This window comes from Vitis vinifera, chromosome 13, assembly GCF_030704535.1.
Source record: "Vitis vinifera cultivar Pinot Noir 40024 chromosome 13, ASM3070453v1".
In the NCBI taxonomy this organism is placed as follows: Eukaryota; Viridiplantae; Streptophyta; class Magnoliopsida; order Vitales; family Vitaceae; genus Vitis; species Vitis vinifera.
This window is the reverse complement of record NC_081817.1, coordinates 29,020,299-29,130,641: the sequence shown is the minus strand read 5'-3', so window position 1 is coordinate 29,130,641 and position 110,343 is coordinate 29,020,299. Positions and strand designations below refer to the sequence as shown.

The 110,343-nt window shown below is 32.2% G+C and overlaps 9 protein-coding genes and 2 long non-coding RNA genes across 17 annotated transcripts; 9 read left to right on the top strand and 2 right to left on the bottom strand.

Moving 5' to 3' along the window:
- The first annotated feature begins 4,409 nt into the window (after window positions 1-4,409).
- On the top strand, window positions 4,410-9,843 carry LOC109123723 (putative disease resistance RPP13-like protein 1). Its single transcript, XM_019224256.2, has 2 exons — window positions 4,410-8,516; window positions 9,356-9,843. Exon 1 carries the CDS (start codon window positions 4,502-4,504, stop codon window positions 8,255-8,257), a length of 3,756 nt encoding a protein of 1,251 aa, XP_019079801.1. The 5' UTR covers window positions 4,410-4,501; the 3' UTR covers window positions 8,258-8,516; window positions 9,356-9,843.
- Window positions 9,396-12,603, top strand: LOC132252626 (putative disease resistance RPP13-like protein 1). The gene is made up of 2 exons (XM_059742022.1): window positions 9,396-9,490; window positions 11,508-12,603. Exons 1-2 carry the CDS (start codon window positions 9,396-9,398, stop codon window positions 12,601-12,603), a joined length of 1,191 nt encoding a protein of 396 aa, XP_059598005.1.
- A 1,030-nt stretch (window positions 12,604-13,633) lies between these two features.
- LOC132254939 (putative disease resistance RPP13-like protein 1) lies at window positions 13,634-14,892 on the top strand. The gene is made up of 2 exons (XM_059742021.1): window positions 13,634-14,247; window positions 14,406-14,892. Exons 1-2 carry the CDS (start codon window positions 13,634-13,636, stop codon window positions 14,890-14,892), a joined length of 1,101 nt encoding a protein of 366 aa, XP_059598004.1.
- Window positions 14,893-23,603: 8,711 nt separating this feature from the next.
- LOC132254946 (uncharacterized) lies at window positions 23,604-24,726 on the top strand. Of its 2 annotated transcripts, XR_009467417.1 has the most exons (4): window positions 23,604-23,830; window positions 24,137-24,235; window positions 24,377-24,502; window positions 24,570-24,726. It is a non-coding gene; the product is annotated as an uncharacterized LOC132254946 (long non-coding RNA). The 2 variants fall into 2 exon arrangements; XR_009467416.1 differs by lacking the exon at window positions 23,604-23,830 and having other exon boundaries at window positions 24,091-24,235.
- A 3,635-nt stretch (window positions 24,727-28,361) lies between these two features.
- On the top strand, window positions 28,362-34,888 carry LOC109121448 (putative disease resistance protein RGA4). 3 transcript variants are annotated; one of them, XM_019224251.2, is made up of 6 exons: window positions 28,362-32,801; window positions 32,979-33,052; window positions 33,150-33,320; window positions 33,807-33,874; window positions 34,025-34,075; window positions 34,173-34,888. In XM_019224251.2, the coding sequence occupies exon 1, from the start codon at window positions 28,569-28,571 to the stop codon at window positions 32,769-32,771; it is 4,203 nt and encodes a 1,400-aa protein (XP_019079796.1). In that variant the 5' UTR covers window positions 28,362-28,568; the 3' UTR covers window positions 32,772-32,801; window positions 32,979-33,052; window positions 33,150-33,320; window positions 33,807-33,874; window positions 34,025-34,075; window positions 34,173-34,888. The 3 variants fall into 3 exon arrangements, with proteins under 3 accessions (XP_019079796.1, XP_019079791.1, XP_059597604.1); XM_019224246.2 differs by having other exon boundaries at window positions 33,959-34,075; XM_059741621.1 differs by having other exon boundaries at window positions 32,976-33,052; window positions 33,959-34,075.
- Window positions 34,889-39,556: 4,668 nt separating this feature from the next.
- Window positions 39,557-40,782, bottom strand: LOC132254868 (uncharacterized). The gene is made up of 2 exons (XR_009467319.1): window positions 40,724-40,782; window positions 39,557-39,924 (listed from the first exon to the last, which is right to left on the bottom strand). It is a non-coding gene; the product is annotated as an uncharacterized LOC132254868 (long non-coding RNA).
- A 72-nt stretch (window positions 40,783-40,854) lies between these two features.
- LOC100254554 (putative disease resistance RPP13-like protein 1) lies at window positions 40,855-47,258 on the top strand. Of its 4 annotated transcripts, XM_019224264.2 has the most exons (6): window positions 42,890-45,307; window positions 45,964-46,116; window positions 46,238-46,368; window positions 46,460-46,511; window positions 46,696-46,791; window positions 46,900-47,258. In XM_019224264.2, the coding sequence occupies exon 1, from the start codon at window positions 42,937-42,939 to the stop codon at window positions 45,274-45,276; it is 2,340 nt and encodes a 779-aa protein (XP_019079809.2). In that variant the 5' UTR covers window positions 42,890-42,936; the 3' UTR covers window positions 45,277-45,307; window positions 45,964-46,116; window positions 46,238-46,368; window positions 46,460-46,511; window positions 46,696-46,791; window positions 46,900-47,258. The 4 variants fall into 4 exon arrangements, with proteins under 4 accessions (XP_059597594.1, XP_019079806.1, XP_019079809.2 ...); XM_059741611.1 differs by having other exon boundaries at window positions 40,855-45,307; window positions 46,696-47,046; XM_019224261.2 differs by having other exon boundaries at window positions 42,839-45,307; window positions 46,696-47,258.
- Window positions 47,259-48,863: 1,605 nt separating this feature from the next.
- LOC132254938 (G-type lectin S-receptor-like serine/threonine-protein kinase LECRK3) lies at window positions 48,864-50,592 on the bottom strand. Its single transcript, XM_059742020.1, has 5 exons — window positions 50,494-50,592; window positions 50,205-50,394; window positions 49,817-49,898; window positions 49,613-49,711; window positions 48,864-49,362 (listed from the first exon to the last, which is right to left on the bottom strand). Exons 1-5 carry the CDS (start codon window positions 50,590-50,592, stop codon window positions 48,864-48,866), a joined length of 969 nt encoding a protein of 322 aa, XP_059598003.1.
- A 3,779-nt stretch (window positions 50,593-54,371) lies between these two features.
- LOC100252705 (beta-glucosidase 12) lies at window positions 54,372-59,051 on the top strand. Its single transcript, XM_002275632.4, has 13 exons — window positions 54,372-54,578; window positions 54,728-54,797; window positions 55,447-55,505; window positions 56,002-56,077; window positions 56,435-56,512; window positions 56,577-56,664; window positions 56,756-57,011; window positions 57,660-57,775; window positions 57,894-58,108; window positions 58,213-58,244; window positions 58,356-58,458; window positions 58,606-58,702; window positions 58,803-59,051. The coding sequence occupies exons 1-13, from the start codon at window positions 54,381-54,383 to the stop codon at window positions 58,972-58,974; spliced, it is 1,560 nt and encodes a 519-aa protein (XP_002275668.2). The 5' UTR covers window positions 54,372-54,380; the 3' UTR covers window positions 58,975-59,051.
- A 5,646-nt stretch (window positions 59,052-64,697) lies between these two features.
- Window positions 64,698-70,622, top strand: LOC100244286 (beta-glucosidase 13). Its single transcript, XM_010661016.2, has 13 exons — window positions 64,698-64,895; window positions 64,977-65,040; window positions 66,959-67,017; window positions 67,157-67,232; window positions 67,337-67,414; window positions 67,524-67,611; window positions 67,702-67,954; window positions 68,062-68,177; window positions 68,772-68,992; window positions 69,097-69,128; window positions 69,532-69,634; window positions 69,764-69,872; window positions 70,264-70,622. The coding sequence occupies exons 1-13, from the start codon at window positions 64,749-64,751 to the stop codon at window positions 70,430-70,432; spliced, it is 1,515 nt and encodes a 504-aa protein (XP_010659318.1). The 5' UTR covers window positions 64,698-64,748; the 3' UTR covers window positions 70,433-70,622.
- A 26,563-nt stretch (window positions 70,623-97,185) lies between these two features.
- LOC100247598 (beta-glucosidase 12) lies at window positions 97,186-104,323 on the top strand. The gene is made up of 13 exons (XM_002276015.5): window positions 97,186-97,392; window positions 97,608-97,677; window positions 98,969-99,027; window positions 99,128-99,203; window positions 100,582-100,659; window positions 101,740-101,827; window positions 101,975-102,230; window positions 102,550-102,665; window positions 102,751-102,968; window positions 103,061-103,092; window positions 103,535-103,637; window positions 103,763-103,871; window positions 104,065-104,323. The coding sequence occupies exons 1-13, from the start codon at window positions 97,246-97,248 to the stop codon at window positions 104,228-104,230; spliced, it is 1,518 nt and encodes a 505-aa protein (XP_002276051.2). The 5' UTR covers window positions 97,186-97,245; the 3' UTR covers window positions 104,231-104,323.
- The last annotated feature ends 6,020 nt before the right edge of the window (window positions 104,324-110,343 follow it).

The window sequence follows — 110,343 nt, the reverse complement described above, 5'->3', positions numbered from 1 at the left end:
TTAAGCTATTGACTATTTGTGAACCCCATGAATATTTATAAAACTTTCTGTTATAAATTATAAATAAGAATTGTATGAAATCTTATAAAACTTAAGTGAAAGAAAAATCAGTAAGAAATTGATGTAACTTCAGAGAAAATAGCTTGTCATCTATGTTTCTTATGCCCCTGCAATTGTTTTTATGTGTTTTTGGCACTATAGTGAGGTGTTTTATTAGTTCATATGTTTAATATGGAAGAGACCAAGTGGAGTATATTCCATTAATATTTAAGTTATGGCATTAGTCTGCTTTCATTTTTTTGGGCATGCATGTATGGGCGTCCCACCCGTATCATATTGGCTTTGCAGTATGTAATCTATTGTTATGCTAACACAAATGAAATCCCAAAAATACCCATTAAAATAGCATGGCAAGTAGAGGTCTTAGATGACCATGTTCATCAACCTTTTACTTTATCCTAACATGATTATGATGTCAACCAATTACATACTTATTAATGAAAGGACAAGCTAGAAATATTTATTTCAAAGTGGGGTCGTTCCTCTCACCATGAGGTGCATAACCCAACTACCCAAATCCCATGTATGATGGTTTTCACAGTAAAAAAATGACTCAAAAGCTGTCAATTCAATATATAGTTTGATATAATATTTTTAAAATATTTTGGACTAAACTAGGAATTTATGGTCCCATGCGGCTTCAACTACGGATAGGTTTATTAATGCAAACAAAAAGACTAGTACTTTTGATAAATTTTAATATTTATCAAATTTATGGTCGTAACTAGCTGACATTTAGTATTTATAAATTAAAATTTTAGTACTTAAATTCAATATTTGTGAATTATATGAATGACTTTCAGCATGTAATATATATAAATACACATGTTCATACTTGAAATATTGCATTTTTTTGGATTATTAGTTTTATTTAATGGAGATGAATATTTAGCTGAAAAGTTACAATATTTAGGCTTAAGTTATTGTACTTTGTTGCACATACTAAAGCAAAAGAAAAGTTTTTACTAATGAAAAGTTACACATGTGTATTTTTGACACACATGGCCAACAACTGTATACATTACATGGTATACATGCACTTTCATACCAAATGATGTGCACATCCAACAATAAATTAATTTAACAATACCAGATGAAACATAATACTGATGTATATTATTTCACAAACTTTTGACAACTATTTTGTGTACTAATGCATATTAAGTTTTGTTCTTGCCTATTTAAGTTACATTTAGTTATTTAAATATATTCAATATTATGTTGAAAAAAGATGTACTTCAATTTAGTGAACCACTTGATAACTATGGAAAACCATGGATGCTTAGGTTTTTCTCACTTTCTTGGTCTATGTTCTCTTATACAAGCATGGAGGAAAGCAATGATGTATTGAGCTTTGGCAGTAAGAAATTTTAATTGCTTTGGTCTTTTCTTGCTTCTATTCCCTTTCGAGTGTAATAAAAGTGGAGATTTAACTCTTACAATATACAAAATTGTAAGATTTATGACTACATATCCCTTCAATGTCTTATTTTTCCCTAAAACAAAAAGGTTTTCTCTGTTTTGGTTCATGTTCTCAATAACCTAAAAACATCTCATTGTTTTATATTTTGGTTTAGCGGCCTGCAATCATTGATTGGGAGTCTTTATAATAAAAGTTGGTCTATTTTGCATTGACCCAGTGGACCACCTTATAAAGGTAGGTGGCTTGAAGTTTGTTAGGAAGTTTTGTTCCTGTTTTGGCATTTCTTAGTATTGTGACTAGGAATTTATGTCTTTATGGAGATGATCATTGAGATGAATGTCATGGTTATGGGTCATAAGAGAAGACCTAAATCTTTTGGTGCTAGCTTCTCATTAGCGGAATTCTCATTGCCATGTTTGCAGTACTTGTGTCATTGACTATGGGGATTTAGTCTTTGATGAGTTAGGAAATATTAGAAACTAAGAGAACCATGTTTGTGACATGCAAAAAAAGTGAAGGAAAAAAAATTTAGATCCTTTTTAAAAAAAAATATTATTTCTCATTTTTCTTCATTAATAAAAACATATGTAATTAAGTATTTGAGTTTTCACTCTCAATCAAATATATGATTTTAAATTCTCATTTAGCTTTCCTTTATTTCATTTCCTTGATACTTTTAGTATTACAAATGAAGGATAAGGTAATTAGATGTGAAAAGTCAATAAATTATTTTATATCATATTTTAACTCATTTTATTTATTTAACTCTTTTATATAAAAATTAAATAACTTGAAAATATATAAATTTTTTACTAATTTTAATTATATTTGACTTTTTTTCATATTTTTAATAGTAAAATCAAATAGGAGAAAATTATTTAACATTTTTTTTGGAACACTTTCCGAGAACCAATTATAACTTTAATATAAAAGATTACTTTTAATATAAATCAATATTTAGTTCCTGAAAAAATACTAAAAAAAGAACAAAATGTTAAAAAAATTATTTTCTTATTTTTTATTTTATCAAAAAAAAATATGAAAGAAAAGTCAAATATAATTAAAATAATTAAAAAATATATATATTTTTAAACTATTTAATCTTTATATTAAAGAGTTAAATATGTAAAATGAATTTTAAATAATTTATTAATTTTGAATATTATTTTTTTCACTTTTTCTTTTTCTTACATATTTTTTCAAACTTTCTGGGTTGCTTTTTCATAAAATTGTTTTTGGCAAACAATATGGACTGTTTGGTTCTATCATAATGTTCAATCAACTCCATGAGTCTTAAATCATCACTAACTTCAAAGTTCCAAAAAAAAAAAAAAACCTCTCTCTCTCTCTCTCTCTCTTTGAGGCTTTAAGCAGCCCCATGAGCCTTCTATGACTTATTTCATCTTTCATTATTTCTTTAATCTGGTGTGTGTACATGGCAGGCACAACTCTCTCAATAAAACTAAATGAATCCCATGCACATGGCTTGTTCTATTTTTTATTTTTTGAATCTTGTGTATATGGAAGGAAGTGAGGTGAATGTTATTAATTTAAGTAGGCATCTTATAATAATCTTTGCAATGTTCCTTTGTTTATTATGATTAAATAATACTAAATAATTTTACCAATCCATCCTTTGGTTTATTATTTAATTTTTTTTTCAAGTTATTTAGGCTCTTTTTTATTTGCCTGAAAAATACTCATAAAAGAAAAAATAATAATAAAAATTGAGAAAAAAGATATTTTTTTTATATTTAATTTATGTGAAAATTTTTTGAATTGAATAATGGTGTTGTTAAGGAATCTTGTAAGGTGGCTTCAAGATTGGGAAGTGAAGGTGGTGATGATGTAATTATGAGAAGTTTTATGACAGGTATAGAAACATTCAAATATAGACGATCTTTCATTATGATTAATATCAACTAAAGAACTATAAAATCGATCAAATTGAATGAAATTCATTATGGTTTGTACAAAACCAATTAAGGATATCCAAGTAGGCATAGAACTAATGTGAGTAAAAGTTATATATGCCTTCGACAAAAACCAATTAAGGTGAAAATAACATTGATAATAGGTTCCGGCCTTTTTTTCTTTTAATTTTTTTTTTTTTTTGGTTGGGAGTGTCACAATTACATCATTATGAAAACATAAAAAATTATTTTAATATTTTCAAGTTAAGAGCTTGAATAATTATTTTACAATGGTAAATAAAATACAATATTCTAAAGAGCAAATCTAGAAAAAATTGAAGACCTAGACCAATGTCAAAAGATCTGCCCCTTGACCTATAACTGAAACATTGAGGTTCAGTATATATATAAATTAAAAAATTAATATTAAAGGATTATATATATATATATATATATATATATAAACACCAATTGATTTAATTTTAAAAAGTTTATAATAAAAGTAATACATTGAAAACATTATAAACTTAAAACAATATTTTTAACCCCATTTCCAAATCATTGCAAGTGATAGTGTTTTATTTTTTTTCCCCTTGCCATTATTTAGAAAATCATTCATCCTACTTTAAACATTTCAGATTCTAATATTTTCTCAAAAAAAAATGATCATTTAATTAAGTAATTTAAGAATGTCAAATATATATCCCCAGTATTTGATCAATTAATAACCTCATTTAAAAATAAAATATTTTGATTTGCCAATATATTAAGAACAAGAAAATGGAAAATCAATACTAACAATTGAAAAAAAAACATCCATGAAGTTATAGATAAAATTATATATGGATTTGAAAAAGATATAGAGTCATTAATAAACAAAACATGGGTTTCATGCTCGACGGTGACAGACCATGTGCTTCTCTTGGTGTTTGGTGCAGCCCCATGTGCCTCTCTGTGGCCTTCTTTATTTTTCCATTATATTTGGATCTCGTGTTCCAACCAGTCCACTACAGTTTGGCGGTGTGATTCTGCCTCTGCTTACCTTCGTTTTTTCCTGAACTGAATCGTTGAGTTCCTTTGATTTGCAAAGCAACAGTCAACAGATATGGCCGACGCACTCCTCTCCGCTTCACTTCAAGCTCTATTCGACAGGTTGGCTTCTCCGGAGTTGATGAACTTCATCCGGGGACAGAAGCTTAGCCATGAACTCCTCAACAAATTGAAGAGGAAATTGCTGGTTGTCCACAAAGTGCTCAATGACGCGGAGATGAAGCAATTTTCAGATCCACTAGTCAAAGAGTGGCTGTTCCAGGTTAAGGACGCTGTGTATCATGCGGAGGACCTGTTGGACGAGATCGCTACCGAAGCCTTGCGGTGCGAGATTGAAGCTGCTGACTCCCAACCTGGTGGAATTCATCAGGTGTGTAACAAGTTCTCTACCAGGGTTAAGGCTCCATTTTCCAATCAAAGCATGGAGTCCAGGGTGAAGGAGATGATTGCTAAACTTGAAGATATTGCACAAGAAAAAGTTGAGCTTGGGCTGAAAGAAGGAGATGGTGAGAGAGTGTCACCAAAATTACCATCCTCTTCTTTGGTGGAAGAGTCCTTCGTGTACGGCAGGGATGAAATTAAGGAGGAGATGGTGAAGTGGTTGCTTTCTGACAAGGAAACTGCAACAGCCAACAACGTCATAGATGTGATGTCCATAGTGGGCATGGGCGGCAGCGGCAAGACCACACTCGCTCAGCTTCTCTATAACGATGGCAGAGTGAAGGAACACTTCCACCTGAAAGCATGGGTCTGTGTTTCCACGGAGTTTCTTCTTATCGGTGTAACCAAATCAATTCTTGGGGCAATCGGTTGTAGACCTACTTCCGATGACAGCCTAGATTTGCTTCAACGTCAACTCAAAGACAACCTTGGCAACAAGAAATTTCTGCTCGTTCTCGACGACATCTGGGATGTGAAGTCTCTTGATTGGGAAAGTTGGGATAGACTACGAACTCCACTCCTCGCTGCAGCCCAGGGAAGCAAGATTGTTGTGACCAGTCGTAGCGAAACTGTTGCGAAAGTCATGCGTGCAATCCATACTCATCAGCTGGGAACATTAAGCCCTGAAGATAGTTGGTACCTATTTACAAAACTTGCATTTCCAAATGGAGACCCCTGCGCTTATCCTCAGCTTGAACCCATAGGCAGAGAGATTGTGAAGAAGTGCCAAGGATTGCCTTTGGCTGTGAAAGCACTGGGGAGTCTCTTGTACTCTAAGCCCGAAAGAAGAGAATGGGAAGATATTTTGAATAGCAAAACATGGCATTCTCAGACTGATCATGAAATTCTTCCATCTCTTAGATTGAGTTATCGGCATCTTTCCCTACCTGTGAAGCGTTGTTTTGCTTACTGTTCAATTTTTCCCAAGGACTATGAATTCCACAAAGAGAAGCTGATTCTATTATGGATGGCAGAAGGGCTTTTACACTCGGGACAAAGTAATAGAAGAATGGAAGAGGTAGGTGATTCGTATTTTAATGAACTTTTAGCAAAGTCATTCTTTCAAAAGTGCATTAGAGAAGAAGAATCATGCTTTGTAATGCATGATCTAATACATGACTTGGCTCAACATATCTCCCAAGAATTTTGCATTCGATTGGAAGATTGTAAGCTGCAAAAAATATCTGATAAGGCTCGCCATTTTCTCCACTTTAAAAGTGACGAGTACCCGGTAGTTGTATTTGAAACTTTTGAGCCTGTTGGTGAAGCCAAACATCTCAGAACATTCTTAGAGGTGAAGAGATTACAGCACTATCCTTTTTATCAATTGAGTACAAGAGTTTTACAAAATATATTACCAAAATTTAAATCCTTGCGCGTGTTGTCATTGTGTGAATACTACATAACAGATGTGCCTAATTCAATACACAATTTAAAACAATTGCGTTACTTGGATCTCTCTGCAACAAAGATTAAAAGATTACCTGAATCAATATGTTGTTTATGCTATTTGCAAACGATGATGCTGAGGAATTGTCAATCTCTTCTTGAATTGCCTTCAAAAATGGGGAAGTTGATTAATTTGCGCTATCTTGATGTTAGCGAGACTGATTCATTGAAAGAAATGCCAAATGATATGGATCAATTAAAAAGTTTGCAGAAATTGCCTAATTTTACTGTGGGCCAAAAAAGTGGATTCGGATTTGGAGAATTGTGGAAGCTTTCAGAGATTAGAGGAAGACTTGAAATTTCAAAAATGGAGAATGTGGTGGGTGTTGAGGATGCATTGCAGGCAAATATGAAGGATAAGAAATACCTCGATGAGTTATCCTTGAATTGGAGTCGGGGGATTAGTCATGATGCTATACAAGATGATATTCTCAACAGGCTAACACCTCATCCAAATTTAGAAAAACTGTCCATTCAACACTATCCTGGTCTAACATTTCCAGATTGGCTTGGAGACGGATCATTTTCAAATCTCGTATCCCTTCAGCTTTCGAATTGTGGGAATTGCTCAACATTGCCGCCACTGGGGCAGCTACCTTGTCTTGAACATATAGAGATCTCTGAAATGAAAGGAGTAGTGAGGGTGGGTAGTGAGTTTTATGGGAATTCTTCTTCCTCGCTTCATCCCTCCTTCCCATCCCTACAAACTCTATCATTTGAAGATATGTCCAATTGGGAGAAATGGTTATGTTGTGGAGGCATATGTGGAGAATTCCCTCGTCTCCAAGAGCTTTCTATAAGGCTATGTCCAAAACTCACTGGGGAATTACCAATGCACCTTTCTTCATTGCAGGAACTTAAACTTGAAGATTGTCTGCAACTGCTTGTGCCTACACTCAACGTTCATGCTGCCCGTGAATTGCAGTTGAAAAGGCAAACTTGTGGGTTCACAGCTAGTCAAACTTCAGAAATTGAAATTTCAAAGGTCTCTCAGTTGAAGGAACTTCCAATGGTTCCCCACATTCTCTACATTAGAAAATGTGATTCTGTGGAGTCTCTACTAGAGGAGGAAATCCTGAAAACCAACATGTACAGTTTGGAAATTTGTGATTGCTCTTTTTACAGATCCCCAAACAAAGTTGGCTTACCCAGTACATTGAAATCGTTATCAATCTCTGATTGTACCAAATTGGACCTTCTTCTACCTAAGTTGTTCAGATGCCATCACCCGGTTCTTGAAAATCTATCAATCAATGGCGGTACCTGTGATTCTCTCTTGTTGTCCTTCTCAATATTGAACATCTTCCCCAGGTTGACTGATTTCGAAATAAATGGTCTTAAGGGGCTTGAGGAGCTCTGCATCTCGATTTCAGAGGGAGATCCCACATCTCTTCGTAATTTGAAGATCCATCGGTGCCCTAATCTTGTATACATCCAACTGCCCACTCTCGACTCGATATACCATGAGATTCGCAATTGCTCCAAGCTCAGATTGCTGGCGCACACCCATTCATCTCTGCAGAAACTGGGTTTAGAGGATTGTCCCGAATTGTTGTTGCACAGAGAGGGTTTGCCTTCCAACCTACGGGAACTTGCAATAGTGCGCTGCAACCAACTCACGTCACAGGTGGACTGGGATTTGCAAAAACTGACCTCTCTTACTCGTTTCATAATCCAAGGTGGATGTGAAGGAGTGGAATTATTTTCCAAGGAGTGTCTGCTGCCCTCTTCTCTAACTTATCTTTCAATCTATAGTCTTCCAAATCTCAAGTCTCTTGACAACAAGGGGCTTCAACAACTCACCTCTCTTCTACAATTACACATCGAGAACTGCCCTGAGCTTCAATTCTCGACAAGATCTGTTCTTCAACGCCTTATCTCTCTCAAGGAATTAAGAATCTACTCGTGCAAAAGTCTCTAATCCTTGACAGAAGCGGGTCTTCACCACGTCACCACTCTTGAAAACTTAATTCTCTTCAATTGCCCTAAGCTCCAATACTTGACAAAAGAGAGACTACCAGACTCCCTCTCTTATCTGTATGTCAGCAGGTGTCCTTTACTGAAACAACAGCTCCGATTTGAGAAAGGGCAAGAATGGCGTTATATATCTCACATTCCAAAAATAGTGATCGATGGTGAGCTATTTTAATGGAAGTGGCACTGCACCAACACATGGGCAGGTAATTTTTGTGTGCTTAAACTTATTTTCTTTACAAAATTTATGTTCCACCCAAATTTCTAATCTCAAGAATATATCTGCTTAATTCCTTGCCTCCACTTAAATCTCCTACATTGTTAAGCCTAAAATTAAGTGACAGTAACTTTTGTATTTTAACTCTTAAAGGCTTACATTGAAAATTTAATAATTTTAAAAACTGTTTAAAACAATGAAGGTATCAAAAAAAATTTAGGGCTCATTTGGTGGTGTTTTTTAAAATTTATTTTTAAAAATTGTTTTCAAATTTAAAACAATGGATTATTTTTATTTTATAAAATTAATTTATAATAATATGAAATCAAATTCAAGTTAAGTCTTATTAAAAAAATAAAAATTAAATACACAATTATATATTAGTTAAAGATAAATAATTTTTTTTTCATTATGAAACAATTTTTTTAAAAACAAATGATAATTTTAATTGACAAATGATAATTTTATGTAGAAGATAAATAATAGAATGCATGTGTTTTTCTATTATTTTAAAAAACAGATGAAAATAACTTTTACTTGTTTTCTAGAAGATATTCTTTATTTTACTTTGTTTTTAAAAACGGGAAATAGAGAAGAATAACCAAACAATGTTATTAATTTTTTAAAACTGTTTTCCATTTTTAAAAATGAAAAATTATTTTTTAAAACTTTGTCCAACAAGCTCTTATTCTCTCAAATTTTAAAATTTTTTAAAATGTAAGTTTTAAAGACACAAGTTAAATCTATACTCTTTGTATAAGATGCTTTACTTATATATAGAAGCTTCTGATTTTAAAAACAAATACTTCTTCTTGGTCTGTCGTGTAGGAAATTTCTGATGACATTCGCAGCATAGACACCAGTAGCCATGGTAGTGGGATTTGTGGATTTAACAACCATTGTATTGCTTGATGAAGATGGGAGGTTGTCCAGATTGTTTCCTGTATGGGTATTCTTTCTTGGGTACAGATTCTAAAGACGAAATTTTTTTCAATTGCCCTGTTGCCAAGCAGATGAAGGGGGAGCAGAAAAGAATGTGGTACACGGGCTATTGATAAACAAAATCGAGTTCCAGAGGGAACATAATCCCATGATCTTGTATATATGCAATTGCCCTCTCTCAACTCCAAAAATAGTGATCAATGGTCTGCTATTTTAATGAAAGTGGTACTGCATTAATATACAGTTAGGTAATTTGTTCTATGCTTAAACCTATTTTCTTTAGAAAAGTTAAGTTCCAATTCATAAAGTAGCTGCCCAAGTACTCATGTTTCAAAATTTCTAACAATCTCTACAATTGCATGTCTCCATAACTCATTTTCTAGTCTTCTTATTGGGAATTTGGTTATGTAGCATGCTCAATCCTGTCTTTCTTTTTTTTTTTTTCTTTTTTTCTTTTTAAGAATTTTCTAATGAAGTAAAGAAAGATTGATCCATGATAATTCATATTTTAAAGAAGTCATTTATCATATTTTCATGACACCATCAATTTACCTTTCGGAATGGGCAGAGATGACTTTTAGCTACTTGTGTGTTTATCCCTTGTAAGAACATGTGGATACATTTTTAGGTAATTCATGGTTATTGAAATATGTATTGAATCTTACCCACATCATAATATGTATTTAGTTGGCTACATATGTAATGTACATGTTATGACTTTGCTCCCTTTGATATCAAAATAAATTGATCACTACTTTTTCTTTTCTGTGTCTCATATTAAGTAACAAGGATCAGCATATAGAAGACTTACTATGAGAACAATGTTTGATATGACCATGGAAAAAAATATGAGGTAAACATCAATAACTTTATGCCAATGTATTTTTAAATTTGGGAACATTTGGAAAACTACAGTTCCAAAAGCAACATTTTTATGTGAGGTATTTTATGGTATTAAATTTATAGAATTTTTTAGTATCTAAACTCTCTTCTGGTTCAGCATCCAGCACTGATTGAGGGCCCCTATAAAAAAAGTCAGTCTATTTTGCACTAACCCAGTGGACAACCTTCAAAAGGTGAGCAGATTGACACATTTCTTTGTTATGTAGTTGGTACACATGTTTCTATTGTTCTTGTTTTGGATTTTCTTGGTCTTGACTATGACCAAATGATCATTTGCAAATTTGGCATTGCCATGCGTACATACACTTCTGTCTGTGACTATAAGCATTGGTTCTCATTTTTCATTTGAGCAGGAGCCAATTGTTTATTCATAAAGAACATTAAAAAGTCCAAGTCTGAATGAAGGTCTATACCGCAAAATTCCCACGACGAATATTGTAATTAAATTGTCTTGACTATAAGACTTTTGCGGTTCTGTTTTTTATTTTGATGTTGTTATCATCTTAAAGTAGTTGAGTACAATTCTCTCATTGAACTTTTTGATATTGTATAGAAATGATGATTTTGAGCTTATTCCCCATCTTCATGCTTTAGAAAATTTACTCTTCTACATTATGAGCTAATTCACCAGCTCTTATGAAGAAGAAGAGTTCGTTGTTGACTATATTAAATATTCTCCGGATTTATTCTTCTGAACTTTTTATGATACAAGGTTTGTTCTCAATCTCAAGAAAGTTCGTTTTGAGAGTATACTTGACTTTTAGTCAAGCTGGACTAGCTTGTGACTCAATTCCATCAACCAACGTCAATGGTATCAACTATGGATGGCCCTTGCTTGGTTGGGTTGAGTTACAATCAGACTCAAGTATGTTCGCATGGTAAGTCCGGAGACAAAAATTAAGTTGAAACTTGTAACCATAGGTCTTTAATATTGTCACAAAGGAAAAGGATATTGAGAGAAGTTACTTGAGGAAATTAGTTTCCACACTGGTTGACATTCTCATAATTTTCTTTTTCATACTTCTCTAGTAGCTTAAAATCATATAGAATGTACTTGTGATTGAATATTTAAGAGGCCAAAACCACATGGTATTTCTTGGTTGGTAACCAAATTTTTTTGAAAATACGGCTTTAGATATTTGTGCCTGGGTGTACTCCTCTCCGCTTCACTTCAAGTTCTATTCGACAGGTTGGCTTCTCCGGAGTTGATGAACTTCATCCGGGGACAGAAGCTTAGCCATGAACTCCTCAACAAATTGAAGAGGAAATTGCTGGTTGTCCACAAAGTGCTCAATGATGCGGAGATGAAGCAAATTTCAGACCCACTAGTCAAAGAGTGGCTATTCCAGGTTAAGGATGCTGTGTATCATGCGGAGGACCTGTTGGACGAGATCGCTACCGAAGCCTTGCGGTGCGAGATTGAAGTTGCTGACTCCCAACCTGGTGGAATTTATCAGGTGTGGAACAAGTTCTCTACCAGGGTTAAGGCTCCATTTTCCAATCAAAGCATGGAGTCCAGGGTGAAGGAGATGACTGCTAAGCTTGAAGATATCGCTGAAGAAAAAGAGAAGCTTGGGCTGAAAGAAGGTGATGGTGAGAGACTGTCACCAAAATTACCATCCTCTTCTTTGGTAGACGAGTCCTTCGTGTATGGCAGGGATGAAATTAAGGAGGAGATGGTGATGTGGTTGCTTTCTGACAAGGAAACTACGACAGGCAACAACGTCATAGATGTGATGTCCATAGTGGGCATGGGCGGCAGCGGCAAGACCACACTCGCTCACCTTCTCTATAACGATGACAGAGTGAAGGAACACTTCCACCTGAAAGCATGGGTCTGTGTTTCCACTGAGTTTCTTCTTATCGGTGTAACCAAATCAATTCTTGAGGCGATCGGTTGTAGACCTACTTCCGATGACAGCCTAGATTTACTTCAACGTCGACTCAAAGACAACCTTGGCAACAAGAAATTTCTGCTGGTTCTCGACGACGTCTGGGATGTGGAGTCTCTTGATTGGGAAAGTTGGGATAGACTACGAACTCCACTCCTCGCTGCAGCCCAGGGAAGCAAGATTGTTGTGACCAGTCGTAGCGAAACTGTTGCAAAAGTCATGCGTGCAATCCATACTCATCAGCTGGGAACATTAAGCCCTGAAGATAGTTGGTCCCTATTTACCAAACTTGCATTTCCAATGGAGACTCCTGCGCTTATCCTCAGCTTGAACCCATAGGCAGAGAGATTGTGAAGAAGTGCCAAGGATTGCCTTTGGCTGTAAAAGCACTCGGGAGTCTCTTGTACGCTAAGCCCAAAAGAAGAGAATGGGAATATATTTTGAATAGCAAAACATGGCATTCTCAAACTGATCATGAAATTCTTCCATCTCTTAGATTGAGTTATCAGCATCTTTCTCTACATGTGAAGCGTTGTTTTGCTTACTGTTCAATTTTTCCCAAGGACTATGAATTCCACAAAGAGAAGCTAATTCTATTATGGATGGCACAAGGGCTTTTACACTCAGGACAAAGTAACAGAAGAATGGAAGAGGTAGGTGATTCATATTTTAATGAACTTTTAGCAAAGTCTTTTTTTCAAAAATGCATTAGAGGAGAAGAATCATGCTTTGTAATGCATGATTTAATACATGACTTGGCTCAACATATCTCCCAAGAATTTTGCATTCGATTGGAAGATTATAAGGTGCAAAAAATATCGGATAAGGCTCGCCATTTTCTCTACTTTAAAAGTGACAATGACCGGGAAGTTGTATTTGAAAATTTTGAGTCTGTTGGTGAAGCCAAACATCTCAGAACAGTCTTAAAGGTGAAGAGATTATTGCACTATCCTTTTTATACATTGAGTACAAGAGTTTTACAAAATATATTACCAAAATTTAAATCTTTGCGCGTGTTGTCATTGTGTGAATACCGCATAACAACTTAAAACAGTTGCGTTACTTGGATCTCTCTACAACAATGATTGAAAGATTACCTGAATCAATATGTTGTTTATGCAATTTACAAACAATGATGCTGAGTAAATGTCTCTTTCTTCTTGAATTGCCTTTAAAAATGGGGAAGTTGATTAATTTGCTCTATCTTAATATTAATGGGACTGATTCATTGAAAGAAATGCCAAATGATATAGATTAATTAAAAAGTTTGTAGCAGTTGTCTAATTTTACCATGGGCCAAAAAAGTGGATTCAGAATTGGAGAATTGAGGAAGCTCTTAGAGATTGGAGGAAGACTTGAAATTTCAAAAATGGAGAATGTGGTGGGTGTTGAGGATGCATTGCAAGCAAATATGAAGGATAAGAAATACCTTGATAAGTTATCCTTGAATTGGAGTTGCGGGATTAGTCATGATGCTATACAAGATGATATTCTCAACAGGCTAATACATCATCCAAATTTAAAAAAACTGTCCATTCAACACTATCCTGGTCTAACATTTCCAGATTGGCTTGGAGATGGATCATTTTCAAATCTCATGTCCCTTCAGCTTTCGTATTGTGGGAATTACTTAATATTGCCGCCACTGGGGCAGCTACCTTGTCTTGAACATATAGAGATCTTTGGAATGAAAGGAGTAGTGACGGTGGGTAGTGAGTTTTATGGGAATTCTTCTTCCTCGCTTCATCCCTTCTTCCCATCCCTGCAAACTCTATCATTTTCCTCTATGTCCAATTGGGAGAAATGGTTATGTTGTGGAGGCAGACATGGAGAATTCCCTCGTCTCCAGAAGCTTTCTATATGGAGGTGTCCCAAATTCACTGGGGAATTACCAATACACCTTCCTTCATTGAAGGAACTTTCCCTTGGAAATTGCCCACAACTGCTTGTGCCTACACTCAACGTTCCTGCTGCCAGTAGATTGTGGTTGAAAAGACAAACTTGTGGCTTCACAGCTCTTCAAACTTCAGAAATTGAAATTTCAAATGTCTCTCAATTAGAAAATGTGATTATGTGGAGTCTCTTCTAAAGAAGGAAATCTTGCAAACCAACATACATTATCTGTACATTTCTGATTGTAGTTTTCTTAGATCCCTGTACAAAGTTGGTTTACCCACTACGTTGAAATCACGATCAATCTCTGACTGTACCAAAGTGGACCTTCTTTTACCTGAGTTGTTCAGATGCCATCACCCAGTTCTCGAAAATCTATCAATCAATGGTAGTACCTGTGATTCTCTCTCGCTGTCCTTCTCAATATTGGACATCTTCCCCAGGTTGACTGATTTCCAAATAAATGATCTTAAGGGGCTGGAAGAGCTCTGCATCTCGATTTCAGAGGAGGATCCCACATCTCTTCGTAGATTGAGAATCGAAGGGTGCCCTAATCTTGTATACATCCAACTGCCCGCTCTCGACTCGATGTGCCATGAGATATGCAAGAGCTCCAAGCTCAGATTGCTGACGCACACCCATTCATCTCTGCAGAAACTACATTTGCGTGGGATTTTCAAATTTGGTTCTACAACCAACTCACATTCCAGGTGGACTGGGATTTGCAAACACTGACCTCTCTTACTCATTTCACAATCAAAGGTGGATGTGAAAGCGTGGAATTATTTCCCAAGGAGTGTCTGCTGCCCTCTTCTCTAACTTATCTTTCAATCTGGGATCTTCCAAATCTCAAGTCTCTTGACAACAAGGCGCTTCAACAACTCACCTCTCTTCTACAATTAGAGATCAGGAATTGCCCTGAACTCCAATTCTCGACAGGATCTGTTCTTCAACGCCTTATCTCTCTCAAGGAATTAAGAATCGACTGGTGCATAAGGCTCCAATCCTTGACAGAAGCGGGTCTTCATCACCTCACCACTCTTGAAACCTTAACTCTCTTGGATTGCCCTAATCTCCATTACTTGACAAAAGAGAGACTGCCAGACTCCCTCTCTTTGCTTTATGTCAGATGGTGTCCTTTACTGGAACAACGATGCCAATTCGAGAAAGGGCAAGAATGGCGTTATATATCTCACATTCCAAAAATAGTTATCAATGGTGTGCTATTTTGATGGAAGTGGCACTGCACCAACACATGGGCGGGTAATTGTTCAGTGCTTAAACTTAATTTCTTTACAAAATTTATGTTCCACCTAAATTTCTAATCTTAAGAACATATCTGATTAATTCCTTGCCTCCGTTCAAGAATCACTTAAATCTCCTACATTGTTAAGGTTATGACCTCCTTAAGCCTAAAATAAAGTGTCTTTTCAATATACTTCCAGTTTTTTGTTTTTAAAATCATAAAATAATAGTAACTTTTGTATTTTAACTCTTGAAAAATTAATAATTTTAAAAACTGTTTAAAACAATCAAGGTATCAAAAAAAATTTACTATATCAAATTTTAAAATTTCTCAAAAAGTGATTTTTAAAGGCACAAGGTAAATCTACACTTTTTTGTATAAGATGCTTTACTTATATATAGAAGCTTATGATCTTAAAAACAAATGCTTCTTTCTTGGTCCATTGTGCAGGCAATTCCTAATTACATTTGTAGCATAGGAACCAATAGCCATAGTAGTAGGATTTGTGGATTTAATAGTCATTGTATTGTTTGATGAAGAGGGGAGGTTGTTCAAATTGTTGCCTGTATAGGTATTCTTTCTTGGATACAAATTTTAAAGATCAAATCTTTTCAACTGCCCAGTTGCCAAGTAGATGAAGGGAGAGCAGACAGTGGAGTTCATATAATTATGAACTTCATATTGGACGGGCTATTGACAAGCAAAATCGAGTTCCAAAGGGAACATAATCCCATGACCTTTTATATATGGAATTGCCCTCTCTCAACTCCAAAAATAGTGATCAATGATCTGTTATCTTAATGAAAGTGTTACTGCATCAATATACAGTCAGGTAATTTATTCTATGCTTAAACTTATTTTCTTCAGAAAAGTTAAGTTCCAATTCATAAAGTAGTTGTCCAAGTACTCATGTTTCAAAATTTCTAACAATCTCTAGAGTTGCATGTCTGCATAATGCATTTTCTAGTCTTGTTGCGGGGAATTTGGTTGTGCAGCATGCTCTGTTCTGTTTTGTTTTGTTTTTTTTATTTAAGAATTTTCTAATGAAGAGAAGAAGAGTAAAGAAAGATTGATCCTTGGTAATTCACATTTTAATGAAGCCAGTTATCATTTTTTTCATGACATCTTCAATTTACCTTTTTGAATGGGTAGAGATGACTCTTAACTATTTGTGTGTTTATCTCCTATAAGAACATGTGGATACATTTTATGGTTATTGAAATATGTATTGAATCTTACCCACATCATAATATGTTCTTAGTTGGCTACATATGTAATGTACATGTTGTAACTTTTATCCCTTCGATATCAAAATAAATTAATCACTACTTTTTCTTTTCTTTTCTTTTCTTTTATGTCTCATATTAAGCAACAAGGATCAGCATAGAAGACTTACCATGAGAACAGAGTTTGATATGACTAGATGATCATTTGCAAAATTGGCATTGCCATGCCTACACTTCTGTCTGTGACTATGAGCATTGGTTCTCATTTTTCATTTGAGCAGGAGCCAATTGGTTATTCATAAAGAAAATTAAAAAATCCAAGTCTAAATGAAGGTCTATACCACAGAACTTCCATAAATAATATTTTAATCAAATTGTCTTGACTATAAGACTTTGGCGTTCCGTTTCTTATTTTAATGTTCTTATTATCTTAAAGCATTCGAGTGTAATTCTCTCATCTAACTTTCTTATTTTGTATAGAAGTGATGATTTTGAGCTTATTCCTCATCTTCATGCTTTAGAAAATTTACTCTTCTATATTTTGAGCTTATTCAATCTCAGGAAAGTTCGTTTGAGGGCATATTTGACAATTAGTTAACCCAAATACTGAAGATGAACATTTTATGTGACTCAATTCCATCGACCAACCTCAATGGTATGAAGTACGGATGGCCCTTGCTTGGTTGGGTCAAGTTACAATCAGACTCTCAAGTATGTTCACATTGTAAGTCCGGAGATGAAAATTAAGTTGTAACTTGTAACCATAGGTCTTTAATATTGTCACAAAGGAAAAGGATATTGAGAGAAGTTACTTGAGGACATTAGTTTCCACTGGTTGACATTCTCATAATTTTCTTTCTCATACTTCTCTAGCAGCTGAAAATCATATAGAATGTACTTGTTGAAGGACCTGCTAAAATTAACATGGTGATTTTCCAGTTTTTACATATTCTATGCTAATTCTACCAAGTTTTTCTTGATTGGTAACCAACACAGGTTGGCAAATCTCCAATAATGAACTTCAGATTGGACTGACTGTTGACAAGGAGAATAAAGAGGATTGCTTCTGTGCAGTAGCCATTTATACAGACAATGTGTTGGCAGAAGAGATTTCTTCTCTCCTGTGGAAGACAGAGCAAAAGGCTTGCAGACAGGCCCAGATAAGTCTACCTTGATCCTTTTTGGGTCACTACTTCTTTGCAGCTCAGTGTTATTCAATCTCTTTGTGTGGTTAGTTGTAGCTGTAACTGTGGCTGCTGTCTTCTGATACTGTAAGAAACTGATCGGCCTCCAGTTTGTTTCAAGCATACTGGGGACTAAAGAGTAACATCTACAGACACTTATTCCCTAGGCAATTGATGCTACTTCTCTGAATACATTTCCAATTTTTCTTTGTAAATTTTATCAATGTCCTTGTTCCTATACTGTCAGTTTGTACCCACATTATGACATTGACACCCTAAGGAAAAATTTAAAAAAGTGGCATAATTTTGTTAACTTTTATGTAACATGGCATCTTAGAAGATGATTGATCATATTAATTAGTTTGTTTCAAGGGACTAATTATGTTCTTCCATGTGCAATTAGTGAACATGGATTACCAAACAATAATTTGGTATGCAGATAAAGAAGTGGCATAAGGGTCTAAGATTGAACTCACCAAAAATGGGGAGTTCAAACTCATTGATTAAGGGGAAGACGAGATTTGGAGACATAGTATGCTGATAAAAAATGGAATCTTTGTCGGTTCATCTTGAATCATTGCCCTTTTCTATCATTTGTATGAAAATATTTTCCTATCTTCTTGATTATATTTCATATAATCTTTTTAGATTTTATATAACAATAAGCTATCTTAGATAAGTGATCAAATAATTTAATTAGTCTCTATCAAGGGATTGATGTTCTTCCATAATATGCAATTAATGAATCCATATTACTATCAAAGATTTAGATTATGTTCAGTTCCCGAAAAGCATTAACGATTGAAAAAAATATTAAAAAAAATTATTTTTTCATGTTTGATTGTATCGTCTAAAATATTAAAGATAGTAAAATATGATTAAAATTAATTAATAACTTATACATTTTCAAATTATGTAGAAGTTAAATAAGTGAAATGAGTATAGTAGCATATAAAAATAATTTATTAGTTTTAAATTTATTTATTTTTTATTTTCCTTCTTTTATACCCTTCTATTAGTAAGTTACTAACTTCATTGATTTGTATACTTAAATGGAAATTAATATTTTATATTAAATAGTTAATTACTTCAGGTCTATCGTATGATTATTGTTAGACCCTATGATCAACTAATGAATCCACCCTTCATTGAGTATTTAAAAAAGCTTGCATAGGTTCATAGTTCATACATTAATTTATGGCACATCCTAAGTTATAAGCTTTTTCCATTGCAGAGAGAAGACTCCCCTAGCCCCTATAAATGATCCTTCAAGCCTAGGAATAAAAAATAAAAATAGAAAATCTCCTCAACCTTGTGCTTTTGTGATCAAAATATACCTACCTTCATTTTTAGCATGTATATAGATATATATTTCTTAAAAATATATATATTTCTAAAAAAAAATAGTGATTTTTATGTGCTTTCACTGAAAATATTAATAAATTGTATTAATAATAATAAGAAATGAAATTAATGATTGTAATTATAAAAAATATTATTATTACTACTAAATACTAATAATAAAATTAATAATATTAGAATATTAATATTGAAACAAATATTTTTTTTATTATAATAACAATCGTAGCAAAACAAATGAGTATATTAAAAAAGAAAAATAATTAAAAGAAAACACATAAAAAAGGAGGAAATGAAAAAAACTAAAAATTAAAATTAAAATTAAAATTAAAAAAAAAAAAAAAAAAAAAACCTAGAATATGCTATGTGGCTTTTGTTTTTTTTTTTTTTTACGGACAATTGTGTTTTAAACCCATAAAAACTTGATAATTAAGGTGAATTCTTCCAACCACCCATAATTGATTACAAGGATGTGAGATAATAATTGACAAAAATACTCATTTGACTCATTTTTGTCTTTATTCTACCACCCTTCATATGTCACTATTCTTTCTTATTTAACCATTTTTAGATTTTTCATTATTTGTTTAAACTCTTTTATAAATAATTGAAAAACCAACATTATTTTTTATTTTTAAATTATAAATAAACAAAATTTATATTAATGATTCAAAGACTACTTTGGAAAATACTTTCTAAAAAAATATTAATTTAAATAAATAAAAATTATCTTTTACATTTATTTTTATCATATTTTAGAAGTAAATAATTTAATGATTAAAACACTGTTTAAAATAAATATATTTACTATTTTAATTTCTTTTATATTAAAAAGTATTTTAAAGTTTTTTTTTTACTATTATAAAATAAAAAGTTTAATTTTTTTTAATCTTCTTTCTTCTTTATTTCAATAACTTTTTGAACATGACTTTTAGTAATAAGTTATATGAAATGTTACAAATTTGTTTCCTAAGGATTTTTTTTTTAATCATTTGAATTAATTAAAAAATTATTAAAATGAGAAAAAGAAAAAGAAAGAAAGAGGATGGATGAAAAGTTTTTATTTTAAATACTCAATTAAAATGTTTTCATATAACCTAATTTTAGAACTGAATTATATCAATACATAGTAGAGATTGAATTTTTCTTATATAAAAGGGTTGAAATGTATATTTACTTATTTTAAATGAAAACAAGTAGTTAAAAATTATATGGATTATATTTGAATTTGGTTTTAAAATATTTTTCTAGTTTTTATTTTTAAAAATAATTTTTATTTTATATATTGTCTCTTTTTGAAAATACGTTTAATTAAAAAATTAAAACTATTTTAAAAAACATGAAAATTGAAAACCTTGTTTAGTACTATTTTTTTATATGAAAATTAAAAAAAATCATTTATTCATTTATTGAGTCACTGTACAATTGTATTACACTAATTGTACAAGGGAAATGTATTAAGCGTACAAAGGTGTATAAGACTACCCTTTGTCAAATATTACAATCAATCGAAAGGGAAAGAATGGCGTTATATATCTCATATTCTAGAAATATTTATCAATTATGTGCTATATTAATCAAAGTGTCATTCCACCAATATACAGTCAAGTAATTCTTTTGTGCATGAACTTATTTTCTTCAAAAAAATATTTATGTTCCAATTCATTTGCTAGTCCTGTTTATTTGATTTAAGATTTTCTTTTTCTTGAAGCTTCTAGCCTAAAACAAATATTGAAGAAAAGCAGAGGAGGATTGTCTTATTCTAATGGTACTCACATTTTTCATGCTCTGTTTACCAAATGAACCATTTATAACTATCGAAAAATTAAGAAAAAAAATTTAAAACATGGATTTTTTTTTTTTTTCATATTCTCTGTTGTTTCTTATATACAAGGCAGAGAGCAAACTCAAGGATGAATTCTAGTTAGCTACTTTATTAGTGTGTAATTTAATTTTTATTTTTATTTTTATTTTGCTCCAATATACCAAATTATAAGATTTATAATTGCATATTATGATTCAATATTTTATTTAATGCTTTTTAAAATGATTTTATGGACAATTCCATGTTTTTAAACTTGTTTAAATTCGAACATGGACAACTTTAATGGCTTGAATTTCAAGGCTTTTAAAATGATTTTATTCACAATTTCATTTCTTTGATCAAACTCATTTACATGGAAGTAAATAATTTAAATTATGGATTTGATAACATCTAAAACATTTTTGGTTCCTCAAAAGTGTTAAATAAATTCCTCATAGATTTAGGTTTTTCCATCAATTTTTCCATAAACAATCAACAAAGAGAAAAAGTTTATGACTTTTCCTTTAAATTTTTTGAGAACCAGAATAGTTTTATAATTAAGAATTTCAAAAAGTTATTCAATTCAAATTTTATTTTTATTTTTTACTCTTTCCTTTCTTATGGAAGAAAAAGGGAATCGTGTGTGCTAAATTTATCAAACCAAGCTAATCATCATTTTTGGTGTTTTTTTCCCTTTCAGTGTTTTGTAATAAGTAAATAGGATGGCATAGAAGATTTCTTATGACAAACGAAGTTTGACGATGACTATGGAAAAACATGTAAGGTAAACAACAATAATTTTAGGCCAATTTATTTTTAGAAATGAGATCATTTAGAATTTATGTGAAGTATTTTTATGATACTGAATTAATCAAATTTTTTAGATGTTTGAACTCTCCTTTGGCTCAGCAGCTTGCACTGATTGGGAGTCCAAGGAAAAAAAGGAAAATTGGTCTATTGTGTGTGCTAACCAAGAGGACCTCTTCAGAAGGTGAGCAATAGGCATAAATCTCTTTTTGAGATAGTTGATGCACTTATTTCTGTCTCAATTTTGATCATGTTTTCTTCCTGTTTTGACTTTTCCAAGGAAGTAGAATCTGAAGAAAGGATAGATTGTTCAGATTTTGGGGGGGGTGTGTTTGCCGTGGAGGAAGGGAGATTCCTGGGTGCTGAACAACTGATGCTCATTGCTCTGTTCAATATGAATAAGAAACTCAGAGGTATAAGGTTCATCTCCCTTCAATTATCTCTAAAAAAATTTTATTAATTCATTTATAGATTAATCAATTGAAGAGATTTGGATCCTTTTCTGTTAAATATTTAATTGTGTCTGTGATTTTTGATTCCAGGATCAGTTTCAGCCATGTCAAAAGCAAAAGGAAAAGCTGAAGCTGAAGCTGAAGATATCATGAACAGAGGAATTTCCATTGAAACTAGTCCAAATTATGGTACTCTTTGTCACCCTGCTTCTTAAGAAATTGCTGCTTCGCCCATGGCAAGGTTAACAATCCCCCTGGCCCAGGCTCTAATCCATGGCAAGCTTTCTCTGACATGCCCAGACAACAATAGCAAGTCTGTTAGGACCAGAAATGGCCATCACAACAAACCAGCCACAGAAGCAACTTCTGGCCCTGAAACTTGGGGTTTTGGAACAGAGAGTTTTACACCCACCCCTGCTGCCAGCTCTAGTTTTTCCAGACCCACCGTAGGAGGCAATAATGCCCAGCTGTTTGGTGACTCAAAGAGGATTGAGAGCAAACCAGCTACTCAACCTGCTGGATGGGCTGGTTTCTAACTTACATATTTGGCGAGATTATATCATCCTTGCCACCTCTGGTCATAAGAGATGAGAATAGGTTAAAAAGCAAAACAAAAAGGGATATATGCTTTTCTGGCCTTGGTTATGCTACAGAGTATTGCGTGTTTGCCTTATGCAATAGAATACAACATCTGCACATGTTCCTTGGTTTCCATGGACTACTTACAAATGTATACTGTTCTGAATGCCTCGATTTTCAGGTCAGAAAAATATTAGTTTCTTTTGATATTGTCCTGTCTGTGACCTTATCCTCCTGCTTCTATTTTGCCATGTATTTTTGTTTAATCCATGAAAATCTTATATCATATATCATTTGTATTTGTTACATGCATGCCTTTCTAATCATTTTCTGTCAAGAGCCTCATTTTTGTTTTAATTAGATCCACCAATTTTGTGGCATTGTAATAAGAAAATTTTTCTACTACAAATGGAAAATCAAGCCTTAGAAATTGAAAGATAATTAGCAGCTCTTGATGTATTTTGATTTTGAGCAAGGCTTTCTTGATGTATACTCTGATATATTGCCCTAATTAATCCAGATGATTTTCTTGATTGGGAAGGTGACTTTTCCTCCAAGGAAGAGGATAGATTGTTCTGATTTTTGTAGAGTTTTTCCAGTGATGGAATTGGAGGAAGGGGAGATTCCTGGGTGCTGAACTATTGATGTTCATTGCTCTGTTCAAGAAGAACAAGAAACTGAGTCGAAGGTCCATCTCTTTAGAATTATCTTCTGAACATTCTGAAATATAATTTACTCGTCCGGGTTGAGCTCTAAAATAATGGTAATGGTCAGAAAGCAAGGCCCTCTTCCAGAATTTATGGTCTTGTCATTTTGTTTTCTCTCCAGTGTCAGATTTTCCGGGTCTTCCAGAATTTGGTTGTTACTTCAAACAATGAATAGGATTCATTTATATGTTTAATCGATTGAAGAGATTTGGATCAGTTTCAGGCTAGTCAAAAGCAAAGGAAAAGCTGAAGCTGAAGATATCATGCACAAAAACAGGGGAGTCTCCATTGAAACTAGTCCAAATTATGGTACTCTTTGTTACCCAGCTTCTTAAGAAATTGCTGCTTGGCCCATGGCAAATTTAATAATCCCCTCAAATGTGAAACAGTTTTGGATGAAGTTGGCTAAATGATCAAATTCCACCGTTTGACTATGATTTATAATGTAACACCATCACCATATTCACTGACAAAATAGGAATAAAGTCATGCATAGAAACCCCAAAAGTTCTTGTATAAATGTTATAACAAACACAACTGAAAATGCAGGACGGTCCATTTCTGTTCCTCATTATTTAGTTTGAAGGAAACATTGATGAATCCCTTGCTTTGCAGATTGAACCCTGGCGTTGAGCTGATGCTTCATAATGTGTTATTATAAGAGATAGGCTGCCCGAGTGGTCTGAATATACCCCCATAGTCCCTCTGATGCCTGTGAGTGTTCGAGTCTGGTTGCTTATCAGAAGCTTTCCCAGTCCAAGTTTGCAACTTTGGCTATAAAAGAATCATCCAACAGTTATGTTCTGAGGGCTTTATGTCGCAATGGATGATCTGTTTACCACATTCTTCATGTAGGTACACAAGTCCTCAGGCACCTCCAAAAAGGAAGCTTGATGAAGAGCCATTGTGCATAAACTCATACACCAGAAGTAAGTGTTCACCCTCACAGCAGTAACCCAGCAAGTGTCGTAGATTCTTATGGTTGAGTTTGGCCTATCACATTCACTTCTGCTTTGAATTCTTTCTCACCTTCTCCAACTTCTTTCAGCAACAGAATTTCCAGAACCTGATGGTAATATCCCTTTATAGACAGTGCCAAAGGCTTCTACCATCGCTTGTACTCACGATTCTGTGATAAAGCTGCAGATTTTTTAGGTTCAAGCAGTAGAAAACTAGAGAATTGCAACGAAGAAGTGAAGAAGAACAGAGGGCCCAGGACTTACGAGGATTAGAATTGTAGGAAAAGTGTAAATATTTTATTTTTTTATTTTTGGGAATTATTTTTATTTTATTTTATTTTATTCCATGAGTCTTATATTTTTGGGAAGTGTCCAATTGAAAATTATTTTTTATTTGATTATATTTTATTTTATTCTATTAGTGTTATATTTTTTGGGAAGAGTCCTATTAGGATTGTGCAAGTGGAGTTTCATTCCTTTTATAAATTGAATCATCTTCCATTTTGTGTTATCTTCTAATTACAAATATATTCCTTTTGGGACTGTGTTAGTGGCCTATAAAAGCAGGTCATCCCTCACTCTCTAAACATGAATATGAAATCCCAATTTTTTCCAGAGAATTTTTCAAAGAGTTTTTTAGGGAGTATTTTCCTACATCCATTTGGAGGAATTTATTCAAAAACCCGAGTTGTACACATCTCGCTTTCAGAGTGCACCCAAGGCAAGATCTAGCTGTTAAATCCTGGAAGTAGACCACTGGTACCCTAGTACACCGAGTTCGCCTTCGAGGAGGGTGGATCTATTTCAAGGACAGTGCTTGTCACGCCTCAGCTGATAAGTTTTTCTTCTTATTTATTATGTTTTTTGTTTGTGTCTTTTGGGCTAGTCTTTTATTTCCATACCCTTAAATTCCAACAATTTTGAAATAAATCCAAATGGAAGCTTCCCTAGTTCACACCCGTCCTGACACCTTTAAAATTGATCCCTTCAATGGGACATTCTTTAAGAGATGGCAGGAAAGAGTTTTCTCTGCAATGTTGGTAAGTTCAAGAGCACCCTTGAATTTGTGGGGGGAAGTCATTCTATCTACATGTCATATTCAAAATAGAATACCTTAGGAGAAAAATGTGTGTAAATTGGTTAAATCATTATATGGGTTAAAACAAGCTCCTAAACAGTGACACAACAAGTTTGATCATGTGTTAGTAACTAATGGATATTCCATTAATGATGCTCATAAATGTTTCTACAGCAAGTATGAGAATAACACATGTGTAGTCATCTGCCTTTATGTTGATGACATGTTGATATTTGGAACTGGCCTAGAGGTTGTGTGTGAGACCAAGAAATTCCTAGGCTCTAAGTTTGATATGAAAGACCTAGGAGAGGCAGAGGTGATTCTAGGAATTAAAATAACTAGAACACCTAATGGGCTTAAACTTTCTCAAGAGCACTATGTTGAGAAGATCCTAAGGAAGTTTGAACACTTTGATTGTAAACCAGTGTCAACTCTTTATGATCCCAGCTTACAGCTGAAGAAAAATATAGAACATAGTGTTGCCCAAAGAGAGTATGCTCAAATCATAGGGAGCCTAATGTACTTAATGAATTGTACCAGACCTGACATTCCTTATGCAGTAGGTAGATTGAGTCGGTACACCCAAGGTCTTAATCAAGACCATTGGACTATTGTTCGTAGAGTCATTAAGTATTTGAGAGGCACCATTAACTATGGTTTGCGCTTTAGTTGATTTCCAAGTGTCCTTGAAGGATTTAGTGATGCAAATTAGATCTCGGATTCAGATGAGATGAAATTCACTAGTGGATATATTTTCATCCTTGGTGGGAGTGCAGTTTCTTGGAAGTTTGCCAAGCAAACTTGCATTACTTGTCTACTATGGAGGCTGAGTGTATTGCCTTAGAAAAGGCAAGTTCTTAGGCTGAGTGGCTTAGAAACCTCTTAGCAGATATCCCTTTATGGACGAGACTAGCCCCATCTGTGTCTATGCATTATGATAGCCAAGTTGCAATTATTAAGGCTAAGAGTAAAATATTTAATGGGAAGAACAGACATATACGCCTAAGGCACAATATTGTGCGATAGCTGCTTGAAACAGGGGTTATATCCCTAGAATTTGTAGGATCAGAGTTGAATTTGGCCGATCCTTTGACCAAACCACTAAATAAGAAACTAGTGGAAGAAACGTCGAGGGTGCATTGACTAAGTGTAGACCCCATTTAGGGCTCCTTCTTTTGCATCTCTGCAGGTCACTTTCTTTGACAGGTGGAGGGCTCTCAAGAAGCCATGTGCTGCATCCCGTTTGGCTGCTGAAGAATCAGATGGTGGTTTACGTGAACCAATAAGAGAGAGACGGGTATGAGAGGATATTCTAGAGAGGTTGCAGGCTGTTAGTGGGAAGGGTGATTTTTTCTGTTGAGAAGATACTTTTTGAGCTGTAGGAGAGGTGCTTTTTTGAGGGGGGTTTTTGGGTAGGTTTTTTTAGAGAGGGATGGTCAGGTCAGAGGAGGGGCAGGTTTGATTAGAGAAAGGGTTCTCTGGCAGCTGCAGAGGGGGGGTTTTTTGCTGCCGTTTTTCAGAGATATTTTTGGAGTGTGAGTTTTAGAGAGTGAGGGTTCTTGATAGAGTTTGTTAGGAGGGCGTTCATGAGAGGCTTAGGAGGAAGAAGCGGCCGAGGAGGGTGACTTTATCACTGGAGAGTGAGTTTTCTTTTTGGGGGGTATTCTGGAGTTTTGAGGAGCCAGCTGCAGAGGTGAGGCTGTGCTGGCTTGTGTATTTTTTTTTGGTAAGGACGGATCCCACTCGAGGCTAAGGTGGTGTTTGTTTTTTGGCTGAATAGAAAAAGCCAAATATTTTGGCTTTTTCTATTCAGTTAAAAGTAACATGTTGACATCATACAACATAGTTAAAATTAACTTGTTATCAATAAGTTCAATTTAATTATATTGGATGATGTCAACGGGTTACTTTTAGCTGAATAGAAAAAGCCAAATATTTTGGCTTTTTCTATTCAGCCAAAAAACAAACACCACCTAAGTGTGAGCATAGTTTGGTAGAGTGAGCAGGCTTTCAGAGAATTTCTGGGCTGCTTACAGGGAGTAAATAGAGAAAGAGAAAGGGAAAGAGAGCGCCTGATTCTAATAAATCCTTTGAATCAAACTATAATTGTTCAGGTTCTTTTGATCCAAACCAGGCCCAAAATCAGAATCAAAACACCATTGGCTCCCTGGGGGACTATTTCATTGGCCCCAGTTTAGATTTGTTGCTGCAACATTGAGCAGAAAATGATCCTAATAGATATGGGACACCACCGGTGCAAAATATTTAAAAAAGCAACAAAAAAAAAAGACAAAAAAAGGACATCATTCTTGGATCTACCACCCCTCTACTCCACCGTATTGAATTAAAGAAGGTATATGTTAATTTGGAGAGAAATCAATAATGATATTTTTAAATTTTAAATCATTGTGCTGACGTTTCACCCTTTTATTTATGAATTTCTAATAATATTTTATATTTCCATGAAATAACATAACACGAACTAATTTTGTTTTTTCAAAAATCTAAACTCTTTATAAATAATAATATTATTATTAAAAAATAATAACCATAATATTAAAAAATTTAATATGTCTTATGCATATGATCCTTTACGTGAAAATACTAATAAATTTTAATAATAATATGATTATTAGCAATAAAAGTAAGGATACTAGCTATAAAATTATGACGCTAATATAATTATTAAAATAATAATATTAATATAAATATTCATAACATAATTACTAATAATAAATTTAATAATATTAGGAATGATAATGTTAAAACAAATATCTAATGCTTTCCTTTGGGAAATCCACATCCACCTTCCACTTGCTTTAGCTGCCTTTTTCTTTCTTGTTCTCACCACTCAATTATGGTCTCTGGGCATCTGGGTCACCACCAATAATCATTCCTTCAAGTATTCTGCAGTCTGGTAATCCAAAACCAGTCTTTTGCAGTTTGGTGGTATCGCGGTAAACAAACCAATCGTCTGAATTCCTATTGCAAAGCAACAGTCAAAACAGATATGGCGGACGCACTCCTCTCGGCTTCGCTCAACGTTCTCTTTGATAGGTTGGCTTCTCCAGAGCTCATAAACTTCATTCGGCGACGGAACCTTAGCGATGAACTCCTCGACGAGTTGAAGAGGAAACTAGTGGTGGTTCTCAATGTGCTCGATGATGCGGAGGTGAAGCAATTTTCAAACCCAAATGTCAAAAATTGGCTGGTCCATGTCAAGGATGCTGTGTATGATGCGGAAGACCTGTTGGATGAGATCGCTACCGACGCTTTGCGGTGCAAAATGGAAGCTGCTGACTCCCAAATCGGTGGGACTCATAAGGCATGGAAATGGAACAAGTTCGCTGCTTGTGTTAAGGCTCCAACTGCTATCCAAAGCATGGAGTCCAGGGTCAGGGGCATGACTGCTCTACTAGAAAAAATTGCACTAGAAAAAGTTGGGTTCGTGCTGGCAGAAGGTGGGGGTGAGAAATTGTCACCAAGACCAAGATCACCAATATCCACTTCGTTGGAGGATGAGTCCATTGTGCTCGGCAGGGATGAAATTCAGAAGGAGATGGTGAAGTGGTTGCTTTCTGACAATACAATAGGCGAAAAAATGGAGGTGATGTCCATAGTGGGCATGGGCGGCAGCGGCAAGACCACGCTTGCTCGGCTTCTCTATAACGATGAGGGAGTGAAGGAACACTTCCACTTGAAAGCATGGGTCTGTGTTTCCACTGAGTTTCTTCTTATCAAGGTCACCAAAACAATTCTTGAGGAAATCGGTTCTAAAACTGATTCTGACAATCTAAATAAGCTTCAGCTTGAACTCAAAGACCAACTTAGTAACAAGAAATTTCTGCTTGTTCTCGATGACATCTGGAATTTGAAGCCTCGTGATGAAGGTTATATGGAGCTTAGCGATCTTGAAGGTTGGAATAGTCTACGAACTCCACTCCTCGCTGCAGCACAGGGAAGCAAGATTGTCGTGACCAGTCGTGATCAATCTGTTGCAACAACCATGCGTGCAGGCCGCACTCATCGTCTGGGAGAATTAAGCCCTCAACATTGTTGGAGGCTTTTTGAAAAGCTTGCATTTCAAGACAGAGACTCCAATGCATTCCTTGAGCTTGAACCCATAGGTAGACAGATTGTGGACAAGTGCCAAGGATTGCCTTTGGCTGTAAAAGCACTCGGTCGTCTCTTGCGCTCTAAGGTCGAAAAAGGGGAATGGGAGGATGTCTTCGACAGTGAAATATGGCATCTGCCAAGTGGTCCTGAAATTCTTCCATCTTTGAGATTGAGCTATCATCATCTTTCTCTACCTCTAAAGCATTGTTTTGCATATTGTTCAATTTTTCCCCGGAACCATGAATTCGACAAAGAGAAGCTGATTTTATTATGGATGGCAGAAGGCCTTTTACATCCACAGCAAGGCGACAAAAGAAGAATGGAAGAGATAGGTGAGTCATATTTTGATGAGCTTTTGGCAAAGTCATTTTTCCAAAAATCTATTAAAAAAAAGTCATACTTTGTAATGCATGATTTAATACATGCATTGGCTCAACATGTGTCTGAAGTTTTTTGTGCTCAAGAAGAAGATGATGATAGGGTACCAAAAGTATCTGAGAAGACTCGTCACTTTTTGTACTTTAAAAGTGATTATGACCGAATGGTTACATTTAAAAAGTTTGAGGCTATTACCAAAGCTAAATCTCTTCGCACATTCTTAGAGGTAAAGCCATCACAATACAAGCCTTGGTATATCTTGAGTAAAAGAGTTTTGCAAGATATATTGCCAAAAATGCGGTGTCTACGCGTGTTGTCATTACGTGGATATAACATAACTGATTTGCCTAAATCGATAGGTAATTTAAAACATTTGCGTTACTTGGATCTATCTTTCACAATGATTCAAAAATTACCTGAATCAGTATGTTATTTGTGCAATTTACAAACGATGATACTAAGAAGATGTTCATGTCTTAATGAATTGCCTTCAAGGATGGGGAAATTGATTAATTTACGTTATCTTGATATTTTTAGATGTGATTCATTGATAGATATGTCAACTTATGGCATTGGTAGATTAAAAAGTTTACAAAGATTGACTTATTTTATTGTGGGCCAAAAGAATGGATTAAGAATTGGAGAATTGAGGGAGCTTTCAAAGATTCGAGGAACACTTCATATTTCAAACGTAAATAATGTGGTGAGTGTTAACGATGCATTACAGGCTAATATGAAGGATAAGAGTTATCTTGATGAGTTAATCTTGAATTGGGAATCTGGTTGGGTTACAAATGGTAGTATTACACAACATGATGCTACAACTGATGATATACTCAACAGTTTACAACCTCATCCAAATTTAAAACAACTCTCCATCACAAACTATCCTGGTGCAAGATTTCCAAATTGGCTTGGAGATTCTTCAGTACTCTTGAATCTCTTGTCTCTTGAGCTTCGGGGTTGTGGCAATTGCTCAACACTGCCACTACTTGGGCAGCTAACCCATCTTAAATATCTACAGATCTCAGGAATGAATGAAGTAGAGTGTGTGGGTAGTGAGTTTCATGGGAATGCTTCCTTTCAATCCCTAGAAACACTATCATTTGAGGATATGTTGAATTGGGAGAAATGGTTATGTTGTGGAGAATTCCCTCGTCTCCAAAAGCTTTCTATACAGGAGTGCCCTAAACTCACTGGGAAATTACCAGAACAACTTCCTTCATTGGAGGAACTTGTAATTGTTGAATGTCCGCAGCTGCTTATGGCTTCACTCACTGCTCCTGCTATTCGTGAATTGAGAATGGTGGATTTTGGTAAATTGCAGTTGCAAATGCCATCTTGTGACTTCACAGCTCTTCAAACTTCAGAAATTGAAATTTCAGACGTATCTCAGTGGAGGCAACTTCCAGTGGCACCACACCAGCTCTCAATTATAAAATGTGATTCTATGGAGTCTCTACTAGAGGAGGAAATCTTGCAAAGCAACATTTATGATCTGAAAATCTATTATTGTTGTTTCTCTAGATCTCTGAACAAAGTTGGTTTACCAGCTACATTGAAATCACTATCAATCTCTAATTGTACCAAAGTGGACCTTCTTCTACCTGAGTTGTTCGGATGCCATCTCCCAGTCCTTGAGAGGCTAAGCATCGATGGTGGTGTTATCGATGATTCTTTCTCATTGTCCTTCTCATTAGGCATCTTCCCAAAGTTGACTGATTTCACAATCGATGATCTTGAGGGGCTTGAGAAGCTCTCCATTTCAATTTCAGAGGGAGATCCCACGTCTTTATGTTCCTTGCATCTATGGAATTGCCCTAATCTTGAAACTATCGAATTGTTCGCTCTCAACTTGAAGTCTTGTTGGATCTCTAGTTGCTCCAAGCTCAGGTCGTTGGCACACACGCACTCGTATATACAGGAGCTGGGTTTATGGGATTGTCCAGAATTGCTGTTTCAGAGAGAGGGTTTGCCTTCCAACCTACGTCAACTTCAATTTCAAAGTTGTAACAAACTCACGCCGCAGGTGGAATGGGGTTTGCAAAGGCTGAACTCTCTTACATTTTTAGGAATGAAAGGTGGATGTGAAGACATGGAATTATTTCCCAAGGAGTGTCTGCTGCCCTCTTCTCTGACTAATCTTTCAATCTGGAATCTTCCAAATCTCAAGTCTTTTGACAGTAGGGGGCTTCAACGACTTACCTCTCTTTTAGAATTAAAGATCATAAACTGCCCAGAGCTCCAGTTCTCGACAGGGTCGGTTCTCCAACACCTTATCGCTCTCAAAGAATTACGAATTGATAAATGCCCAAGGCTCCAATCCTTGATAGAAGTGGGCCTTCAACACCTCACCTCTCTTAAAAGATTGCACATCTCCGAGTGCCCTAAGCTCCAATACTTAACAAAACAGAGATTGCAAGACTCCTCGAGTCTTCCACACCTCATCTCTCTCAAACAATTCCAAATCGAAGATTGCCCGATGCTCCAATCCTTGACAGAAGAGGGTCTTCAACACCTCACCTCTCTTAAAGCATTAGAGATCAGAAGTTGTCGCAAGCTCAAATACTTGACAAAAGAGAGACTTCCAGACTCCCTCTCTTATCTGCATGTCAACGGGTGTCCTTTACTGGAACAACGGTGTCAATTTGAGAAAGGGGAAGAATGGCGTTATATAGCTCACATTCCAGAAATAGTGATCAACCGTGTGCTATTTTAATGGATGTGGTACTCCACCAATATACAGCAGGTAATTTGAGAAAGGATGAGTATTGAAGATTTCTTATGAGAAACAAAATTCAAATATCACTATGGAAAAACATGTGAACTAAACAACAATATTTTTATGCCAATATATTTTTAGGTATGAGATCATTTAGAATTAGTCAAATTTTTTAGTTGTTTGAACTCTCTTTTGGTTCAGCAGCTTGCACTGATTGGGAGTCCATGCCAAAAAAAGGCTGGTCTATTGTATGCTAACCAAGTGGACATCTTCAGAAGGTAAGCGATATACATGAATCTCTTTGTTAGACAGTTGATGCATTTGTTTCTGCTCCAATTTTGATATTGCTTTCTTCTTGTTTTTGGGTTTTCTTAGGTCTTGAGCCCAAACAATACCAGCCCCTTCTGAGGGACAACAATATCAAGTCTCTTAGGACCAAAAATGGTCATCACAACAGACTAGCCACAGATGCAAGTTCTGGCCCTGAAACTTGGGGTTTTGAATATCTTTCCCCGATTTCCATGGACTAATCGTTGGGTTACAAATGTACACTTTTCCACATGCCTCCGTTTTTTAGTTCCTCTTGCTTGTTTTTCCATGTATTTTAGTTTCATTGATAAACTTTTTTTAGCATATTTCATTTGTGTTTGTTACTTGTATGCCTTCCTAGTCATCTTCTGTCAAGACCCACATTTTTAGTTTGCAGGGGATCAACTAATTTTGTGGTCTCATTATAATAAGAAGCTTTCTTCTTGAATTTGGTTGAATTCAATCGCTTCCATGAGAGTACTAACTTAGCAGGGTTTTGAGTTCAGAGTACGAATCTCTGGTATTAAAGTGGTGTGAGGTAGAGGGGTTGATTCTTCGTCCAGGTCTTATGCAAACTGCTTATAGAAAATTATTAGCCAAATGAGTTATTGAACTGTTTTTAACATTTTCCTTTTTGCTGTTGTTTTCAACATATTGCAAATATGGAGATTGGGAATTGTTTGTCAGTTGCTAACATTTCTTTTTCCATGTCTTATCTACTAGATCTAAATGCATTAGTTGGACAATTGAATGGCGGTTTCATTCAACAGTGTTGTTTTACCAGGCCACGGGTGAGCTCTCTTACCAATTCTTTGTCTTTAGGAGGGCTTTTATAAACTTTTAGCGTTTCATTGATGCTTTTAATCTTATTACAGAATAAATTGAGAACTGTCTAAAGCCTGGGCCATGGAATAATCATAAGCTCAAGCCTTTCTGTGCAGCGCAGGTGCCAGCTGGGCTCTGTCAAATTTTCCATTCCTAAATATCCAAAGGTATTTCCTTTTCCTTGCTGATTGATAGTTGTTGACTTGCTGATTATCCTAAGGTACTCTGATATCATTACTCAAATTAATTTTCTTGATTGGGAAGGTGACTTTTCCAAGGAAGTGGAATCTGAAGAAAGGAAAGATTGTTCTGATTTTTTGGTGGAGTTTTGCCTGTGGAGGAATCAGAGGAAGGGGTGATTCCTGGGTGCTGAACAGTTGATGCTCACTGCTCTGTTCAAGAAGAATAAGACACTCAGAGTAGAAGGGTATTCCATCTCCCTGGGATTTTCTCTAAAAAATTTTGATATTTCATTTACTCATCTGGGTTGAGCTCTACAATTATGGTAATGGTTATGAAGCAAAGTACTCAAATTCTCTGCACATGACACACTTCCATTTGGGTAGAGCCTAAGGAGGCTATGGATTGTGGGTGCAGGATCTCCATCACAATGTGATCAATGCCAATGTTTTTGGTTAAAACTGCAGTCTCTGTTGGTGGGGTTTCTCAAAGTACTGAAATAGCCTACCTTCTTGATCATCATCAGATATCTTGGAGCATCAGCACTTGCTGTTATAGTTATTTATGGTCTTGTCATTTCTGTTAGATATCTACTTGTATGTGTGAGTTTTGATTCTTGTCAAAGGCAAAAGGAAAAGCAGAAGCTGAAGCTGAAGATATCATGCACAAGAACAGGGGAATTTTCATTGAAACTAATCCAAATTGTGGTACTCAATGGTCAAGTCATTTTGTTTCTCTCCAGTGTAAACTTTCTCTACAATGAGTATGAATCATCTATGCATTAATCACTTGAAGATATATATCATTTTCTAGTTGTGTATGTGAGTTTTGATTCTTGTCAAAGGCAAAAGGAAAAGCTGAAGCTGAAGATATCATGTACAAAAACAGGGGAATTTCCATTAACTCTCTGTTACCCAGCTTCTTAAGAAATTGTTGCAGAATGATCCATTTCTATTTCCTTTTTATTTAGTTTGAAGAAAACATTGATGATTGAACCCTGATGTGGAGCTTAAGAGGTATAAGCCCCTGTGTTGTCTTGAGATCAGATCAGCAGGACACACCAAAAAGCCACCATTACAAACCTCTCCAACCTCTTCATATCACTTCTTGCCTGTTCATCGTTCTGCACTTTTAGTTTAATGCAAATTTAATATAAATTCAATCTAATTAATTCATTTAATGTAAATACAATTATACTCAATTTAATGTTTCTATGCTTTTTATTTTTTAATTTATTTGAATCTGGTGGATATGGGAGGACAAAAGTGGGGACCGAGAAGGACTGGAGGAGAGCATCAAAAGACCCACTGCGGTTTCCTCTAGGACTTCCATTTTTTTGAATCTCGTGTACACTCATATGGCAGGGACAAGACAACTCTCTCTCTGAGCCTGCGTTTGATCGGTGCCTGGGTGGTGCAGTCTGGTGGTGGTGATGGCCCCTGATTTTTTTTATTATTATTTTTGAAGCTGATGAACATTGTAAACCAAAAAAAAAAAAAAAAGACAAAAAAAAAGGGATAAACCGGAATCTGCTTTATTGCTATGCTTTCTTTTTGAAAGCTCCACCCACCCTACACAACAAAGTTTGGCATCAGCTTTTTGGCTTTTCTTTCTTTTTGGGGAAAGTTGTGTTATGGGTTTTCCATCCTAACGTAGCATTTTCAAAACCCAACAATGGAAAATATGAAAATCAACTTTTAATATGAAAAGTTTTATCATTTTTGTGCACTCTAAATCGGCTTCATCTTTTATGCCCAAATTATCCCTCCAATTCTCCATCTCAACATCCTCAGCATTATCTCAAGCTCCGTATCACTCTCTCGCATTTGAAAGCTCTCGCATTTGAAAGCTTTCTCTCATCTCTCTTTACTCCCGAAAACTCAAAGTCTCTCATTTTTCATTTCAGTTTAGAAACCTAAATCCCAAACCCCAAGACGGTGTCAAAATACGTCTTTTGGCTCGTCTAGGAGTCATGGGAGTCCAAGAGAATCCGGGAAAAACGAAATGGAGCTCAGGTGGAGAGAGTTGGTACCCAAAAATCAAAACCCTAACCTCCAAATGTGTCCTAGACTCGCAAATCCTTCTCCAAGATAGCTTTATTAGCAAGAAATAGCACCAAATATCTCTCTTAGACCATTAAATCAGCGAAGCCCTTGAAGAACCAAAGGAAATGGTGCAGATAATTAAGCATAGGGGACTCTTAAAGTATTGGATCTCGACAAACCAATCAACTGATCCTCGACCGATGACTGTACCTTAGGTATTATCTTAATAATCCTTAGGTACAACCTTTATCTACCTTAGGTACTACCTTAACTGATCTTAGGTACTATCTTAGTTCAACTTAATATTACCTGTGTGAAGCCTCAAAATTTCATTTGTAGATATTACTTACTTTATTTGTGACACTTGGAACATGTCATTTTGTGATTAATTAATGTGATCAATTGGTTCAACTTTAGTATTTTGGTGACTATACCTTAGGTACTACCTTAACTGACCTTAGGTACTACCTTAGTTAAACTTAGGTATTACCTGTGTGTAGCCTCAAAACTTCATTTGTGAATATTACTTACTTTATTTGTAACACTTAGAACATGTCATTTGTATGATTAATTAATGTGATCAATTAGTTCAACTTTAGTATTTTAGTGACTATACCTTAGGTACTACCTTAGTTAAACTTAGGTACTACTTATGTGAAGCCTCAAAATTTCATTTTTAAGATATTACTTACTTCATTTGTGACACTTAGAACATGTCATTTTGTGATTTATTAATGTGATCAGTTAGTTCAACTTTAGTATTTTGGTGACTGTACCTTAGGTACTACTTTAATAGCTCCAAAGTACTACCTTAATCTACCTTAGGTACTACACTAACTGACCCTTAGGTACTACCTAAGTGAAACTTGGGTACTACCTATCTAAAGTCTCAAAACTTCATTTGTGGATATTACTTACTTCATTTGTGACCCTTAGAGCACGTCATTATGTGATTAATTAGTGTGGTTAATTGGTTCACCTTTAGTATTTTGGTGACTATACCTTAGGTACTACCTTAATAGCCCTAAGACACTACCTTAGTTAAACTCATTCAACTGTCTCTTCTGTGCATGAACTTCTTTTCTTCATAAAAGTATTTATGTTTCAATTCATTTGCTAGTACTGTTTATTTGATTGAAGATTTTCTTGTTCTTAAAGCATCTAGCTAGAAACAAATATTGAACACATTTTCATGCTTTGTCTTAATTAGGCCGTTTGCAAAAATTAAATGAACCATTTATAACTATTCAAAAATGAAGAAAAAAAATAAAGTAAAAACATGGATATATGCATATTGGTTTTTTCCATGTTCTCTGTTTATTTCTTATCTTTAGGGCACAAAACAACACTCGGGCCCATTCTAGTTAGTTGTTTAATTAGCAAGAAATTCAAATTGCTTTGATTTTTTTTTGCTCTAATATACCAATTATAAGATTTGTGATTTCATATATACATATATGATTCAATATTTTATTCAATGTTGTTTTATATAATTTTAACGACAATCTAATGTGTTTGATTAAACTCATTTAATTGGAAGTAAGTAGGTCTAAATTATGGATTTTACAGCTAAAACCTACAGTGTTAAATAAATTTCTCATAGATTTAGGTTTTTCTCTCAATTTTCCCATAAACAATCGAGAAAAAGTTTACAATTTTTTTCCTTATTTTCCCTTAAATTTTATGAGAATCAAAATAGTTTTATAATTAATAATTTAAAAAAATTAATAAGTTCAAATTTTATTTTTATTTTTTACTCTTTCCTTTCTCATGCAAGAAAAAGGGAATTGCATGTGCCAAATTCATCATTTTTTATGTTTTTTTTTTCTTCCTTTCAATGTTTCGTCATAAGTAATCAAGATGAGAATAGAAGATTTCTTATGAGAAACAAAGTTCAATTATGACTACGGAAAAACCGGTCTATTGTACGCACTAACCAATTATGATTACAGAAAAACTGTGAAAGCTGTTTCTTGAGAACTTTCCAAAATTTTCTTAATTTTTGTGGAAGAAAACATTTTTAAGTAATAAGAAATACTTCCAACCCTCTCAAAATTAACAATTTTTAAGTTCTAAATTTATGGAAGAATACCAATCCAATTAAGGATCCAAAGTTAAAGTACTGTTAAAGAAAAACAAATTCGTTAGCCTACTTTAAAAAGGGTAGAACTATAAGAATATTAGTGTAAAAAAATAAAATAATAATAATAATTATAATTAGAAGAAAAAAGAAGAGGGTTTTTTTGTCTTTTCTCATGGGCTTTTCACCGATTCTGAAATTAAATTTAAAATTATAGTGGTTGAATATGAATTTAATCATTTAAAAAAAAACTAAAAACCCATAATTATTGTTTTCATTTTGGAATTATTTATTTTAAATGAATTATTTTAACTCAAAACTCTTGCATGAGTGGTCCAATGGCTTTAAGACTGTGCCCATGCGCCTGCTGCCTCTGTCAACCCCGATGCCATTTTTTATTTTATTATTATTATTTTTCAATTTTTTGAATCTTGTGTACACGCAAATGGCTGGACAAGACAAGACAACTCTCTCGCTGTCTGGGCCTGCGTTTGGTACTTTGATGGGTGGTGCAGTCTGGTAGTGATGACTGATGATGCCCGTGCTTTTCTTATTATCATTTTTGAATCTAATGAACATGGTGCACGATTTGCAATGACTTTCCTGAACCAAGGATTTGCAATAAATTGATTAATTAATTATAAATTAAATAAAAATTTCAGAATATTTTGTTTGTAAATGAGTACAAAATATGTTCATACATGTCATTAAAAAATTTATCAAATCGATAAAATCACCTATGAGAAATAATTATATGGATTTCATATATGTATCTAAATATTATAATTTTTTTTATTAAATATTAAATATAATTTATTATTTAATGAACTACCTAACTCTATCTTAAAAATAAAAATTCTACGGATTATCTTGTACTCTCATTATTTATATATATATAAAAAGGATACTAATTTAATATGAAAGTTAAATAATTTCAATTACCTTATTATAAAATATGTGAAATATGTTTTGATAAATCAAATTTGAAGATCAAGTTTAAAATTTTTTGAGGAAGAAAATTTAAAATTTCAAGTGATTAGGATTCTCAAATGTAACATTTTATATATATATATGTTGTAGGTTGAAATGTCGTATTAAAGATGTAATGATTTATAATATTTAAATTTTTTAATTTTTTTATGAATTATTATTAATCAAATTGAGACCACCTAGTTATTTATTATGAAATTGTCATCAATATTATTATTATCAAATATTTTTTTTTAAAAAAAACATTACGGCTTTCGAAACCTTTAAATTGATTTTCAAATTTTAAAAGTATTTTCTAAATTTTATCAAACATCTAAATTTTTCTAAATTTCAATATATTTTATTTGTAAGAATAGTAATTACTATATATCTCATAAAATATTTTAATTACATTAAAATAAATATTTTGTATAAATAATTCAAGTGTTATAATTTTTATAATTTATTTTATTGATAAATATTTTGTTATTTTAAATTTCCATGGTTGCATTTCAGGGTGAACATATCTCTGGGGCCGAATGAAGACCGGCATCTTATGAGTGGGTTACACACTGTGAATAACATTTATTGCAGCTCTTGGCAGTTGGCAGCAGATACTGGGCTGGAGATATGTAAGTTTGATCGTATTTTATACTCATTGTGTCGGTTGCAAGTTCATGTGCTTTTACAGAGTGCGTACGTAGATTTGGATCTTTTTACGGTGACCAGACTCTCTAAATTCCTGCAAGAACCAAAACCATCCACAATTAGATCCAAACCTGTCAACACAAACCCATAAGTTACAATCCAACCAGCAGCACGAGTTGAAAAACCCCTAAATTTCCCCCAATTTTGAAATTCCATTTCAAAGTCTGATCAAAATCCTATTTTTTTCCCCTCGCTACACTAGAAAGACTTTTCTTTTTCAGAAACCCAACCCACCAAATCTCTGCAAGAATCAAATAAAAAAAGAAAAAAGAAAAAGAACAAACACAATCATCATCATGAATAGTAAACCAAGGGGTAAAATAGATCTTGATGGACTCGTTCCAACAAAAAGTGAGTCAAAATAAGAAAGCTCCTTGCCATCAACAGTAAATCAGTGACAAAGATGAAAGATGAGAAGGAAAACGAGACTGAAATGCGAAGACTATGAAGCCATGAATTGCAAGCAAAAATCAGTTGAAAGGTGACTCATTTCCTGGTCTGGGAATTTCCCCACAAACCCAACTTGTTAAAACCCCCACACCACCAGCAAAACCAGATCAAACTCCCATCTCTGCAAGCATCCCATATTTTTCTCCACAATGTGTTTGCTTCCCTCATTTTCCCACACCAGAGGTTTCCCAAGAAAACCCAGCCCGCAAAACCCCTAAAACAGCAAGAAAATGCAGCTACAAGTACACAGATCTAGATCAACTCACCCAAAACCCGCACTCAAGGAAAAAAGAGAAAATACCCATCAACAAAAACAAACAAACAAACAAACAAACAAATAATCAACAAAACCCCTCAACATTATCCAAGAACAGCACACAAACCCATGGGGAAGAGGCCATATTAGTTTCAGAGAAGAACAACGCTCTTATTACAAGTTTACCGGCAACCTGTAGCTTATTTCCCTTTTTTTTTTTTTAAATACGTAAGCCAATTGGACGGTCCGGATTGAACCACCTTCATCCAATGGCCAAGAACGTTTTTTGGGTAGGTACCAAAGTGGTACCGTAGAAATTTCCTGAACCCAGAAATTGCATCTAGGCAAATACAAACCAGTGTGCTGCAGCTTAGTGGTGTCATTCTGTATTCTGGTTACAGATATGGCGGACGCACTCCTCTCGGCTTCGCTTCAACTTCTATTCGACAGATTGGCTTCTCCGGCGTTCATAAACTTCCTTGGGCGACAGAATCACATCGATGAACTCCTCAGCGAGTTGAAGAGGAAATTGCTGGTTGTCCACAAAGTGCTCGATGATGCGGAGGTGAAGCAATTTTCAAACCCAAATGTCAAAAATTGGTTGGTCCATGTCAAGGATGTTGTGTATGATGCGGAAGACCTATTAGACGAGATCGCTACCGACGCTTTGCGGTGCAAGGTGGAAGCTGCTGACTCCCAAATCGGCGGGACTCATAAGGCGTGGAAATGGAACAAGTTCTCTGCTTGGGTTAAGGCTCCATTTGCTACTCAAAGCATGGAGTCCAGGGTGAATGGGATGATTGAGAAACTTGTGTCTATTGCTCAAGAAAAAGTTGGGCTCGGGCTGAAAGAAGGTGGGGGCGAGAAACTGTCACCAAGATCATCAATATCCACTTCGTTGGAGGATGAGTCCCTTGTTTTCGGCAGGGATGAAATTCAGAAGGAGATGGCTGACTGGTTGCTTTCTGATAATGCAACAGGCGACAACATGGAAGTGATGTCCATAGTCGGCATGGGCGGCAGCGGCAAGACCACTCTTGCTCGGCTTCTCTATAACGATGACCGAGTGAAAGAACACTTCCACTTGAAAGCATGGGTCTGTGTTTCCACTGAGTTTCTTCTTATCAAGGTCACCAAATCATTTCTGGAGGAAATCGGTTCTAAAACTGATTCTGACAATCTAAATAAGCTTCAGCTTGAACTCAAAGACCAACTTAGTAACAAGAAATTTCTGCTTGTTCTTGACGACGTCTGGGATTTGAAACCTCGTGATTGGGAAGGTTGGGATATGGAGCCTAGTGATGGTGAAGGTTGGGATAGGCTACGAACTCCACTCCTTGCTGCAGCACAGGGAAGCAAGATTGTTGTGACCAGTCGTAATGAATCTATTGCAACAACTATGCGTGCAGTCCAGACTCGTCATCTGGGACAATTAAGCCCTCAAAATTGTTGGAGGCTATTTGAAAAGCTTGCATTTGAGGACAGAGACTCCAACGCATTCCTTGAGCTTGAACCCATAGGCAGACAGATTGTGGACAAGTGCCAAGGATTGCCTTTAGCTGTAAAAGCACTCGGCCGTCTCTTGCACTCTAAGGTCGAAAAAAGGGAATGGGAGAATGTCTTGAACAGTGAAATATGGCATCTGCGGAGTGGTCCTGAAATTCTTCCATCTTTGAGATTGAGCTATCATCATCTTTCTCTACCTCTAAAGCATTGTTTTGCATATTGTTCAATTTTTCCCCGGAACCATGAATTCGACAAAGAGAAGCTGATTTTATTATGGATGGCAGAAGGTCTTCTGCATCCACAACTAAGCGACAGAAGGAGAATGGAAGAGATAGGTGAGTCGTATTTTGATGAGCTTCTTGCAAAGTCATTCTTTCAAAAATCTATTAGAAAAAAAGGATCATGCTTTGTAATGCATGATCTAATACATGAATTGGCTCAACACGTGTCTGGAGATTTTTGTGCTCGAGTGGAAGATGATGATAAGGTACCAAAAGTATCTGAGAAGACTCGTCACTTTTTGTACTTCAAAACTGATTATGACCAAATGGTTGCATTTAAAAAGTTTGAGGCTATTACTAAAGCTCAATCTCTTCACACATTCTTAGACGTGAAGCCATCACAATACGAGCCTTCTTATATTTTGAGTAAAAGAGTTTTGCAAGATATATTGCCAAAAATGAGGTGTCTACCGTGTTGTCGTTGCGAGAATATAAAATAATCGATTTGCCTAAATCGATAGGCAATTTGAAACATTTACGTTACTTGGATCTATCTTTCACAATGATTCAAAAATTACCTGAATCAGTATGCTATTTGTGCAATTTACAAACAATGATACTAAGAAGGTGTTCATGTCTTAATGAATTACCTTCAAGGATGGGGAAGTTGATTAATTTGCGTCATCTTGATATTTTTGGATGTGATTCATTGAAAGAAATGTCCAATCATGGTATTGGTCAATTAAAAAGTTTACAAAGGTTGACTTATTTTATTGTGGGCCAAAAGAGTGGATTAAAAATCGGAGAATTAAGGGAGCTTCCAGAGATTCGAGGAGCACTTTATATTTCAAACATGAAGAACGTTGTGAGTGTTAATGATGCATTACAGGCTAATATGAAGGATAAGAGTTATCTTGATGAGTTAATCTTGGATTGGGATGACAGGTGTACTGATGGTGTTATACAAAGTGGTTCAACAATACATGATATACTCAACAAGTTACTACCTCATCCAAATTTAAAACAGCTCTCGATCAGAAACTATCCTGGTGTAAGATTTCCAAATTGGCTTGGAAATCCTTTAGTCTTGAATCTCGTGTCCCTTGAGCTTCGGGGTTGTGGCAATTGCTCAACATTGCCACCACTTGGGCAGCTAACCCATCTTAAATATCTACAAATTTCAAGAATGAATGGAGTAGAGTGTGTGGGTAGTGAGTTTCATGGGAATGCTTCCTTTCAATCCCTAGAAACACTATCATTTGAGGATATGCTGAATTGGGAGAAATGGTTATGTTGTGAAGAATTCCCTCATCTCCGGAAGCTTTCTATGCGATGTTGTCCCAAACTCACTGGGAAATTACCAGAACAGCTTCTTTCATTGGAGGAACTTCAAATTTATAATTGTCCGCAGCTACTTATGACTTCGCTCACAGTTCTTGCCATCCGTGAATTGAAGATGGTGAATTTTGGTAAATTGCAGTTGCAAATGGTAGCTTGTGACTTCATAGCTCTTCAAACTTCAGAAATTGAAATTTTAGACGTGTCTCAGTGGAAGCAACTTCCAGTGGCACCACACCAGCTCTCAATCAGAAAATGTGATTATGTGGAGTCTCTACTAGAGGAGGAAATCTTGCAAAGCAACATTTATGATCTGAAAATCTATGATTGTAGTTTTTCTAGATCCCTGCACATAGTTGGTTTACCCACTACATTGAGATCACTATCAATCTCTCAATGTTCCAAACTAGAGTTTCTCCTACCTGAGTTGTTCAGATGTCATCTCCCAGCCCTTCAAAGGCTGAGGATCTTTGGTGGTGTTATCGATGATTCTCTCTCGTTATCCTTCTCATTAGACATCTTCCCTGAGTTGACTCATTTCGCAATCAATGGTCTTAAGGGGCTTAGGAAGCTGTTCATCTCGATTTCAGAGGGGGATCCCACATCTTTATGTGTCTTGGGAATCCATATCCAGGAGTGCCCTAATCTTGAATCTATCGAATTGCCTGGTATCAAATTGGAGTATTGTTGGATCTCTAGTTGCTCCAAGCTTAGGTCTTTGGCAGCAATGCACTCATCTATACAGGAGTTGTGTTTATGGGATTGTCCAGAATTGTTGTTTCAGAGAGAGGGTGTGCCTTCCAATCTAAGTGAACTTGTGATTGGGAACTGCAACCAACTCATGCCCCAGATGGAGTGGGGTTTGCAAAGGCTGACCTCTCTTACACGTTTAAGAATGGAAGGTAGTTGTGCAGACTTTGAATTATTTCCCAAGGAGTGTCTGTTGCCCTATTCTCTAACTTGTCTTGAAATTGTAGAGCTTCCCAATCTCAAGTCTCTTGACAATTGGGGGCTTCAACAACTCACCTCTCTTCTAGAATTAGGGATCATAAACTGCCCAGAGCTCCAGTTCTCAACAGGATCTGTTCTTCAACACCTTATCTCTCTCAAAGAATTACGAATTGATGGATGCCCAAGGCTCCAATCCTTGACAGAAGTGGGTCTTCAACAACTCACCTCTCTTGAAAGATTGTATATCCACAACTGCCATGAGCTCCAGTACTTGACAGAAGTGGGTCTCCAACACCTCACCTCTCTTGAAACATTGTATATCAACAATTGCCCTAAGCTCCAACACTTGACAAAACAGAGACTACAAGATTCCCGGGGTCTTCAACACCTCATCTCTCTCAAATATTTGGGAGTGGAGAACTGCCCAATGCTCCAATCCTTGAAAAAAGACGGTCTTCAACACCTCACCTCTCTTAAAGCATTGGATATCAGAAACTGCCGTAAGCTCAAATGCTTGACAAAAGAGAAGCTTCCAGACTCCCTCTCTTATCTGATTGTTAGGGAGTGTCCTTTACTGGAAAAACGGTGTCAATTTGAGAAAGGGGAAGAATGGTGTTTTATAGCACACATTCCAGAAATAGTGATCAAACATGTGCTATTTTAATGGAAGTGGCACTCCACCAATGTACAGTCAGGTAATTCTTCTGTGCATGAACTTCTTTTCTTCAGAAAAGTATTTACGTTCCAATTCATTTGCTAGTATTGTTTATTTGATTTAAGATTTTCTTTTTCTCGAAGCTTCAAGCCAGAAAAAAAATATTGAACACGTTTTTCATGCTCTGTTTTGATTTGGCAGTCTGCAAAAAAATAATTGCATATATGATTCAATATTTTATTCAATGCTGTTTTATATGATTTTATGGACAATTTCATGTGTTTAAACTTGTTTAAATTGAACATGGACAACTTTAATGACTTGAATTTCAATGCTTTTAAAATAATTTTATTCACAACTTCATGTGTTTGATTAAACTCATTTAATTGGAAGTAAACAGGTTTTAATCATGGATTTGACAACATCTAAAGCATTTTTGGTTCCTTAAGAAGTGTTAAATAAATCCCTCAATTTTTTCCGTATTTTCCCTTAAATTTTCTGAGAAGCAAAATAGTTTTATAATTGATAATTTAAAAAAATTATTAAGTTCAAATTTTATTTTTATTTTTTAACTTTTCCTTTCTCATGCAAGAAAAAGGGAATTGCGGGTGCTAAATTTATCAAACCAAAATAGACTTGTTAATTATCAAAAGGTACTCTGATATTATTACTCAAATTAATTTTTTGATTGGGAAGGTGACTTTTCCAAGGAAGTGGAATCTGAAGGAAGGTTAGATTGTTCTGATTTTGGGAGGGTTTTGCCTGTGGAGGAAGGGAGAGATTCCTGGGTGCTGAACAGTTGATGCACATTGCTCTGTTCAAGATGAATAAGAAACTCAGAGGCACAAGGTTCATCTCCCTATAATTATCTCTAAAAATTTTGATTAATTCATTTATACATTAATCAATTGAAGAGATTTGGATCCTCATCTGTTAAATATCTACTTGTGCCTGTGATTTTTGATTACAGGATCAGTCTCAGCCATGTCAAAAGCAAAAGGAAAAGCTGAAGCTGAAGATATCATGTATAAAAACAGAGGAATTTCCATTGAAGAAGACAACATCAGAAAGTACACTGCACCTGCATATAGAGCTGCTGAGGTTGAAAGGAAAACTATGCTTTTTGATAAGGTAGTGCTGACATTTGGTTGAAAAAAATTTGACTCCCATTTTCTTCCTTTTCTTGTCCTAGATGTGGGGATTTGTTCAGGAGGGAACCTATAAATGAGAAGGTAGACGTTTGGGTAAGTCAATTGTACTTTATTTTTCTTCAGTGAGTCTGGGGTATGATTTGCATCTTGTGAAGTTTCTTGTGCTTTTCAATACAACCGAAACCTGAAGTTCCTTGTGCTTTTCAACACAACCAAAACCTGAAGTTTATCTTTTTGTACCCATTCATGTGTCTGATGGGTTTTCTTCTTATAACAGCACAGAGAAAAGATTGAAGCAACAGGCTGGGAACTTCAGTAAAGAAAATCCAATTCCTCTGGCCCAGACTCTAATCCATGGCAGGCTTTCTCTGAGGTAGGTGCCCAGACAACAATAGCGAGTCTGTTGGGTTTAGAAATGGTCATCACAACAAACCAGCCACAGAAGCAACTTCTGGCCCTGAAACTTGGGATTTTGGAACAGAGAGTTTTTACAGCCACCCCTGCTGCCAGCTCTAACATTTCCAGACCCCCCATTGGAGGCAATAATGCCCAGCTGTTTGGTGACAAAGAAGATTGAGGGCAAGCTGGCTACTCAACCTGCTGGATGGGCCGGTTTCTAACTTATTTGGTGAGGTTATATCATCCTTGGAACTTCTGGTCATAAGAGATGAGAATAGGTTAAAAAACAAAACAGAAAGGCATATGTGGCTTTCTGGGCTTGGTTATGCTATTGCATATTGAGTGTTTGCCTTATGCAATAGAATACAACATCTGCATATGTTCCCCGGTTTCCATGGACTACTTACAAATGTATACTGTTCTGAATGCCTCGGTTTTCAGGTCAGAAAAATAATAATTTCTTTTAATATTGTCCTGTCTGTGACCTTATCGTCCTGGTTCTATATTGCCATGTATTTTTGTTTAATCCATGAAAATCTTATATCATATTCCATTTGTGTTTGTTGCATGCATGCATTCCTAATCTCAAGAGCCTCATTTTTGTTTTTAATGGATCAACCAATTTTGTGGCATTGTAATTAGAAATTTTTTCTACTACAATCAAGCCTTAGAAATTGATAGATAATTAGCTAGATAATGGATCCAGTAACTTTGCAATGATCTACTCTTCAAATCTGCTTGTGGGGTCTCTTCGGTGATTTAGAAGGGCTTCTATATATAACCTTTTACTGTTTCATTGATGCTTCTAATCTTATTTCAGAATAAAAGAAAACTCAACCCTCTTATCTGTACTCTTCAAAGCTGGACTCTCAAAATTTTCATTCGTAAATGTCCAAAGGTATTTCCTGTTCCTTGCTGATTGATAGTTGTTGACTTGTTGATCTTCCTGTGATTCATGTTTGTCTCCCTTCACAGAGCTATGATTTTGAAGTCATTAAAGTTGCCAATCCCTGCCAACCTCAATCGGAGCTTAAGGAGTGTGTTAGACTGTTACCATTGATTGCCTAAGTCCAAATGTGAAATAGAAGAAAATGGCAGCTCTTGATGTATTTCAATTTTGAGCAAAGCTTCTTGATGTATACTCTTGATATATATTGCCCAAATTAATCCTGATGATTTCCTTGATTGGGAAGGTGACTTTTCCCCTAAGGAAGAGGATATATTGTTCTGATTCTGGTAGAGTTTTCCCAGTGAAGGAATTGGAGGAGGGGGAGATTCCTGGGTGCTGAACTATTGATGTTCATTGCTCTGTTCAAGAAGAGCAAGAAACTGTGAGTAGAAGGTGCATGTCTTTAGAATATCTTCTGAACATTCTGAAATATAATTTACTCATCCGGGTTGAGCTCTAAAATTATGGTAATGGTTAGAAAGCAAAGCCCTCTTCCAGAATTTATGGTGTTGTCATTTTGTCTTCTCTCCAGTGTCAAACTTTCCTGGTCTTCCAGAATTTTGTTATTACTTCAAACAATGAATAGGATTCATTTATGCATTTAATCGATTAATTAAAGAGAGTTGGATCAATTTCAGGCTAGTCAAAAGCAAAGGAAAAGCTGAAGCTGAAGACATCATGCACAAAAACAGGAGAGTTTCCATTGAAACTAGTCCAAATTATGGTACTCTTTGTTACCCAGCTTCTTAAGAAATTGCTGCTTGGCCCATGGCAAAGTTAACAATCCCCTCAACTGTGGAACAGTTTTGGATGAAGTTGACTAAATGATCAAATTCCACCAGTTCACTATGATTTATAATGTAACACCATCACCATATTCACTGACAAAGTAGGGATGAAGTTATATATTGAAACCCCTAAAGAATAAAGTCATACATAGAAACCCCAAAAGTTCTTGTATAAATGCTATAACAAACACAACTGAAAATGCAGAATGATCCATTTTGTTCCTTATTATTTAGTTTGAAGGAAACATTGATGAATCCCTTGCTTTGCAGATTGACCCTGGCGTTGAGCTGATGCTTCATAATGTGTTATTATAAGAGATATAGGCTGCCCGAGTTTTCTGAATATACTCCATAGTCCCTCTGATGCCTGTGAGTGTTCAAGTCTGGTTGCTTATCAGAAGCTTTCCCAGCCAAAGTTTGCAACTTTGGCTGTAAAAGTATCATCCATGAGTTATGTTCTGAGGCTTTTATGTTGCAATGGATGATCTGTTTACTGCATTCTTCATTCAGGCACAAGTCCTCAGGCGCCTCTGAAAAGGAAGCTTGATAAAGAGCCATTGTGCATGAACTCATACACCAGAAGTCGGTGTTCACCCTCATGGCAGTAAAACCCAGCAAGCGTCCTGGATTCTTATGGTGAGTTTGGCCTATCACATTCACTTCTGCTTTGAATTCTTTCTCACCTTCTCCCACCACCTTCTCCAACTTCCTTTCAGCAACAGAATTTCCAGAACCTGATGGTAATATCCCTTTATAGACAGTGCCAAAGGCTTCTACCACCTCTTGTACTCGGGATTCTGTGATAAAGCTGCAGATTTTTGAGGTTCAAGCATTAGAAAACTAGAGAAATTGCAGTGACAGAAACAAAGAAGAACAGAGAGGGGCCTAAGAGGACTGAGAGGATTATAATTGCTTTATTTTGCTTGCCTCTGCCTGAAGTTAGTTCACTGGACTTCAATATCATGATTAGAGCACTTCTGGCAACAGTAGTTTTATCCAACCTCCCATTTGAAAGAGGTAGTCTTTTCCTCCAACAGCTTCCAGTTCCATATGCAAACCTCAGGTCCTCAAAAATAGCAACTGCACAGTAGGCTGCAACACCCGATCCCTGGGTTGGCAATATGGTATTAGTTGGGTGCTTGAAGCTCTCCCATATACTGGTATACAATTCCCATTTCTGAGCACGGCACCATGCACTGCTTCTCTGCTCATATTACCAAATCTTTGTCTTCCATATCTCTTAGCCTCCATGGAGAACAAACCGTCCATTGGTGGTAAGCTCAACTTTTGATTCTTGGCAACCATTTGCAGTCCAGACAGCAAGAAGGAATAGATCCTTTTCACCTGGAGAGGGTCAGAATTCAATTGCAAAATCACCAGAGGGCAAAACCCATGCAGAGTTGGCATCAGTGGCATAGAGAGATGAACCCAAGCTTATATTACTATAAGCTTGGCTGATGAGTAACAATTAGAGGTAGAGAGACTATGTATGTAAGTTATTATGTGAATAATTGGTCACCCAACTGGTTTTCTCTGCATGTTGCATTAAGTTGAAAAAGTCCAGTGAATATTATTTTCTTCTATAATTGAAGAGGAACACAGAAGCGCCTAAGAGGACTGAGAGGATTAGAATTGCTTTATTTTGCTTGCCTCTGCCTGAAGTTAGTTCATTGGACTTCAGTATCTTGATTAGAGCACTTCCGGCAACAGCAGTTTGATCCAACCTCCCATTTGAAAGAGGTAGTCTTTTCCTCCAATATCTTTCAGTTCCATTTGCAAACCTCAGGTCCTCAAAAAGAGTAACTGCACAGTGGGCTCCAACACCCAATCCCTGGGTTGGCTAGATGGTATTAGTTGGGTGCTTGAAGCTCTCCATATACTGGTATTCAATTTCCATCTCCAAGCATGGCACCATGCACTGCTTCGCTGCTCATATTACCAGTCTTTGTCTTCCATATCTCTTAGCCTCCATGGAGAACAAGCTGTCCATTGGTGGTAAGCTCAACTTTTGATCCTCTTGGCTCCGGTTAATTTCCATTTGCAGTCCAGGTAGCAAGAAGGAATAGATCCTTTTCACCTGAAGGGGGTCGGAATCCAAATGCAAAATCACCAATGCAAAATCACCAGAAGGCGAAGCCCATGCAAACTTGTCATCAGTGTCATAAGGGAGATGAACCCAAGCTTATATTACTATAAGCTTGGCTGATGATTAACAAGTAGAGAGACCATGTATGTCAGTTACCATGTGAATAATTGGTCACCCAACTGGTTTTCTCTGCATGTTGATTAAGTTGAAAGAGTCTAGTGAATATTATTTTCTTCTATGATAGAACATTCTCCTGGTTTTCTAGCCAGATTCATCTTGGCAGAAAACTGAAGAGAAAATCTGAACAGAACAATGAAGATGGATCAAAAACGCCGAATGAAAAAGAAGCGGGTAATTTGAGAATATGAAACACAGCAAACAGGGGTTCCTCCCTGCAGTTCCAAGATATCCCAGTTCAAAACGATAAGATTCAAAAACTTTCTTTAAGAAGAGGGTGTTAACTGTTGGGTGTTTGGTAATCAGTTTATCCACTTAATAATTTAATTTAATTTAATTTAATTCGTTAAGTAGATTAAATTTATTTTATAAAATAACTTCATGTTATATCTTAAAATTAATTTTAATTTTTAATTTTAAGCATTAAATCAAAATAATTAACTTATTTTTAATTTTAATTATTTTTTTATTTTTATTTTTTTGTTTCATTTGTCCACATTTAGTTAGTGTATATTTTACAATTATAACTTCACATTTATAATTCATTAGTTATCGTAAATAATTTGTGTTATTTTATGTATTTACCATATTTTAAATATGGATGTTTAATAAGCAAATTTATCATTTAAGATTAAAAAATAAATGTTAAATAAAATTAAAGAATGTAAATATTGGTTCAAATTAATGAAGGTAAATATGATAATTTGATGATTTAAAATAATTTTTAAATTAATTTTGTTGAACAAGTTTAATACTTAAAGTAAATATTAATTAATAAATTTTAAGTTAATAATTTAAATATAATCTAATTGAAAGTCAATTTAATAATTAAGTAATAAATATTAAGTTTTATCAAACAACTATTAGGTGGTGTTTGTTTGTTTGTTTTTTTTATTTATTTAATTCTAAATAGAACTTTAATGTTTAATAATGTTAAATATTAGGTTGTTTATTTTTATTAAATATTAAAAAGTAAATAAAAACCAATATATTGATTTTTCTATTTAGAAAAAGTTAAATATTTTTGCTTTTTCTATTGAACAAAAGGTTATGATAAATCATGAAAAGATAGAAAAACAAATAATGTAAAAACTAAAAACAAATTGCTTGAGCGAAAAGTTAAAAAAACAAACATCTTCTTAGCCAACAACTTAAACATGGGATCTCCTCCATTTAGCTTTGTAATTAATTGTCCAAAATGACAAATTAATACATCTCAACTATAACTTAAGTTTTCATAGAATAGAAATCTTCAAACGAAATATCATATTTTGATGAATCTAATTAAAAAATGTAGTATTAGCTAATGACTCACACCTTCTAGTCTTTTCTTATTATTTTATATTTTCTAGGTATTAATTAATAAGCTCCTTAATCTAAGCAGCTCTCTCTCTATATATAACAAATCTAATCAAATTATGTGTGTGGATATACGGAGGCTCCTTTTTCTATCATTTATTTTAATTAAATAGTAAAATACTTAATTCTAATTATTCTTCATGCATTTGAATAATCCAAAATAATAAATTAATGCATTTTCTTAGCTAAATAATTTGTATATGCTTCTAATGACATCACAAAACAATAAATCCAATGGAATATAAATGGTAGCTATAATCCTCTATCATTCATCTCAATCAAAGAGTGAAATGAGCAATTCCAAGTATCATTTATTCATTAGCTACTTCTATTGTCCAAAGTGATAGATTGATTAATGCCAATTAGAATAATTTTTGATACATAAATGAGATGCTTTTGTCACTTTCCTTTAATTAACTTCACAAATGAGATTGAAATCATGTCTCCATCAAATTAGGTATCATTTTCACCATTATTTTGGTACATATAACACATGTGCATACCCTTTTTTTTGTAGATGTTTAATGGCTAATGGAGTAGTGTTTCATACCAAAGATAGAAGGGTGGCAAGGTTTAATTTTCACTTTATTACATGTACGTTCCCTTGTCAAGGCTTTGAGTATACATCAAGCCAAGTCATCTGAGTTGGAATCCTTGTGTAATACCTAAAATTGAAAGATACCTAATTTGATAATCCACATTGAATAGGAAAAAATTTTCCTAGTACTATATATGTATGAGTTGCTCTTAGTAATGTAAATGCAATTTAAAGCGATGATGGTTCATTGAAATTAAAGTGGACAATATCTACACGATTGAAAGTCATTATACCCTGATGTCTCTTAACTATCGAGTACCAGCCCAAAGATTCCTCTATTGACTTCAAACCAAGATAACAAAAAAATCAAACTACCCCAACTTCCTTTCTTTATTTTTCTTATATCCTTTGTTTGGTTGTGGAGAATGTGAAGGGAGCAATCAAAAGTTTTGGCATTAATTTTATATCCACATTAATTGCTTCACTACCTAAACTTAATAATATATATATATAAATGATTTTTAAGTTTTGATTTCATTTCTTAGCTGGAGGATTATAGCATAGTAAAGTATTTAAGTATATATTAGATGCACAACACAAACCTTGGTCAATTAAATTTTTTTTAAAATGTGATTAATTTTACCTTTAAATTGATTAATATTAGATGACTAATTTAATAGAATGAGATAATTGAAAAAATAAAGAAGAGAATCCCGCCATTTAATAGTGTATGATATTCAACTTTCATATATTTTGTTAAATATTTGAAATGTAAGCCATATAATTAATTTTGTTTTTTCTCATTTTTGTGATATTTTTTAATCCTCAATTTCTATTGAATAAATAAAAATATTGATAACAATAAATATGGTAACATCTTTGGACTCCCTAACGTTATCGTCGGCTGCCATGTTTCGATTTAGTAATGTTAACCCGATTTCCTTTTGAAGTTCACGTTTCGTGCTTTGTTGGAATAGCTTCCCGCATCTCTTAAGATCAACTAACCCATGTGCAAGTGCCGTTCATATGAAATCTTCCCTATTGCAATGAAATTTCAAAGACTAACCGGGCTTGTTGACCAAGACTATAGGTTCATTGAATACATCAATGTAGCATGTGTGCGGTCCAAAACATGTAAAGGCATCACAAACCTGATCTTACCTCAAACTTTCATTCTTGAACCACCATAGTCCCTCTAAGAAGTTGGCCACGGATACTCACCTTCACATAGTTAGTAAGAGTTTCTTAAATTTATTATTATTTTTTTTGAAAAGACTAAAGAGCCCATCATATGGTGATGTGGCATTACAGTATTGTTGGCACACAAAAAGTGTGAGTAACTGCATAAACTCCGATCTACGTGTAATGCATGCAAAAGAAAATACATGCAACGTGTGTAAACATTTCTAATTTCATATTCCCAAGAGGCCCTCAGTTTTCACACCAAAACCTTTCCTAACAAATCTTAGTACCGAGAATACCACCTCAAAGAGTGGGCCCTGCCCTAAAATCTGGAGGGCAGTTTAGGTATTTGAGAGACTACCACAAATTTAGCACCAAAAATACCCCCAAAAAGAGGGCCATGCCCCCAAATTTGGAGGGCATTTTTGGAATATATAGAGAATAATGTGGGCTCGGCCATGGGGTGTCTTTCTGTATAAAGGAGATGATGCTTGGGAGAGAAGAATCAAAAGCAAAAATGGCGATTAAAGGGTCTCTTCTTGTGTTATTCACTGCTATTGTTGGATCAGTGGCTTGGAATGAAAGTGCTGGCGGGCCGGAAGGTGCTCGTGGCCCGGAATGTGCCGGCCGGAGCTGTTTTCCGGTGGGGTTTGTGTTTGGGACGGCTTCATCTTCTTACCAGGTTGGTGGTGGTTAGGATTCTTGCACTGTCGAAGATTGACGTTTGGTTTTTTTATTTTTCTATTTTTGTTTTGTTTTGTTTTTGTTTTCGGAGTTGGGATTTGTGTAGGTGGAGTGATGGGGTGTGTTTGGTTTTCTGGAATTTTGCAGTATGAAGGTGCAGCGGATGAAGGTGGGAGAGGAAGAAGTATATGGGATACTTTCACTCAGAAATATCCAGGTGTTCTCTCTCTCTCTCTCTCACTCATATGATTCTCATTCTCTCTCTCGCATATGATTCTCATTTACATTTTTTATCTCATCTTTTCACCTTTGGATTTTGAAAGTTATTATTTCTGTGATTGAGTTGTGCTAGATCTGTCAATAAAATAAAGACATGAGAGAAGCCAGTCAAGAGTTAAAGACTTAAATGGAAAAATTGGAATGTCTCTCTCTGGTCCAGAGAATGTACATGACATTTACTTCTAAACCCAACAATATTGTTGAAAGGTGAATAAAGGGTCCAGTAGTTGCACCAATATTTGTGAAAAACTTATTTACATGGGACCATGGGTGCAAAGCCCTTCTCTATATCTAGAAGGGTATGCATAAAAGGGTAGAATGTGTGGAGTCTGGTGTGGAAAACAAAATGATTTCATTTCCTTTGGATGTTCAAACAACCACTAATTAATATTCATGCATGAAGGGTTTGAGAAAGGAAAGTGTGGGTGAACTTACAAACAATATACTAACATATTTATTAGCATTTATTATAGACCACTAAATATTATTACCATAATGATACTTTTTTCTTCAATTGGTCTATCTTTACTCTTGTTAAAAGTATATATGTATTATTAATTGTGGGAATTTTTGTGGTGGCATTGCAGAAAAGATAAAGGACCATAGCAGTGGAGCTGTTGCAGATGATTTGTATCATCGTTACAAGGTATATATGGTTTGGTCAAATTAGTGTTATTAAAGAAACCCCACCTACAAAAGCATATAGCTTTTATATATATATATATATATATATATATATATATATATATATATATAATAAATAAATAAAAGAAAAAAGAAAAAAAAAAGGAAATACAGAAAATATTTGAGAAAAATAAAAAATTAGTTTAAACTCCTCAAACTTTTTTCTAACATAATTTCCAAGCTTATCCCTCTTCTATATGTAAAGAATTGAAAATGCATAAGTTTATAAATAAATTTTATTATGTTTTTATCTTCTTTTTTTCTAATTTTTTTCACAACAAATCAAACAGAAGAGTTTGGAGTTTCTTTTAAAAAAGAAAAAAAAATGAAAAAGAAAGATCCTTTTCCTACTACTGTCAAATGGAGCCTTACATTTATACAGCCACACCTTCCTCATTAATGGAGATTTTGTAAGCTTTGTTTGATTGATGATTGATTATAAATTGGGAATTTGACAGGAAGATGTGGGCATAATGAAGGATGTTGGTTTTGATGCCTTCAGATTTTCCATCTCTTGGTCCAGACTTCTTCCAAGTAAGAGCATCATTTCCACCAAATTTTAGGGTTTTTCAAGCACTGTCCATGCATCTAAAATAGGATCATTTCTAGCACTTTCAAGTTATAATTCAATCATACAATTCATTTATGTCTCATTCACTCTTCAAGCGATGAAATAATCCAAGTATTGATGTAACAATTTTCTTTGTATATCTATACACCTAAAAATTGAGTAGCTAGGATTCATGGTATGATGAGTAGGAGCCAAATCCATGGTTTTGTTAGCTTTGAACGTCATTTTCTCGATAGAATTCTCTTACTATTTAACCACCAATTAAGAGATTCATTTGTACAAAATATTGGTATTTAGTCTCTTAAAATCTCGAATTTTAGGTGGGAAGTTAAGCGGTGGAGTGAATCAAGAAGGCATCAATTATTACAACAATTTCATCAATGAGCTCCTAAAAAATGGTAAGAATTTAATGCATTCTCATTGTTTTAGCTCTTACTAACATTAGGGTTAGGGTTTTGTTAGGATTACAGCCTTTTGTGACTCTATTCCACTGGGACCTTCCACAAGCACTTGAAGATGAGTATGGAGGCTTTTTGAGTCCAAACATTGTGTAAGTTCGGAAAGTACTCAATGGTTCTTTAATTCCTATGTATAATATCTTCCTATATGATTAAACGCTATCCATCCAATACCATGATCAGGAATGACTTCCAAGACTACGCCGAACTTTGCTATAGAAGCTTTGGTGACAGGGTGAAGCATTGGATCACCTTAAATGAGCCCTACACCTTCTCCACCATGGGATATACGTATGGTATATGCCCTCCAGGTAGATGTTCAAAGTGGTGGTCTGAAGACTGCATTGCGGGCGATTCTGGGACCGAGCCCTACTTGGTTTCACACCACCAGCTTCTTGCTCATGCAGCTGCAGTGAAAGTCTACAGGGACAAGTACCAGGTTAGTATATGGTCTCTGAATTCAATCAAATTAGGCCCCATTTGGCTCAGCTATGCAGCTTTTCATTTATGCTTCCTTAAGAAGATACTAGTAATTTTTGAATTAGAAAAATTTTCCCCGTGTCATGTGTCATGTTAAGAGGGTGTTTGTTTTTGTGGTTTATTGCTGGAAGTAATTTATTTTCAGAATTTAGGTTATTTATTTTTTTATTTTTTCGTGACTTATTATAAACTTCTTATTGAATAAAAAAAACATAAATATTTAATTTTTTCTAAATAGAAAAAATAACATATTGATTTTTCTTTACTTTTTAATACTTAATAGAAATAAAATATTACAAAAACAAACAATCTAATATTTAACACTATTAAACATTAAGGTTTTATTTAAAATTAAGTAAAAAAACAAACACCACCTAAGTAATTTAGCATAAGATTTTAACCATCATAAAGTGCTTTCAAACAATTAGAAATGCTCATCTTCATATCATTTTTCATTTGTTAGAATAATCGAATTAGGGTTCCAAATTAAAAATGCTCATCGATCAGCGTATCAACTTTTTATTTATTTATTTATTTTTTATTTTTTATTTTTTATCATTGGAATAATCGAATTAAGGTTCCAATAACACGCACGATATTGTGTTAGGTCTCTCAAAATGGTCAAATTGGGCTGGCACTAAACACACCATGGATCGTGCCCTACTATGACACACCTGCAGATCGAAATGCAGCAAACCGAGCCCTTGCTTTCTCGTATGGATGGTACAAAATTACAACAATCACAAACCCTTTTTGTTTTTTCGTTTTTTGTTTTTTTTTTATAATGAAAATGCATTGAAGATGGAGTTGAGCCTAATACAAATCTATCATACTGTTGTAGGTTCATGGAGCCACTGAACTCAGGTGCCTACCCTACTGACATGGTGAATTACATCAAAAACCGGTTGCCAGAATTCTCTAAGGTGGAATCCTTGATGGTAAAAGGATCTTATGATTTCATTGGTATAAACTATTATTCCGCACGATATGCCACAGATGTTCCCTGCAAAAGCGAAAACATGAGCAGCTACACAGATGCTTGTGTTTACCTTACATGTAAGTATTGCTTCAATGGAGTTGGTTTTTTTTGGCCATGACCTTAACCTAAGTTCATTCACTTCTATTTTTCAATATGACGAAATCAATCTTTTGCATACCAGATGAGAGAAATGGAGTTCCCATTGGCCCAAAAGTAAGATCTTTAGAATGGTACATTAATGATTGATTTTGTAACTTAGGGTGATAGTCAAGGAAAACAGTTTCTAATTGATGGTTGGGATCTGCATTACAATTGATTTTGCAGGCTGCCTCTGACTGGCTCTATGTTTATCCAGAAGGGATTGGAGATATTTTACTCTACACAAAAGAGAATTTTAACAATCCCATCATTTACATCACGGAAAATGGTAAAAACATTAAACGGTTATTTAATATAATATACATAATTAAGAGTATTTATGCAATAAACTTTTTTTAAGTCCAGTCTTCTAAAAATTGTTTATGAGCATAGGGTTTGGAATTTTGTACCATTTCGATATCTTCATCTTTTGCAGGAATTGATGAGCTTAATACCAACACGATATTACTTGAGGACAATATGAGAATAGACTACTATGATCAACATCTTATGTTCATTCGACGTGCAATGACGTAAGTTTTCAAAAAAAATTTTTGCTTTCTTTTTTATAATTAAATCTAAGAAATTATTCGAGTTTTTTGTTTGGAATAATCTAATTAAGGATCTCGATAGGAATGGGGCTGATGTAAGGGGATACTTTGCGTGGTCATTATTGGACAACTTTGAATGGATCAGTGGCTACACGGTTCGATTTGGAAGCTACTATATCGACTATAAAGATGGGTTGAAACGATATCCTAAATCATCAGCGAAATGGTTCAAGAATTTTCTTAAGGGGGGTTAGACTAATAAGTACTTTGTAATTTCATAATAATAAACTAGTTTTCCTTTTAATAATGCTAAGTTTTTGGATTATAATTATCATTTCTTTTATTTTTCTTTTACGGCAACTTTCAAGTAATGATGATGAATAGAATTTCCCAAACGCTGCAACTTTTTGGACCTGGTGAAGCCCAATTTTAGCTTAGAGCCCAAATCATGTTTAGGCCCATTAAGCCTCAAGGGCTTGCTGCCGTGATTCCCTAAGGCAAAAGGGAAACAAGTTGGGCTACGGCCGATGTTTAGGACAGACGAAACATGGCCCATAACTTCTTGCATTTTATGATACAAGTTAGGCATCATTCCCAATTTTAGCTATTAAAATTGAACAAAAATCAAATCCTTAAACAATTGAAACTATAGCCATGATATTAACAAGTAATCAAATTAAGTTATTTTTCAAATTTAAATAAGTTACTTTCCAAATATGATTTGACCAAATTTTCATATCATCAATAGATTTAGAGTTTGTTTAGTACTTAGTGATTAAAAGTTCGTTTGGTACGTAGTGATTCTAGGAAGTGCTTTTTACATATAATACACTCTATGCCATTTAATTAAGTTTTAAATATAATAACTTTATTACTTTTATAAATACATTTTCTATTTTCTATAACTTTACTATATCTTTTTATATATAAAATATAGTGATTCTTATATAAAAGTTAAGAACTTGTTTTACATATTTAAAAATTACTTAAGTAATAAAAATAATTAAATAATTAATAGATACCCTATATTTAATGTTTTTATAAGTGGATCGGTGATTGAATTGGAAAAATTACTAGTTCATAATTTATTGATTAGACCGATGGTTGGACTGTAATTGAACTAATGATGTCATAAATAATAATTTATATATTATATAAAATTTAAAATAATTATAAGAAATTAAAATTATATATAATTAATTTTTTAATAATATTCTATTTTTATATTTGACATATCAAATTAAATGATGAAGATAAATATAAATATATTAATCTTTTAGATTTTATTAAATAGAACATATACAATATTTAAATATAAAGATATATTTAAAATGAAAAAAATTATGATATTTAATTTTATTTGCATGTATTTTGTATTTATTATTTTGAAATGATTATGTAAATTAATTTATACTATTTTTATATTTATCATTATATAATTATTATAAAAATAAATGTGAAAGGGTTATATATAATTAAAATTTGGAAAAAAAAACATTGATTTTGTTATATATTTTGATTTGCAAATATAAGAAAATAAAGAAGTTTTATAACTTAATAATTAAGATTCAATTTTTACACCTGAAGGTCTCAGGCTTAAGCTCTCCAGCTTGCAAAATCCTTTTCTTTATGAATAAATTCCACATCAGAAATGAATAAAAAAAATATGTAAGGATTGTGGGATATAAAAGCATGCAAGAATCATTAACTTACAAGGCTAAAAACTTATTGGGCTTGATGATAAATGGGCTAGATGGGCTTCTCATGGAGTGATTTGGTTCCTTAGAAATGTTGTTGTTTTGATGCAAAATGCATTAAGATGACATTGTTTTGGCTTAAAAAAAAAAAAAAAAAAAAACGAACCACCTGGTTTGGGCAGTTCACTAATTCAACCATGGTTCATCTGGTTTGATGCCAAATGGTTTTTTGGTGTGGATCAGACCGGTTTGGTCAATGATCATACCTCGGTCTAGTTTTTAAAATATTGATACACTTGCATTAATTTAGGTCAAGTGAGTCATGTGTTTGTTCAAAATTTCAAAGATATACCTTTGCAACTTGCAAGGAATATTCCTAATTTAAAAATAGTACTTTGTCAAATAATTGTAAATTATATACCATATAAAACTATATTTTATATAATATCTACAATATTAAAATCATTTATGCAATGTATTTAATAATAATAATAATAATAATTTTTTAATCTATACTTAAAGGTAAAGAAAAGGCCAAAAAAGTCCATGGCCATGAAATCACAATTCAACTGACAAATGAAATAAATGAAAAAGGTGAAGTTTTCTGTGCCCTCTCATTCACGTGCCTGCAACAATAAATAATGCATCTAAAGTTTTGGTGGGAATTATTATGGCCATTATTTATTATGAATCTTATCCAAACATATCTGCATGTAACATATATCTTTACATTTATATATTATCTAGAATTTAAGATAGAAAAAAAAAAGTTCGATAATTTTTTATGTAATAAGTAAAATAAATTCGAAATAAATTGTAATTAAAATAAATTTTACCCTTTTCTCTATTAATTGCTTATATGTGTCTTATATGTTGTATTTCAATACCCCATTGTAAGTCTTATGTGCTCATCATTTTTCTATTTAAGTACATTTCTTTCAAATATAGTATGCTTGATTATATAGTTGGTGCAAAAAAAAACTTTTTGAATTCCTAATAGAAAGATATTTCGCTAATGCAAAAGTCTTTAACATGACACAACATCTCTTCCTTTTTCAATGTTTTTTTGGCATAGAAGTAAGTTTTTTTGGAATTGCCATTCAAAAACTAAGAGGGGATGCCAAATAATATTTTTTAATATCACATTGGATGCCTTTATATAATTTTATTTTGATTCATATAAAAGTAGGAATTTATTAAGATATAAAGAATTAATATATAAACATTGTGTTTAAGATACAATAGATATAATTAAATTACAAAAAATATAATCAAGGTACGAAGTTAAAAAAAAAAAATGGTTTAGACAACCTTAACAACCAAATGGTAACTCTTCACTATTATATGGAGTTTTTTTTACAAATATTGTGATGTATTTGTATGAGCCCTAGTACCCTAAAAACTATTAGGTTATGTTTGGTTGTCGAAAAATATTAAGAAAAAAAAAATGTTAAGAAAAATAATTTTTTGAAAAACATCAAATATAATTAAAACTATTAAAAACTTGTGTATTTTCAAATGATTTAATCTTTATATCGATAAGTTAAAATAAATAAAATAAATTTCAAATGACATGTAAAAATAATTTATTAATTTTAAATTTATTTTTTATTTTCCTTTAATTTTACTTTTCCTTTTTATTTTTTTTTCTTACATGTTCTTTCAAATTTTCTGAGAACCAAACATAGTTTTAATATTATCTATATATTCGGTAGAAAGTTGGGAAGATATTTTCATTAAAATTATATGATATAGCACCCTTTATATATATATATATATATATATATATATCGAAAAGATACTAGCTGATACCATTAAAAAAAAAACATACTATTTTTAAAACACATGAAATTATTTTTAGCCTTTAAATTTGTATTTAAACTCCAAAAATTAGTAAAAATTAATATGATAAAATGGAAAGGCTTAGAAAAAAAATATGGTTTCAAAATATATATTTTTCCTTTTTTCAAATTTTTATCATACTGATATTTAAGAATTATGAAATGGGGAGGAAATATACTAATTAATAACCCATCACTGCATGGGTGAGAAAATCATGTCTCTTTAATGAGGTGCCCATATTCTTCGATTCATAAATGCCAGATAAGAGGAGCATCTTCTGGGAAATATGTAGGGTGGCTCAAAGACAGCTTGTATGCTGAGTTGTATATGCTTAAAAGGGAAAAAAATTTCCCACTCCATATTTACCACAAGGTCTTTAATCTTTATTTTGGAATAAAAATTAACAAATAATGAGAATTTATAATTTACAGTGATAAATTGTCCAAGACAAAACAACAACCATGGAGAAAGATAAATTCCAGGGGTTGATTACTAAAATTTTCATTTCCTTAGCTATTTATCTTAAAAAACAGAGTAGGATGAATGATATTTAAAGTTTATTTTACAGTGATTTTATAAAGTATTTTTAATTTAAAAAATGTTTTTTAAAAATATTTGACAAATTGTAAGAAACATTTTTAAAATTTTAAAAACTCATTTTTCGTGATGAAAAATCACTTTAATATTTTTTGGACAAACACTTGATTGATGGATTTTTTAAACACTTTCATAGAAAACACGTACTTCTACTAAAAGATTTTCTTATATATGTTTTTGCCCTCTTTTGCACTATCTTCAAGACATTTGCATTAACTTCAAGCTAGCTAGCATTGTGATGATGGTTGCAGGTAATGACCGGTTGGTAAGATGGGAAATAGACCATTAGTTATGAATAACAATTATGCACATATCTACTGATCATGAAGAATGTTAGCTACGGAGTATTTCTACAATAATTAATTGTATCTAACTCATGCTTGGACCGTAGTATATATTTCTACAAATCTTCTCAACGATATATTTGATTTATATATAAATTAATGTTTAATGCAAGAGGAAATGCGGATGGGATTGTTCTTGGCCAACAATGCAAAGACTTAGAGAAGATCTTTTCAAAAGTGGGTACGTAGATGACGGAGGAGGGATGGAAGTCTAGTGTCCTATATCAAGTGAGTACCATGCTGGTTGAGTTTACAATATATAGAGTTACCTTTACTTCTTAAAATGGGAGTATATGTGATCCATGTGGTATCAAAGCGAGGTTTGACCTGATACGCATTGCACGAACTCATTGATGTAAACATCAACAATTCAATATGGACATGTCTAACATGGGAGGAAAGGAAGTCAAATATCTCACAATAATTGATTACTAATGTTGGTTGGGTCTTATCTATAGGGCTAGTACCCCTGCCTCCCTTTACCTTCAGTTTTTGGGGATGTAGCTGCTCCAACGTTAATACATCTCGAGTGTATGACAATGACTAGAGGTTAACCTTACAAGTCGTAAATCATGATCTTTAGAAAATTCCAAATGTGGACTTAATGGACATAAGATCCATGAATAAGGCTTGCGAATGACCATTGATTCTTTTCACAATTGTCATATTTTAATCCCTTTAATCTATAAGGAATTTGGAGAATAGCTAGCAGCAATCTTTTAATTAGAAAATGTCTTGCAAGGTCTAAAATTAAAACATATATCCAGAATTGTTCATGGGTACGTAACTTGCTAAATATCTGAAACCTTATTCATATAGGAAGGTTAAAGGAGGGACTGGAAGTTGTTCAACCATGGCTGTTTATATATCCTCCTATGAAAAGAAATTCATATATCCCTCATATGCATGATTGAAGTTATTGGCAGTAGCGACAACATGTCTAATAAATTATTGTACTAATTAACGGTGAGCAACTGGACAGATAATCATCTTAGCTTGAATGAAAACTCAAGGTACCTTATTAAATTCATGAAAATGTGTAGTATTGCTAATAAAGAAGATCGGTGGAGCCGTCTACTTTACAGATTGGGTGAACAGAGATTAAAGAATGAGATGAAGGACAAAAATCTCGGGTAGTACTATTCCTTTGTCGGCTTTAAGAAGATCAAGGGATTATGTGATATCATATACTTATATGCTAATTAATGACCCATTCAAATTATTGCTGTGTGTCTAGATCTTGAAAACTTTGTCTTTGTTTATTAGGGTATGTGACATGCGACTTATAAAATAATGGAGCAGGATTCATTAGCAAAATCCTCTAAATATACAGCCTGTGATCTCTACGATCAAGAGTTATAAATGGACCAAAAACTATGGCTTCATATATATATATATATATATATATATATATATATATATATATATATATATGATATGATTGTACTAGGTCCCATATCGTCATCCATGAAAATATCCTATTCTTTGCTTCTAGCTTTCTCTATATATTGAGAGTTCCACAAACAAATTTGTGTAGCAAACTCAGCAATGGCCACTCAAGGTCCTCTTCTCCTCTGTGCCCTTGTCCTAGTCCTCTCCTTTGCCCATTGCCATGGCGTAAAGCCCTCGGCTATGTTCAGCAGACATAGCTTTCCACCCGGTTTTACTTTTGGAGCAGCCTCATCAGCCTACCAGGTACAACCCCAACATTTTCCATTGACTTAGGGCTACAAGGTTTTCTCAATATATGCATTAACTTGTATACTATTATCTCAGTATGAAGGAGCAGCACATCTTAGAGGCAAGAGTATCTGGGATACCTTCACTGCAAAACATCCAGGTCCTCTCTTTCTCTCAGAACCTCTGTTCATCATCAGTTTGGTCTTAATCTTGGCAAAGAACCTACAACCGTAATGATAAATGATAATTTTAGCAATACTGAGATATCTAGTCCTTTTAAGCCATGTTCGCCCAAACCAAGATTGTGAGCATTTTCCGAGTTTTTTAAGTTACCCACTTTCTTAAAAGCTTTAAGTTATTAGAACATATATATTTGGACTCATAATATATATTATATTCTAATAACGACCACTTTTCCGAAATGTTTAAATACAATAGTATTAATTATCACACCGATACTTCATACTTGTTCAAGGATAGGTCGAAAAAGGTAATTTAACGCTAAATCTAGCTATTTAACAGTTAGAAAATTCTTTTTCCTACCTTCTCAGGTTATTATGTGGTAGCCAAGTCTCTTAGCACATGCATTTTCTTGGAATTTTGGACAAGTTGTCTAAAAAGAATTCAATGGTTTTGTCTGAAAGATGTAACACTACTACTAAACTAAACCCCAACCTGCTGAGCATAAATCAATTCAGGCACATGGTTGTTTGGTGTATTTAAATTTTTTCCCTGGCCTCAAGAAAAAATTATTTTGAATAGAATATGCATGTGCTAAGGGATTCAAATCTCAAAAACATACCATCACTTATTATTAGAAGATGACTTTGATTCCATGGTATTATTTACAATTTCTCATTGTTTTTGCTTCAAATGTCTAACTGACACAAACTGTTGTTTGGTCAGTGTCCATTTGCTGTAAACTGAAACTTGGTCAGTGTCCATATGCCCAAGTGCCTGTAAATTTTCACGAGCCTCACTAGCTTTTTCCCAAAAGAAAACCAGAAAAGAAAAGGACACTTCAACTGATTTTTTTGTTTTTTTTGTTTTTCTAGCTACAGTTTTTGTCCACTGTAAAATCTAGGATCTGTACAAGAAAAAATCAAACCTTGAACTTGATTTAATTGTTGGATTTTGGCTTATAAGATTGAGACAAATCAGTGGATTTTGGCTTATAAGATTGAGACAAATTAGGGATGACAAAGGGTTGGTTTAGCGTGGGTACGTGAATTTCTCATATCCATCTTGCTTTGATTATTTTTTTTAATTTTTTTTTGAAAATTTTAATTTTTTAAATTACATTAAAATAAATATATTTTATAAATAATTAAAATATTATAATTTTTTATAACTTATTTTATTAAAAAGTATTTTATTATTATTATTATTATTATATATTAAAAATAGGAAAATAAAAATTAAATTAAATTAATTTTTATAAAAAAATAATAAGAACATTTTTGTTTGAATGAGATAAAAAAAGGATGATAGGTTAGATTTTAAAAATTGAGTTTTCAATTACCCTTTTAATCAAATAACCCTACATTCAACACCTCAAATTCTACATCTCATATACCATCTATGGGTGGAGATATTGAAATATAAGGGTTAATTTCATTCATTAAAGGGGACATATCGATTAAATATATCTAATCCTTATAGTTTTGAAATTTCATCATACACCTCCCTTATTTTGAGTAGGAGGGGAGGTAGATGAAAATAAGAAATGAAAAGAATAAAGAAGATATTTAATGAAATTTGAAATTTATAAGGATTAGATTTATTTAACTGAAAACTTAGAGGAGGTAAATGAAATTAATCCGAAATACAATTTTGTCCTTTTTATTTTTATTTGTTTGTTTTTTCTTCTTGGTTTAATCAAAGAAAAAAAAAATCTCAAATTCAATAAGCCTCATTTGGATCAATATCATTAGTTAAGACTAATTGACAGTTAATCCCAACTTTCTACTTGTTAAATAATGATCAACGATTTGTGTTCTTGAGCTATGCCTATTTTGTTATTTCCATACAAATTTTCATAGTATTAATTTCTGAAAAGAGGTTTGGTGCTGTAACAGAGAAGATCTCGGACCAGTCAACAGGAGATGTAGCCATTGATTTTTATCATAAATATAAGGTAAACCCTAATGTAAATGATATTTTGTCACTTGTCTTTGGAGCCTTGGAATAGCAATCATCCTTACGGTGACCAAATCCTTGGATTTACAGGAAGTTATCTTCACTTCTGAAAAATAACTTTAGAATTAATGTTACAGGAGGACATTCAACTGCTGAAGTTCTTGGGTATGGATGCCCTTAGATTCTCCATCTCCTGGACTAGAGTACTACCAAGTAAGAAATTGGGTCATGCCCATATGATGTATATATATTTGATTGAATGATCGACATTAATTGATCCATTAGCTAGGTTAACATATATGGAATTTTGTTTTCAGCTGGAAGAGTTAGCGGGGGAGTGAGCAAGGAGGGTGTCCAATTTTACAACAACGTCATCAATGAGCTCTTAGCGAATGGTCATTACCAATCTCCCTTGAAACATTCTATGTTTTCCAAAATAATTTCGGAGAAATAGTTTGAAGAACTTATAGTGCATGCTCATATATATCTGGCTATCATATGTAGGACTGAAGCCCTTTGTGACTCTATTCCATTGGGATCTTCCGCAAGCCCTTGAAGATGAGTATGGTGGATTCTTAAGCCCTAAAATAGTGTAAGTTGGAACATATGATCATACCTTCATCTATACATTTTTCATAAAATGATCCTATTTAATTAAAGGAAAAGCTTCGGTTTGATATAGGGACGATTATCGCAACTATGTTGATTTTTGCTTTAAACAATTTGGGGATCGAGTGAAGCATTGGATCACTTTGAATGAGCCATTCTCCTATGCCTACTATGGCTACTCAACTGGGACTTTTGCACCGGGCCGATGTTCGAACTATTCAGGCACCTGTGCCTCTGGGAACTCTGCAACTGAACCCTATAAAGTGGCACACCACCTACTTCTTTCTCATGCTGCTGGAGTGAAATTGTACAAGGAGAAGTATCAGGTTTTTGCTTATGACTTGTTACATGCATTTCATTTTGATTAACTAAAGATCATTTTCAAGATAGACAATATTGATAGTTTTGGATTATTATATTTGAATGTTTGCAGAAATCTCAAAAGGGAATCATCGGAGTAACTCTAGTAACACATTGGTTACAATCAAAGTATGCAACCGTTGCGGGTGTCAAGGCTTCCCGTAGAGCCCTTGATTTCATGTTAGGATGGTGAGTTGTTAAGCCACCATTTTGATTTACGACTTGGTGGGTGTTTTGGTAAAAAATAATTCTTATTATTTAATCACTTAACTTTAAATTAAATTATTCTTAAATTATTAATTTAAAATTCATTGTAAATTATTAAATTGACATATTTACTTTCATTAATTGACTAATATTTATATATTTTCATTTATTTTAAAATATAAATTTCTTGGTTAAATATTTATATTTAATATGTTGTACATGTATGAGATAACTATAAAAAAATATTTACGAAAAGATTATTGTGAATGTAGAGTCAATTGTAAAATATACTTTTATTAAACATGGTAAATGAAATAATATATATATAATTTAGAATAAATTAACTATTTTGACCTAATATTTAAAATTATTTTTAACTTTAAGTTATAATATTAAATTATTTTTTAAAATATGCTTAATTTACTAATTAATGATTTAATATTAATTTTTTAAGTCACTAAGACATATTAAGTCATTAAGTTAATGTATCAAATACATTTTTTTATTCTAAATATTTAGTTTAGAATATTTCCTCATTGATTAACTTTTATATGAATTTTTCATTCTTTTTTTTAGGTTTTTACATCCAATCACATATGGCGAGTACCCAATGACCATGCAATCTCTTGTGGGGCATCGACTCCCCAAATTCTCGCCAGCAGAATCCGAAATGCTTAAGGGATCACTGGATTTCTTAGGAATTAATTACTATACTTCAAATTATGCCACTACCTATGCATCAGCAGTAAACACCTTGGAGCAAAGCTGGGCAGTAGATGGCCGACTCAACCTAACCAGTAAGCTTGAAAAACTCAATCTATGAGCTCAACTATGATTCTTGTTCTCCTTCATGCTTTGCCTATAGGTGACTAAACCCTTTTTATTTTTTCTATGGCTACAGCGGAGAAAGATGGGGTTAACATTGGCCAACCGGTAGTATCTCTGTCCTTAGACATTTGAGGTTATGTTTGGTTCCTCAAAAAATTTGAGGGAAGACGCAAAAAAAATAAAATATAAAAAAAAATAGAGGAAAAATAGAAGGAAAAAAATAAAAAATAAAAAATAAAACCAATAAATTATTTTTATATATTACTTGAAGTTCCTTTTACTTATTTTGACTTTTCAATATAAAAATTTTAAAAATAAAAAAATATAAGTTTTCTAATTAATTTTAATTATATTTAATTTCTTTGATATTTTCAAAGGATAATTAGACATGAAAAAAAAAAATGACATTTTTTTAGTATTTTTTTTTTAATATGTTTTGGGAATGAGACATAACCTATATGAATTCATGAATTCATTACTAAGTGATCTATGGTGTGTGATTTTGTAGACCCCGTTGAATTGGCTTTACATTTGTCCATGGGGAATCAGAAAACTTATGCTTTACATCAAGGAACATTACAACAATCCAACTATTTACATTACAGAGAATGGTAGGCTTAATGAATGAATGGTAGGCTTAATGAATTGATTATCAACTTATATTGTTTTTAAGTCATGGAACAATATTTTGATTTCATTTTAATATGATTCAAACTAATCCGTTATATGGTCTTGTGCAGGCTTGGCTACTGCAAATAATGCTTCAGTGCCTGTGAAGGAAGATCTTAATGATACCTTGAGGATAACATACCACCGTGGACATTTGTACTATCTCTCAAAAGCTATCAAGTGAGTAATTACATTTAGCTCACATATGCAACATCCATGGGTTATGTGAGTGTTAGGGTTTTAGCCTAAGCACGTTGGCATAATATATAAAGTTTATCTCATTTATGCTCACATGTGATAAGTTAAGCTTTTAAGTCAAATTAATAATCTAATAATAAGAATATGAAATATTTAACTAAGATATTACATTGCACTAAGTCTAGTTTTGAAGTTTTTAGGGTATTGTACTATATTCTTGAAATCAAATCTTGCCTTCATTGAGGTTGGAATTTATAACATTGAGGCCTAGCTTGCAGTAATACATATATTAGGTCATCCTAATTTTGAGATTTTTCCGAAGTACTAGAATATTATTACTAATATAGTGTATGTATGTATGCAATTTTGGCAGGGAGGGCGTCAATGTGAAAGGATACTTTGCATGGTCTTTTCTTGACGACTTTGAATGGGATGCTGGTTTCACCTTTCGCTTTGGCCTCAGTTATGTGGATTATAAAAATGGTTTAAAGCGATACCCAAAGCATTCTGCTTATTGGTTCAAGAAGTTCCTCCAAAAATAAAACATGTAATCCCAGCTACTAGGTGGTTTTTGCCATCGTCTAGAGTTTGGTATCGTTAATTAGTATTAGTGTGCTAAAAGAGGATCTTCAAGATCTTCACCATGAAAACAATGCCTATGTGTTGTAATATGAGACTTGCTTAACTTAGTATTAATAAGAAGAAAGCCTCGAGTCTTTCTCATTTCATGAAGTGTCTTCTATAACTTCAATTTATAGCTCTCAATGAACACAATTTCCCATTGACATGATTCTTTGAATGACTCAACCAACCATAAATCTCCATTTTTTCATGGCTATAAGCTAAAAACATTATTTCGAGGTGTTTATTATGTACCTAGAAAACATTATTTATCATGTCATAAGAAGAAACAAGATTTGAAATGTTTGCAATTGTTTTTCGATAAACATATTGAGCAACAATTGAAAATGACGTAAACAATACTTCAGAAACTTTTAAATTGTACATAAGTTTTCAAACAAATTTTTTTTTGCATAAAATCAATTGAAACCCATTTTAAGAACAATTTTAAAAATTTGTTTTTTGATAAATCTTTTTGAAAACATTGCTGAAAAGATCCTTAAACATTTTCAAATTTCTTATTCTTTATATATAAAAGAAAAAAATAGGTAAAATAATTAAAAAAAAACATGTAAAATAATCTACTAACTTCAATTTTTTTTTTCTTCTTTTTATTTATTTATTTATTTTCTTTCAAAATTTTCAAGAATGAAGCATAGGTTAATCCATAGTAGTTATGTACATAAAATTGATTTATCTCGTAAAGAGTTTTCAAAGTATATAAATGCAGTCCTCTATGATTAAATTGCTTGAGTAGAACTGTGTATTTGACAGGAGAATCCAATCCATCAAGATGAAACTTTCCATACTGCCAGCCGCACCTCGTGTTTCACAAAGCTTCACACATGCCCTAAAACCATATTTTATTATAAAACTGTAGCTGATCTGTTGCTATAAGAAATCGTAACAGAGATATTAAAACTTGGGATTTCAATGGTCCCAGTAGGATTCATTCCAGATCCGATAAGATGTCAGTAGGCCACATGAAGTGCTGGCTTTCTGCATGATTGGCCAAAAGTAGCCAAAAGTTTTGAAATCAAGCTTGTTTATCTTCTTATCCAAAATAAATTAAATAATCGGATCACAAAATGATGATTGAATCATGATGCAAGATGATATCATAAATGTATGATTCATATTAAAATTATACATAAATAAATGATTTAAAAACTTAAAATTTTTTATTTTTAATACTATCATATTATAAAATATAAATACATTAAAAAAATTTATTTTATTAAATACAAAATTACAGTGTTTTATTTTTATTAAGATAGTTTGTATATTAAAGAGTGAAATATAGTTTTATTATTTATTTTATTGATATTTCATTAATTTTAGATTTTATCATTTCTATTTATATTTTATTCATTTTGTAATGCTATTACTTGATTTTGATATAAAAATTCTAAATTGGAAATAATAATTGTGTATTCTTGTGAATCTTATTGTATGTAATTGAAAATTGGAAAGCGACTTCACTACATGGTAACCACCATGGAAGAAAATATCGGTAATCACGGATATATCGGTACTTCGATTTTACGGATATATCGGATATATCGGAGATATATCGGCGGATATTCTGGAAAAAAATATTGGTAGACTTAAAATTGTTAAAAACTCATGAAAATGCAAGAAAAACCTCATAATAATATAATTAGAAGTATAATTGACATTTTAATGTTGTTTTATTGAAAAATTTGATATATATATGATATAATTTGCGATATTAGATGTAATTACATCATGTCGATTTATAAGAAATGTTAATTTTGTAATTGTTCTCATTATAAAGTCACATAAAATATTTCATTTCATTAAATATCAATAATTTGTACACATTAAATTCATTAAATAAACATATTTCATATTCAAAATATATTATTTCATGTTAATTAAATTAATTAAATAATTTAGCATGTTAATTAAATTAATTAAATAATTTAGCTAAGTTAACTAGTTTAATTTAATTTTAAATGTGAAAATAAATCACAAATAATCATCTAAAATAAACATATCAATTTATAATTAAATAATCAAATCAACCTAAGTTAATTCAGTAAAAATATAAAAATTAATTACAATTGAATGTAAAAATAGCATTAAATCATCCATATTGCAAACATACTAATTAATTGAAAATACATGAATTAATTACAATTGCAAACAAAATTAATTATAATTTAAAACAAATATACCTTAAAATAATTAAATAATTGAGCAACCTTAATAAAAATTGGAGTAATGAGAGAGCAAATGAAGAATGAAAGCAAAAATGGATGAAATAGATGAAATTTGGGTTATTTATAGAAGAAATTTGGGCCAAAATAGCCGTTGGAACATTAATTTACTGTTGAAAATCAATTTTAGCCATTGGATAAAAAACTAGGAGCAATCGGGCCGTTGGATCGCCATATTACCATTGGAATCACATCTAGACCGTCGGATCAACACGGGCGTGATCTGGGCCGTCAGATCACGTTGCATAAAGGAGGGGAAATATCACCAAAAAATCACCGATATATCTCCGATATATCACCGATATATCACCGATATATCTCCGATATATCATCGATATATCTCCGATTTTTTGCCACCAGAGGAGATTTTTTGAAAAAATCTCCGATATATCTCCCCGAACCGATATATCGCCGATATATCGCCGATATTTTGGCGATATTTACGGAAATATCTCCTCTCCGATTTTTCTCCATGAAATATCGTGTCGCCTCCTCCCGATACAAGATATATCGGCGATATATCGCCGATATATCCCGATATTTTCCTCCATGGTAACCACCTCAAAAAAAAAAAAAAAAAAAAAAAAAAACCAAAAAACAAAGAAACAAAACAAAAAAACAAGCAATAAAGCTTGAAATATTTAAAAAAAATGGGCCCCACACAAACCTCCTTTAAACATTAGAAAATAAAACACTTTAGAAAAAGTAAAAAAGCTAGTGACCCTTTTGAAAGACAATGTTACACGTTTTGGGAAAATAAAAAATAAAAAAAGAAGAAAAGAACAAAAAAAAAGAGAATGGTCAATCCAGCCCATCGATTCTATCTATCTTCAAATTATTTTATGAAATGTTCGAAATCTAGATCGATTATTTTATTGACAAGGTTTTTATCCAAGTCATAAATGAAACTACATAAAATAATAAATATTTTATTTTTATAATATAAATGCATTAACTTTTGTTTTTCATCAAAATAAATAACTAAAATTCAAAAAAGATAACTTTTAAAAAAAAATATGTTCTTTTAGTTTTTTCCATGGAGAAAAGATTTTATTATTATTGTTATTATTATATGGTAATAATTTTAAGTAATTTTAAAACTTTCAAAAACTACTTATCTATTTCTCACTTTATTGAGTACGGTCAAATCAATCCACTTCAATTATTTCCACTTTCTTTTGGCCTTTTTCTGAATTCAAAAAGATTTTGAGCATGTGAAAACTGTTAAGTACTCTATTTCTTGGCGGGAGATTTTGAGAAAAATATAGTAATTTAATTTTCTTTTAAAATATTATAATTTAAAAAATATTTTTAAATTTACAACACTTTAAACAAATATAGTTGAAAGTTATTTGGAGGGGACAACTTCAATTAAATCTTGAAGTTGTCTTTACGAAAAAAACTTCTTCCATATTTAAAAGACAATTGTCAATCAATGTCATAAAAAAATGGTTATTTTGAAAACCCATAACCATGTGAAAGCATTTAAAACATTTACATGACAACATTTTTTGTCATCAATGCTATCTATCCTAGTTAAATATTAGGGTTCTTCGGCATCAAAGTGTATATTTTTTTAACTATCGAATATGTGCCAATTTATATACAACTTGTAATCTTCAAGATCATATTAATTCAAAAATCAAGAAATGTAGTTGAGACCTTTTTAGATAATTGCCTCATTTTTTTCTATTCATATTGACGTAATCATTTTTTGATTGTAACAATAACTAGATTTTGAATGCATTAAGAAAAACTAAGAGTATTGCATGCATGGAATCTTTAAGTGTTACAATGATTTGCCAAATGACATTCACATTTTGATAGATCTTTAGTAACAATGAAAACCCATTATTGATATTGGCACAATTGGAAAATAACAATATATGCTATGAATCAATAAATTAATATTATGACCATTGGTAGGGTAAATTGTTTAACTAGCGAAAGTAATGTTTATGAATGAACTGTGTAGGCAACTCATTGATTAACTTTTATATGAATTTTTTCATTCTTTTTTTTAGGTTTTTACATCCAATCACATATGGCGAGTACCCAATGACCATGCAATCTCTTGTGGGGCATCGACTCCCCAAATTCTCGCCAGCAGAATCCGAAATGCTCAAGGGATCATTGGATTTCTTAGGAATTAATTACTACACTTCGAATTACGCTACTACCTATGCATCAGCAGTAAACACCTTGGAGCTAAGCTGGGCACTAGATGGCCGACTCAACCTAACCAGTAAGCTTGAAAAACTCAATCTTATGAGCTCAACTATGATTCGTGTTCTCCTTCATGCTTTGCCTTTAGGTGACTAAACCCTTTTTATTTTTTCTATGGCTATAGCGGAGAAAGATGGGGTTAACATTGGCCAACCGGCAATGTCTCTGTCCTTAGATATACAAGGTTATGTTTGGTTCCTCAAAAAAATTGAGGGAATATGCAAAAAAAAAAAAATAATATATAAAAAAAAGAAAGAGAAAAAATAGAATGAAAAAAAAAAATTAAACCAATAAATTATTTTTATATATTACTTGAAGTTTATTTTACTTATTTTGACTTTTCAATATAAAAATTAAAAAAATTAAAATATATAAGTTTTCTAATTAATTTTAATTATATTTAATTTCTTTGATATTTTCCAGAGTATAATTAAACATGAAAAAAATTGACTTTTTTTTAGTATTTTATTTTATTTTTTAATATGTTTTAGGAACCAGACATAACCTATATGAATTCATGAATTCATTACTAAGTGATCTATGGTGTGTGATTTTGTAGACCCCGTTGAATTGGCTTTACATTTGTCCATGGGGAATCAAAAAACATATGCTTTACATCAAGGAACATTACAACAATCCAACTATTTACATCACAGAGAATGGTAGGCTTAATGAATCGATTATCAACTTATATTGTTTTTAAGTCATGGAACAATATTTTGATTTCATTTTAATATGATTCAAACTAATGCGTTATATGGTCTTGTGCAGGATTGGCTACTGCAAATAATGGTTCAGTGCCTGTGAAGGAAGATCTCAATGATACCTTGAGGATAACATACCACCGTGGACATTTGTACTATCTCTCAAAAGCTATCAAGTGAGTAATTAAATTTAGCTCACATAAGCAACATCCATGGGTTATGTGAGTGTTAGGGTTTTAACCTAAGTATGTTGGCATAATATATAAAGTTTATCTCATTTAAGCTCACATGTGATAAGTTAAGCTTTTAAGTCAAATTAATAATCTAATAATAAGAATATGAAATATTTAATTAAGATATTACATTGCATTAGGTCTAATCTTGAAGTTTGTAGGGTATTGTACTAGATACTTGAAATCAAATCTTGCCTTCATCGAGGTTGGAATTTACAAAATTGAGGCCTAGCTTGCAGTAATACATATATTAGGTCATCTTAATTTTGAGATTTTTTCGAAGTACTAAAATATTATTACTAATATGGTGCATGTATATATGCAATTTTGGCAGGGAGGGCGTCAATGTGAAAGGATACTTTGCATGGTCTTTTCTTGACGACTTTGAATGGGATGCTGGTTTCACCTTTCGCTTTGGCCTTGGTTATGTGGATTATAAAAATGGTTTAAAGCGATACCCAAAGCATTCTACTTATTGGTTCAAGAAATTCCTCTAAAAATAAAAAATATAATCCCAGCTACTAGGTGGTTTTTGCCATTGTCTAGAGTTTGGTATCTTTAATTAGTATTAGTGTGAGGATCTTCAAGATCTTCACCATGAAAACAATGTCTACGTTGTAATATGAGACTTGCTTAACTTAGTATTAATAAGAAGAAAGCCTTGAGTCTTTCTCATTTCATGAAGTGTCTTCTATAACTTCAATTTATAACTCCCAATGAACACAATTTCCCATTGACATGATTCTTTGAATGACTCAACAAACCATAAATTTCCTTTTTTTCATGGCTATAAGCTAAAAACATTATTTCGAGGTGTTTATTATATACCTAGAAAACATTATTTATCATGTCATAAGAAAAATCAAGATTTGAAATGTTTGCAATTGTTTTTTGATAAACATATTGAGCAACAATTATAAATGATGTAAACAATACTTCAAAAACTTTTACATTGTACATAAGTTTTCAAACAAAATTTTTTGGCTAAAAACAATTGAAACCCGTTTTAAGAACAATTTTAAAAAATTGTTTTTTCATAAATATTTTTGAAAACATTGCTGAAAAAACTTTAAACATTTTCAAACTACTTATTCTTTATATATAAAAGAAAAAAATTGGTAAAATAATTTAACAAAAACATGTAAAATAATATATTAACTTCAATTTTTTATTTTCTTTTTTTTTTTTATTTTCTTTTTCTCATCTTTTCTTTCAAAATTTTCAAGAGTGAAGCATAGGTTAATCCATAGTAGTTATGTACATAAGATTGATTTATCTCGTAAAGAGTTTTCAAAGTATATAAATGCAGTCCTCTATGATTAAATTGCTCGAGTTAGAACTGTGTATTTGACAGGAGAATCCAATCCATAACGATGAAACTTTCCATACTGCCAGCTGCACCTCGTGTTTCACAAAGCTTCACATGCCCTAAAACCATATTTTATTATAAAACTGTATCTGATCTGTTGCTAAGAAATCGTACAGACAGAGATATTAAAAGTTGGATTTCAATGGTCCCAGTAGGGTTCGTTCCAGATCCGATAAGATGTCAGTAGGCCACATGAAGTGCTGACTTTCTGCACGATTGGCCAAAAGTAGACAAAAGTATTGAAATAAAGCTTGTTTATCTTCTTATCCAAAATAAATTAAATAAAGGGCTTACCATAAACAGTCGCAAGCTCAATGTTTACATTTGGAATGATCAAACAAAGTTGAAGAGAAATCGGATCAGGAAATGATGATTAAATCATGATGCAAGATGATATCATAAATGTATGATTCATATTAAAATTATACATAAATAAATGATTAAAAAACTTCAATTTTTTTATTTTTAATACTATCACATTATAAAATATAAATACATTAAAAAAAAATTATTTTATTAGATACATTATAGTGTTTAATTTTTATTAAGATAGTTTGTATATTAAAGAATGAAATATAGTTTTATTATTTATTTTATTGATATTTCATTAATTTTAGATTTTATCATTTTTATTTATATTTTATTCATTTTGTAATGCTATTACTTGATTTTGATATAAAAATTCTAAATTGGAAATAATAATTGTATATTCTTGTGAATAGTATGGTACGTAATTGAAAATTTGAAAGCGACTTCGATACATGGTAACCACCTCAAAAAAGAAAAAAAACAAAACAAAACAAAATAAATACAAAAAGAAAACAAGCAAATAAAGCTTGAAATATTTTAAAAGATGAGCCCCACACAAACCTCCTTTACACGTTAGAAAATAAAACACTTTAGAAAAAGTTAAAAAGCGAGTGACCCTTAAAGGATATTTAATAAAGAAAGTTGAAATGTTACGCGTTTTGGAAAAGAAAAAAAAAAAAAAAAAAAAAAAAAGAGAATGGTCCATAGGCCGATTGATTCTCTGATCTATCTTCAATTATCTTATGAAATGTTCAAAATCTAAATCGATTATTTTATTAACGAATTCTTTATCCAAGTCATAAATGAAACTACAATAATTATTTTTTTTTTATAATACAAATATATTAATTTTTGTTTTTCATCAAAATAAATAAAATAAATTCAAAGAAAGTAACTTTTTTTTAAAAAAAAACATGTTCTTTTAGTTTTTTTCATGGAGAAAAGATTTTATTACTATTATTATTATTATTATTATTATTATTATATGGCAATAATTTTAAAACTTCCAAAAACTTCATCTAATTCTCATTTTATTGAGTAGGGTCAAATCAATCCACTTGAATATAAAAAACCAGTCCAATGATGAAAAATGTGAATCAAATCCCACATGCAACTAACAATTTAACCTAATTTTAAAAATATTACTCAAACTTGCAAGATTTTTTTTTTTTTTTTTTCCTTTTTCAAGATAGATACTTTTATTACAATTATCTGAGTAGATATATATAAAGTAAGATTTCATCCAAGAACATTTTTTGGCCATTAAAGCAAAAGAAATTCTTCAAAGTTCATCATTTTAAGAAGTTAGTTCTTGGAGGACAATTATTTTTCATGCATTTATCTCTTGTCCGTTTCAATAATTGAAAACCAACAGCAGTGCTGAGGTACAGGCCCACTCAGCCATTCTCCATTATTAATGTCCGGTATGCACTCTTCAATTATTTCCACTTTCTTTCCGCCTTTTTCTGAATTCAAAAAGATTTTGAGTTTGTGAAAGCTGACAAGTACTCCATTTCTTGGCGGGAGATTTTGAGAAAAATGTAGTAATTTAAATTTTTTAAAAATATTATAATTTAAAAAATATTTTAAAATTTACAACACTTTAAACAAATATAGTTGAAAGTTATTTGGAGGGGACATTGTCTTTACCAAAAAAACAATTTCCATATTTAAAAGGCAATTGTCAATCAATGTCATAAAAATGTTATGATCACCGGTAGGGAAAATTATTTAACTAGCGAAAGTAATATTTATAAATGAATTGTGTAGACAACTGTGGACCCTGTATTTCGACTCATGCACTTCCACTTGATGGCGAGCTCGATTTTTGTTTTATTTTTAAAGGGTAAAAAAAATAATGAAAAAAACCCTAAGTGTGACTCTTTATTTGGAAAAGGTGGTTTGCGAAAAACCGGATCGGGTTCGGGGGTCAGGTTACTTATCAGGAAGGTACGATCCCTCTAAGTCTTTAAAACGGGTCTCTACTAATAAAATGCAGCAATTATGACAATTGATTAATCGAGCATGGATACCAAATGAATATCACTCAAAACAAAATAATTGAATGAATAAGAGAGGCAAAGAATGTACCTGAATGATGGACCGGTTTACTTCAATGAAAACAAATGTTAGCAATTAAACACAGAATAATCGCGTGCATGTCATAGAGTGGAATAAACAAAGTATAGGAGAGATCATACCTTTGCAACAAATAATAGTGCACAATCATGCAAACGATGTCAGCTCAAGTGTAAAATTATCACATACGTGTCAAAGATCAGAACAAAAATCAAACAATATTCATTAGGCATATCAATTAACAATCAGAAGAGAAATTTTAATATTTAGGGCCCCCACCAAAGCCCGATTGATTTTGCATGAATTAATCTCACAAATTCCATTAGTTTGGAATTATGAAAAAATCATTTATGATTTTAAAAAAATAAATAAATAAAATAAAAATTGAAAATCAAAGAAAATTTGTAAATTAAAAAAAATTGAAAAATGGAGCAGAATTAAAACTATTTGAAAGAAAATTGGAGTTTTGAAAATTGAAATCATTAAAAATTACATTTAAAAATGGAATTAAAAAAAAATTTGAAAGTTGGAGTCTTAAAAATTAAATTTAAAAAGATAGGAATTTTAAAAAAAATCGAAAATGAGAGTTTTGAAAATTAAATTTAAAAATTGGAAATTAAATTTGAAAGAAAATGGAATTTTAAAAGTTATTTAAGAGTTTGGAATTTTAAAAATTAAATTTAAGAAATGGAATTTTAAAAATTAATTTTTGAAAGAAATTGGAGTTTTAAAAATTATTTGAAAACATTTTGGAATTTTTGAAAAATTAGTTGAGAATTGAGATTTTGGAAATTAGATTTAAAAACCTAAGTTTTAAAAATCAGTATTTGAAAACGTGAATTGGTATCCACTCAGTCGAAGCATTTCCAATGGCAACACCAATTTTTTACATCGGTATCCAACTAGCAGTGGGGTTCGGCGACGACGGACCACTAGGATTTACAGTCCAAATGAATGGTCTGTGGCAGCTCCTCAATTGGGATTCAAACCAAAATCAAAGCTAGCATTTTCTTCGTCTTGAGCGTCAACTTACCGATCTTCGACGCCGCACCAAAAATTTTCCCTCAAAAGCTTTAAGTTTCACCCCAGATTTTGCATGAGAAACAATCTGTTTAAACATCATCTTCACGGCGAGTAAGACTGAGTTCGGTGTGGGTTCAGAGGAGGAGATTGGTAATGGGTATGATGAAGATGAGAGGTGAGTTTGGAGGAGAAAAAGAACATAGAACAAACATACGAAAATGGAAAGAAATAAAATAAATAAATAAATAAAAAATCGAACACCAACAGATTCAAATGAAAAACAATCAATATGAAACAGAGCAAGCCAGAACTAAGCCTCAATAACCTCAATCCGAAACTGGCATGGATAATAAAATCCAATAAAAAAAAATAGTAATGGTAAGCATATGAGCAGCATAGAAGTCAACGGAAACATCAAACATACTTGGCGAGCCACTCCTTCTTTTTTACCCAACTGTCTCCTTCCAAAAAAAATGAAGACCTCTTCCTTTTCTATCATCTCTCAAGCTTTTGTTTTCAGCTTCCCTTAGGCTACCCGAGAAAAAAAAATCCCCCTTCCTCTAGAGCTCTCTAGTCTTCACCTGGAAGCCCCTAACCACTCTCTTGTTCACTGCTCAACATTTTCTAGAGCCCCAACCACCACCATGGCAATGGTCACCTCCACAGCCACGTGTCCCTTGCAGCTCTACCTCCAAGCCGTCCCCCTTAACTGTTCCTCAAAGATGGCAGGAAAAAACTGAGAGTCAAAAGAAATGGGGGTCTACAAATATGTCCCTATTCGGTAGAATTCACGAATGTAAGGAATATGAACACTAAAGTGAAAAGAAAGTGTGAATAGTGAGTGGAATGAAGCAAACTCTACCGAAGAACAAATGAGACCCCCGAAAGGACACTAGTGAAACAAAAACTCACTCAAGCCAATAGATGAAAAAAAAAAGTTGTAATCCTAAGAGAAAAGTGGATATCTCAAAGCGCCTTTAAAGCCACACTAAGGACACAATCTCCCTCTAAGACGTCTCCAAAAGTGACTCGAAGATCAATGTCAAAGATGAGTAACAGTCGAACCACCCTAAAGTACAAGAAAGAACACATCCAAAGGAGACTCCCTATGTGAACTACATGAGAATGCTAGGCGTAGGGTGTTTAACAACATGGCTGAAATATGTGTCGTGAACTCAAAGGACTGTGCCATGTGTAGTGGAAGGGGTAGTCTAAAAGAGCATGATGAACAAACAATGAGCACCAGGTGACCAAGTGAAGAGAATGACTCTGAACGCCTAGAATAAAGGAACAATGGTGATCCAAAATGCCTGGATGAGTATGCACAATGGCTCTGAACGCTAAAACTGAAGATGTGGCTCTAAATATCGTACTGAATAAAGACCTTGGACGTTGAACTGAACTGATAGGAAGAATGAATGACTGATCGATATGGGTGCGGTCCCGACTCAAACTAAACACAAATTGACAAGAAGATGGTCGATCAATATAGGTGTGGTCCCGAAAACTCAAACTAACACGAAAAATGATCGATCGATATAGGTGCGGTCTCGAAAAACTCAAACTGACACAGAAATGACAGGAAGATGGCTGATCGATATAGGCGCGACCCCCAAGACTAAATTGACAAGGTGAATGACCGATCAATATGGGTGCGGTCCCGACTCAAACTAAACACAAACTGATAAGAAGATGGTTGATCGATATATGTGCGGCCCCGACTCAAGCTGAACACAAACTGATATGAAAATGGCCGATCGATATAGGTGCAACCTTGATTCAAACTGAACACGAAAGATGACCGATCGATATAGGTGCGGTCCTGACTCAAATTGAAACTGACAAAATGATGAATGACCGATCGATATAGGTGTGGTCCCGACTCAAACTGAACACAAACTAATAGAAATATGGTCGATCGATATGGGTGCGGCCTTGACTCTAATTGAACACAAACAGATAAGAATATGGCCGATCGATATGGGTACGACCCTCAAAACACAAACTTAAATTGACAAAATGATGACCGATCGATATAGGTGCGGTCCTGAAAAACACAAACTCAAACTGACGAGATGATGATTGATCGATATAGGTGAGGTCCTGAAAACACAAGCTGAAACTAACAAGATGATGACCGATCGATATAGGTGCAGTCCTGAAAACACAAACTCAAACTAACAAGATGATGACCGATCGATATAGATGTGACCCCTAAGACTTGAACTCAAACTGACACGAAAAATGACCGATAGATATAGGTATGGCCCTGAAAAATTCAAACTGACATGTAAATGACAGGAAGATGGCCGATCGATATAGGTGCGACCCCCCAAGACTCGAACTCAAACTGACACGAAAAATGACCGATCGATATAGGTGCGACCCTAAAAAACTCAAACTAATATGGAAATGACAGGAAGATGATCGATCGATATAGGTGCAGTCCCGAAAACTTAAACTTACACGAAAAATGACCGATCGATATGGGTGTGACCTTGAAAATACAAACTCAAACGAAAAATGACCGAGCGATATAGGTGCGGTCCCGAAAACACAAATTCAAAATGATAGGATGATGACCGATTGATATAGGTGTAGTCCCGAAAAACTTAAACTGACATGGAAATGATAGGAATATGGCTGATAGATATAGGTGCGGTCCCCAAGACTTGAACTCAAACTAACACGAAATATGACCGATTGATATAGGTGCGGTCCCGAAAAACTGAAACTGACATGGATAATGATTTGTTCAAGTGGCTTAAAGCCAGAGGATACTAAGATGATGATGCAAGCAGACTCGACAGGAGGGGATATGTGATTGGAGCCAAAATATGTGCTCTAATGGCACATATTCGATATGATTTGTGCACCAAAGGACATTCAAATCACCCAACTTGACCTAAATCAATGCTAAGGCCCTAGCCATGGGTTTAATCTATACTTTGGAGATTTATCTCAGGTTCAAGGGAAGAAAATTGTGCAAATTGAATGACTTTAGATTTTGAAAGATCAAGAAAGGGCTAAATGAGGAAATAAGTGAGTCAAGATTCATCGAATGCAAGGAAAGGCAAAACAAGGATATCATGAGGTTGGAGGATGATAAATGACCATTATGGAGTAAGAAAGAAGGCAAGAAAGAATGGGAAATGAGGCATGAAGCAATATTTAGTTGCATGGAAATTTAGAACTCAAAAATCTGATGGCATTATATACTTTGACTTTGAGGACAAATTTGGAGCACTTTCTGGAGTCCATTATATACATACTATATATCATTTCGAAGCTCGGGAAGTCAGGAGTCCAACACTTCAAACGGTTTGCAAATCGGAGCTGAAATGAAGAAGTTATGGCCATTTGAAGACAACTGCACCAAGCTGGAGGGTCATTTCGAAATGATTTCGAAATTCAACTTATGATTTCGAAATTCAACTTATGAATTCGAAATCCACTTCGAAATGACACCAATTCCGAATTCACCCACTGCCACTTTGATGTTCCGCCTCCTCTACCTCGGGAATTGCATCTAAAGCACTCCATCCGCCCTAGGTGGACCCCACATGACTAGGAATTACAATTTTATTATTTTTTTAATCATTTTTAGGAAATTATTTTGTAATAAGTGGCCAATGAGAGTGTGCCACATGTTAGGTAAGTGAGGATATTATATAAACTCTCTCAATTCTAGGTTTTAGGCATCTTGGATCTTGGATTTTTTTTCTGGAGTTTTTGACATTGAAGGAGGAAAAAGACGAGAACTTTGGTTTGTTTTCTTTTTCTTCTTTATTGAATATATTGTTTTTAGTTTATTTTGATTCAAATTATGGATTTCTACCCTACTATGGATTGTGAATGTGACATCACCCCCATGAGAGGCTAAGAGCCAACTTGGGGCTTGAAGCATGAAAACCTAAGGGCTAGGAAACCTATAGGGACAATGGGTAAATTACTATAACAATGAGATTAATTATTGGTTGGGTGACAATTTATTATATTTTTTATCCTATCCTTGTGAGTTCGTTTAGGGAATGATACGATAGGTTATTACTTGATACTAGTGATTCTTGGTAATTCTTGATCATTAGTTATCCTCGTTTTCCCTACCGTTATTTGCCCCTAAACAAAGCTATAAGGAGTAGGAAGGGTTAAAAAGCCAAATCTTAAATTGATAATCAATCTCATTCATTTGATGGTTTTAGGAATCTGTTTGAAAAAGGAAAAATTAGGTTTCGGATGCAATTTTGAGTTATAGAACCCAACTTGATCGCGAGTGGCCAAGGATCCCAAAACCCTAAGATCATATTACTTAAAATACCCTTGTTTTCTATAATTTCTATACCCTAGGTTGGATTGTGGAAAACCCCAAACTTGAATCAATTGAATTTAAAATCGATATTCATTTTCTCTTATTAATCCAATTTATTTTACTTAGTTTCACATTATTCACATATTGTTTTTCACTTAAGGATTTAAACAAAAACAATTCATTTATTCTAGTATTGACAATTTTCATAAGCCAGTCCTTGAGAACGATACCCGGAATACTACAAAAGCCGTAGTGACTCTTTCTCTAGTTTTTCTTGACCAGAGTTACTACGTAAAAAGGCTAAGTATTTTGGTACAATAGAGAAATTTCGGTCAATATGCCCCAGTATGACAACTCAGGAGGATCGCCAACTAAGTCAAAGGAAACCAACGGCCAGGAAAGGTTTGATGATCCTAAGGAATGAGAGTATGTCCCAGTATGCAACTCGTAAGGGTCAACCACTAAATCAAAAGGTGAATGAAGCCTATGGAAGGTCCGATGCCCTCGGAGAATGGGGGGTATGCCCCAGTATGTGATAGTGAACAAACTGGGATACACAATGCCTCAAAACTACTATGCTCTGAAATATGCTCATCCATCATGTAATGAAAATGTCCAACCCCATTTAGTTAATGCCAAACAAGACCACGTATTGTGAGACCATGCTAACAAAACAAGACTAACTGATGAATAAAACAGTGATGATCCATACTCAAAATGCAAAGTGCAAACAAATCAACACTCAACATGCCAACTGTCGAAGTGAAAACATCGTCACTAATAAGTCAACAATCTGTCAAGCCCTGCTATCATGGAAGATATTGAACCTAAAGTCCGAAAGATGTATGAAAGCACAACCAAAATGATCGAGGACTGATCCATGTCTCCTCCTAATCGAGATAGGGATGAGGTCATATGTCAGGATGGGATGTGTAGGATAAAAGAAAGTAATGATCAAGCTCTGGTAAGATAGAAGGCATGAAAGTATCCAGGGTGAAATGTCTAAGTATGAAATGAAAGGTATGTAAGTATCTGAGATCATCCAAGTATGTCGAGAAGACTAAACCCAAGGTGTCAATAGCTCCATAATCTATCGAAAGCAGCAATCACAAACAGAAAGTCAAGTCTTGATATCAAAACATTTAACTAGGTGGCTATGCTTCAGTATGCAATGAGGACAACATGAAATAATCCAATGATCTCCATATCACCCATCAGATGCTCCAATGTAAAGAATCAATATGATATATCTCCAAAAGATGGATATGCCCTAGTGTAAAGGATCTAATAGTGCGTCTATGCTCCAATGAAAAATACTCTCCATCCCGGCTATGCCCCAGTGTAAAGTAATGTATTCGAGTCAACAACTGTTGAGAAAGATCATACCTAGTATGGGTGAGCAAATCAATCAATCCCTACTCCTGATGCTAAAAATGGAAACATCTCAACATAATCCATATGAATCAGAATCTTTGAGCTTTATGAGTACGAATGAACTGACTATGCCCCAGTATAAACCATTTGAACCAACTATGCTCCAAGATAAATCAAAGTCCATCATCGATGAGAGGGCTATGCCTCAAAATAAATCGTCATCTCAAAAAACAACCATCAATGAGAGGAGTGTGTCACAATGTAAAGTATCGAGTAGAATGACTGTATCTCCAATAAAAACGCTCTCTGAAATGGCTATGTCCCAGTGTAGGGTCATCCCACAACTCTCAATCCATCATAAACCAAATGAAGAAGCAAACTAACTATGCCTCAGTGCAAAGCATCATCTCGAAAGAAAATGTCATCGATGAGCGGGGTATGCCCTAGTGTAGATCACATCACCTCCGAAAATCCATCACTAATAAGAGAGGTATGCCCCAGTGTAAATCATATCATAGCTCCTCATCCATCATGCTCTAAGAAATGATCTCCGACCAATCTCAAGTGTAGCCCATGTGTGAGTTGTCAAGTACAATGTGCGAAGTCATGACCTCAAGGTGGTCTTAAGACACGGGACATAACATAGGCTAAGGTAATAGGGTGAAGGAAACGAAAGGAAACTAGGCTTAAAGATCCTAATGATATAATCCTCATACCCCTCATGCATGAGATGCAATGCGTAGAAAAAGTCATGAGTCCCGAACCTAGGGATGCCCACACAAAAAGTGATGATAAATGAATGAACATGTCAAATAAGAAAGTATAATGTGTGGACGCTGAACCCAAGTCAAACATCGAACAGGATGAGCAAAGAAAGAAATCAGATGAGGTAGAGTGAAATAGAGGAATAAAACAAAGATAAAAAAAGGCAAAGAGATAGAAAAATGAGTGATGGTCAACCTGCATCAAAGCATGGAAAGTAGTCACATCCGAAATAGATAGAATGATGGATAGAGCAAGGATCCAAAGATACTAAAGAAAAATCGCTCGTCTCTCTCACAAAAATCGAATAGGCGATCCATACTATCACCCATAACATATAATAAAATAGAATCTCAGGAAGAAGTTCCCATACGAACTCTCTCTAACACATAAACTCAATGAAGCGAACTAGCACGTCTATACACATGCCCAATGGAGAATAATAAAATGAAAAATGCGCTATCATTTCATTTTTTTTTTGTTTTTTGTTTTTTTTTTTTTTTTGTGCGCATACTATGATCAATAATGACTGATCTCCCATGAAATACATAGCCAAATGGACAAACTCTTCCTATGTACTGATGTAACATGAATCATCTCAAGTGTAAAATACATATAATTGTTGCTCAATAATAGTGCGCTATCATGCAAACGATGTCAGCTCAAGTGTAAAATTATCACATACGTGTCAAAGATCAGAACAAAAATCAAACAATATTTATTAGGCATATCAATTAATAATCAGAATAGAAATCTTAATATTTAGGGCCTCCACCAAAGCCTGATTGATCTTGCATGAATTAATCTCACAAATTCCATTAGTTTGGAATTATGAAAAATTCATTCATGCTTTAAAAAATAAATAAATAAATAAAATAAAAATTGAAAATCAAAGAAAATTTGTGAATTAAAAAAAATTGAAAAATGGAGCAGAATTAAAACTATTTGAAAGAAAATTGGAGTTTTGAAAATTGAAATCATTAAAAATTACATTTTAAAAAAATGGAATTAAAAAAAAACATTTGAAAGTTGGAGTCTTAAAAATTAAATTTAAAAAGATTGACATTTAAAAAAAAATCGAAAATGAGAGTTTTGAAAATTAAATTTTAAAATTAGAAATTAAATTTGAAAGAAAATGGAAGTTTAAAAGTTATTTGAGAGTTTGGAATTTTTAAAATTAAATTTAAGAAATGGAGTTTTAAAAATTAATTTTTGAAAGAAATTGGAGTTTTAAAAATTATTTGAAAACATTTTGGAATTTTTGAAAAATTAGTTGAGAATTGAGATTTTGGAAATTAGATTTAAAAACCTAAGTTTTAAAAATTAGTATTTGAAAATGTGATTTGGAAATTAAGAAAGAGATGAGGGCATTTAATAAAAAAAAAAATGGGTCCATCAATGTTAATGGTGTCTGTAGGCTTCATATATTTTATAATTGGTTATGTACTACTTTGTTGATTTTATTTATTTATTTATTTGTTTTTGCTTCAGCCTTTGTTTGAGACCTCACTCATTGGAATTTGCAACACCTTAACGCATCTCACCCAATTAGTAGCAAAAGCGGAGTCGAGGTCGCTGAGTCTGTAAGCAGAGAGCTTCTTGCACATTCCACGGTTGCGGTGCATGAGTTTGCGGATGAACGAGTCCACTCAGTTGAAGCGTTTCCAATGGCAACACCAATTTTTTACATCGGTATCCAACTAGCAGTGGGGTTCAGCGATGATGGACCACCAGGATTTACAGTCCAAATGAATGGTCTGTGGAAACTCCTTAACTGGGATTTGAACCAGAATCAAAGCCAGCATCTCTGTCTTCTTGAGCGTCAACTTATCGGTCTTCGACGCCGCACCATAAATTTTCCCTCAAAAGCTTTAAGTTTCACCCCAGATTTTGCATGAGAAACAATCCCTTTAAACATCATCTTGACGGCGAGTGAGACTGAGTTCGGTGTGGGTTCAGAGGAGGAGATTGGTAATGGGTATGAAGATGGGAGGAGAGTTTGAAGGAGAAAAAGAACATAGAACAAACATACGAAAATGGAAAGAAATAAAATAAATAAATAAATAAATAATCGAACACTAGCAGATTCAAATGAAAAACAATCAATATGAAATAGAGCAAGCCAGAACTGAGCCTCAATAACCTCAATCCGAAACTGGCATGAATAATAAAATCCAATAAAAAAAAAATGGTAAGCATATGAGCAGCATAGAAGTCAACGGAAACATCAAACATACCTGGCGAGCCACTCCTTCTCTTTTACCTAGCTCTCTCCTTCCAAAAAAAATAAAGACCTCTTCCTTTTCTGTCCTCCCTCAAGCTTTTGTTTTCAGCTTCCCTTAGGCTACCTGGAAAAAAAAAAAATCCCCCTTTCTCTGGAGCTCTTTGGTCTTCACCTGGAAGCCCCTAACCACTCCCCTGTTCATCGCTCAACATTTTCTGGAGCCCTAACCACCACCATGGCAACAATCACCTTCACAGCCATGCGTCCCCTGCAGCTCAACCTCCAAGCCATCCCCCCCAGCCATTCCTCAAAGGTGGCGGGAAAAAGCTGAGAGTCAAAAGAAATGGGAATCTATAGCAACTCAAAGGAGGGATATTGAGATAGCATTGGTGAGCCATTGGATGGTGCCTACTGTAGACCCTCAATTTTATCCCTTTAGCACATGTCTTTAAATTCGTTTCAAATGCCCCATAGTAGTTTCCTGGTGGCCCATTATTATTCGTATAACTTACCATTTTTTGAGTCACCTTGGAGACTTTGGTTGAGGGATTATCTGACCCCTTATTGTGATCCTTGGCAACCCTATTTTAGACTTAGACTTTTCATTCATTTTTAGGATAGCTTTCAGGGTAGTCTACTTAGGCCCACTTAGGCACCCTAGGCCCACTTAGGCACCCTAGGCCCATTTAGGCACCCTAGGTCCACTTAGGCACCCTAGGCCCATTTAGGCACCCTAGGTCCACTTAGACACCTTAGGCCCATTTAGGCACCCTAAGCCCACTCAAACACCCTTGGCCCATTTAGGCACCCTAAGCCCACTCAGACACCCTTGGCCCATTTAGGCACCCTAGGCCCACTTAGACACCCTAAGCCCACTTAGACACCCTTGGCCCATTTAGGCACCCTAGGTCCACTTAGGCACCTTAGGCCCACTTAGGCACCCTTGGCCCATTTAGGCACACTTGGCCCATTATGACATTTTTAGCGTGACTTATATGACTTGCATGGTTGCATGGCTTGTGGGGCTCAGTTTTTATTTATTTGTTTATTTTTATTTTTAGTTTCATTTTTATTATTATCAATCACTTGTTTATTTTTATTTGTTATATTCCTTTTTATATTATTTTTCTTAGTTTTTTAATTAACTTATTTATTTATTATTGTTTTACCTTTTTCTAATTTATCTACTCATTTATTTATTCATTTAATTATTTAATTAAAAAAAATTTCATGTTTTTGCAAGGAAACTTACCATTGAAGTTTAAGAAAAGTGAGACTCTCCTTGGAAGGTTTTGGAGAGGGAGTTTGAAATTAGGAGGATTGTTTTTGAATGGGAAGATTGGAAAAAGAAGGAAAAAAATGGGGAATCTCTCACAGCCATATAAGGAGTAGACTGCCATCATGAGATTAAAAAAAAAAGTTAGAGATTTTTATTTTTTGGGGGGATAGAGAGAACAATAAGAATTTTTTAGAATGGGTTTTTTTTTAGAGATTCAAACATAAAGCAGATTTTTTTTTTTTTTTTAAAGAGAACACATGGAATTTTGGAAAAAAAACAAGGGACTTTGAACGGAGATCGGGCTGCCATTTAATCATCAAGAGAGGATTTTCTCTTTCACTTCAAAGGTTAGTTTTCTATATAGTACTTTTATTTAGCCTAGATTTTTTTTGGAAATTTTAGTTTTTGATTAATTCTTTGTGTTAAAGTTTATATTATTTTCTTTTTAAATCCCCAATTAGTTTAATTCCAATCTATCTTTTAGTTTAAGTTTGTTAATGATTTTAATTCTTAAGTTTAAATAATCATATTGAATAAAGTTTGTATTTTTAATTCTAATTAGTTTGATTTCAATTCGTTTTTAGTTTAAATGTATCTTGTTGATCTTAATTCTTTACTTTAAATAATCTTGTTAAATAAAGTTTGTATTTTTAATCCCAATTAATTTGATTTCAATTCGTTTTTTAGTTTAAATGTATTTTGTTGATCTTAATTCTTTACTTTAAATAATCACGTTAAATAAAGTTTGTATTTTTAATCCCAATTAGTTTGATTTCAATTCGTTTTTAATTTAAATGCATTAGTTGATCTTAATTCTTTGTTTTAAATAATCATATTGAATAAAGTTTGTATTTTTAACCCCAATTAGTTTGATTCCAATTCGTTTTTTTAGTTTAAATGTATTTTGTTGATCTTAATTCTTAAGTTTAAATAATCATATTGAATAAAGTTTGTATTTTTAATCCCAATTAGTTTGATTTCAATTTGTTTTTAGTTTAAATGTATTTTGTTGATCTTAATTCTTAAGTTTAAATAATCATATTGAATAAAGTTTGTATTTTTAACCCCAATTAGTTTGATTTCAATTCGTTTTTAGTTTAAATGTATCTTGTTGATCTTAATTCTTTACTTTAAATAATCACGTTAATAAAGTTTGTATTTTTAATCCTAATTAGTTTGATTTCAATTCGTTTTTAATTTAAATGCATTAGTTGATCTTAATTCTTTGTTTTAAATAATCACGTTAATAAAGTTTGTATTTTTAATCCCGATTAGTTTGATTTCAATTCGTTTTTAGTTTAAATGTATTTTGTTGATCTTAATTCTTGACTTTAAATAATTACGTTAAATAAAGTTTGTATTTTTAATCCCAATTAGTTTGATTTCAATTCGTTTTTTAGTTTAAATGTATCTTTTTTATCTTAATTCTTTACTTTAAATAATCACGTTAATAAAGTTTGTATTTTTAATCCCAATTAGTTTTATTTCAATTCGTTTTTAATTTAAATGCATTAGTTGATCTTAATTCTTTGTTTTAAATAATTACGTTAATAAAGTTTGTATTTTTAATCTCAATTAGTTTGATTTCAATTTGTTTTTAGTTTAAATGTATTTTGTTGATCTTAATTCTTAAGTTTAAATAATCATATTGAATAAAGTTTGTATTTTTAACCCCAATTAGTTTGATTTTAATTCGTTTTTTTAGTTTAAATGTATTTTGTTGATCTTAATTCTTAAGTTTAAATAATCATATTAAATAAAGTTTGTATTTTTAATCCCAATTAGTTTGATTTCAATTCGTTTTTAGTTTAAATGTATTTTGTTGATCTTAATTCTTTACTTTAAATAATCATATTGAATAAAGTTCATATTTTTTATTATCCCAAATTAGTTTATTTTTAATTTATCTATTAGTTTAAATATGTTTATAATTTTAATTTATTACTTCAAATAATTCTGTTAGATAAGATTTATATTCTGAATTAATTCAGTTTTAACCTACCTTTTTGTTCTGAGTGTGTTTGTAGTTTTAATTCCTTAGTTTAAATAATATTGTCAAATAAAATTTACGTTTTTTTTATCCTGAATTAGTTTAGTTTTGATTTATGATTTAGTCTAAATGTGTTATTGATTTTAATTCATTAGTTTAAAATAATCTGATTAGAAAAATTTTATTTATTTATTTATTTATTTTTAATTCTGATTTAGTTTTGTTATAATTTATCTTTTTTTAGTTTGGATGCATTTGTGGTTGTAATTTAATAGTTTAATTAATTTTTGTTAAATAAAACTTATGTCTTAAATTATAGCATAGCTTAGTTTTAATCTTGTTAATGATTTTAATCCAACAGTTTACTTAATCCCATCACATAAAGCTTATGTTTTTAATTCTAATTGAGTATAGTTTCGAATTATTTTTATTTTTTAAATTTAGGTGTACTTGTGTGTTTAGCCAATTTTATGTTAATTCTTGATTGTTATGCTCAATTTATGTACTTCTTGAATACTAGTCTTTAATTTTTGATGAATGTCTCATTAGCTCATTTGATCTAAGTTTGAATAGTTCGTTACTCTGGTAGTCTCTTGCAAAATTCACTATTTAGAGGCCATCGGACAATAATGAAGATTGGTCTCTACTCTCACCACTTTAGTTTACATGATTTTTAAAAAATCTTTATTTTGTGAATTTGTTCCCTTCTATTTCCCTTGGTATTTTATTTCTTATATTTTATTTTTTTCAAATTAATTCCTTTTATTTTAAAATAAAATACTTTTCTCAAAAAATCATTTTAAAAATCTATTTCAAAAACTCATTTAGAGTCCTCAGGATCAAATTTTTTTTATTTAAAAATAATATGCAACCATATCTTGTTCGGTTTGCATCCTTATCGGTTTTCAACAAAAAGTTTGGTTTTGAACAAAAACATGAATCAAAGCTTGTGATCCTAAATAATGGGATAATTCTGGGCTAAATTCATGTATATTAATTTGGGGAATTGGTGAAACCCCCACATAAGAAAATCTTTTCAAAAATTATTTTTGTTGCCATCTTTGTCACTTGTTGAAATTATGTCTATCTTTTTTAGGAATTGTATACAAGATGTGTGTGATAATTAATGTTTTCATATACTTTGATAATTTTTTTATGCTAATTAGATAACAAGCATGCTAGGGTTTCTTTATTTTATTATTATCTAATCCCTCATGTCTTATGGAAGCGCATTGTAAGTTATCTATGCTATCCATGTATGTCCTCTATCACCTATTTTCTGAATTCTGTGAATATGCTTGTCATTGTGAAATAATGCCTATGTCTAATAATGCTTGAGTGTTCCGATATACATGTTTCATTGTTTGATTATTTCTAATAAAATACATGTTGAATGATATATTGTTTAAATTAACCATTGATGTTTTATGATAGCGCTTGAGAAGTGGTCCGGGTACGCATCCTAACCTTCCTTTATTGTGATTTGATCTTGTTTGGCATGCTATTTTTTGGAACCACCTAGCCTACTTAGGTATCCATAATTAACCGATTAATTGCCACATTCCCCTTAACTTAGTTAGTAGAGATCTTTATAGGGCTTAGAAGGGTGCTACCTTTTAAAGGTATCTTCCCAATAGGTAACCTGATTCCCGGACTTAGACTCGAGTTTTTCAAAGACACGCTTTTCCAAAAATTATGGAGTCATTTTTTAGAGTTTTATTTCTTGTTTTATTTTATCTTTAAAATAAAAATAAAATAAGTGGTGACTCCAACTTTTTTTTCAAAAAATTAATTTTTCACAAATAATAAAAAACGAGTCTCGCCGATCGAGTGGCCCGCACATGAAAAATGCGGGTCCACACATGCTCTAACGAAAAAATTGATAAAAAGGCAGCTATAAGAGCCCTTGATTTCTTGTTTGGATGGTTGTACATATTTCAAAAATAAAAAATAAAAAATAAAAAATTGCATGCCTAAGCCTTATTAAGCCATAATTAATTATGCATATGGATTAAATTTGCATCATTGTACAAGGGTATTATACTAACTGTATAAGATAATTGTTCAATTGGACAAGACAAATGTTCTAATTGTACAAGACAAATATTCTAACTATACAAGGGGTATACAAGACTATCCTTTGTAAAATATTTCAATCAATTTTGAAGAACTTTTTTTTTTTTTGTCTTGTCATCTAAGGATTGCACACTCTCAAGGTACATATTCCTCTATCACACACTCATCTTATGTTCTTTATTTAACTCGCATATAATAATTCGAATACTTATCCCACTAATGATGTTTGAGAGAAAATTTTGTTTTTCCATCTTCCACTATTTTTTGAACCAAACCAATGAAAACATGGTTAATTTACCTATGGTTACACATTGAGTAGGGGTATATGGAATTTGAGTCATTGTACAAAATATTTACACTAAATGTACATGATAAATATACTAATTGTATAAGAGTGTACAAGACTATTATTTGTGAATGATTTCAAGTGATTCTGAAAAACTTGTTTGTTTATTTCCCCTAATCGAGGATAGATGACATTCCTTACACACATTGGTTAAACATACATTCAGTTCATGCACTTTATCTAACTTGTATATGATAATTTTAATAGGTACCTCACTTATGATGATTATAAAATAAAATTATACAACAATTTTTTGTTTTTTTGTTTTTTTTTTTTAAACTAAACCAATGCAAACATGGTTAACCGACTTATTGTGAGATATTCATGAGATGATGTATGAAATTTGAGTTATTGTACTAGGGTATTACACTAACTGTACAAGACAAATTTACTAATTATACAAGGGTGTATAAGACTACTTTTTGTTAAGGGTTTCAAGTGATTTTGAAAAATTTTCACATTTTTTTTCCACTCAAGGATTTTTCCGCACTCAAATTTTCTCACTCAAGAATTGTTTCGAATTTTATTTTTAAATTTCATCATCAAAATTTTGTAATTGCATATTTTGTTTTTATAGTTTTATCAATATTCTTTCTTTCCACTATTTTTTTTTGGTGAAATTTTATCCAAATGAATCTATATTTAAAATTATAATCATATTTATCAATTTTTTTTACTAAAATTATCTTTAATTCTTTTAATATATTTATAGTCATTTATTTAAAAAATGAAAAACTAATTTTTTTGTAAACATGTTCTATTACATTTCAAGTAAAAAATTAGATAAGTTAGAAAGTCAATAAAAAAAATTAAATATCACTGTCAATAATTCTTGGATAAAATTTTATATAATATATTTTATTTGAAATTTAATTTATAAAGTTTCACTAAAAAATTGTATTGATAATTTTCTTATTGAGAGTCAAAATACTTTGCATTAGTCTATCTAGATAAAAAAAAATTATTAATATAATATTAGAACTTCATATCTTAGTTATTTTTTTCAATAAATTTATCTTTTAAAAAATTTTAAAATAAAAACATTACAAATTAAAAAACTAAAAGGATATATATATATAATAAGAGTGAAGTGATAGTCAATTTTAAAAAAATTTAAAATATGGTTAATGTAGAAAATATAAAAAATAATTAAAAATAAGATAAAAGTATAAATGAAATGGTACTATAAATTTAAAATAAAAAATTTAAATTAAACTAAAAGATAAATACAAAAAGATAAAAAATATTTGGATGAAAAATCTCAAAATTTTTATCCTTATTTATAATAAGAGTAAAAAGATTCAATATCTTCAAAAATAAAATAAAAAATAAAAAAAATATTATTGATTTTTATTTGACATAAAATAGAATTATAGATTAGAAGAAAAAAAAATTAGAAATGAATAATATTTAATAAGGAATAGAAAAGAAAAAAAATAAAAAATTAAAATTTACACTCGCCTATATAAGAATTAAAGGTATTTTAGAAATAGATGAAAAATAATATCTTTCTTCTTAATTTTTAAACCATTTTTTATTTTTTATTTTTTATTTTTTATTTTTTATTTTTTATTTTTTTATTTTTTAATTTTTTAAGTATTGGACTTAATTATGTAAGATATATTAACTGATACTAATTTTTGGGCCAGCCGCCCAAAACACAATTCTCCCCTGAAACTTTTCATACTGCCAGCTGCAGCTTGTGTTTCACAAAGCTTCACATGCCCTAAAACAATATTTTATTACAAAACTGTATCTGATCTGTTGCTATAAGAAATCGTACAGACAGATATTAAAACTTGGGATTTCAATGGTCCCACTAGGGTCAATTCCAGATCCAATAAGATGTCATTAGGCCACATGAAGTGCTAACTTTCTGCATGATTGGCCAAAAGTAGACATAAGTCTTGAAATCAAGCTTTTTTATCTTCTTATCCAAAATAAATTAAATAAAGGGGTTCCAGTCTCAAGCTCAATGTTTGCAATTGGAATTTTAAAAGAGAAAAAATATATTTTTTTTCCTTTTTATTGTTATTATATAGTAACAGTTTTAGGTAGTCTATATATATATATATAGATAATAAAACCTTATTTTATAGTAAAAAATGTCATGACATCAGTTGATTGATTTCCTCAATTTAGATCTATATAAAGGGAGTGAAGATGAACCTTCAAACCACAGCATCTCATGGCAGCTCATCAGTGCTCATTGCTTCTAGGCCTACTGATCTTGGTTAGCTCATTGGCTTGGACTGAACCAGTGAAAGCTGCCTCCTTCAATCGGAGTAGTTTTCCGGCCGGTTTCATTTTTGGAACAGCCTCGGCTTCTTATCAGGTAAGGAGATATTTTTGTCAAAAAATTCTCTTTAATTTGTACCATGTCATGGTGTGATTGCTTTAGACCTAAATTTCATTTCTTTCAACCTAAATTCATTTTTTTTTTCCATGAATTTCAAATATTCAAATTTGAATTTTTGTATACTACATATTCTATATCATATCATATTCATATTTTTGTATGTTAATGTGATGTATGCATGGATTTTTCAGTATGAAGGTGCGGCAAAAGAAGGTGGCAGAGGTCCAAGTATATGGGATACTTTCAGTCATAAATACCCCGGTCTCTCTTTGAGTTGATTTTCATGACTTCTTTTCATACAAAAAGTTTATAATAATTGTGTTTGTATTTAAGCTTGAGGGTTTGGGCTAACATTTGAGTTTTAAAACTAAAAATCCATAATAATAATAATAATAATATTTTTTTTTTATTTTTTTTCTAAAGAAAATTCTAAAAAAAAAGAACATTTGAAATATTTGAGTTTTGCGTCTAGGAGAGATTACTAAGGATCATAATAAGATGGGATGTGATTCTTTGTCCCAAATAATAATAATAATAATAATAACAAATGAAAGAGGATAGGATAAATCGCTGTAAAAACCTATCTTATTTGTTTTTTATTTCTTAAAATTATGTTAAAAATAAATATAATATACAAACAAATAAATATTATAAATTTTATAATTATTTTTATGAAAAGTAGTTTTTTTTTTCGATTTATATAAGTTAAGAAAATGAAAATATCATATTAAAATAATTTTTTATTTAATTTGGGCTGGAAGTAGGATAAATTAATCCGTTTATTCTTATAGGGTAGGGTGGCTACCCATCATTACCATACCCAGTGTTTGTAAATCTTTTGAATTTGTGTTGGACCAGTTGGCTTGCAATCACCTGTCCCCTTTTTCTACCTTTTATTTCTCGAGAAAATTGAACTCCCTGATTCACACCAAAAACCAATCTCAGTCATATTTGTAAATCAAACTATTATTCAATGGTAAGATATGATTAATGTTGATGGAAATTCATTTTTTTCTTGTTGTAATAAATGATTTTATTGGGTTCTCTCAATGATGGATTCATGCTGGTGTCACAAAAATTACATTAAAATAACATTGGTCCCATCTACCAGTCATGCAACTGGATTAATTTAGCTGTTAAGTTATTCTACACATTAGACCTAAGGTACAGTTTGGATAGTTGGTTTTTCATTTAATAATTTTTAAGATAATAAAATGACATAATATATTAAATAAAATTAAATTGTAATTTTTTTTTAATGTTAGAATATGTCTTCTTACTAGTAAATTATAAATACTATGTTTATGCTATTTAATCAAATTAGAAATTTTAGTATATTTATATTTTACCCTTATTATAATTTATTCCATTAATATTAAAGATAGAAAGATGAAATATTTCTAATTTTTTTAATTTTATATATATATTAAATTTGTATATATGCTTTTACTTAAGAACATATAAATTATAATTTTATAAAATCATGTTGAAATAATTTAAATAAGATTAAAACCTAATCAATAGATAATTATATTTTATGTTGATAATACAGAAAGAATAATAGATGGTAGCAATGGCGATGTTGCAAATGATTTTTATCATCATTATAAGGTATGAAATTCCTCATATTATCTTTTCCTTTTCATTTTCCTTGCGTTAATATTATAAAATTTATAGTGATATTTGTCAATAACATATTTAAATTGAATAGGAAGATGTGCATACAATGAAGGAATTGGGATTGGACGCTTTTAGATTCTCAATATCTTGGTCTAGAGTGTTGCCTCGTAAGTTTTTTGTTTCAATAATTTTATAAATTATTTAATTTTCTATTCGGATTTCTTAATGAAGTATGAAAATGTTAGAAGAATTGTGATATTTAATTAGTAATTAATTTTATTTTTTTCCCACACAACAAAGAAGTCAGCTTTAAAAAGAAATAAGGAAAGAAAAGGAAAAATCATTGCCCCTTTTTCCACATTGAAGTTGATTCTTTGGCTAGTGAAGTTTCCAACCCTGATTTGAATAAGCATAATTTTGACTAGATGATGGAAGAGACAAATCCATAGAAATGACTCTTAGGTGATCTCATATGTCTCATGGAATGGCAAATAAGGTCATACCAGTTCATCTGTTTAAAAAATTCTTTATATCATATCTTCCTTGATTGTAACAATTCAACATGAAACAAATATTAAAAAAATGTAATAAACTATTAGTAAATTCATGTCATGTGTAAATATTGTCTACTACCTATATGTTGGTGGATGGTTCTGCATGATGTTTCTATTAATCAACTCATGAACTTTTCAATAATAAGTCACAACCCACTAGTAATGTATTAAATCTTAACTATTTCAAATCTACCATCTCTCACAACGTCACAACATATTTAATTAAACACATTAGATAAATCTCCTTTTATAAGTATAAAAAATTTGATACCGAGAGGTATTGCACCTAATGACAATTAAAAAGATAATCATATATCAAGAGATTTTTTTTCATATTTATATATTTGTGGAATGCAATCAACAAAAGTTTTAATATATATTTGAAGTAAAATAAGTTTTAGTAAAAGAGACATCATTGTTAATTAACAAAATCTAAAAATGATAAATTAACTGATCTTATATAAAAATGTAATTAAATAATCATTGATTTTGACATTACTTTTGTTTGCCATAGAAATGGTTATTTAAAAAAAATTCATAGTATATCATCTTTAGACTTACTGTCATAAGCATACAAAGCTTATATTATATATATATATATTTTTTTTACAGACTTAACATCATAACAAGTAACATTAAAGAGTAGCAATGACCTAAGTTCACCAAAAATATTGTTAAATCTAGAAAGTCTTGCTCGTTGTTAATATTGTTTAAGGATAATATTTAAGAAAGATTCCAATTATAATTAGTATTAACCTAGACAATATGTTGTGCCATTAATTGAAAAGCATTAAGGATGACATATCAATGTCTCCCAAAAGAACAACCCTTGAATGACTATTTAGTTAAGTAGATCTCAATAATAATAATAATAATAATAATAAAAATTATTCATTACATGATTAGGAGAAAATTGACATTTTATTCCTACGGGTGTAGCATATATTCCATTTTCTTTTGATTGGAACAAATATAAATTTTTGTAACTTAGGTGGGAAGCTAAGCGGAGGAGTAAACAAGGAAGGTATCAACTTTTACAACAATCTCATCAATGAACTACTATCAAAAGGTCATTACTCCCTCTTATCTCTTTATATTTTGATGATTAGCTAGTCATATTTGAGGCTGCAACTTGAGCTAACTCTACTCATTTACCCAAATACTAATTACAAATCTAAATTTTTACTTACATTTAGAAAAATAAGCTTAAGTTGAACTTGATTTAGGTAATTTAAATTGAACATTAATTTGGTTAGCTTAAAGTTTAAATAAATAATTTTCATGTTTGGGTTGACCACCAAGTAGGGATGGCAACGGGGCGGGTTTTTTTGGGTACCCGCCCCGCCCCGCCCCTAATGGGACAGGGTTAAAATTTATTAAACGGGTTTGGGACGGGTATGAGATTTTTTTTTAAAACCCGGGACGAGTTCGGGGCGGGTTCGGGTATTGCCCCACCCCGCCCCGCCCCGTTTACATATAAAATTAATTTTAAATTTTAATTTAATTTAATTTTAAAATTAATTTAATTTAAAATTTAATTTAATTTTAAAATTAATTTAATTTAAAATTTAATTTTATTATTTTTAATATATAGATAATAATAAATTTTTTTAATAAAATAAGTTATAAAAAATATAATAATTTTATTATTTATAAAATATATTTATTTTAATGTAATTAATTTTTTTTAAGTAATTGTTTTTTTTAAAAAAAAAAAAAAAAGCTAAACGGGGCGGGGATGGGAATTGGTTTTGCTAAACGGGGCGGGGTTGGGATGGGGACGACCCGTCCCGAACCCGCCCCGTTGCCATTCCTACCACCAAGATAACTCGTTCGAGTTGCACCCACCAACATTGATGAACCTAAATCTAGGATATCAACAGATCGGGTGGGAATTGGACTTCGATGTGACCGGCCCAACCATCATTTTAGGATGGACTAATACATAAGATAGAGCCCAACACTAGATGGGTTTGGGATAAGCCAGCAGTTGGGCCAAAAATGCACCCTTATGAGTATCGTAATTGAATTAAGCTTCAATTGAGGTTGCAAAAGTTAAGCCACAAACTCAAACATTCAACCTAAGAAATGAACTATTTGGATCAAAACACTAAAAAAGCTTGTTCCGTATATGTTTCACTTGACATAGGTCTACAACCCTACGTGACAATATTTCACTGGGATCTTCCACAAGCACTGGAAGATGAGTATGGTGGCTTTTTAAGCCCACACATCATGTAAGTGAATCAAACCCTCTTTATTCACCGATCTTTACAAAAGAGTCTTTAACTATACATCTAAATATATAAACAAACACATTTGTGGGGCAAATTTTTTTGTTTGTGAACGCGATATATATATAACATGTACCAAATGTCCAATAGAGATTATTTTCGGGACTTTGCGGAGCTTTGCTTCAAGGAGTTTGGCGATAGGGTGAAGTATTGGATCACCCTCAACCAGCCATGGAGTTACAGCAATGGTGGTTATGACCAAGGAACCTTTGCACCAGGACGATGCTCTAAGTGGGTTAATGGAGCATGCACAGCTGGGAACTCTGCCATTGAGCCTTACCTGGTAGGCCACCATCTGCTTCTTTCTCATGCAGCTGCAGTAAAAGTGTACAAGGATAAATACCAGGTGAGTATGCAATAGTTTTTAGTAAAATTCAGGTATAGTCTAGTAAATTTGGTCTGTGTATCCATACTTAGTATTATGAATGAATTATGAACTATAAAATTTAGTTATTAACTAACCTAAAAACTTGAGTTTTTAATGATAGATTAGCAATTAATTCATATAAAGTTCATTAGCATTTGGACTATTACATAACATGTAACAAAATTTAAAATAGTTTTTCCAATTGTTAATCAAAATTTGAGTCTTTAAGAATGGAAAAATCGTTATCAATGCTATAATCCTTAACTAGAAATGTTATGCTAATACATAAACTATGTAGGCTTCTCAAAAGGGGAAGATTGGAATAACATTGGTGTCTCACTGGATGGTACCCTACTCTGACCAGAAAGTGGATAAGAAAGCAGCCATAAGAGCCCTAGATTTCATGGTTGGATGGTTAGTATATACATGTATACTCAACAATTAGCCTCTTGATTATAAATTAATACACTAATATTATTATATGTTTGTCCTTATATAGGTTTATAAATCCATTAACCTATGGCGATTATCCATATAGCATGCGCACGCTTGTTGGACCACGACTACCAAAGTTCACCCCTAAGCAATCTATGCTAGTGAAAGGGTCCTTTGATTTTCTTGGATTGAATTACTACACTGCAAATTATGCAGCTAATGTTCCTGTTGCTAATACCGTTAATGTGAGCTACTCTACAGATTCTCTTGCTAATCTCACCAGTAAGTTTATTTCAATTCCTCAAATTTTGATTCATGATCACTATAAACCTATGTAATTAATATTTTTTTCTTTTTCTTCCTTGATTTGATAGCACAACGCAATGGAATCCCCATCGGTCCAACGGTATGTGGGCAAAAAAAGTTGTTACTCTAACACTGAGAAAAAGTCATATTATGGCTGAATAGATAGTTGTAGTTAGAGGTGACAAAAGTTTGATACAATTTGTTAGCATGATCCGAATCCAACACTTTTTTCAAGGGTTAAATAGACTCACAAAATCTAATTCAATTGGACTATTAAATAATATCTAATTATCAAATGGATTAAATATGTTATATAATGTGTTTTATTAGGTTGTGTATTTTTATATTTTTAACTCAATTATTATTTATGTCATCTTTGAATTGACTTATGTAGTCAAGTGTTCCTTTTTTAACATGATACAAAACAAGACCCACTAATACGAATTATCATCCTTATATAACATAGTATACTTCTTTTTAGAACATAAAGGTCATTAATTGGTTCATTTTCATAATTATGTGTACGAAAAATGTATCTGCAGGCTGGTTCAAGTTGGCTTAGTGTCTATCCCAGTGGAATTCGGAGTCTTTTACTCTATGTGAAGAGAAAATACAACAATCCACTTATTTATATCACTGAAAATGGTAAGGCTAATGACCTTTTATTAATTTCCTTTTCGGTCACATGTTATCTTCGAAACATATAACTTAAAAGAATTCTCTTATTACATCTTTAGTCCATTAACATAAATGTTTGAAACTATTTTTAGGCATTAGTGAAGTCAATAATAATACCTTAACACTTAAAGAGGCGTTGAAGGACCCGCAAAGGATAGATTACTACTATCGCCATCTTCTATTCCTTCAATTAGCCATTAGGTGAGTTTATTATTTTGATATACAAATTTTTTTTTCTAGCATTTAGTTTTCTTGCAATTACTCAGTTTTGAGTGATTTCATTTTGACTATAGTAAGTATATTTATAATAATTTTATGATTATTTGATTGCACAAAATAAAAGAAACATATGCTGAATATGGTGTAGTAATTTTATTTTTTTTTCCTATTGTAGGAATGGTGTTAATGTGAAGGGTTATTTTGCATGGTCATTATTGGATAATTATGAATGGCGTTCTGGTTACACTGTTAGGTTTGGTATTGTCTTTGTTGATTATGACAATGGCTTGAAAAGATACCCCAAGCATTCAGCTATATGGTTCCAGAAATTCCTCCTCTAATAGAGGAGCTCCACAACAATATCTTTTCAATATATAAATTAAATAAGATGGAGATGATCGTCTCTTTGTATCCCCATTTCATAATATGTTTGGTCCTCGCTTGGAACTACTTTAATTAAATCTATAATACACCTTCCTATGTGTTGATTTTATAATATATCTCTCATTTTATTATTGTCCTATATTTCAAAGTAAGATCATGTTAAGAGTATAAATAACTAAAATGATATTTGTACTTTTAATCCTCTCATCGAATTGCATGATACTTTCATGTCCTTTCATCTAATCGTTTTCTCTACAATAAATAGTTAATAATAGCATATAATTTACATTTTACAAAATAAAGGCATTTATATATTATTGTAATTACATGGATAGCTCTTGATATATTGGTATACAAGCAAATTTCTCTTAAATAGAGAATTTTGTATCCCTATTTCAAAATAGCTTTGATTTTTACAAGAAATAGCATAATCTATCAGAAAAACCTGGCATAATTTTAATATAAATTTATAATTACATAGATATCTCTTGATATATTGGTTGGTGAACGCACAAATTTTTCTTAAATAGAAGATTGAGAAACCAATTAACCCTTATTAATTTGTAAAATAGCTCTCGATACATTGGTGTATGCACAACTTTCACTTGAATAGAGAATATGAAACAAATTAACCTTTTAAAATTTATAAAATATTAAGTACAATAATATATATTTGTTTTATGGTTAATGACTAAAAAGAAGCTTGACTAGGTATGGGCCTTGGATCTTGACTTGACTTGATCTAAGTTTGATTTAAGTAATATAGACTAAAATTGTTAATGCTTGATCTTAGATTAAATATGCTACAAACTTGATTTTTGGATGTTCAAACTTATTCTTCAAGTTTTCGAAGATTTGTAAAGTTTCTTAAATTCTCAAAGTGGACTCTCTATAATTTTTTTTTTCAAATTTTGAGAGTGTGTTTTAAAAGTTAAAGAGGTCCTAAAGGTTAGGAAATTCTCTTTGATGTTATCTTCAATGTTTTTAGAGATAATTATTATTATTTTGATAATTGTCTTTGAATTATCCAAAAATTGATATTAATAATTATTATTAATAGTACTATATTTCAACATAAGGCAAGTCCATTCAGTAATTGAAAACCAACAGCAGTGCTGAGGTACAAGCCCATTCAGCCATTCTCCATTATTGATATCCGGTATATGCACTCTACAATTATTTGCACTTTCTTTTCGCCTTTTTCTGGATTCAAAAAGATTTTGAGTGTGTGAAAACTGTCAAGTACTCCATTTCTTGGCGGGAGATTTTGAGAAAAATATAGTAATCTAATTTTTTTTTAAATATTATAATTTAAAAAATATTTTAAAATTTACAACACTTTAAACAAATATAGTTGAAAGTTATTTGGAGGGGACAACTTCAATTAAATCTTGAAGTTGTCTTTACCAAAAAAACAACTTTCATGTTTAAAAGACCAATTATTTTGAAAACCCAGAACCATGTGAAAGCATTTAAAACATTTACATGACAACATTTTGATAGATCTTTAGTAATAATGAAAACCAATTATTGATATTGGCACAATTGGAAAATAACAATAAATGCAATGAATCAATAAATTAATATTATGATCATCGGTAGGGTAAATTATTTAACTAGCGAAAGTAATGTTTATGAATGAACTGTGTAGGCAACTCAAAGGAGGGATATTGAGATAGCATTGGTGAGCCATTGGATGGTGCATACTCTAACGAAAAAATTGATAAAAGGGCAGCTATAAGAGTCCTTGATTTCATGTTTGGATGGTTCTACATATTTAAAAAAAAAAAAAAAAAAAAAAAAAACTACATCCCTAAACCTTATTAAGCCATAATTAATTAACTTATTATATGTGGCATATAATGTAAGCATATAGATGAAATTTGCACCATTGTACAAGGATGTTATACTAACTGTACAAGGTAATTGTTCAATTGGACAAGACAAATGTCCTAATTGTACAAGACAAATGTTCTAACTATACAAGGAGTATACAAGATTATCCTTTGTGAAATATTTCAATCAATCTTAGACAACTTTTTTTTTTTATCTTGCCATCTAAGAATTGCACACTCTTAGGGTACATATTCTTTTATTACACACTCATCTTATGCCCTTTACTTAACTCGTATATGACAATTCGAATACTTATCCCACTAATAATGTTTGAGAGAAAATTTTGTTTTTCCATCTTCCACTATTTTTTGAACCAAACCAATGAAAACATGATTAATCTACCTATGACTACATATTGAGTAGGGGTATATGGAATTTGAGTCACTGTACAATATATTTACACTAAGTGTACATGATAAATATACTAATTGTATAAGAATATACAAAACTATTATTTGTGAATGATTTTAAGTGATTCTGAAAGACTTGTTTGTTTATTTCCCCTAACCGAGGATAGATGACATTCCTTACACACATTGGTTAAACATGCATTCATTTCATGCATTTTATCTAACTTGTATATGATCATTTTAATAGGTACCTCACTTATGATGATTATAAAACAAAATTATACAACAATTTTTTGTTTTTGTTTTTTTTTTAAAACTAAACCAATGCAAATATGGTTAACCGACTTATTGTCAGATATTCATGAGATGATGTATAAAATTTGAGTTATTGTACTAGGGTATTACACTAACTGTATAAGACAAATTTACTAATTATATAAGGGTGTATAAGACTATTTTTTATTAAGGATTTCAAGTGATTTTGAAAAACTTTTCCATTTTTTTTCCACTCGAGGATTTTTCGACACTCAAATTCTCTCACTCAAGAATTGTTTCGAATTTTATTTTTAAATTTCATCATCAAAATTTTATAATTGCATATTTTGTTTTTGTAGTTTTATCAATATTCTTTCTTTCCACTATACATATTTTTTTTTTTTTGTGAAATTTTATCCAAATGAATGTATATTTAAAATTATAATCAAATTTATCAATTTTTTTTTACTAAAATTATTTTTAATTCTTTTAATATATTTATACTCATTTATTTAAAAAATGAAAAACTAAAAGATAAATTCTAGGAGTTGATTAGTAAAATTTTCATTTACTTAGTTATTTATCTCCAACAATAGGCTAGGATGGATTAGAGTTCGTTAGGCAATGATTTAAAAAACACTTTTAATTTAAAATTATTTTTGAAAAAAAAAACTATTAATTGATTAAAAGGGATGAAAGATCCCAAATTTATAAAACTAGTGTCTCCCATTTTTTACCAATTTTTTACATAAATATCTTTTAATATTTTCATTATTTACATGCATGTTTTAAAAGAAAAATGTTATTTTTGCAAGAAAAAAGTGAGTATTTTTTTTTTTGTTAAAAAAAGTGGGAGGTTAAATTTGTAATTTTATGTTTTTTTTGTTCCTTTTAATCAGTTATCCAAAAAACAAAAATTTAAGTGTTTGACAAATTTTAAGAAATGTTTTTAAAAATTGAAAAATCATTTATAGTGTTGAAAAATCACTTTAAATATTTTCTAGACAAACACTTGATTAATAATTCCTCTAAAAACACTTCCACAAAAAAACAATACTTCCTTTAAAAACACTATAAATAGAAATACTGTTAAACATACTCTTAAAAAACATTGAAGAGTATTTTTACTAAAAACATTGAAGAATATTTTTACTTGAATGTTTTTAGTGGAAGTGTTTTCTCAAAAAATGCTTTTAGAAGAATCACTTATCAAATATATATATATATATATATATATATATATATATATATAAACATTATAGGTAATTTTTCAAACTTACAAGTGATTATAAGTAATTTTTCAAAACTACAAGTGATTACAAGTCATTTTTCAAAACTAAAAGTGATCTTACAATTTTTACAACTATTTTGTACATTTTGCCAAAATACTTGAATTCTATTTGGTTGCTGTTTCCGAAAACTATTTTATGTTCTTGATAAAAAAAAACACTCAAAAACACGTTTGGCAATTGTTTTCTATGTTTTAAAATTTATTCTCCGTGTTTTTAATTTGGTGGTTTTAGACAACAATCTCAAGTTATTTTCCCTATTTTCTACACTGGTTCACCGAAGAAAAAAAAAGCACAAAAAAAATCATGGAAGACAAAAAAATAAAAAATAAAAATAAAATTCATAGATAACAAATCACAAACCCTCAAAAAAAATGTATCATACAACAAATTCAATCAAATCCCAAATCCACATAGAGAACAAATCCACAAGCCCTCAAATTTGTGTTCTGAAAATTTTCTTTTCCAATTTCCTTCCCCAAATGAGAAAATTGATCAACTACAGTGTTGTTGATGGTGACAATGCTACAATTTGAACTTCACACGGGTAACAAAGGTGGGTAAATATGTGTGTGTGAGAGATAAGAGGAGTGGGGAAATGAAGGTGTTAAGATGAAAGAGGAAGAGAGGAGTGTAGATTATGTTAAACAAGAGGGAGAGATTGTGAGAAGATAGACGGATGAGAGAGATCTCAAGAAGAAGAAAAATGTGCAAATGGAAAATTAGGGTAAGGGGTAGGTCTGAAAAAGGGGTTAATTTTTTTTTTTCCTAATTTTTTTATCAAAATAAAAAATAAAAAATGATTAAAAAATAATTTCTATATTAAAAAATGCATACAATTTTTAAAATTATAAAAATTAATTGAAAAATGGATATATATTTTTTTATCTTTAAAATATTAAGTTAATCAATATAATTTTTTTTAAAATAAATAAACATGCTAAAAAGGCTTTATATTTATAGATTAATTTAATTATCAAATTATTTTTTATGTTTAAAACAAATTTATTATTTTTATTTTAAAAATTAGAATAATCGGAAAGGATGTTAGAGATATGAGATTTAGTAGAAAATAGGAGATAAAAAAGGCAAATAGTTAAGAAAATTTTAAATAAATACATCCTTATAAATCTTAAATCCTTGAAATAATATTTATTGCCAGTATCTATAGTAATAAAATATTATTATGTACTAGAAAATATTATTTATTATGTCATAAAAAGAAACAAGATTTGAAATGTTTGCAATTTTTTTTTGATGAACATGTTGAGCAACAACTAAAAATGTAAATAATACTTTAGAAACTTTTACATTATACAAAAGTTTTCAAACATAATTTTTTTCATAAAAACAATCGAAACCCATTTTAAGAACAATTCTGAAAAATTGTTTTTTGATAAATGTTTTGAAAACATTGTTGAAAAGTCCCTTAAACATTTTCAAATTACTTATTCTTTATATATAAAAGAAAAAAAAAATAGTAAAATGATTTTAAAAAAACATGTAAAAATAATCTACTAACTTCAAATTTATTTATCATTTTTTTCTTTTTTTTCTTTTTTATTTTCTTTTCCTTATCTTTTCTTTCAAAATTTTCATGAATGAAGCGTAGGTTAATCCATACTAGTTATGTACATAAGATTAATTCATCTCGTAAAGAGTTTTCAAAGTAAGTATATAAATGTAGTACTCTATGATTAAATTGCTCGAGTAGAAGTAGAACCAATTTTTTCAGAATTGGACCGGTTGTTGAATCGGAAAAGTTACCGGTTCACGGTTCATTGGTCGAATCATTGGTCGAACCACGGAACTGGTGATGTCATAAATATGAAAATTTTTATTTATATATTATTAAAACTAAAAATAATTATAAAAAATTTAAAATATATATGAATAAATTAAAAATCAATAATGTTATTTTATATCTTTGATATTATCAAAATAAATCATATTATTATTTTAAATTTTATTAAATGAAATATGTATAATATTTAAATGTGAACATATTAAAAATGAAAATTTAAACTAATTTTTAAAATTTTAAAAATATTATATTATTTTTATTTAATATTATAAAAAATTTTAAAATCTAATATATATTGTTTTGTTTGGCATTTTAGATAATGAAGTGCATATAGCTGAGTGGTGTCCTAGGTAGACTATTGTACCAGAGGTCCAAGTTCAAACCCTCTTGGTGGAGGTTTGTTATATTTAAATGACTCCTATAAAAATCATCCTCACTGTAGGTAAAGACATAGCTAGTCTTGTGGGCTCAAGACT

What these genes read in the sequence shown, in the direction of transcription:
- LOC109123723 (XM_019224256.2), top strand. Translation starts at nt 4,502, where the DNA reads ATGGCCGACGCACTCCTCTCCGCTTCACTTCAAGCTCTATTCGACAGG.
- LOC132252626 (XM_059742022.1), top strand. Translation starts at nt 9,396, where the DNA reads ATGGTAGTGGGATTTGTGGATTTAACAACCATTGTATTGCTTGATGAA. An exon ending in GTATGGGTATTCTTTCTTGG is followed by an intron (nt 9,491 to 11,507) that starts GTACAGATTCTA and finishes ATACGGCTTTAG; the next exon opens with ATATTTGTGCCTGGGTGTAC.
- LOC132254939 (XM_059742021.1), top strand. Translation starts at nt 13,634, where the DNA reads ATGGAGAATGTGGTGGGTGTTGAGGATGCATTGCAAGCAAATATGAAG. An exon ending in GTTCCTGCTGCCAGTAGATT is followed by an intron (nt 14,248 to 14,405) that starts GTGGTTGAAAAG and finishes TTCTGATTGTAG; the next exon opens with TTTTCTTAGATCCCTGTACA.
- LOC109121448 (XM_019224251.2), top strand. Translation starts at nt 28,569, where the DNA reads ATGGCGGACGCACTCCTCTCGGCTTCGCTCAACGTTCTCTTTGATAGG.
- LOC100254554 (XM_019224261.2), top strand. Translation starts at nt 42,886, where the DNA reads ATGATTCAAAAATTACCTGAATCAGTATGCTATTTGTGCAATTTACAA.
- LOC132254938 (XM_059742020.1), bottom strand. Translation starts at nt 50,592, where the DNA reads ATGGAAATTAACCGGAGCCAAGAGGATCAAAAGTTGAGCTTACCACCA. An exon ending in GAGCTTACCACCAATGGACG is followed by an intron (nt 49,712 to 49,816) that starts GTTTGTTCTCCA and finishes ATTGTATACCAG; the next exon opens with TATATGGGAGAGCTTCAAGC. An exon ending in GCTATTTTTGAGGACCTGAG is followed by an intron (nt 49,363 to 49,612) that starts GTTTGCATATGG and finishes AAAAATCTGCAG; the next exon opens with CTTTATCACAGAATCCCGAG.
- LOC100252705 (XM_002275632.4), top strand. Translation starts at nt 54,381, where the DNA reads ATGATGCTTGGGAGAGAAGAATCAAAAGCAAAAATGGCGATTAAAGGG. An exon ending in TTTTTGAGTCCAAACATTGT is followed by an intron (nt 56,665 to 56,755) that starts GTAAGTTCGGAA and finishes TACCATGATCAG; the next exon opens with GAATGACTTCCAAGACTACG. An exon ending in TTCATTCGACGTGCAATGAC is followed by an intron (nt 58,703 to 58,802) that starts GTAAGTTTTCAA and finishes GGATCTCGATAG; the next exon opens with GAATGGGGCTGATGTAAGGG.
- LOC100244286 (XM_010661016.2), top strand. Translation starts at nt 64,749, where the DNA reads ATGGCCACTCAAGGTCCTCTTCTCCTCTGTGCCCTTGTCCTAGTCCTC. An exon ending in CAGCCTCATCAGCCTACCAG is followed by an intron (nt 64,896 to 64,976) that starts GTACAACCCCAA and finishes CTATTATCTCAG; the next exon opens with TATGAAGGAGCAGCACATCT. An exon ending in TATCTCTCAAAAGCTATCAA is followed by an intron (nt 69,873 to 70,263) that starts GTGAGTAATTAC and finishes CAATTTTGGCAG; the next exon opens with GGAGGGCGTCAATGTGAAAG.
- LOC100247598 (XM_002276015.5), top strand. Translation starts at nt 97,246, where the DNA reads ATGGCAGCTCATCAGTGCTCATTGCTTCTAGGCCTACTGATCTTGGTT. An exon ending in CAGCCTCGGCTTCTTATCAG is followed by an intron (nt 97,393 to 97,607) that starts GTAAGGAGATAT and finishes TGGATTTTTCAG; the next exon opens with TATGAAGGTGCGGCAAAAGA. An exon ending in TTTTTAAGCCCACACATCAT is followed by an intron (nt 101,828 to 101,974) that starts GTAAGTGAATCA and finishes AATGTCCAATAG; the next exon opens with AGATTATTTTCGGGACTTTG.